General features: G+C 33.3%; 3 protein-coding genes across 6 annotated transcripts; 2 read left to right on the top strand and 1 right to left on the bottom strand.

The window, feature by feature from the left end:
• The first annotated feature begins 19782 nt into the window (after positions 1-19782).
• Positions 19783-21856, top strand: LOC146527432 (uncharacterized). The gene has a single exon (XM_085205243.1). It carries the CDS (start codon positions 20090-20092, stop codon positions 21191-21193), a length of 1104 nt encoding a protein of 367 aa, XP_085061369.1. The 5' UTR covers positions 19783-20089; the 3' UTR covers positions 21194-21856.
• A 10183-nt stretch (positions 21857-32039) lies between these two features.
• Positions 32040-97668, top strand: Traf4 (TNF receptor associated factor 4). 4 transcript variants are annotated; one of them, XM_085204882.1, is made up of 8 exons: positions 32040-32344; positions 37260-37311; positions 92121-92225; positions 92878-93039; positions 93383-93532; positions 93737-93901; positions 94801-95061; positions 95944-97668. In XM_085204882.1, the coding sequence occupies exons 1-8, from the start codon at positions 32310-32312 to the stop codon at positions 96295-96297; spliced, it is 1284 nt and encodes a 427-aa protein (XP_085061008.1). In that variant the 5' UTR covers positions 32040-32309; the 3' UTR covers positions 96298-97668. The 4 variants fall into 4 exon arrangements, with proteins under 4 accessions (XP_085061008.1, XP_085061007.1, XP_085061010.1 ...); XM_085204881.1 differs by lacking the exons at positions 32040-32344; positions 37260-37311 and adding an exon at positions 68998-69270; XM_085204884.1 differs by lacking the exons at positions 32040-32344; positions 37260-37311 and adding an exon at positions 80197-80264.
• Positions 97669-98232: 564 nt separating this feature from the next.
• Psf2 (DNA replication complex GINS protein PSF2-like protein) lies at positions 98233-100731 on the bottom strand. Its single transcript, XM_085204885.1, has 3 exons — positions 100340-100731; positions 99933-100203; positions 98233-99525 (listed from the first exon to the last, which is right to left on the bottom strand). The coding sequence occupies exons 1-3, from the start codon at positions 100582-100584 to the stop codon at positions 99451-99453; spliced, it is 591 nt and encodes a 196-aa protein (XP_085061011.1). The 5' UTR covers positions 100585-100731; the 3' UTR covers positions 98233-99450.
• Positions 100732-114196: the final 13465 nt, after the last annotated feature.

The following is a 114196-nucleotide window of genomic DNA, read 5'->3' as shown; positions in this document are numbered from 1 at the left end:
ACAATCACTGCGCTATGTCAAAATCACCTTTTCTTGTCATACTTACTTATAACCTAAAAACTCAAATAACACCAGCTATAACTATAAGGAATATTTTACTATCAAGATTTACGACTTAGAAAGTTATATATCAAAACGACATTTATTGTTCGTTAACTTTATATAGACATTTTAGTAACAAAGTTATTTACTGGCCATATAAGTAATGTATAATGATTGTCTTCAGATAATGCAAGCTGTTAAAATTATGTAAGAAAAAGATATGGGGCCATCGTAGGGCAGCGGCACTGCGGCGGTGGCGCCTGACTCGCAACTTGACTATCAGGTATTCGATTCCTACAGGGGGCCACTTATTTATATTTCTCCCTTCTGTACGTAGTAGTATCACAAGACCTAAGTCTGCATGTGTACATACTGCCTTTCCAATGTAAGATCGAGGATTCTTTGCTACGCCTTTATACATTCCCCTTAGAAATATTCATTGTTTATATTGAACAGTTTTAATAATTATGTGTTGGATTAAAAAAGTTAATTATTATACCTATTAAAGTTATTCAAGAAAACACCTTTCTTTTCATGGTATATACTTATCACATATAAGTTGAGTTTCGCTATTTAACACGTAATGTTACAAAATTGGGGAAAATGAGGAACGGAGTGTCTGAACATCGGGTTTCCTCTGCATATCCATAATATGTGGGATACCGCTCATTGAATTGGTGTGAATGAATTGACTTTTCGCTAAGTTAGCGTATAGAAACTTTATAAAATGTGAAAAAAGAATTTTAATTTACGTCTCTGAGTGCTGTTGTAAGTTTTCTATAGCACGTTGGCTTACACAATATGCTAATTAATTAACCAAGACTATATTGATTATATTATATAACTAGCTCGATTACTTAACACTATTGTTATTTGAGTTCAACTTATGAATATGCATTAATGGTTTAGTAAGGGTGTACTACGACTGTACGCCACGCTCAGCTAAGCGCGGTTCCTGTGACCACTGAGACTGACTTCCACAAAAACTGTCTTCGTTCAAATAAGTTCATTTAAGTTGAACAGCCTGTGATCTTTTTATGTTTTTTTAGTTATATAAATAATGAATCTCAGCTTATAGTGTTTTTGAATTGTTTTCTAGATTTATCGTTGCATTTCTTTAATTAATGCTAATTTATATATTTCTAAAGTGAAAATACAGAATAATAAATAATTTAATTATATTAAACGTAGAAAAAGATTATTAGCATAATACAATGTAAAAAATCTAGAGATCGAGATTAAGAAAAAGAAATAATATAAAAGAAACAAAAAACTTAGTTTATAAAATATAATTTTCCAACTCAGCATAACTAAATGTATTTTATTTCTTTAACCAAGAGAAACATAAAAAAATTAACGAAGAATACTCTATCGCAAAATTACCACACGCAAAATTTCTATATCCATCGTTGGCTTCCATTCATTCATTTCACGCATGCGCTGCCATAGCACTTTATACCCTAAATTACAAACCCCATGCAAAGTTAGTAAAAATAACTTCAACTATAACAAAACAGACGCGCTTTGAGTGACGACATTTTAGTCCACAGATAATTGAGTGACGTATTGCGAGGTTGACGTAAAAAAGCGCGGGAAGGTGGATTCTTTGTGTTTTTTTTTATTTTGTGTCAACGACCTGAATGTGATGTGATAGTGTGATATCTGAATAGTGATAAGGGATTTTTATTCATTTGGATTAATTTATGTTTCTGTAAGTGTTATTTTTTATATTTATTTTAATTTGTATATTAAAATACAATGTTTAATGACATAATGAATGTGCCTATATGAAATTATATTATATGTATCAATGTATGTATATGTCAATGTAGGTACTTTGTTAAGTAAGAGTTTGAAAGCAAGTTAAAAATTTTAACAGTATGTTTACTCATATTATTTTCTAAAAATCTCTAGCAAAAAAATAGGAAGAAGAGGTGAAATCTTCAAATTTTTGCTCAAAAATGAAACTTAAATAAGCTAAATATTTTGCAATAAATATTTCACTAACTAAATATTATTTAGAAAATACCTAAATAATAATTTAAAACTTTTTAAATAATACTTTTCAAATAATTTTAATAGTTAAAATAAAAAAAAACTCGCAAGCTTTTATATTTACAATTGATAAGCGCGGAAGATATTATCATGTTGGTATGCCGCTACGCTATCTCTTCATTGCCTGACTGTGTGATAACTTCTTGTTAATAGTTAATTCTTGTTATATAATTAACAAAATATTTCAGTTTTCACTAGTGTACTTTGTCAAACTTCTATTGACATTGAGTGCTTGTTATATTTTAATCACTGTACAAATAAAAAAGTTACAACTTATTTTATTTTATTCCACAAAATTGCTACGAAATCTTGCTCCACTTTTATACGAACCGATTGAATGTAGTACTCTACTTATATTAGATTTAAACAGAATACATTTTATAGTAGTGGAGTGAGGCTCTAGTGTTGAAGCAAAACGAGGAGTTGCGTTCCGTTACTCAAAATACAATTCAACGGAAAATGTGGAACGGAGTGTCTCAACACTAGGTTGGTCTTTGCCTCCCCTGCTGAGTGCGGGATACAGCGTGAAGCTAATTAAAAGTGATGTAGTAGATTCTTTATCACTATCATGCAAAACACTGTGTAAATACGAATATGTGTACAATCATAGTGCTTATCGGTGACTGCAGTTGTACCCACCAAAATACATCTAAGTAATTAACTCGAGATCGAAGGGTACAAAAGTGCAAATAAGGGATGCGGGGATGACATTGATTCCGCACCCTATATTGATTGTGTGTCCCTCTAAAAACACCCTATTTACAAGAAATGTATGGGGTATTAAGGGGGCCTCAGGCTTTTTTGCACATTACATTTTGTTTTCTTTGTAAAGTAATATAATATTAATTTATTTCATACTTAGTGGAAGAGCATACGATAAAACGATAGCTAATTAAAATAAGTGCGAGTTTCAATGCATTTTTGGAAGGATTATTATATACATAGTAATTATTTATTATTTATTATAACGTTATTATATGGCTATCATTATTATGAATGGCCGACCGTAAAATAAAATGCTTTTGACTTTGAAAATAAAATGAAAAAAAAATATCAGTGCATACACCCTGCTTTACGCAGGATACGGCGTGAAGCTATTAAGCTATGATACGCATAGCACAATTTTTTATGATAATCCCCCATCAGCGAGAATCGCACCTACAACTTGTATAGGACAAGTTGTAGGTACACGCAACTGTACCATCGAAACAAAGTTTATTGTTATTTGACTTTTAAATAAAAAAACAACTTGCGTACAAGGAATTTCCAATAGTCAAATTTTAAAAATTAAGCTATTGTGATTTACTAAAAAACAATAGATAAAGCTTATCGAACACTTCCATTGTCTCTGGTTTATCTCTTCCGGTCAAAATGGCTTCCTCATTGAAATTGATTGTTGATTTTTTATAGTATTTTGTCTTTTGGATAAACCTAATATTTGAAAATGGTTTCTGTAAATTTCTTGTTTCAAAGATAATATCTATACCTACATAAATTTTTTGATTTATTTTCATTTATAAATTTTTAGAGCCTTTTATTTACTTAAAAGTAAAGCTTTATTTGTATGTAATTAGTTTACACAAGGAGGGTAAAAAAAAGATACTTATAGAATAAAAAATATGTTTCTTTACAGATAACAAAACACAATGGCCACTCTACCAATATACCTATCATTGAGCAGGTGAGTTAAAATTATAATTTTATTTATAAATTTTTTGATCGACGATCGTTTTAAAATGCGCTTCGAATATTCTACAATTTTTTTAGCTGCACACTACTATAGATTTATTTATATTGTTATTGCATTTTAGTGGGAAAGGTAGAGTAAACCTAATGTCAAGATTCAATCTATTTCAAAGGTATTTGTGAATGTAAAACTAATTTATGAATGTTAATTTGAAAGTCATGTTGAACTTATTGCGCCGGTTCTTCTCGGGTCTGAGGCAGCAACTTTTGTAAGCTGGTGGTAAATTGTTTGGTGTTAAAAAAATTAAGGATTCACTTTTTATTTTTAATAAAATTATTTGAATTTGAATTTAACAAAGTTATTCCTCCTGCAACGATGTTAAGTTAGTTTTTCCTTTGTGTTCCTTTCTAATTAGGATTTTAAATGTACTTTTATTAGTTTCTAATGGTTATCTTTATGTCTGTGAACTTGGAACGCTGCTCCCACTGCTCCCTAAGGACAGGATGCGATGAAAATGAACACATGTTGTGAGAATAATAATTGGAGTCGTTAATTTTGCTTTTATGGTATTTTTACATGTGAACATTTACGATTTATTGTTTGAAAACTAGATCCAGTATGTATTTTAAAATACCCTTTTATGTATCAAATATATCTTGAAAAGCAGTCTCGAAAATTGTGTGGTTCGTAGTTAACGATGTGTCTTGACATTAGGTTTCTCTACGTAAGCGTAAAGTATGAATTTTCATAAAAAAAAATAAGTGTTAAAATAAAATGGTTCTTTTTTGTTATCAAAATTTATGTTACATATTTATATAATGTTGTCAAGAAAATTACTGTTTAGCTAACGGGTCTTTATAAAATCATCACAAGAGGCCAAGTGACCGCATAGAAACCTGCAATTTGCCATGAAAGTAAATACATTCATTGGGGAGCGTAGGGGAACATTAGCACTTAACTTCCCAAAATTTCAATGAGGACGAAAAAGAAATCCTAATACCTTTTAAAGACAACTAAAATGTAAACATTATTTTCCACCTGGAATTCGAATTTACAACCATCACGTTCAGTAATAATAATGCCAACTTTGGTACGATGTCTTAACCTTATTTTATAGTCATTAAGTGACCGGAAGCAAACAGCATACCACCTCGTACTTTTTACTGGTCAATAATAACAGTATATTTATATTGATAGTCATATATGAGTCCAAGCTTTCGTCGTTTCCTGTCTCCCGGTAAGGAAGTAGCTTGACGTGCTTTACTATAGGGTTGCTAGTAAAGAAAAGCTCTTTAACGAACACGTATATATAAGTATTGTATTAAAATAAATTGTAACAACGAAAATAAACTCTTAAGTATTGGTTTAAATATACTTACAGTTGCTTTTTTGATTCAATTGGAAAGATTTTCGAATGAAATGGTTTCTAATAAATCCATCGGTGGTTGATAGATTACACAAATTGATCGTCGATAATTAGAAAAAAACCAAAAAGTGTTTAATATTATTCATTTTTAAATTAAGCCTATGATTACCGTATATACATACCACATGATATATTAAAATATTTTAAAAAATATTTAGTCTGTATTTTTTTGACAACCCTGCTCTATCTGAGTGGTCAGCCATCGCTATCTGCCAGCAATTTATTCCACGAGGGACGCATATTGGCATTACCTTTTTTGTTTGTCAAAATCCTTCTCACATACTAATTACCTTAAAAATAATTTTATTTCCAATCATAAATATGTATGTCTGTGTTTAAGCTTTACGGTGTATCCCGAAAACATACATTAGAGTAGGCAGAGGGAACCTAGTGTTGGGACTCTTCGTTGCTTATTTTCCGCTTAATTTTTTGAGACATAGCGTACTGAGTGACAAAACTCTTCGGGCTTGGTCTGCCTGCCAGAGCGAGGAAACGAAAATAGTTCAATTCCGAGTGGGAATCGAACCAACAACCGTCGTAATTCAGTCAGACGCTGTGCCGCGGTGTTACAGTTAGATATATTATAGTGATTTTATCTACAACTAGCGGACCCGGACGCGGCTACGCCTGCTTGAAATATAAGAATATAATTTCTATAGAAATATAATTCCAATTTAGATGAAATGCTAAAAGTGACTATTATATTTATTTTCATAAGGATGAATATCAAAATGACGCGGTAACGAACGCGGTCGCGCAGCGACGACGGTTGTTATTAACATGGCAGAATAAATTGCATGTCAAATTAGAAAGTATTTTAATTTATTAGTACATATGTGTAATGTAATGTTGTATAGCCTATAGCACTTCTGAAGAATGCAGCTTTCATACAAAACAAAAACAAAGTAAATCGATCCAGTAGATCCAGAGATCTTAGCGTTCAAACAAACAAACAAACAAACAAACAAACAAACAAACTCTTCCGCTTTATTATATTAGTATAGACTACAACTTAGCTGGCTTGATCTTTTTTAAACATATTTTTTCCAACTCTATATCAACATCTGTCAGCGCTATAATTAGCTCCTTGTTAATTTCACGATTCATTTATCCTATGTACCCACTAAGTTATGTTAACTCATCATAGTGGGTGTCATTTTCTTGAACAGGTTTTAGAGTAAAAATTAAAATGTCTTTTTATATAGGGGTTTCATCGATATTTTAAAATATCGATATTTTTAGTATGAGGTAATAATCATATATAAATGCAATACATATTTAATTTTTTATTTATTAATTAGTCTTGGCACTTATAAATTAGGAGGCGATAATTGTTTTTGTGAGGTTAATTTGCACTTTGGAAAAAAGTTTCCCTTAAAAATGTTCTTTTTGTATATTAGGCAGTATTGGACTAAAACCTGACAAGTATGTGGCTTGGATACTGTAAGGGAGCACTAGAAACGGATTTTCCGAAATTCCTACGGAAATGGAAAAATATTTTTACTTATATTATATTGGACATGCAAAAGTAACTTTATAGTTACCTACGATGTGACTAAGATCATTTTTTTTCTTACCTCGTTTGATATTCAAGATTTAACGATGCGTAGCTGTTATAATTAACATGACTTTATCACCTATTTCCAGATATTCATAAATAATTGTTTTTGTATGAGATCATTGTATGTTGATTTTTATAAAGTGTTTTAAGCAAAAAGTCTATTTTTATTTTATTTCAAAGAATTATTCGTACAAAGAATCTTTATTTAATATATAAGGTACGAAATTAATGTATATATTTACAATAATAATTGTGTGAACATACTAAAATAATAAAATAAGAGAATTACTCAAAACTCGCTGTCTCCAAAAAAAGGTAGAAAGTAGGGAAGTACATATATAGCAGGTCAGACAAAGGGAGCCTAATGTGGAACTCTACGCCGCGCTCAATATAAATATAAGTTACGTAACAACAATAAAATTATAATAAGGTATATACTAAATATAAACTCGTCTGGGGGTCGCAGTTCAAGGCATGTGGTATCGTCCGTCACTGTCGGCGGCTATCAGCGGCGATATAAGACGTTCGCCAGATTGGCATTGCACGTGTCGTGTCGCGGCTTCCTGTTTAGTAATTCTTATGTTATACAAGTTAATTTGTAGGTAGATATATTTAGGCCAGTTGTGGCGCAAGGACACAAGACCAGAATTTGGTGGAAGGTGGGGAACGGGAGTGTCTTAATGGGAACGGAGTGACTTAACGTTGGGTTTCCATGTTCCCTATCTATCTATTATCTTGCTATATATGTGAGATACAACGTGACAAAAAAAAACTTTAAAGTTTGGTTCTTGTTTAAATCTTTAAACTTTAAAGTGAGATGTAATCCCATACATCTTATAAATTGAATCTTTTAGTAGCCAGGTGAAGTGAGGGTAGCGTAGGAACTTGCCAGTTAATAAAACAAGAAATTGTCAGTTGCCAGTTAACTCTCAATTTTTAAATAAGAAATAAAGTTTAAATATATTTCAGCAAAGATACCCTTCAAATGATATTGAAAACTATAAAAAATACATTTGTTCCGACCTTAATATGTAAAATCCAATTTATAACGATGAATAATTGTGAAGATAATAACATTGTTTGAACGTCAATTCTTATAAGCGTATCTAATTAGTTTCTTGGAAAGATGTGTAACTTTATATAAACAAATACCATAAGCTTGTGCCTGCGGCTTGACCCGAACGCTTCACGTGAAATAACTAAGATTTGTATATTTATATAAATTTTTCTATTGCGTCTAAGTGCCCGAATACCTATTATAGCAACAATAAACAAAAACAATTCGAACTAATAGTTCCTGAGATTAGCGCGATGAGCCAAACAAACTATTCAGCTTTATAATCTTAGTATAGAAGTATCTATATAATTAAATATGCATTTACTTTGTAAGCACCTACTGAATTTTATTGTAAGAATAATTACTAAATATAAACATATAAGCTGGTAAATTTGGCTTTCTTTAGGATTTTAAGTAAATAATTATTCTTAGTGAAAAAGCGGATCTTACCTCCACTCAGTGCCTTACTATCGCGGGGTAGGGAAAAAGTACTGGGAGTTAAGATATTTAGTTTATCTAGTTCAGAACGGAGTAAACGAAAAACAAATAAAGATTGGGAATTGAAGTCTCGGATGAAAGTAGCCAATTTTAGTGATTCGTTACAAAATGATACTTATTAATAACAATCTTTAGTAAGAAGTAGGTACTTATATTATTACAAAAACTTTACGTTGGCGTGGGAAACCCTAGACCAGCTGTGGGCGAATGTGGGCAGCCATTGATCAGAATAATAAACAGCTTACCTAGTAATTTATTAACCTAGACATTTCGTATAATTCATAAATATCTAGACACAGACGTCATTTTTAAACTAAAATGGTAAAACAAGTGTTTTGATGATACCTATTATTAAGATCCTTAGATTATTAAGTCCTAGATGATATTATTTCTAGATAATACAGTCATGTTAAAAGAGCTCGGTATCCAATGATAGATCAGTATTATACTGTCATCTTCATCATCATTGTCATCATCAGCCTGCTTTCGTCTGCTGAGGCCGATTTTCAGCTTGCCAAAGTATCTACATATATATGTATATATTTTTTTGCATGTAAGATTATGAAGAGATCCCGTCGGGGCGCAAAGGCACAGCTTGGTCTGATAACGTGGCGGTTGTGAATTTTATTTCGGGGCAATGAATTATTTAGTATTTATATTTCCTCCCTATTGTAACTAGGAAAGCACGCAAGCAAAGCAGACAGCAACAATAACACGCAATGTCTCAAAAATGTCAGAGTGAGGAACCAAGTGTCTTAACACTAGGTTCCTTCTGCTTACTCTGCTATATGCGGGAAACAGCGTGAAGCTAAACCAAATAGTGGTTCGGATATCTCAGTTGGATATGTATTATGGGCAGAATAATATATGTACGTACACTAGTGGTTATTCGCTTCATAATATTCAAGTCTTTTAGTGTTTTGAAAGTAAGTTCTTATATTCATGAAGTTACACTCAACTACTTCCTAAATGTGACACTTGTACCGTATACAAAACAAATTAAATTTTATTATTTAAGTTGATTAATTTTATTATTTAAGTTTTATTATTTAAATTGACAACCGTACTCTTTATATTAACTGACACAACTTACAATGCTAGTATCCTTGTAGTGGTACTCAACACCCTATTTTCTATGTTTTAAATGATACCTTCATTAATCATTAGATATTAGAGCAAGAATTGTGTTGGGGCAATACACAACTACACCTTATTCAATTAGATGGTACTTAGAGTGGGATTGGAATAAGATAATAATTATATTATAGATATATTTTATATTAATCTTTACCTTATTTATTTATTTTATTTTATTCAGCTTTACGCTAAAACCCGCACATAGCAGGGTATGTAGAGGGAACCTGGAAAGCTAGTGTTAAGACTAGTGTGTGGCGGTAGTCAACGCCGCGTTTTGCCTAGATACCAGAGCGGGCAAAGGAAAATATTAAATATTCTATCCCCACGAGTAGTAATATTATTTATATCTTAAACTAGCACTTGTTCTAAACAAACGAAGGAAAAGTATTAGGGAAAGGGGATAGGGAAATGAACCCATTTCAATTGAGTCACAATGTCGAATTTGGAGATTCTTTACGGCTCCAAAATTGGCAAGCACGAAGAAGTGCAATGTACTTCTTATTAAACCCCTAAGCAGGTAATTTATTAGTGTCAATTAAATAAGCGATTGAGACCCTCGTTAAAAATCGCGGCTTCTAACCTTATATGGAGATGGACAAAGAAACATTAAAGTTTTATTTAAAATCGATTAATCGATATTGGGAATTGATTTTTTACTTGTGTGTATGTTTACCTCAATTGTGCGGGATACAGCGTGAACTTAATTAAAAGTAATGTAGTAGATTCTTTATCATTATCATCCAAAACACTGTGTAAATACGAGTATGTGTACAATCATACTGCTTATCAGTGACTGCAGTTGTACCCACCAAAATACATCTAAGTAATTAACTCGAGATCGAAGGGTACAAAAGTGCAAATAAGGGATGCGGGGATGACATTGATTCCGCACCCTATATTGATTGTGTGTCCCTCTAAAAACACCCTATTTACAAGAAATGTATGGGGTATTAAGGGGGCCTCAGGCTTTTTTGCACATTACATTTTGTTTTCTTTGTAAAGTAATATAATATTAATTTATTTCATACTTAGTGGAAGAGCATACGATAAAACGATAGCTAATTAAAATAAGTGCGAGTTTCAATGCATTTTTGGAAGGATTATTATATACATAGTAATTATTTATTATTTATTATAACGTTATTATATGGCTATCATTATTATGAATGGCCGACCGTAAAATAAAATGCTTTTGACTTTGAAAATAAAATGAAAAAAAAATATCAGTGCATACACCCTGCTTTACGCAGGATACGGCGTGAAGCTATTAAGCTATGATACGCATAGCACAATTTTTTATGATAATCCCCCATCAGCGAGAATCGCACCTACAACTTGTATAGGACAAGTTGTAGGTACACGCAACTGTACCATCGAAACAAAGTTTATTGTTATTTGACTTTTAAATAAAAAAACAACTTGCGTACAAGGAATTTCCAATAGTCAAATTTTAAAAATTAAGCTATTGTGATTTACTAAAAAACAATAGATAAAGCTTATCGAACACTTCCATTGTCTCTGGTTTATCTCTTCCGGTCAAAATGGCTTCCTCATTGAAATTGATTGTTGATTTTTTATAGTATTTTGTCTTTTGGATAAACCTAATATTTGAAAATGGTTTCTGTAAATTTCTTGTTTCAAAGATAATATCTATACCTACATAAATTTTTTGATTTATTTTCATTTATAAATTTTTAGAGCCTTTTATTTACTTAAAAGTAAAGCTTTATTTGTATGTAATTAGTTTACACAAGGAGGGTAAAAAAAAGATACTTATAGAATAAAAAATATGTTTCTTTACAGATAACAAAACACAATGGCCACTCTACCAATATACCTATCATTGAGCAGGTGAGTTAAAATTATAATTTTATTTATAAATTTTTTGATCGACGATCGTTTTAAAATGCGCTTCGAATATTCTACAATTTTTTTAGCTGCACACTACTATAGATTTATTTATATTGTTATTGCATTTTAGTGGGAAAGGTAGAGTAAACCTAATGTCAAGATTCAATCTATTTCAAAGGTATTTGTGAATGTAAAACTAATTTATGAATGTTAATTTGAAAGTCATGTTGAACTTATTGCGCCGGTTCTTCTCGGGTCTGAGGCAGCAACTTTTGTAAGCTGGTGGTAAATTGTTTGGTGTTAAAAAAATTAAGGATTCACTTTTTATTTTTAATAAAATTATTTGAATTTGAATTTAACAAAGTTATTCCTCCTGCAACGATGTTAAGTTAGTTTTTCCTTTGTGTTCCTTTCTAATTAGGATTTTAAATGTACTTTTATTAGTTTCTAATGGTTATCTTTATGTCTGTGAACTTGGAACGCTGCTCCCACTGCTCCCTAAGGACAGGATGCGATGAAAATGAACACATGTTGTGAGAATAATAATTGGAGTCGTTAATTTTGCTTTTATGGTATTTTTACATGTGAACATTTACGATTTATTGTTTGAAAACTAGATCCAGTATGTATTTTAAAATACCCTTTTATGTATCAAATATATCTTGAAAAGCAGTCTCGAAAATTGTGTGGTTCGTAGTTAACGATGTGTCTTGACATTAGGTTTCTCTACGTAAGCGTAAAGTATGAATTTTCATAAAAAAAAATAAGTGTTAAAATAAAATGGTTCTTTTTTGTTATCAAAATTTATGTTACATATTTATATAATGTTGTCAAGAAAATTACTGTTTAGCTAACGGGTCTTTATAAAATCATCACAAGAGGCCAAGTGACCGCATAGAAACCTGCAATTTGCCATGAAAGTAAATACATTCATTGGGGAGCGTAGGGGAACATTAGCACTTAACTTCCCAAAATTTCAATGAGGACGAAAAAGAAATCCTAATACCTTTTAAAGACAACTAAAATGTAAACATTATTTTCCACCTGGAATTCGAATTTACAACCATCACGTTCAGTAATAATAATGCCAACTTTGGTACGATGTCTTAACCTTATTTTATAGTCATTAAGTGACCGGAAGCAAACAGCATACCACCTCGTACTTTTTACTGGTCAATAATAACAGTATATTTATATTGATAGTCATATATGAGTCCAAGCTTTCGTCGTTTCCTGTCTCCCGGTAAGGAAGTAGCTTGACGTGCTTTACTATAGGGTTGCTAGTAAAGAAAAGCTCTTTAACGAACACGTATATATAAGTATTGTATTAAAATAAATTGTAACAACGAAAATAAACTCTTAAGTATTGGTTTAAATATACTTACAGTTGCTTTTTTGATTCAATTGGAAAGATTTTCGAATGAAATGGTTTCTAATAAATCCATCGGTGGTTGATAGATTACACAAATTGATCGTCGATAATTAGAAAAAAACCAAAAAGTGTTTAATATTATTCATTTTTAAATTAAGCCTATGATTACCGTATATACATACCACATGATATATTAAAATATTTTAAAAAATATTTAGTCTGTATTTTTTTGACAACCCTGCTCTATCTGAGTGGTCAGCCATCGCTATCTGCCAGCAATTTATTCCACGAGGGACGCATATTGGCATTACCTTTTTTGTTTGTCAAAATCCTTCTCACATACTAATTACCTTAAAAATAATTTTATTTCCAATCATAAATATGTATGTCTGTGTTTAAGCTTTACGGTGTATCCCGAAAACATACATTAGAGTAGGCAGAGGGAACCTAGTGTTGGGACTCTTCGTTGCTTATTTTCCGCTTAATTTTTTGAGACATAGCGTACTGAGTGACAAAACTCTTCGGGCTTGGTCTGCCTGCCAGAGCGAGGAAACGAAAATAGTTCAATTCCGAGTGGGAATCGAACCAACAACCGTCGTAATTCAGTCAGACGCTGTGCCGCGGTGTTACAGTTAGATATATTATAGTGATTTTATCTACAACTAGCGGACCCGGACGCGGCTACGCCTGCTTGAAATATAAGAATATAATTTCTATAGAAATATAATTCCAATTTAGATGAAATGCTAAAAGTGACTATTATATTTATTTTCATAAGGATGAATATCAAAATGACGCGGTAACGAACGCGGTCGCGCAGCGACGACGGTTGTTATTAACATGGCAGAATAAATTGCATGTCAAATTAGAAAGTATTTTAATTTATTAGTACATATGTGTAATGTAATGTTGTATAGCCTATAGCACTTCTGAAGAATGCAGCTTTCATACAAAACAAAAACAAAGTAAATCGATCCAGTAGATCCAGAGATCTTAGCGTTCAAACAAACAAACAAACAAACAAACAAACTCTTCCGCTTTATTATACTAGTATAGACTACAACTTAGCTGGCTTGATCTTTTTTAAACATATTTTTTCCAACTCTATATCAACATCTGTCAGCGCTATAATTAGCTCCTTGTTAATTTCACGATTCATTTATCCTATGTACCCACTAAGTTATGTTAACTCATCATAGTGGGTGTCATTTTCTTGAACAGGTTTTAGAGTAAAAATTAAAATGTCTTTTTATATAGGGGTTTCATCGATATTTTAAAATATCGATATTTTTAGTATGAGGTAATAACCATATATAAATGCAATACATATTTAATTTTTTATTTATTAATTAGTCTTGGCACTTATAAATTAGGAGGCGATAATTGTTTTTGTGAGGTTAATTTGCACTTTGGAAAAAAGTTTCCCTTAAAAATGTTCTTTTTGTATATTAGGCAGTATTGGACTAAAACCTGACAAGTATGTGGCTTGGATACTGTAAGGGAGCACTAGAAACGGATTTTCCGAAATTCCTACGGAAATGAAAAAATATTTTTACTTATATTATATTGGACATGCAAAAGTAACTTTATAGTTACCTACGATGTGACTAAGATCATTTTTTTTCTTACCTCGTTTGATATTCAAGATTTAACGATGCGTAGCTGTTATAATTAACATGACTTTATCACCTATTTCCAGATATTCATAAATAATTGTTTTTGTATGAGATCATTGTATGTTGATTTTTATAAAGTGTTTTAAGCAAAAAGTCTATTTTTATTTTATTTCAAAGAATTATTCGTACAAAGAATCTTTATTTAATATATAAGGTACGAAATTAATGTATATATTTACAATAATAATTGTGTGAACATACTAAAATAATAAAATAAGAGAATTACTCAAAACTCGCTGTCTCCAAAAAAAGGTAGAAAGTAGGGAAGTACATATATAGCAGGTCAGACAAAGGGAGCCTAATGTGGAACTCTACGCCGCGCTCAATATAAATATAAGTTACGTAACAACAATAAAATTATAATAAGGTATATACTAAATATAAACTCGTCTGGGGGTCGCAGTTCAAGGCATGTGGTATCGTCCGTCACTGTCGGCGGCTATCAGCGGCGATATAAGACGTTCGCCAGATTGGCATTGCACGTGTCGTGTCGCGGCTTCCTGTTTAGTAATTCTTATGTTATACAAGTTAATTTGTAGGTAGATATATTTAGGCCAGTTGTGGCGCAAGGACACAAGACCAGAATTTGGTGGAAGGTGGGGAACGGGAGTGTCTTAATGGGAACGGAGTGACTTAACGTTGGGTTTCCATGTTCCCTATCTATCTATTATCTTGCTATATATGTGAGATACAACGTGACAAAAAAAAACTTTAAAGTTTGGTTCTTGTTTAAATCTTTAAACTTTAAAGTGAGATGTAATCCCATACATCTTATAAATTGAATCTTTTAGTAGCCAGGTGAAGTGAGGGTAGCGTAGGAACTTGCCAGTTAATAAAACAAGAAATTGTCAGTTGCCAGTTAACTCTCAATTTTTAAATAAGAAATAAAGTTTAAATATATTTCAGCAAAGATACCCTTCAAATGATATTGAAAACTATAAAAAATACATTTGTTCCGACCTTAATATGTAAAATCCAATTTATAACGATGAATAATTGTGAAGATAATAACATTGTTTGAACGTCAATTCTTATAAGCGTATCTAATTAGTTTCTTGGAAAGATGTGTAACTTTATATAAACAAATACCATAAGCTTGTGCCTGCGGCTTGACCCGAACGCTTCACGTGAAATAACTAAGATTTGTATATTTATATAAATTTTTCTATTGCGTCTAAGTGCCCGAATACCTATTATAGCAACAATAAACAAAAACAATTCGAACTAATAGTTCCTGAGATTAGCGCGATGAGCCAAACAAACTATTCAGCTTTATAATCTTAGTATAGAAGTATCTATATAATTAAATATGCATTTACTTTGTAAGCACCTACTGAATTTTATTGTAAGAATAATTACTAAATATAAACATATAAGCTGGTAAATTTGGCTTTCTTTAGGATTTTAAGTAAATAATTATTCTTAGTGAAAAAGCGGATCTTACCTCCACTCAGTGCCTTACTATCGCGGGGTAGGGAAAAAGTACTGGGAGTTAAGATATTTAGTTTATCTAGTTCAGAACGGAGTAAACGAAAAACAAATAAAGATTGGGAATTGAAGTCTCGGATGAAAGTAGCCAATTTTAGTGATTCGTTACAAAATGATACTTATTAATAACAATCTTTAGTAAGAAGTAGGTACTTATATTATTACAAAAACTTTACGTTGGCGTGGGAAACCCTAGACCAGCTGTGGGCGAATGTGGGCAGCCATTGATCAGAATAATAAACAGCTTACCTAGTAATTTATTAACCTAGACATTTCGTATAATTCATAAATATCTAGACACAGACGTCATTTTTAAACTAAAATGGTAAAACAAGTGTTTTGATGATACCTATTATTAAGATCCTTAGATTATTAAGTCCTAGATGATATTATTTCTAGATAATACAGTCATGTTAAAAGAGCTCGGTGTCCAATGATAGATCAGTATTATACTGTCATCTTCATCATCATTGTCATCATCAGCCTGCTTTCGTCTGCTGAGGCCAATTTTCAGCTTGCCAAAGTATCTACATATATATGTATACATTTTTTTGCATGTAAGATTATGAAGAGATCCCGTCGGGGCGCAAAGGCACAGCTTGGACTGATAACGTGGCGGTTGTAAATTTTATTTCGGGGCAATGAATTATTTAATATTTATATTTTCTCCCTATTGTAACTAGGAAAAGCGCAGCATTGAGTTCCTCTTCTCCACACGCAATGTCTCAAATATGTCACGGAGAGTGAGGAATCAAGAGTCTTAACACTACGTTCCCTCTGATTACCTATTCTGCTCAGAATAATATATGTACGTACACTAGTGGCTATTCGCTTTGTAATATTCAAGTCTTTTAGTGTTTTGAAAGAAGTTCTTATATTCGTAAAGTTACACTGACACACTTCCTAAATGTAATACTTGTACCGTATACAAAACAAATTTAATTTTATTATTTAAGTTGATTATGACAACCGTACTCTTTATATTAACTCATACAACTTACAATGCTGGTATCCTTATAGAGGTACTCAACACCCTATTTTCTATGTTTTAAATGATACCTTCATTAATCATTAGGTATTGGGGCAAGAATTGTGTTGGGGCAATACACAACCACACCTTATCCAATTAGATGGTACTTAGAGTGGGATTGGAATAAGATAATAGTTATATTATATATATATTTTATATTAATCTTTACCTTATTTATTTTATTTTATTCAGCTGTACACTAAAACCCGCACATAGCAGGGTATGCAGAGGGAACCTGGAAAGCTAGTGTTAAGATACTCTGTTCCCATTAAGACATTTTCGTTCCTCAATTTCCGCCGCAATGGGTGTTGAGTGGCGGTAGTCAACGCCGCGTTTGGCCTTGATACCAGAGCGGGCAAAGGAAATTATTAAATATTCTATCCCCACGAGTAGTAATATTATTTATATCTTAAACTAGCACTTGTTCTAAACAAACGAAGTAAAAGTAATAGGGAAAGGGGATAAGGAAATGAACCCATTTCAATTGAGTCACAATGTCGAATTTGGAGATTCTTTACGGCTCCAAAATTGGCAAGCACGAAGAAGTGCAATGTACTTCTTATTAAACCCCTAAGCAGGTAATTTATTAGTGTCAATTAAATAAGCGATTGAGACCCTCGTTAAAAATCACGGCTTCTAACCTTATATGGCGATGGACAAAGAAACATTAAAGTTTTATTTAAAATCGATTAATCGTTATTGGGAATTGATTTTTTACTTGTGTGTATGTTTACCTCAATTGACTGTTACTCATAGAACCTGATTGTATTGAATTAGAGAGATTATCTATATTTTCTTTTCTTTTCCCTTCGTTTCCTACCGAGAGGGTGGCGGGCCCATTCAGGCGTACGTTGAGCTCGTAAAAGTAAACCTTTAACCCGTTCATTTCTTTTTCACGGTGGAAACAGGAGTTAAGAGTTACTTCAGTTACTTCCTTTTCCGGCTTCACTTGCACTGACCTGAGTGCAAGTGGGGCAGGACCTGATTGTAAAGACGGTGGTTGTGGTCCCGATTTCCACTCGGGAAAAAGTTTGTATTTGAATTATTTTAATTTCCTTACTTTGGCAGTTAACGGACGAGGTCGGGAAATGGGGAACGGAGTGTCCTAACATGCTATTTAAAATTAAGTAGGTCACTATACTACACACTACATTGTCGTGAACACAAATGTAAAATTAACTCAATTATTTTAACCTTTTTTGAATAGTGTTATTTCATACTTAGGTAAGTCAAATCCCGCTACGTTTAAATTTTTATACATTGTCTAAATAATAGTATGTAATATATTAATAGTATGTACCACAATTAGTAGGTAATATACATACCAACTGCGGCATGATACCGTCTCAAATTAATAAATCTTCTAAATACATAAATAACAAAGAATGTTCCAGTTAATAAGAATTTTCCACTGGCTGCGTTTACTGGGCATGAGTTATGTTGGAAGTTCCGAGATATTCGCAAACAAATGCAAATATTGTGGCATGTGTGTATGCATGGTAGGTGTTGTTGAGAACGCGTTATACGGCTGAGTGGCTAACATAGATCCGCAATAACTGATGCATTTTGTTATAGAAATGTTTACAGTTTCATGTTTTTTTCCGCAACACCCTATATACTCTCCCTGTTAGGCAGAAAGAACTTACAGCTTAGACACTGTGTTCCCCACTTTCTGTCAATTTACATACCCTCGAGTGGGGATCTAACCCACTATCATCGTATATAGACTCTGTCCGATAGACGATACCACTTTTGGTATACAGACAGAGTAAAGACTTATTTCTAAATAGAAATTTTCATTATATTATTAACTTTGACTTAAACAAAGGCCGTCGTAGCTCAGGAGCACATGCGTGTGATTGTAAACGCGACCGTTGTGGCTGATCTAATATTTCCCCGCTCTGGTAACGAGGCAAATTGCGGCGTAAAGGCTTCTTCGATAATTCGGTGAAAAATGGGGAACGGAAGTGCCTTGATGGGAACGGAGTTTCTCAACACTAGGTTTCAAGATACCCTCTGCCCTGAGATACAGTGTGAACCTAAATAGGAATAATAAATAATGCATTAAGACAAAATCATTTCAATACCTATATACTTAACTAATATATAATAATAATATCCATATGTATGTACATATATTAAAATTAATACCAAAACTAAGATACGTGTTCAGTCCAAAATCGAAGCCTACGCCGTTCCTTGACGCGGGTTAAGTGCTGCCCTTTTACGGTAACTGGGCGATGCATAATAAATGAGTTAATGATATATTGAAGAATTACCCGTCGCGTCGCCTTGTTAATGAAAAACCTAATTTGTAAGTTATAATTATTGATTAGAACTATTGATACGCCCTGACATCGACTTTAGATTAGTATTGGTTTTGCTGCCTAGCGACTGAGAGAATGATGACTGAATGAAATGAGATGAAATATGCATAAGAAAAATAATATTGGCGCTGTAGGGCGACAAAAGGAACCTAGTGAAAGACACTTCATTACTCATTTGACGCCAAAATTTTTGATATATTGCGTGTTGAGTGGCAGGACTTAACGCCGCGTTTTGCCTCGCTACCAGAGCGAGCAAATGAAAATATAAAATATTTAATTTCCTCCAATGGGAATCAAATCATACCTTGAATAATGTGTGTGACACTAGTGAGAGAAAGATGTGTTAAGTCTACGTCCTCATACTAATTTCGCAAACAACTTTAAAACTGTGCTATTTTCTCCGTAACTAAGTTACAATAGCAACTAAAGTGATTTATTATCGAGTTACATTTTATTTATTTATTCTTATTTTTTTGAACAACTTCAAAAAAATAAGAATAAATACAAAAACTATCAAAAACCATTAACGTTAGCACGTATCTACCGTCTGTGTAAAAAAAATAAATAAATGAAAGTGATTGACTTATTTTGACTATAGCAATATTAAAGTTTCTAGTGCGGGAGTGCTTAAAACAAAACTTTACAACATTTTTTAAAAAGGAGTTTATTAAAATAATACAATGAATACCGATCTCTTTGTTTATAAAATGCAGCACGCTAGAAAATATATAGTATTTTGAATATATTCGTTAAGTTGATTGTAGCGCAGAAGCCTGCACTCTGATTTAACAGTCGAACAAACGAACGAACCCGAGTTCGATCCCACATAAAAATAAATATTTTTTTTAAGAAAATTTAAAAGCTTGCCTAAATATTATAAATATGTCGAAAGAAGAAGCAAGCGAAATCTTCACATGGGGCTGTTGTAACATGCCAATAGAGGGCGAGGCGTTCTTACAATGTAGCATATGCAAAGTGCGTTATCATCTTAACTGTCTAAACATTAATACTGGCAATGACAATGATCATCCTTGGAAATGTCCATCATGCGTGATCACTAAGCAAAGAACTGGTCAAAGTGATGATACACCGGTACGGCTCAGTACGCGCAACAAAACCACAAATTTAAAGCAAAGTGTAGCTGTCAAACGGTCCACAAAGAGACAGGCAATGTCATCTCCTCCACAATCCTCCAGTGATACCGTCTCACTTGCTTGTATTAAGGATACTATAAGTGAGGTAGTTAAGCTTGAATTGCAAAACCTATCATCCGAAATTAATAAAAATTTTGCTAATATGATTACTCAAGAGTTTCGGTCTATTAAAGAGGAAATAATAGAAATAAAAGACTCTATGCAATTCTTGAACTGTCAATACGAAGATATTCGAAAGAAGGTTGATACTACCTCAGAAACGATCAAAAAATTACAAGATGAAAACATAAACTTAACTTTAAATTTGAAGACTCTTACAAACAGGATTAATAATATTGAACAACATAATAGAGCAAACAACTTAGAAATACAATGTGTACCAGAAAGTAGAAATGAAAATCTCGATACTTTGATTCAAAATTTGACTAGCGCCGTAAATTGTAATTTAAACAGAGATCATATTTTACATTGTACACGAATAGCAAAACTAGACCCCCATAATTCAAGACCCCGTTCTATTATTCTACAACTGGACTCTCCGAAAACTAGGGATATGATTTTATCGTCTGTCATAAAGTACAATAAAACCAATCCTAATAATAAACTTAACACGTGCCATATGGGAATTGCAGGAGAAAAAAAGCCCGTATTCGTAAGTGAGCACTTGTCAGCTGCAAACAAGCACCTTCATGCTGCCGCTAGGACTGTTGCGAGAGAAAAAGGATACAAACATGTATGGGTTAAGAGCGGTCGAATTTTTATGCGTAAAACTGACTTTTCTGAATGTAAGCTGGTCAAGGATATTGATTTTCTTAAAAGTACGACACTGTAATCAGCTGTCACTCCAAACATGTTTCAATGTTAAGACTATAACATTCTCCTATCTAAACATATATTATCAAAATGTACGTGGATTGAGAACCAAAACCCATACCTTTTACACTAACATATGCTGTAATACTTATGACATTATTGTTCTCACTGAAACATGGCTCAATGATAACATACTAAATTCCGAATTGTTTGACAATAGATACGTCGTATTTAGGAGAGACAGAAAGTTATCAAGTTTCCAACATAAACAGGAAGGAGGTGGAGTACTTATAGCTGTCTCTAAAAAAATTGATTGCAGTCGCATGTACAGTTGGGAGAGCGAATGCGAAGATTTATGGATCACAATACAATTTAAAATTTCAAACAAAATGTATAGTTTGGCCTTGTGTGGTGTATATTTGCCTCCACCTGTTAGAATAAATATGTTAAAAAAATTCGTAAATAACTGTAATCGTGTATCTGAATTGCATAGTTATAGTACATGTATTTTGGGTGACTTTAATCTTGGATGTATTGAGTGGTCTCTTGATAGTGATTCCCAAAAATATTCTTGTCTAGGTGTGTCAACTTTGACTAGTACGCTTATAGATTTCGCCAATTTAAACGATCTTATACAATGTAATAGCATTAAAAACACGTCAAGCCGAGTTTTAGACCTAGTTTTCACTAACATTCGCGATTGTTCTGTAACAGCTGCTGTATCATCCCTTGTTAATATTGATAAGCTTCATCCTCCCATTATCGCAACTTTTATGGTTTTCAGGGTAAAAATGTTAAAAAGTAATTCAATTACAACTGAAAGATACAATTTCTTTAAAAGTGATTATGACCTTATTAATTATCATCTTTTGACTATAAAATGGAAAGTTATTTTATCTTATCACCTTACAGTTGATGAAATAGTTAAAATTTTTTATGAAGTATTAAATTCATGTATACAAGAGTTTGTTCCAAAATATAAGCCAAAAAATTATAAATATCCTATTTGGTTTAGCCACAATCTTAAGGGGTTATTAAGAGAGCGGAAAAAACTAGATCTTCGATTTAAGAAGTATAAAAACCCTATGGATGAGATCTCCTTAGACATAATAAATGAGCGCTGTGAATTACTAGCGAGTGAAAACTACAAATCTTATATTAAAAAGGTTGAAAATAATATTGCTCTAAACCCCAAATATTTTTGGTCTTATACAAAAAGCAAGCGTCAAAACAACAGTTCATTCCCTAATGAAATGACTGATGGAGTAAATAATGCAATTGGCGGAAAGGATATTTCAAATTTATTTGCGAAATACTTTTCCAGTATTTACACATCTCCGCAAAATATCAGTGGCAAATATTTCAAAAAGGCACCAACGAAAGCATTTAATACAATTTCTGGCATAAAGATCTACAGGGAAGAAATAATTAAAGCACTTAATAATCTGGACTATCGTAAAGGATCAGGGTCAGATGATATTCCACCACAATTTATTAAAAAATGTGCGGAAAGCTTATCTGAGCCATTATTTTTAATATTTAAAAAATCTCTGCAAGATGGAATATTCCCAACACAATGGAAAATAGCTAAAATAGTTCCTATCTACAAGAGTAATGATAAAAATAATGTTCTAAATTACCGGCCAATCTCGTTACTCACAATTTTCGCCAAAGTATTTGAAAGCCTTATCCTTCCTCAAATGATCGCACATTTTAAGCCTCTGATAAGTGATGCTCAACATGGGTTTATTAAGTCCAGGTCTACGTGCACCAACTTGGTGGAGTTTACAGAGATTATTCAAAAATCTGTGGACGCCGGTCATCAAACTGAAGTCATCTATAGTGATTTTAGTAAGGCATTTGACTTGGTACCTCACGAAATCTTGAATCAAAAGCTGCATGGGTATGGGTATACGGGAAAACTACTGCAGTGGCTTCAATCATACACAGAAAATAGAAAATTCTATGTCGTGATCTCAGGTTATCAGTCATCGTTACATGAAATTCGATCTGGTGTCCCACAAGGCTCCCACTTAGGACCGTTTTTATTCAATATATTTATCAACGATTTGCCGGCAATGTTTTCCCACTGTACCCCGTTCATGTACGCTGATGATTTAAAATTCCTAAAAGTCGTGGATGCTATCGAAGACGTGGCTCTACTGCAGAGTGATTTGGATGGACTGGTGAATTGGTGTAAAGAAAATGGCATGTTGCTAAATGTTAATAAATGTTTTCATATGACTTTCACCAGGAAACTTAATACTATTAAATGTGATTGTTATGTTAACGGAGTACCTATAATAAAAGTAGACACAATTAAAGATCTTGGAGTAGTTTTTGACTCCAAACTTACATTTGATCATCATATTTACGAAATTACGAAGAAAGCTACACGCTCTCTTGGATTTATTATGAGAAACTGCAAAATGTTTACACAAGCGAAAACTAAAATAATGCTTTATAATAGTCACGTCCGCAGCATCCTTGAATATAATAGCACTGTTTGGAGACCTCATTATTCAACTAGTTCGTTGCGCATCGAGCGAATTCAGAAAAGATTTCTATGGCATTTGGCGAAATTCCGAGGAATCTCAGAAAGCAAACCTTCTTATAAGGATAGATTGCAGTACTTTAAAATTCAATCGTTACTCGAAAGAAGGGACATACTAGATCTATTTTTTCTTCACAAATTAATGAACTATCAGTATGATTGTCCTAACCTGTTACAGTTGTTTAAGTTTAAGGTTCCCTATAAATGCCCTAGAAATCCCGTAACACTTTTCCAGCCCCCAATTCGCAGAACCGTGTTGGGCTCTAACTCGCCAGTCTCACGTTTGTGTCGCATAGAAAACGAATATTCAGCAACAATTGATATTTTTTGGGAATCACTCCATAAAATTAGGAGTAAACTGGCTTATAAAGTTAAATAATAGTATTATATCGAATCTTGTTGTAACTTTTTGTAACTTAGAATTTACTTTTATGCAGTTTTAGTTGTAAGGACAATTTTTTTTATTTTTTTTAGACTGTGATTGTTATTAGGTAATCTTTTTCTCACACATAAATATTTGCATGTGGAGTTTATCGTAACAAACATATGTATAGTTCTTATTTTTTTTTTTTAAGTATATATATACCAAACTTACAAAGCTGTACTGTACCTATGTGATAAACCAAATAAATAAATAAATAAATACCTCTGCGCCACGACTGGCCTCAATTAGTAGGTATAATATACCAAGGCTTAAATTATAAGGTTTTTGACTCTTAACACTTTAAATGTACAAAGAAAAATATTATATTAATAGTTATTATACGACTTTTGAATTTATGGTTCTTTTCTAGAATATAAATATAGACGCTAATAAATGACACACCTTAACAATAAAGCCAGTGGTTTAAACCTACCTAATATCTGGTAATATACTCTAAGATATTATTATTTACTATTATTTACATTGTACTAAAATGCCTACTTGAAGTACCTAAGCTACTAGTATCCCTAGTACCCCAAAAATAAATATTTATTTTTGTGGGCCTATGGATGTCTTTGTCGTCGGTCACCTTAAAAAAAAAGCTTATAGACGTGCAGTTTAAACTTCATAAAGATATCTCCAATAGATACCGAGATGAATTACCCTTACTGTTAGGGTTAGTTAGAGATCATATTTAAAAAAAAATCATTTGAAGCCAGGGCAGCTTTCCCATGCTTAAGGGGAAATTTTCTAGTTGAGAGTGAGGAACGAAGTGTCTGTCACTAGGTTCCCTCTGCCCATCATGCTTTACGGAGAAAAGGGTTAGCCTTCTTCACCTTTCCTTTTTTAATAAGTTTACAAAACATGACAAAAGAAACAAGATTATCGAGCTTGTATGTAGACACTAGACAGTCTTCTTTCCTCTTAGGCATAGTAATTCGTTCATAAATATGCATGTAGGCTCTATAGATTACCAATTATGGCATGTGACTATACCTTATTCTATTAAGATAAAAAAAATATCTTATCATTATATTTATATTACGTTGTACGGTCATTGATTTATTTAAATTATTTTATTAAGTTTTCGAGGCTATAGTGGCGCAGCGGCAAGGGTGTGACTCTAACGCGACGGTTATGGATTCGATCCCCACTTGAGGAAGTGAAATATTTATTTACGTTTATATTTCTATTTCTTCGCTCTGATGTCAAGGCAAACGTACGGCGTTGAGTTCTGCCACTCATCACGTAATACCTTCAGAATTCGGCAGAAAGTGGGGAACGGAGTGTCTTAACACTAGGTTCTAAGGTTTCCTCTGCCTACTCTAGAAGCTAACAAAGTGTTTGTTTATAATCAAGCAGAATCAGGGACGACAGCTAGTTGATATACAGACGTCGTCGTACAACACATACTCGTAGGTATACATGGCATGCCTGGTCGCCGGCGAAGCGCGAAATGACGCACGGGTTGATGGCCCTATAGCAATAATTAATTGTCTTAGATGTTATCGTCGTATATCGCGGCTTCATTTGTACGTGGCTTCGTCTTCTAGATAATGAACGTTCGTCTAACTTAAGTTATCTCATTAATTTGTTCGTACTCAGAGATGTCGCTTACAGTTTAAGTGACATTAAATCTGAGGTCTGAGGTGAGGTGAAACAAGTAAAGCTTATTACACTGTTCAAAAATATTTAGAGGATAAACATGTATGGAAATAATGTCTATTGAATGTCAGGCAGAATAGCTGCCAGCTAATGTAATAGTAAAATATACCATTGACTTTAAAAAGAGCAACTGTTGAGTTTCTTGCCGGCTCTTCTCAGCAGAACTGCCTTCCGAACCGGTGGTAGCTTTTTGTTGATATGTACAACAATGAATTTGAATTTGAATTTATTGTATTAGCGTAAATTGAGCGGGCGAAGCCACGATTGGGTTACTAATTAAAACCAAAGTGAAATCCAGGGAAAACCGCTTAGCTTTTATACTGACTTCTAACACACATTACTCTGTCATAAGAAACTATAAGATTATAAGGTAAATAATAGAAGAGAAACGCGCCGACATTGTGCAGGAAAGCATGGGAACAGAGAACACACCGCAAGAAATACGAATCTATTTATGTTCAAAGAAATATGCGAATGCTGACATTTTATAGCGTTTTGTTTAGATTTGATTGTATGAATGTTGATGGTTTTTAGGTACCTATGTACTTAAAATTTTTATAATACTTAGAATAATTCCTAGGTGTCAAGATACTGTGTGGAGGAAGTAACAGGGCGCTTTGTTCTTCCAAAGCGAGAAAATGAAAATAATTCAGTACAATTCCCTCGAGTGGGAATTGAATTGACGGCTATCTTGTTTATAGTCAGTTGATGCCGCACTATGCCCTATTAATATAATAAATAGTTAGTCATTAAAAGCGATATTGGGACGGATAAAAATGCAATATTATAAAGTCTTTAGACCACTCTTGTGAATTTTTCAACTCGGAGGCTGGTGCAGGTTCATTCCCAATCGTTCATTCATTTATTCATATATTTTTTTAATAAATATGTCTCAATTGTAACTATTTCACTTTTTTTATCACTTGTTTTTTTAGCTTCACGCCGTATCTCGCATTTAGCAATTAGCTTTTAGCATTAGCATTTAGTTTAGGGTAGAGAGAGGGTTAAGCACTCTGTTCTTCCAAATCTAAGACTTGGCGTGTTAAACGGCGAATCTCAGCATCACGTTTTATCTTGTTAGACCGAAGAAATTATAATAATTAATTAGCATTATTACTCATTATTTCCACAAAATAAAATAAAATACAAATTTTCTTATAAAAATGGATTATAATAAGTATAATATTTCAAGTAAAGAAGTTTTGAGATAAAATTAATTATAATAACTATAATTATTATTATAGTTGAAACAATGACAAACAAGAGCCGTGCGAACATATTTACATACAATGGATTAGCACACGACTTTGACTGAGTGCTGATAAAGCTGCTAAATGCACATTAAGATATATGTAATTACACCAAGTAATCGTTCTTACGAATCTGGTGTTGATTCTTATTTATGAAAAGGGTTTAAATTTTATTATTTATATAGATTTTTTTTATTATACCTATAGCGAATTTTTCTTTTTAAATGCCTTTTGCCTTGCCTTTGCCAATTTAAATCGTAGAGTGTTCAGACACTCCGTTCTCCATTTTTTGCTTAATCCTCGAGACGTTGGGAGTCGCACTTCGTCTTGCCACAACAGAGAAATAAATTGTTTTAGATATAATTATTTTCTCGAGTGGGGATTAAACCTACAATCAGTTTCCCAACTTCTTTTATACAATTTTCGTGACTCTTGAAGTAGCTTGAGCGGAAAAATGAAATTAATTTAAAATTAATTCACTATCATGAGTACAGAACGAACCCACAATCACACTCGTCTAATCTGCTGCACTACTATAGCCTCAGGTTTCTGCACATATATGTAATTATTTATTTTCATAATATGATGCCATTTAAAGTTAACCACAAGTTCCCTTGGCCGCGTCATAAAATTATAGTTTTCCATCGCCCGCCTGCTAACGCAATGTTACGAGTGAATTGAAAATGTCGTGACCCTAATAACAATGTGCATGTTTGCCATTTCCTTCACTTAAAGTTATTAAAGAGTTTGATTTTGAAATGAAACTGTTTAATTTCAATAATTGCGTATATTAAGAAGAATTCAGAAATAAAGGTTGACCGAGTCGTTTAGTCCACTTGTAACTATAGACTTAAGGGCAAGGCTTAAGATGAGCTTTACGCTTATATGAGAAATATTAAATATTAATTATACTTAACTAGGTTTTCTCTGCATTTGCAAAAAAATAAAAATATGTACCAATTAAGTTAAGAAAAAAAACGATTGAGCGTTCTCAACACGAATATTTTAGGGATTACAAAGTAGTAGTGTATATAATGAACCATAATTACGCATTAATTGAAGATAGAATGTACTACAGAATGTTTTTATATATCCGTTTATTAAAATATTAAGAACACCTTTCCTTTGACTGCTAGCGCTTACAAAAGTATTTTTTTTTTCGTTATATTAAACGTAAAAAAGTAGTCTATGCTATTAATGGTAAAAAAGTTTTCTCGCATAGTGGGCTAGGCAGAGCTGAGTGGCGGAACGCAACGTCTTGTTACAAGATCCAGAAAGGTACCCATGTGATATGGACCTAGAAACACTACCGCGAAATGTATGAGTTAGAAACAAACCCATATAAGTCAACACACACTCTTTGCCACTGCGCCATGATGGCGCAATTTAAACAACTATTAAAAAGACGTGTTAATAAGGGCGGGATACAGCGCTAGGATTAAGAAAAATGATATAATAATTTCTCCGGGTGGGAATCGAATCCACAATCTCCGCGCATACCGTGATGGCGTCTTAGAAATGCAGTGTTCTTATCACAAAATATGTGGCATACACATTACACGACAATACACATCTCTTAATAACCACAACAATAGAAAGGTTTACTGTTTCTTTTCTCACAGACGTCGTTAGTTGTTACATTCTATAAAAAATAGCTGTAACGGATTTATACAATAAAATTATACGTTTATCATCGAAAATGCTGTAAATCTAGCTTTTTGCTGAATTATAAGATTCTTTATAATGAACTAGTCGTGTCCCACAACTTTGTTTGTGTTGATTTTAAGAGGTAACATGGAATTTCTTCTTTTTTATTGGATACTTCGTTATTTTAATAGAATGGAAGCATTCCCTAACTTACCTACATGCCAATTTCGAATATTCGAAATTATACTAAATGATTTAGAATCAGTACCCACTAGTATTATTAACAAAAATCATTATTTAAGATCACTCGTGGTGTAGAGGCACCCTGCATTGTGCAAGAGAGCGTGAAGCTAAAAAAAGCGTCCAGTTATCATGTACAAAATTATTGTGGATTTGTCTTAAATATAGCGCGTTCCAACTAACTTATGTCGATGCTTATCAGAAATCATTCCAGGATATAAATAAAAATATACATTTTTAAATAACTTAACCACCATTATTATCTACTTAAGCTCCAAACAACATAAGTTAATTAGATGAAAAACTAGGAACTTTGATGTATATCGGGTGATTGTCCTAAGTTATCGTTGGTACGGAGTTGGGTTCCTGTTTGCATTCCACCACGCTCATAAAGCTAGAACAATGGCGTCGGTGCCGACCGTAGTACTTCCTGCAAGTGTGGTGGAAATTACTTCAGTCGAAATTCAATTTCATCGTCTAGGTATAACTTGGTGTGTTTGACGTGGCTTCAGTATTGTTTTTGTTACGCACATAGCAAGGTAGACAGAGGGAACCTCGGAACCTACCTAATGTTAAGACACTCCGTTCCCACTACGACACATTCGTTCCCTAGTTTCTGCTTAGTTCTAAAGCTATTGCGTGTGCTCAAAGAAGAAATGAAAGTGTTAAATATTTAATTTCATCGAGAGAGAATCGAACCTAGAACCATGCATGTGCCCGCCTCGCCTCAAACTCTTCTTCTTTCTTCTTTTGATTTTTTTGTTTCTCACGTTATCTATATATATAAAATCGAAAGGTTACTCACTCATCACGAAATCTCAGAAACTACAAGTGCTAGGAATCTCAAATTTTGCATGGGAGTTACTTATAGGACGTAGGTGCTCGCTAAGACGGGAATTTGTAATATTCGACTTCTAAGGGGTTGTTTTTGGGGTCGAAAGAAAGAAAGAACTTCGTTACTACAAATGCTAGGAGTCTCAAATTTTGCATAGACGTCACTAGGACGTAGTCATGGAGACAGAAATTAATAATAACATAGTTCACGCGGGTGAAACCGCGAGCGTGCCGCTAGTCTCTTATATGGCAAGGTAGGCAGTGGAAACCAAGTGTTAAAACATTCCGTTCTCTACTTTCCACTAAATTTTCGGAAGTCAACGCTACGCTTAGACTTCTTACTGCGATTGGTTATCGAACCTACAACCGTCGCATTTACAATGTAGACTCAGTGCCGCTGCACTAATCTCGAATGCAGAATGCAGTATGCAGTTCGCTTAATCAATTAGTTATAAATAAAAGACGGGTCTAACCACTAACTTGGATGTGTGGATGATGGACATCTGTCCTTAGTTCTCATGCAAACCCGTATTGAGGATTCTTGGCATTCCTTCTTTTAACAATATTGATTATTTTTTGTGCTTGTCACCTTTAAATGTGCATTTTGTTGCTAATATTGTGTTAAGTGCAAGTTAGTTTTTATTTGCGATTTTTATTTGGATTTGTTATAAGCTTCTGTTCTTTTTATTTGTTATTTGTCGGTCAATTTTTTAAGTTCTCGATGAATATTCCAAGCTGAATACGTTTTATTGGAGGCTAGTGGCTGTCAGCAACTTGGTTTTTGTGAAATATAATAGGTACGTTTTTTCCGTTTCGATAAATTTTCTCTGAATGTTCTCCTACAACCCTCAAGTAGGGTCCTTTAGAGCTGTCGAAGAGCAAAAGCTCGACAACAATAGGAGAGCTTAAAAGCCAAATGTCTACGGAAATACGACAGGTTGTGAGTTCGATTCTCACTCTAAGAAATGTAATATTTCATATTTTAATTTCCTCGCTCTGTTAACGAGGCAAACCGCAGCGTTGGGTTCTGCCACAAAGTGGGGAACAGAAAAACAGGTTCCCTCTGCGTATCGTGCTATATGCGGGATAGAGCGTAATGCTAAATAATAATTATATTTAAACACTAATTGTAGTCTCTGACGTGACTAGATACGATTAATGTAATTAACATGTAATACGCGAAGATTGGCGTCTTTCTAAAATGGACAAGGGGCGCCATTGTTATTGCAACATTCAATTATAACATGACAATATACTCGAAGCGACAAGCAGGCGACAGTACAATCGATTTTATCGCCTACGAATTAAGAGTTTTCTTAGTGATATAGGACTTCCTATAAAACAAATATAATATGAATATTTTTAATGTATATTATTCTTTATGGCTATTGTTATAGGGTATATATAAATTGAATTAATATATTTGTTAGGTTGCATCCTGTGCGCGTGCGCGGATGTGGCGTAATAAAACCATAAAGGATGGGAAGTAGCAGCCTTGTACTTATGTTTCGTAGGGGTCAAGTACTTTTAGCTATAAAAAGTTTAAAAAATAAAAATACAGTTTCACGCTTTTCCCGCATAGCCAGGTAGCAAGAACCTAGTGTCGCCATTTTCTGTTAAACTTACTTCTACAAATAGGAATCGAACCGGCTAACGTCAGACAGGCTGAAACTCACTCATGACTTTTTAAAAATTTATAATTATAAATGAATAATTATTCGTTAAGAAAACTTCTTTGTACATGTTTTTAGAGACGATATGTGTTGAGTGTAGGAATTCAACGCCACGCTTGTTCTTGTTACTAGAGCGGAGCAAATGAAGATAATTCGATCCCATGAACGGGAATCGAACCTATACCATATAACCTATTCATAATATGTTTATTTAATATTGTATTCATATAAGAATATATTTATAGAATTCAAATAAGACACAAATTTATTTTATTACACGCTAAAAATTAAAGCAAACGGTCGAAGCTTTTTTATAGATACCGTAATAAATTATCTGTCTTTATCTGTTTCCTCTATCTATTTCCTTTACAGATATTTAAAGAAATACTTTCTATAGTTCGAAAATTTCTTAAAAAAAAATAGATAAAGATTAAAAAACCCTCAGTAAATAAAACAAAAAAATTCTTGCATAGTATTATAATATTTAAAAGTGCTAGCGACAGAATATTGTTGATGGCACCTGTTGTAATGTATAATAATTAGTCTTACCCATTGTTTGACTTTGTCACCACACCTCTCGCGACCGCCGCCCGGTTACCACGCATCGACCAAACCTCTGTGCACGCACAAGAAATAGTCGAGAATCGAATCTGAATAATTTTATTCTAATTATAATTTAATAATAAATTAGGACGTATACTGTGCTACTTAATTAAAAAAAAAAAACAAAATAAAAAAAAATAATTATCGGTAATCTGTGACAGTTTTTTCTAATAACATTTAAACTGTCATTTTGACGTTTCCAGTGTTTTAAAGTGTAGTGAGGGGAATTTTTTAAGTAAACTGAGATGACCCCAGTGGGACTTCTGTTTAAAGTGAACAGGTGAGTTGTTTTGCATGCGTTTGTATACGTCTGGATACGTTCCTCTTGTTTGCTCTATTACATATATAGTGGCTGCAATTGTTTGACTTAAAACGGAAAGACATGTTTTCTTTAAATGTACAAGTACCTATTATATTGTTTAACATATTTAGTTTTGCTAGAATTCATCTTTTTAAGTATTTACAATAAGTTGATCTTTACTATTTTCTGCATAAACTATAGTATACCAAGGGAACCTAGTGTTACGACACTCCCCAGTGTGGGAATCAAATAAACAACCGTCGCGTTTACCAGCAGACGTTTTTTAACGTGTCGCTGCGACACAACGGGCTCAAATTGGCTGTTTTATATTAATGATAATTAAAATTACTTAACTAATCAATTGTCTCTTACACTTAGTGGTAAAAAATTAACTCCATATTTATAACTTTACATTATATCAACGAACATCACACCATTAATCTATTAAGTAAATAGCTTCTTAAATACTTACAAACAAAAATAAATAAATAAAACAATTCAAATGTATGTAAATCAATGACCAAATAGAAGTGTTTACAGCCGCGGAAGGACTGGTTTGCACGGAAGATCCGATTACTTGGGAACTAACGGTGATCTCGTTGCGATACCATAGCTGTCTATGGTAAACATGTTTAATGATTAGTTTTTATGTTTACATTGTGTTTCTTTTTCTCATTTATGCTCTGAAGAAGCAGACTGCGGCGTTAAGTTTAGTCGCTAAGTAGTGTTTTGAATTCATACGGAAAGCGAAGGACGGAGTGTCTTCTCACCGTTCAGGTCCTCTCCTATTTAAGTCTTCCTTTACTTTATAGGGATAGAACGTGAAGTTAAAAGAATGTTGCTTTACATCTGAATGATTACGGAAATTTTTTTCTTATAAAAGAAACGCGACAGGTTGTTGGTTCGATTTCCACTCGAGGAAAGGAAATTTTTTTTTATCTCTAACGTATAAATAAAAGCTGTTCAAATAAAAAAAAAATAGTTCTGTAATCAGTTTCACGCATTATCCCGCTTTTTTTAATTCAAAATTATAAAGTGAATATAAACGAGATAATACTTGAACTGAATCGGCTGACTCAGCGGGATTCGAACCCGCGCCTTTTATAGTCTAAGCAGTTGGTATTCTATTATCGCATAGAGATAGTTAAATGTTGCTCAAATTACCAAACAAAGTAAGTTTCATGTGTACAATAGAGGCCTTCTATTTCATAAGCTATCAAATGACTGTAACGCCGACTTATTTCTACAGAAACAGCGCTTTAAGACCACGCAGTAAATTTTTATCTAAAGTAAATTAAGTAAATACGTGTTATTAAATAAATATTGTGTTTTGTAATTTTTTATAGTCTTTTGAAGTTAGAACTATAGCTTTAATTCAGCCACTTAACACGCAATGCTTTGAGCATTTGGCGGAAAATGGGAAAAAGTAGTGTCTTAATGGGAACGGAGTGTTGTATCATTAGATTCCCATGTTCCCTCTGCCTACCTTGCTATGTGCGGAACACAGTGTGAGGCTAAAAAAGTTTCATAAATAATTTTAGTAGCTCATTGCATGCATGTATGTATGTTTGTATGTCTCTACATACATATATGCGCAGCAATTCGCTACGCTATGTGTGCCAATGAGATGCGGCATTATGCATTTATTAGGTACTGTCGACTTGCAACACTTTTTACTTCTTACGTAAACTATTTAGATTCTTTTAAGTAGATATATATGTTTGTATAACCGGGATATCGCTTGACCGTAACTTAGGTTTGTTATTGTGGGGAAGTGAATTATTTTTATAATTTTTATAGCTTCATGGCAAGTAATGTATACCGGATATGGCGAGGTAGGCAAGGGGAACCTAATGTTTAAGCATTTGTTAAGTTAAGACCCTTCATTACACATGCGAGACATTGCGTATTGAGTACTTGAGACATCGAACCCACGACCGTCGCCCTTGTAGCCAGACACCGCACCAACGCGCCACAAAGGCTCTTATTAAAGTTGCATTAATTAATATTTTTGCTTAACAATTCCTGTATAATATAAAATAGCTGCAGGCCTGATAAGTTAATAGTTTTCTTTTTTATTATTATTTTATTATTAACGAAGAAAGCGTGAAATAAAATATATCTGTTTATAATATAGCATAGAACATAATCAACGTCTTTATAATACATAGGTACTATAACTTTTAAACAGGCCTATAAGAGACCTTATTAGAGTTTAGCTTTTTCTCTTCTCAGCTTTTTAGCTTTACAATCAGCAAAATGGTGTATCTTGGCACATGAATTCCCTCTGTTTAACTTGTTTTGTTTTGATATAGGTTGAAGCTGAAGAAAAATGCCGCTTAGTCACTTATTATTCTGGAAATTTATTTTACAGATTATTTATTTTTTTTACTTTTTTTAAATATGAATTTATTACTATTGCCTGTAAAATAACCACTAAGCCACTATAGTATCTACGTTATGTATGTCAATACTATATAATGAGATTTGTTCAACGTTCACAGCTAGCTGTGGTTTGGAGGTACCCCGCTATGTGGTTTCTTTACGTACTCGGACAATCTTAGGTTACAACAGGTTCCTATGCGACTGATACCTTTAATAAGAACTAATAGAAAATAAGAGACTTAAACACTATTGTTTAGTGAAGATTGCTTTGAGATCTTTCTTTGCACCTTTTCTTAAAGTCCCCCTTACTGTTGTTGATGTTTCCAGTTTCCAGTTTCCTAGTTGATTCTTGGTCGCCTAACCACAAGATAGATAAAATACGTCTGTAGGTAATCAGATTTCTAAAGTAAATAGGTATATATATTTTTTCTTTTATGTTAGTAAATAAACGTAATAACCACACTATGTCGCAGCGATGAGTTCCATCACTCAACGCGCAGTGCTTCCAGTGTTCTGCGGAAAGTGGAGATCAGAATTGTCTTAATGGTAATGGAGTATCGTTACACTAAGTTACCAAGATAATTTTGCCTATATTGCTATGTGCGGGATACAGCGTGAAAGAACCTTATGTTAACACGATCTGCTGTTCATTTTTCGCTTATTTTTTAAGTTTTGAAGAATTTGAATTTGAATTCATTGTGTGTTGAGGGGTGAAACTCTGTACTGAACTGAGCAAAGCAAAGAAATAATTAAAATCATTCCCCAGAGTGAGAATCGAACCCCCCTCGATTACAGTCACACCTAACACCGCTGCGCCATGGCGACCCAAAAAGCTTTTTGTTATAATAATTCACACTAGAACAACATAATGGACTATAATTAAATTATATTAACTACGGATAAACACGATCTACATTAATAAATCATTTGGAGAGCACGCATGGCCGCGTCGATTATACCGATTATTAAGCAAAACGCTAGACCGGAAACACTGGTCACTCTGCACGGAGAGAGATGATCACGCGACAAAAAACACCGATATCTCATCCCGACAGCGTTCTGTACAGCATTTGTAATTGCATGTGTCGGTGGAACGTTTGCTGTGTAATTTGTTTGTAGATTTGCCTTTTTTAACTGTTCCTCTTGTAATGTGATGCTTGTAATGAAATGTGAATTATCTAATATGAATTTTCATAATGTAAAGTTGTGTTATACCTGTTAGTTGTGTCTATATATCTCTTTCGCCTCGTCCACTGTCATCAACCTCTTCATACAAGCCCACCAGGGAGTCCTCATACGTTTAACGTGGTCTTCCTCCAGTACCCTTGATACTGTTTTCGAAAGGCCAACTGAGGTCTCTCCATACCTCTCTTACCACTCACTTTTCCGTCATAAATCGTTTTTGCCATTCTTTCATCACTCATTCGTTCGACGTGCCCAAGCCAGGTGAATCAATTTAATAAATCTTTTTATAAATCTTACATGGACAAACACTGAACATTAGAATTTTATTATATTTATTAATATTTTTTTATATTTTTATTAAAGCATCAAATATTTTAATCCACATAACGATGGAATTCCTATACTGAAATTCCTATGCACATACATTGTGTACCTATTGCTAATTATACTTTACTAATTAAAAAAAATAGATAAGACTATCATATTGGTATGTAATAATTCGCATTTAAGCAGCAGTTTTACGACTGTAACGAAACTAGAACACAGAAAGAAACTCGGTTGTAGTACTATTTTTTTGTTACTTGAGTGTTTTTTTTCTAGTTTGCTAATAAAACGATAATTATACTATACGTTCCATTTGAGGCAACCCGTGGCGCACCATAGGTTCGATTCCCACGCGAGGAAACGAAATATTTTTTATTTTTTCGCTCTGATAACGAACTCGCAATGCCTTCTTTTCAGCAAGAAAAGGGAGAGTCGAACCTACAACCACTGCGTCTATTGCTTTGAAATAAGTGTAGTCGCCCAAAAACCTCGATCCATTTTTACACATCCATTTTTATTAAAATAAAAAATATCGATTCTTTCTAAGCTAACGCAGATCTAAGAATAATGTTAAACACTAGAAAAACGTAGTCCAATGATTGATATGCTGGTATAATCAGTTCGGCTCGCGTGTTCAACGAGAATGTATACATTTACACCTTTATTACATCTTTCATCTTTTTCGCACGTTTGTTAAGAAGAAATGACAACTTATATTGTTACTTAGCTGTATCACGCATTTAGCGGAGTAAGCAGAGGTAACCTAGTGTTATGATACTTAATTTTTCAATTTCCCCCGAATTTTTAGAGCCTTAGTAGTTGAAGTTCAACGCCGCGTTTTGCCCCATTAACAGAGTGAGGAAATGAGAATATACAATATTTAATTTATTCTACTGGCAATCTAACTCACAACCCGTCACGCTTACAGTCGCACTTCTGGTCACTACTTGTCTCCATATAAATATGGCTGTAGTTTAATCATAATTTTATTTTGTTGCAGCGAGGGTCTATTCACCAGTCCTGTGAATGCATCTCCCGTTGACTACGCTAAGGTAAGGATCTTAAGAATAATTATTAATCTATGCGTATTTATAATTTTGTGATCACATTTTTATCAAATTTTTAAAATGTTATTTCACATATGAATAATATATAGGTATATATTTTTTAAAATGTAAAATTATTTTAACGAATTTTATCCTGCATGTCTCTGCAGGCGGAAGGCAGGACAGAGGTTTTTATAACATTAGGTCCCCTCTGCCTACCCTGCTATATTGGGATACAAATACACTGTAAAGTTACGTTGTTGCATCATAAGTTAGCACCAAGACTGTAACGTCCTCTATATTTTAATACTCAACTTGGGTGGTCAAAGCTATAAAGCAGTTCATCCACCTGCGGCTAGATGGCGTTGTTTGTATAACATGCGCACGCGCACGCCGCGCCCGCAACAATACCATAATAACGTTTTATTGTACTTTAACGACCCTTAAAAGGAGACATAAACAAAAGATCAGATTTCTTTGCTGTTTATTTTTTAAGTAAATCTGGTAAAGGGCAAATAAAATATTTATTTCTACTTTAGCTTTTTAAAAGTTAGCTTTGTTACTATCGGGCTATCTTGTTTGTGTTATAATACTCCTTTTCCCCATATTCTGGTACAGGGGAAAATTATTCTGAATAAAGGCATTTTTCACAATCAATAATCGACGATTAATAAATTTATTTAATCTTGATAGTATATACCTCAACCTCAAATAAGTGATAAATTTAATAATATGAGTTTATAGATGTTTTTTTATTCCATGCTTCATATTTAATATGATTTTAATACAGATCCATGACCTTTAGATTTGATATCAATTTACCGCTGCCAAAAAATAAAAAAATAACAAAATCTAATTGGAATACATTTCCCAGAAGAAGAATTAACATTTCTAAATTCCGGACGTTATCTAACACGAATGTAATTGAATTTGAAATTACTGATTATAGGGGTGACAATAAAATAAACTGTGTTATTATACAAGAAAGATATCTTTACCCGGTATCCTGTATATGGCGGGGCAGGTAGGGGTATTTTAGTGTTAAGAGACTCCAACCCTCACTTTCCGCCTTTTTTTTTTAAAAGATTAAAGAAAATATTGTGTGTTGAGTGGCAGAATTCAACGTCGAGCTTTGTCTTGTGACCAGAATGAGAAAATGAAAATAATAGCCATTTTTAATTATATTTCATAATGTCTGTGTAAGTTCGTAAATAAGTTATGCGTGGAGAACAGAGTTTCCTAACACTAGGTCCCCTTTGCTTACTCTGAAGCTTAACAAAATCTGTAATCCCGTAAAAATCATAAGTTTTCCCGTTGTACATTTTTTAATACTCTATTTTAATCTCAATTGGCAACCCTAGCTTCGTGTGAATCGTTTACGCGTGCGCGGAATCCATACATTTTGTATCGCCGCGAATTGTTCAAAACCATCGTATATTTATGTGAAAAACACAAATGGCCATGGGAATTGGAAACTATGTAATGAATAGAGTCACGAACAGGTCATCACCGTTATATAGGAATCTTAGAAAATGTTTATTGTTTATATGTTCTATGAATTGCGGATATGTGCGCTTTTTTTAGATTTAAGCTGTATTCCGCAGCGAGGTAGGCAAAGGGAACCTAGTGTTAAGGCACTCTGTTTCTCATTTCCCATATTGACACTACACGTTGAGTGGCGGAAATCAACGTTTCGTTTTGTCTTGCCAGAGTGTTGCATCTATTTTATTTATACGATGATGTTGACTTACAGATATGACGTATTTATTCTCTTGACAAAATCTCTATAAGATTCTAAGAAGTGAAACATAAAAACCACTCTTATGATAACACTAATAGACCCCATAAAGAAATTCTTTCTCAAGTCGTGACAAACACAGAAACTAAATGATCGTTAATAATAAAAATTAATTACGTATTTTTAATTTTATCATTTAAGACTCGGTGTTGTGGGATCGAATCCCACGCGGGACAAAATTATTTAATATTTTCATTTTCTCGTTAGAAGACAAAGTCTGACATAGAGCTCCACGTAATATCTAAGAATTTGGTTCCCTCTATCTACCCTATTGTATGCGTTATATTCACCCTGTATATGGATACAGCTGAATATAAAAAAAATATGTTGCTATGCTCATAGTATATACAGAAAAATATAAATAAAAAGTAAGGGATTAGCAACAGTCAGCGGTCATAAAACAAATCTAACACGCTTTTTTACAAGGTCGCTTTAACCATTATTCTTCACTTTAGTAAAATTAAAAAAAATATGCTACAGTATTTAATATTTTAAAGTGTTTTTCTACACCAATAATAGAAAAATATTATGAAAAACGAAAATTTTAAATTAGTGGGGCTCAATCTGGTGCAAGGGTACGGGTTTAACGGGATTAACCATACAAACATTAACAAAGGCTGCCCCGCGGGATAAAGTGTGAAGCATGATTTAGAAATTGATGAATAATAAGGTATTCTAACCATTCTTTCTTCGCTCTGCTGTCGAGGCAAAGCTCGGTGTTGACTTCCACTCAACAAGTAATGCCTCCAGAATTCGGCAGAATGTGGAGAGCGTCTTTACCTATATCCTTCTATCCATATGCTCCTTCTACCTATTCTGATAACTGTGGGATCCAGCGTAAAGCTGAAAAAAATTTAGTCTTTGATACGTAGTGCTATTCATGAACTTGAATGATCTCATTACCACACATTTTCATCTTTTAAGAATTATTATTATTATATTATATTTTATTATCCACAGCATATTTAACGGAACGAAATCAATTAAACTATCTAAAATATGAAAAAAACCAAGAAAATTGATAAAAGTATAAAATATCTAGTAAAGAAATATGACGTTTTGGCACGACTGCGTAAGTGTCATTTACCCCGCGTCGCGACCTTGCAATGCTAACCGGTTGTGTTGTCGTTGCTCCGTCTCTGTCTAATTACATAGTGTTGTGTTGTTGTCCCTTTCACACGTGCAAAGTTATACTTTGTAGGGGACTGGGATTGTTTTTTTTTTTTATTTTTTGTTTTTTTTTTGTACGAGATTTCCTGATTTTGATTGTTTGTAAATATAAAATATAGAAATTAAATAAAATATAATAAATATTACTATTATATTTTTTTACAATAATTTTTAATTTGGTACTGATTAAAAACATATTATTTTAATTTGGCTACCAATGCTTTCAATTTTCGCTCATTCAATAATATAAGTATATGATTTCTCCGTGGTGCAGAGTCTGAATGTAAGTACGGCGGTTGTGGCTTCAATTCCCATTGGAGGTAGTGAATTATTTTAATTTGTTCGTTCTTGTAACAAGACAAAGCGCAGCGTTGAGTGCCGCTACTTACTCGTAACGCCTGGAAAATTGGCCGGTGTCTGGCGAATAGAGTGGCTTACCACTAGGTTCCCTTTGTCTACCATAATATATGCAAACAACAATGAATGTATCACGACGTCATCACAAGCAAGTAATAGTTACTAGACGCGGGTCGTGAGAACCGGTGCTACAGGAACTAAATTGCTCACATATAGATAACTTCGCCGTTTAGTAAAAGCTTAGGAAATACATGTATATGTTAGTTGCTTTTAGTTTAACTTTATGTATGCGCTCATTTTGTATGAAATGAACTACTCTTTTTTCTGATTTTTTTTGTGAAATACCTATTAATTTTCACTTTTCAGATTTTTTCCTTTATTTCTATTCTAAGTTCTCACTTCATGCCAAATTTCATAACTATAGGTAGACTGGAAGTAGCTCATAGGTTTTGATTATGCGATTTTCATACAGTAAAAACAATGCATAAACGCACGTCTTTTGATTGAGTTGATTTAGAAGCTTAATTTTTTCTGTAGTATAAGGGGTGGTAGGCTTGAACATTTGATATTAATTTCAGTTTGATACCTTTACGCGATCCCGAGATCAATTGTCTTGACAGACGGACAGACAGACGACAAAGTGATCCTATAAGTTATGTTTTTTTTTAGTTACGAAACCTTAAAAAAACTGACGATAACATATTTAAAATTTAAGCTAATACATAAAATTTGTTTGACAAAGAACAGCTGCACTTACACTATTCAACAAAGAGGTGATATAAGATTATTCATGTTTAACTAGGCAAGTAGAAACTCGATCTTAAACTAGAAACTACCCCATTTACCCCTTTAATATTAAAATTTATTATAAATTCAATCGGGATTTGAACTTGATATCTCACATCAAGCGTGAAAACGGTACAATGAGCGTATACGGTTACTTAAATCTTTTATGTGAATCAATTGACTACCAATGACAACAGAGTTTTTTTCTCATATTTTCTATAGAATTTTTGAGTAACACCATCGTTGCGTGTTCAGTGGAGCTCAACGCCGTTCTTTGTCTCAACAGAATGGGGAAATGATAATAATAAAAAAGAAGCACCTTTGCGCTTTTCTTCGGATAGCAATATAGGCAGAGAGAGAGAACCTAATGTTAAGACAACCCAGCGTTGCGCTTCGTGTAATAGAACAAGGAAATGAAAAAATATAAATAATTAATCCCCTCGAGTAGGCATCGAACCCACAATCATCGCGTTTACAGTCTATCGCTATTCCACTGAGCTACGACGGCCTTTTTTACTTTATAATATTAGTATAGAAACAAAACAAAGGCTGTCGTACATCAAGACATGCGTACAATAAATAAATATTTAAGTCCACCTCAATAGAATGATTCAGATCACATCTAACAAGAGATGCTATCTCATGTATTACGTATTTCGACGTTAATAAATTCTTTAACATTTCCCTTAGGACTTTAGGGTGGTTGTACACGAATATTGATTGCTGTTCCCACATATAGTAGAGGGGACAGAGAGAATTTAGTGTTTAAACACTTTGTTTACCGCTTCTTGTCCAATTTTGAAGACATCGTGTAGGCCAATAGAACATTTTCGTTTCCCACTTTCCCCTGTATTCTGAAGGCTTGGTCTTGTTACCAGAAAATGAAAATAAGTGATTCCCCCATGGGAAGCCGATAGCAGTCTAGTTTATAGTCATTCGCTGTACCACTGCGCCACGATGGCCTCAGATTTTGTTTTAAATAATGTATTTTTTGGAGGAAACTTAAGAAGTATGTGAATTAATTTATTTTTTTGTAATTTTTGGAAATTAAAACATTAAGTACTCTAGGTATATTATATATAAAGATTTATTTTATTAAAAAAATATTTTTTAAAGAATAGTACTAAATAATTAGTAAATTTTAGTTTTTAATATTCTAGTAAATGATAATAAAAATATATATAACATGTCAGCAATGACCCTAAAAAATGAAAGATTAATCTATCCAAACGCCGGGTTCACTGGCCCGCTCTGAAAGGACCCAAAAAAGGATATTCATAAAGGTTTATAGGATAGCTTTTATTCGTTCCATTTTAATGTAAAACAGCTGTAAACAATTGTGGGGACGCGAAGGAACCCCGATGACCGTTTGACATGTCCCTATTGAAATTAAAAACTTTAAAAAAAGATAAAAGATCTTTATAGAAGCTCTTTGTTGATAGTGAAATGGGATCAGAGATATGGAGTCATTATTATATTAATATGTATGTAGATTATGATTTAACTATCTAACTGAGGGTTTGTTGTGAGAACTACTCGTATCTAAGCGTGTTTTAGAAGTGAATTCAACCATGTATGTGGTAAGACTATGTGCGGCGTTGTGTTCCGTCATTTAACGCGTTACTAATTTCGGCGCAGAATACTTGGTTCTTGTGCTAATCTTATTTTGGCAGACCTAACGGGAAATATATAATTACATTATATACAGCCAAAAAGTAGCATAACTTGGATTCCATAGTCCTTTTGTTTAAAGATCCTACACGTTATACATATATTTGATGATCTCCAATAAGAAATCATTTAATTCTATAAATTAAAACGTCATTACTTGCGTTATCGCTCTTTCTCACGCTGGAATTTAGTTTAATGTAAGATAATCCCCTTATCTATACATATGATATGTCAAAATGTGGGGACTTGAGTGATAGTGTTCTTTACAAGTATATTTTAGTAGTGTTTTGTTGAGGAATTCCCAATGTAGCTTCACGCTGTATCCCGCACACATCAGGTAGTTTAGATGTTTACCTAATTTAGCTTTAATTATAATCTACAAATTATATCTATTAGCTAGTATATAACAACACATTAATCACTCTACACGTAATATCTAGAAAATAGGAAGGGCAGACGGAGTGTCTTAACACTTATTCCTTATGCCTCCTCCGCTTTTAGGGAGTTATTTTTAAATTATATAAAGGGATATTTCAAAAGTATTTTTACATACAAAAATATATTATCTATATCTAAACAAAGCCCTTTCATTGCATACCAACGTCAGCTTAGTTGAACGCGTTCCAGATATATGCTTACTGAATCATACCAACAGCCATAGGTCACGCGTTTGATTCTTTTGTACGAAGAAAGTTGCTCGGATGTTTCTATAACATGTTTGATGAACGATTTAAATGGAACGTATTATTTTATTATTTTTTAGCTTCAAGTTGTATCCGCTATGTATGTAATATTGAGAGTATTTTTCGCCGAATTCTTGAGGCATTGCGTGCTGAGTGGCGTAACTCAACACCGCGCTGAACCTCGACTCCATAGCGGAGAAATGAAAGCATTAAATATTACATTTCCTCGAGTGGCAATCGAACTCACAACCTGTAGCGTTTATAGTACCACGAATAGCACTTTGCTGAGTTCTCAAAACGTATAAATAATATTATTTTTCATACATTTAAAAATATTTTTAGACTAACCCTAAAGTGACAAGTAACATTTTGAGGCGTCAAGAAGCCATAGCGTTTAGAGCGTCCAATAAATAGTCCACGTGATAGATTATGATTACTTCAGATAACTAGAGTATGGTGACCATGTGTTTTTGTTAACTTGTTCTATTATTATATAACACGTAATAAAAATGGAACCGAATGTCTTAACACTAGGTTACCCTATGCCTATTTTTAAAATAATAAAAACAATCGAATTATATTATAATAATGAATTAATATTTTATAAGGCAATATTACAAAGGTTCAGATATTAGCAGAATATTTTTTTTTATATTTGATCTATAATTTTAAGTACTTAGAAAACAATAGCTTTAGCTATGGTCTTTATTTAAAAACATTGTGAAGATTATATCTTTTTTTTAATTTTTTAATATGATATTTTTATGTTCATTTCGAGGACAATCGTGACGCAGGAGCACAAGCTTGCCACTCTTAACACTTTGGTTGTGGGTTCGATTCCCATTCGGGAAAGGAAATATTTAACATTCTTAAGTTTCTCATTCTAATGAGGAGGACAAGAGTGGCGTTACGTGAATGTGACGTGAAGCTAAAAAACATTTAATACAAACATGTGTATATAACAACGGCAAAGACAAATCGACAGAAATTAAAGACACGTCTAAAATGACTTACTGAGACACACTTAAAAGTTGAATGTATGGTGCACCTACTCTACCTATGAAACATTATGTGACAATGTGATAGATTCCCCCATATACAATTCGAAACGTTTTGTTTGAACATGTCTGATTTATAACACATCATTAATCCACGTTATAAATATGGAGGTTATAAGTGCTCCAACTCTATTTATTCATCTCTACAGCCGTTTTTGATGGTACCTCATAATATGGTCTTTATGGGAGTCATTTTTAAATTATTGTAACTTAATGTACTTTTGACCGTTGGGAAATACAAAGGAAGTTATGGTTACTATTAAAATGAGTTGGTCATAGCTCATAAGTCATTTTGTCGAGCTCTACGTTGGACATTCATATAATAGAGGACCTTGTGGCGTAGTGGGGTAGCGTTTAACTGCAAACGTCAAGGTTATGGGTTCCAACCGCACTGGGGGGAATTATTAATAGTTAAATATTGTTATGTTCCCGCTCTATTAAGTTAAAAGAACCTAAAATTCGGCGAAAAATGGGGAACGGAGTGTCTAAGCACTAAGTTTCCTCTGCCTACCCTGCCGTGTGTAGAATACAGCGTGGGGATGAAAAAATATATATACTTCGTAAGTTACTATATACAACGCACTGGCTCTGCGTTGAACTCTTTACCTTGGAGATACTCAAAAGCTCGTATCAACTATAGCATTTTAATACGTTTTTAAACGTTCTTCTATTTTATAATTGCGACACTGTCTTTATTTAGCCATTAGTCACACAATAACTACTGGAACGACTTAGCTGAGTTGATGAGATTTTAGTTAGTTTTTATATACTAAAAGTATAGATAATAGTTTATAAACTAGTATATTAAAAGCTAGTATAACTTTTAAATTTCAAATAATAATAAGTAATTTAAAGCAAGAAAATAATTTTTCTGTTATTTTATTCCATTTCTACTTATTATTTCTTTGTTCATCATGATTAAAGAAGTAATAATTTATTTTTTTCTCCATGTGCCCCGAAAGTGAGATACAGAATGTCTTAACACTATTTATCTGTAAAATATATAAAATCTAATAAGCGTTAATTTTAAATACCAATTTCAAATATATTTAAACCACAAGCAGTATTTACGTAACACAGATTGACCTCATGTTTCTTACACCATTGTCTGTCACTAATGAATAATTCAGATGAATTTTGAGTTGAAGCCGTTTGTTAGTCCACTGACTGACGACTTTAAATGGTTTTAGATCGAAACTTTACAATTTGTTTAGGTGGTTTTTTTTCTGTTGTTGCTTAATATTCTATATGTGGTTCTTATTGTTGAAGAAATTTGTAGCTTTTAAAGTTCGTTATTCTTAAAACGCGGTGTTGAGTTCCGCTACACAAACAACGATTTTTTTTAATTGCTTGTCGATTTATCTATTATATTGATAAGCTTTAACAAAAACTGATTGTAATTTCAAAATGTTCATGTTCTTTTGGGAACATTCTTATATCATTTAGATCCTGAGAGTAATTTAGATGAGAAGCTTTATAATTTCATAGTAAAAGCGGGCGCAGTCACGAGCAGGTCGCTAGTCTCATATAAAATTACAGTATTTTTCAAGGTCGATTGGAATTGCCTATAAATTCGTTATGATTACATTTTTGTGGGACTATTACAACTTTTATAATATGTTGGTGCCAGGTAAGAATATCAAGTTTTAATAGTTGGCGCAGTAGTTTTATCCTCGAATGTATCCCAAATCTTGGGACATGTAGAGGACGATCTAAATCTAGTTTTAAGGTAGTCTTTTTACGTTGGTTCTTTTTTTATCAAGAAAATATTTACCTTTTACCTTTTTTAGCTTTACGCTGTTTTCGTAAACTTAATGTTAAGACATTCTGTTCCCAATATGACAGTCTCCGTTGAGTTCTGGAGGTATTGTGTGTTGAATGGTGGATCTGAACGCCGCAGGATTTATAGCATAGTTAAAATATAGTAGAATATGTTATTAAGCTGGTGAGGTCTAGGGATTCTAAATAACTGTGAACGTGATGGACGAGATTCGATCCCCACACGGAAGAATTATTGTATTTTAAACCTTGCTTATTCAACAGGTATGCGGAAGGAACCTGAAAACCTTCCCCCCTGGCACTTTTCCCTCGCTCCCAGAGTGAGATTTAATATTTTCTAAGGATCATTCAATATTCAATATTATTATAATATCGTGACAATAACTCCTATCTTAATTTTAATATTATCTTTAAATACATAATTGTTAACAAATCATAAAATTACTTCCATTCGCTACTGGCAGGTGTTTTCACCAGATTCCTATAGGTACATACGTACGAGTGTACGACCACTTTAGTTAGCTAAAGGCTGTAAAGGTGAGATCGAAGGCAATGATTGCAGCTGGCAGCACATCTGGCGCAAGGTGCTTAGCACGCTTATTTCTGGACACTGGTACATTTTGTATGGAAAAATCATTAAAATATTCATACAATCAATCATTTTATTGATGGCTTATGGTGTAGTCTTTAATATCTGCAGATGCTGCGTGTTTCAAATTGTAGTGATTATTATTTTGTTCTTAGTATCTCGCTATATCCCGCATTTAGCTGAAAGGGGAAGTTAAGTTAGTCTCAATTTTTTTTGTCTACCAGACTATGGTAATTAATGTAGCTTATTCCCCGATGCGGGGATCGAACCACAACCATCTACTACGGATAAAGCACATACTTATAGGAATATGTATGTATCTCATTATAGTAGTAATTATCTTCTTTTTACGGAATAAGCGGAGAGTGGATTATTTATTCACTTAAAATTCCGTCGTGTCACAGTATTTGATTGTAAATGCGACAGTTGTGGGTTCGATTCCTACTAAGGGAAATTGAATTATTTTCCATTCCTCGCTCTGACTAAGACGCGCGTCTATCTCCACCTCAAAGGCCGGCAACGCACCTGTAGCTCCTCTGGTGCTTCACGGGGTCGTGGGCGACGGTGATCATCATCGGGTGACCCGAACGCTCGTTTGCCTTGTCCTTTTTCCATAAAAAAAAAAAAAAGACAAAGCTATATGGACTTCCGCATTCCGTTCTTAAAATGCAATGTCTCGAAAATTGAGCGACAAGTGGGGAACAGAGTCACTTTACTCTAGGTTCCCTTTGCCTACCTTCCTACTAAAATTATTCATATGTACAAAAAAATATATTTCAAAGATATTTAACAAGTTGCACCAACAAGTGTCGGCTTTATTAGAAAGCTACGCATTTCGAATCAATTTATAACGAAAGTTCGCACCGTATTGAAAACATCTAACAAAATCTCGGCAGTTTGCGAGTGAAACTAATCGAAATGCAAAAGACTGTAGCGGTTCTAAAGAAAATAAATTATTTACATTGTGTGAATTTGAAACACTTAAATTTTATTATTATTTTATTAATTTGTATAAATACATATAATTTAAATTATGAATGAAATGAAATCTTGAATTGTCTATAGCCCGCACATAGCTTAGAAACTTGGGAACCTAGTGTTAAGACACACAACATCCACTTCCCTAATTCCCATCGAATTCTGGAAACATTGTCTATTGAACGGTGGAACTCAACGCCGCGTTTCACCCCGACATCAGAACTAAGAAATCATTCAGTCAGTCATTCAAACAAGTAGAATTCGAATCCACAACCGTCACGTTTAAAATCACATGCCTGTGTCCCAGCACCAAGGCGGCCTCAGTAAATACTTCTAATACATAAATTAAGATGTGAATTTCAGTATTATCTTCTTATCTTTTGATATAAACAATAATTCGTTAGTGTAATACTAACATGCAATTTCATTCATAAGTCTCGAGATAGACTAGGACCCGGCAAGGTCGGACCGCGGACATGTTACAACTTGTCGAAAGTGGCTCTGACGAGTAGGTACGTTAAATACTTGTTTTAATATATCGAGTTACGTTTTGCTGCCTCCACCTGTCTCTTGGCAGTTGTTGAATGTGGAGAATGTGGAGAAATTATTAAGTTTACAAAAAAACATGGTTTTAACATTTTATATGTTGCTAAGGATAAAAATGGAAATTACAGTGGTAACTGGTCTCATGAAAGTTTCGAGAATTTCGTACATTGCCTATGTGTAATTTTTTAGGCAGAGGGAACTTGGGAATCCAGTGTTAGGATACTCCGTTCCCATTAAAAGAAGTGATTAACGCAGTACACTAAGTTTCAAAAATAGTAAGTAATAAAATATTTATTAGTGTAAATTAGACCTTAAAAAAGAAAAGGACGTTCAGACGTCGATAAAAATTAAAATTATCAAAAAAAAAAAACGAAAACGAGTCTATAAAAAGCAGTGTAGACAGGGAGAACCTGGGAACTTAGTTTTAAGATACTTCTTTTCCCCAAACTTTAACTAACTAGATGTATGTAATACATATATTGATTATTATATTTAGTGATACGTTCTAGGCTTCTAAATAGCGTGCAGTCGTCGTGAGGCGAACGTACGACCTTGCGAGCGCACCGGCTACGGTCTTTACAATTGACATTTAGATATTTTTATATTTTATCACTGAAAATGGTTTAGTGTTTAATTAGTAATTTTGATTTTATTATATTAATTTGTTTCGACATATTTGCAGTCTCTTTCTCGTTAGTCTCTTAAGCCCCTTTTTTACAGCTTCACGCTTTTATTTCGCGTAACTAGGCAGAGGGTCCTCCTCAATTCCCGCATTTTGTGGACTGCTGTATATCCAATTATATTATTGGATATATTTGGCGAATATAAAATTGATTTAACATTCTAAAGGTGTATTTAGTTATTTAGTTAAAACGATAAAATAAATTGGGCCATCGTGGCGCAGATTCAAAGCGTGTGAGTATGAACAACGCTATGGGTTCGATCTGGATTCTGGGTTCGAATCTCGTTGGATTTTAAGAACCGCGTGCTAATCACAAAATTTAAAAAATAAATCAGCTTCAGATTGTATCATGTATATAGCAGGGTAGGCAGCAGAAGAATTTTTCGAGGCATTGCGTATTGAGCGACTTTTGCCTTGGTGCACAGCGAAGAAAGGAAAATATTAACACTAATAATTGAAATACTTAACCGATGCAATGTGAACTCAAAAAAAATGATATCTTACACAAACGAGCAACAACTAACTAACAAAAACCAACATTTATTCATTCTGTCACCGTACAATCATTAGAAAAGGAAAAATATTTATCGCCAGTAACGGTAGTGCCTAAACAATTGAGTGGTGCAGTGAAGTGCTGGGAACGTAACAAAAAAAGTACAGAACCGATAACACGCGAGTCTTTAAAGTAAACAAAAGTTTGCCGAAACCGAGCGATAGGCTTTTTACGTTTAATTCTTAAATGACAAGACTATGGCTAATTGATTGAGTAAGGTACGTGGTGATAGCTACGGTATTTTTTTCTTCTATTTATATCAGAAAGAACGTTGTGTTACAGTAGAAAATAATGTTTTTTTTTCTGCTTCACGCTGTTTCCCGCATAGACCAGGTTAAGAAAAGAGAACTGAGTGTTAAGACACATTGTTTTAAACATTCCGGCCAATTTTCGAGCAACTTTACATTCTGATATGAGTGCTAGTAATATAGTTTAACTTTTAAATTTAATACTTAAAGTAAAACTACACTAATATGCCTTTATATAGTTTTGCTATTTTGATAGTTGACCAAAAACCAATGCTGATATTTGAGTCATTAGGAAAGACTTATACGTGTAAGCAAACACTAAATTTTGGTAATACATCAATTAAAGCAATATCAGTCGGTATAAATTATAAAAGTTTGTCCTTTTGATCCATATAAATTCTAGTTAGTTAATATTTTTAATTATGTTTCGTTTGTAGCTATTTTAAATTATTTAGAATTAAAATAGTGATAGAGCCTTTTCACTATTCATCAATAAAATAATAATTGAAAAGATACACATAATCAATAACAATAAAAATATAGTTATACCAAAATCCGGAAAACAATACAAAACAAACGCAACGCTTATCGTAAATAATACATTGGACAAGTGGTTAGTACTTGAAAGATAGCGCAGGTGCTGCGCCCGCGCATGCGGCTGCAGTGACCGTTGAAATCTTTTGTTCGAAGGTGGACAACTTCTGTACCCACCTACTGTAAAATTCTTTGTGATTTAAGAACATTTGTCTAGATTTTTTTTCTTTTTTTTTATATGTATTGTGGGTCTCTTTAAGAGAGATTTTAGTCATCGAGGTAGTGCCTTTTGTCTCTCTGTTGTGATATTGATATTGAAATGAGTGTTAGAATGACACATTTTAATAAGTTTTTATGGATTAACGATTTTATTGATATCATGATTGTTCATTAAATAAAATATCTTCTTAACAGCATCATTAGTAGAACCCAAACTCTATACTAAGAAGTAAGATAAATTTTATTAAAATTATTTTCAGTAAACGACTGAATGACTTAAGTATTACATCAAAAACCATAAATTGGTAAACTAAAAAGTCCTTTTTTTTAGTTTTTATTCCCTAAATCGTTACATTCCTTAAAGTAACCCTGTCAATAGGCCACCCCTAAATAATAGTTTCAGTAAAACGCACCCTTCGATCCGAGCTTCAATTTACAATGCTTGTTTGCTGACAAACAGCTACAAAGGTGTGACGAAATACGTCACGGTCGAGGTAGCGATAGAAGGAAAGGTGATAAAAGCATATTGTATACCCAATTGTTGTAATAATACTTTATGAATGTGAACCCCTGTGGCATGGTGAAGTGTATAGACACGGTATTTGTAGGTTTAAATTTTAGTCGAAGTTTTGACTTTATTTCTATGGATAAATTTAAACCCCGTTCCCGTAGAATATTATATACACAATATAGATTATTATATTTAGTTATAATTCTTAACAGCATTTAAATTTTATATTACTTTTACAATAGTATGTAAGGTATGGTTGAGGTCCGATGTGGTGCAGGGGCACAACCGTGCCACTGTAAACGCAACAGGTTATAGGCTCGATTCCCATTTTTAATTAGTCGCTTTGGTACCGAAGCAAAGCGGCGCGGCGCGGCGTTAAGTTCCGCCACTCAACACAATTCTTCTCGAGCTGTGGGGGAACGGTAGTTTCCCAGGTAACACTACCCTGCTATGTGCGAGATAAAGCGTAAAGCTAAAAAAACAGAAAAAGGGGACATCATGTATTTTTTTTAATATACCTATTGTTTTTTATGTTTATTAAGCAAAATATGTAAAAATATTCTCCTATCTTAGGTATCCACTTTAACGCAGTGTACAAAAACCCCATTTTCAAATAGGAAAAGAATCACAAAAATAATCTTTTATTACATTTTTCTACATTTACATCTAAGCCCTGGCTATAAATAACTGACCAGAAGGTGGGCACCTTCTAATAAAAATATATAAACCCAAAACGATTCTCTTTGTACCATTGTTTGCAGAAGCCAATTTTACTGTGACAACTAACGACACGCTTCATTGAAAATGTTAATGGTAAAAGGTGATTACAAGTTTGATTTTTTTGTAATGGAATTTTGTATTGTATGTACCTACAGTTTTTTTTGTTTATGGGATAATTAGAAGGTAGAGCTAAGTAAGCGAACGAAGTTGCCGTTGCTTCGACGCGACTGATTGTTTTTTTTTATACGTATCTGTTATATTTATATTCTGCTTCACGCTATATCTTGCAAATAACAGGGTAGGCATAGGGAACCTGGGAACCTATCGTGAAGATTAACATACTTTCGATCCCCACTTTTTGCTAAATTCTCGAGGCATTGTGTGTTGAGTGGCGGAACTCTCGTCCATTATGCAAAGTACGCAAAAGGAATTTATTGATCGTTGTCTTTCGCTAATTGGTAGTACCTACTCTTTTTTTTTGGAAAAAAGATGATCTAGATTACCTACGCTACAGAAATATCTGTACTATAATTCCCATAATAATTAATTCCCATAATTGATTAGTATTAACTCAATATTCGTGCCCCATAAGCTTTTCAAAGAAAGTGTCACCATGATGACTCATACAAACTTTACCAAAGTGGTATAATAAATTCACACGAAGATATAAGAAGACTATAGGCGGCACCTAATTTATCGTATCTCTTGTTGCTTCTATTTGTTTACACGACGCCGACACCGCCCAACGGTTTCATTACGAAGAACCAGACCTCCAGCAGGACCCCCATGTGACGTACGTTTTGTCGGAATCTTTAGATTTTTTCAAAGGAATCTTGCGACTTGCACCCGCTTTAATAGAAAGTAATCTAGTTAAAGAAGAACCTTTATTATTATTTGTTTAAGATTTATATTTGCATAAAAATTGTAAATTACTTCATATTAAATCATAGTAAACAAATTTGAACTTTAGTTTTATCTTTAGAGGGTTTAATTCAGTTCATCAGTTTCTTAGTGATAAACAAGGTGTCAAACTACGATTTACAGGTTAATTGTTACACCACCCGCGTAGCGTCTCAAGGAATCTTATAGCTCTTAAGTATATGCAACTAAAGTGTAAATTAAACCGATTTTGATAACAATTTTGCCGAAAAGATAAACTATCTTATTGAATAACATCCAGTCAAAGTATAAAGGAATTGGCGACGTTGAAAAAGCTATTTTGTTTGGCGAGATCGTAAATATTTAAATGGGTGTGGACAGATAGAATCTTTTTATGCTTCATTATGTTAACACTTAACAGTTAAGTTAAAAAATATATAATATAAAAATTAGGCAAACTTGTAGTCGTTCCTTCAAAGTACAGTAAAGAGCTATACGAGTGACGTTTTGGAGTATAATTTGAAGAATATATTTTAATTAATTAAATAAAATGGGGAACGGAGTGTCTTACCACTAGGTTCTTTTGATACCCTGCTTTATGCGGGATATAGCGTGAAGCTGAAAATAGATTAAATAGTTTCATGCTATACCTATGGGAAATAACAGAGAAATGTGTACGACACTCAACGTGCGAAAGGTACTATAACAAAAACAAATATAGGCGTTCAATAAATGATCGAACCCGCTGCCACGGCCGAACTGCCGCGCACACTGTGCCGCTACGCCATGACGACCCCAATTGTCTTTAATATTATTTTAAAAGTCTACTGCACTATAGAGGTGTCACATATCGTTTATCATTTCTCACGTTTACAAAGTATATTGACCGAGTTATAAAAATTTATTCATTTTTCTACATAATTTATTGTGTACACAATCAACGTTGATATTGAAGCCGCTCCTTTGAGGGAATTTGATGACAAACAAACAAACTTTAGAGTATATGATTGTTTAATTATATAAATCACTTAGATACTTGTTTACAAGCTAAGTGATATATTCGGATTTGTCTGTAGTATGTGTAAATTTTGATGTATATAAATGAAAGTATACGAATATTATAAAAATATAAAAGACTCAACTGTGTAATTGGGTATGCAAATCCTTAATGTTTTATTGTCGTCATTCTCTCTCTATTATACTTTCACCTAAACGAATTTTTATCAAACCCAAGAGACCGTTTTCTTCATTTTTGTTTGACGATCATGACAAACAGAACTACTGCCACAAAGTGACTAGTCATTCATATTTCCATTTGTTTTTTCTTTTTGTATATTCTTTTCTTAATAAAATTGAAATAATAAAAATATAATATTTAATAAAGTTTAGTTATAAAGTAGTCGCTTCCAAAGGAAATACAAGAAATCCGCTAGCACTCCCTTACGCTCCCTAATCTATCTTTATGCCAGGTTTCAACTTTCTAAAACCAGTACCTAGTTTCCTCTGAGTTTTGTCAACGGGACGCAAATCAACGTAATTCAGGATTGAAAGAGTTCCATATATAGATATATACTAATAGATGACAAAAGATAACTACATACAAAAGATAGATGTAGTATTAGAATCTCGTTTTGTTTGCACTCTCATCGGACTTCGACGTCTGTATGTAAGTATGTATGACTCATAAAGAGACCGCTATGACAAGTTGAAATTCTTTTTACCAGCGACCTGTGTGACTTTTAGATAGTCTGTATGGGAATCGTTTTATTAATAAATTTAGAAATTAAATAGATACAGACAAAGAATAATAAATAGATAAAATGTATAAAATGTAGCGTTGCCGCACTAGGTCTGACTGTAAACGGGAAGGTTGTAGGTTCTATTCACACTCAGCAAAATGTATTATTTTCCTCAGTCTACTAATGAAGCACGACGTTGAGCTTCCATTTAATACGCTTTATCTAGAAAATTGGGCAAAGAGCAGAGTGTTTAAGCACTAGGTTTATTGTGCCTACGCTTATTTAAGACTCTCCATTCCCACGCAAAACGCAATTTTATAGACATTCAGTGTTAAGAGGCGAAACTTAAATTGTAGTTCCGTTATTCAAGTTATTGAGTCACAAAAAATGTTTTATAGTATAGGTGGGGAGGGTATTCTCAATTTGTCAATATATGTATATATAAAAACGTAACGTCTTTATGAGCAATCGTAGGCCTTGTTTTGATACTGATATTGAACCGTTGAGACGACCTTGTTATTCAAATTTTTTTATATAAATAACGTTAAAATTTATGTTGGTATATCTGTTAATAAAATCCTTTATCAATTACATTGTCGTGAATATAATATGTATGTCTAATATTAATTTTGCTAGCTTTTAAGTGCATTTTTTTACCCTCACGATGTATCCTGCACCTAGGATGGTAGGCAGAGGGAATTTGGTAACATAGTGTTAAGACACGTCCGTTCCTCACTTTCCATCGAATTCTGGAGGCATTGCGTGTCAACGCCGCTCTTTGCCACCAGAGTGAAGAAATGAAAATATCAAACATTTCATTTCTCCAGTGGGAATCAACCTACAGCCGTCGCGTTTGCAGAACTTGTGCCTCTGCGCCACGACTGACTCCTCCTCCCCCTTCCTTTTCGAAGGACTTCATATACATATTTGTCGCAATTGTCTTTTAAATAGGGAAAACCTGGTGATGAATCACTCTTTTTTCCAGGATGTACTGATTTAAATTGAATGAGTTATTCTTCCTGTGTTTTTGCTTTTTTTGCTTTTCCATCCATGTACCGAGAAAGACATCATATCATGAGAAAATAAATTATTATTATTAATTTTTCGGATGCATAAGTATCCCACTGAACCTGCGGTATTCAGAAAAACATTAAATACATATAAACTTAAAAGCAGAGCTAATAACAAAAACCTTTTTAAATATTTTTGCAATGCCAAATTTAATAACTATAGCCGCGACCTATTATTCAATTAATTATCTAAATTGTTTTATTATCGTTATTATAAAACAATTCAATTACTGGTTTTATTAAATTTAAAAAAGTTATTCACACACTAAGGTTATTTATGTACATGAAATTGAAATAGACTTTTATTTTGTCTGTTTCTTTATGTCATCAAGATGAATAAATTATTATAATTTTTAAACATTCTGCTTGGGAGATACTACAAGAAGTAAAAACATAGGTAAAGACGTATTTCGATGCTTTAAGCAATAAGTTGGGCATAGAAAACTTAATGAAAATACTTGGGAACCTGGGAACTTAATGTTAAAAAACTTCAATCCCAATGTTACTCTTCTTATATTTCGCTAAACTCTTGGAATCGACATAAGACCGCTCATGCCGTTGGCGTAACTCAACGTCACGCTTTTACGAGAGATCGGAAATAAAGGATCCCACCATATCACGACCTTTGATTCCTCCAAGTTGATTTTGAAGGCACATGCATCATTTTATGATAGACAAGTCCCAACTGGGCCGTTATGATTTTAAAGTTACTATTAATTTTTGAGTCACATAATGGGTGTGACGGTTAGCTGTCTCCGACCTGTTCTGGTAACGGACAATTTTATTCCTACCGGTTGTTGATGACGGAACCTTCGGTTGATAGATACTAGAAATAAAAATGGAGATTTTCTTTGTTTATAAGAAATATTTTTTAGCTTCACACATAAGCGGGATAGGGAACTTAAGTGGTAAGACACCGTGTTCCCCACTTTCTGATTAGATGTCTCGAGACATAGCATGTTGAGTGATGGCGTGGGTGGAACTCAACACCGCGCTTTGTCTTATTACAGACCGAGAAAATTAAAATAAATTGCAAATTATTTGACGATATAATTGCTAAAAAGAATCAAAGAAAGGAGGCCGTCCTGGCGCGGCGGCACAAGGACGGTTGTGGGCTCAATCCCCACTTGAGGGAATGAAATATTTATCTACATTTATATTTTCATTTCTTCGCTCTGGTGTCGAGGCAAAGCGCGGTGTTGAGTTCTGATACTCAATACGCAATTCCTGCAGAATTTGGCAGGAAGTGGGAAACGGAGTGTCTTAACACTAGGTTCCCTTTACCCTGCTATGTGCGTGAAGTTGATTTCATTTGATTTTTATTTGCTGTATATTTAACTAGGTAAGGAAAAAAATATTATGAAAATATAATTGTAGCCTTCAGTTGAACTTGAATCGTCAAATCAAGACAGGTTCCAAAAGGGGCCTCATTGGGATTAGGTACTTGTTTTTGTAGTTTTCTCACAATTTACAAATTCAACTCCCTAATTAGCTAAGTGGTCGTCTTTTGTTGTAGTTTGTGAGAATTATAGTCTTACATATTTCATGTGCACTTCTTTAGTATTAAAATATATAATTTGTTAATGATTGAGATTATGTTTTTCTAATATATTGTTTATGTTTAAATTGAAAATAAAATACATTGTTTTTTTTATAAGCTAGGCTTAGTGACTATTTATTTTTTTAGCTCCACGCTGTATCCCGCACATAACAGCGTAGGTAGGAGTAGCATGGAAACTTAGTGTTAAGATACTCCGTTACCATTAAGACACTTTCGTTCCCCACTTTCCGTCGATTTCTGATGGCACTGCCAGTTGAGTGGCGGAACTCTACGTCGCGCTTTGCCAGAGTGTGTGTGTGTGGAAGGAAAGGTTCTTTTTTCCCAAAAAGTAAAAAATATATTCTTTATATCTATATTGATACAATTTATTAAGTAAAACTGTAATAAAAAGAAGAGTAATGTGTTTGACAATGGAGCGGTCACGGTAACGGTTGGAATGTGAGGGCGTTATGGTATTCTGTAGTTCCGTTGCTGTCATTGAATATGGTATTCTGTGATAAAGTTTATAAATATTGAGGGTATTAAGAATAGAGAGAATATAATATGATGTTGTTTTAAAAGGTACGGTAAGGTAGTAAAGGTAAGATAAGGTAGGTATTGCTATGTAAAGGAAAATTAGTTTGCTGTTTTTATTATTAACTAAATGTTAAAAATAGACAAATTATATTAAAATAAAATTATTTTATAAGGCGTTACGAATTACATTGTCATAGATAGAGGTTGTCGTGGCAAAGTGACGTAGCTTCTGACTAAACGGTCGTCGGTTCGATTCTCATTCAGGTGAAAGAATAAAATACAAAATCCGTACCACAGTCACTACATCGTAATTTAAAAAATCATTTACTTTTTTCCCGGAAATTGGACAGTTACAACGTACAAGTTAGCCAGTATCTAAATCACCGACATCAACAAGCTAAAACGAATGCGACAAAACGCAGTAACTGACATATTTTAATTGACGGAGGTCGGACAACAAATAATAGTTCAGACTCCAGACCCCAGTGTTGCGGGACCACCCCGGCCTGGCCCGGCCCTGCCTTATAAATACCCCTAATTGGACCACAGATTAGGTAGCGATAAAATACCTTAACTAATTTCCTTGTTGACGCGAGTGACGTGTGTAATATTGAAGTCTTTTAAATCTTGTGGTCGTTTGAATACAAAATGAAAAAAAAAATGTTGAATTTGGTTTTATCTGGAGAATATGAAATTGAGGAATTGGATTCAATTCCCTCTATGAGTAAAGAAAGATTTTTTTTTATTTTTTCGCTCTTGTAACCAGCTGAACTTAATCAAACGAAGTCGCTGGCGATGTCTAGTATTATATAATGTAACTTAAAAATAATGTAACAGCTATAAACACATGAAAAATATATCCAAAAATCATATTCAAACTTAATAAAGGAATTCAATGATCGAATAACAATTTATTTAATGTCAATTTAGCAATGTTACAAGTCAACCATTCCCTCACATTTCGTATTGTTAGCAATATGGCACATCTGTCGTTTTTTTTGTAACTAAACACAGCTGACCCTTTCATTGTATTGTAGTTCTTACATTAAATGTTATATAATATATAGTATATTCATTTTTATATTGAATATTCTACGTATTTCATTTAATGTATACATATATTTGGAATTTTAAGTACGGCATATGTAGAGACAACAGAAATTGTAAAAAATCTATTACAATTTTTCCTAAGTTAAAAACTAGAGGCCATTATTCATTAGCCCGAGTGGGAGTCGAATCCATAACCGTGGCGTATACAATAAGATGCTGTCCCACTGGGCCACGATACCATCTCTATACGTAATCGCAATAAAGTAAAATAATTTTTATATTAAAAATATTTTTAGAAAAATTACTTATTATTTCGAATACAAACGAGGTTATTGGAAAAGTATTAAAAATTCTGTTCCCGTTGAAACATTTACACGCGGGGGATGGAAGAGATTGGAATGTCTTAATTGCGTGTACGGGCGTTGATAAATTGATAATAGCGCTCTGTTACCGGATGTTGGATACTTTAGCTTATTGAATATATTGTTATTGATAACACAAGATTGTCTTTTGTTTGACCTAAGTTAATAACTTAAGTATATATTTTACATTCATGGTTTAGTTTCTATTTAGCGTCATGATTTATCTCTTGCGATCTCTGCATGCACACCTCTTTCTTCGCCTCGTCCACTGTCACTAAACTCCTCATACATTCCCTTTCGAGGAGAGTCCCCCAAAGACCCTGCTATGCGCAGTATTCAACGCGAAGAAAAAAAATGACAGTATTTTCTAATTTTTCCTGCAATGTTCTAACAGAAGCGAATAACATAGTTATATCAAACTTTGTTATAAACATTTCTCAACTAGAATTCGAACCTATTACCACAATAAATGAACTAAAATTTATATAAAAATACCTAGTTCTAAACTCCTAAAGAATAGGTGTGGTGGCCCTAACCGTAGTAGGTGTGGTTTATTCTAACGACGCGTCTGTCAAATGAATTAGTAAAATTAAGCCCCCTAATGCTTCTAGCCATATTGTCAGCATTGTAATTGGTGTTACATGGAGGCAGCGAGGGTACGGTGTTCAGGAAAATTATACATCATCTGTCATTTTGTATTATGAGGTTTTTGTAGTAATGACATGGTTGGATTGTGTGGATTTTTTTTTTGTTAGTACTAAATTGATGTAGTTTAAATATATTGTTTTCACTGGAAATTAAGTAAAGTTTTATCAAAATCTATCTAGTAGTTTGACGTGAAAAGTAAACAACTGATATATAAACAAAGATAACACTAATTATATTTTTGGCTCCAATAAAGACCAGGAGACTTTTTAAAATATATATATATATATATATATATATATATATATATATATATATATATATAAGGTAATTGACCACATCTACAGTTTTTGTTTTATTAAATTTATAGATCGATCAGTAATAGACTCCTCTATACAGTTTCAGTGAAGTATTCAATAATTTCTAATATATAGGGTACGGTCTGAAGTTTTAAGAACTTGACTATAAAAATTATTTTCTATTTTGACTATTACAGAATAGTACGTTGGAAACGATATACTAAATAAAATATATTCGAATACAAACTTACCCCAGAAACAAGAATAAATCTACTTTCAACCGTATCCACCAAATTAATGTGAATACCCGCACTTATTTACGTTTATCTTTTGTTTTAGTGGCAGTAGACAAAAGCAACGCACATAAACTTACAACTAACTCCAAACAGACGCATTATCACCCGTTACAACGATTTGTTACTCACTTTTAAATCCAATCATCGATTTTTATTTTTAAAATCAACCATTTCTAATTTGAAAATGAAACAAAGAAAGGGCAGAGCACTCTTAAATCATGGATATGTGACGTTGATGGCGCGTGAAAAAAAATATATAAATTCCATGACACATTTATTACAACTGTCACTTACGTTTGACAGCCAGTTTGGGAACTGTAATTTGTGATAAGCCTAATGTGTGTTTAGATGCGGACGGATGGGCTACTGGGTACCGGGTTTTAAACTTTCACATACAAAATGACCTCTAAATGGGGCATTGTGGACGAGGGTGATTATAGTTTATGTGGATTTCATTATTGAACAATTATTTAGGATGTTTTTGTATAAGAGAGATGGTTGTTGATATATTTTTTTTTACGTTTTTCAGTAAGGAAGACAGAGAGAACAGAAGACTCTGATTTTGAGCCACGAATTTTGAGTCATAATTCTCGCTAGTATCATTCATTAGAATTCTATTGAAGATCTCTTATCATGTTATTACGAATTAGAAATTTCCTATACCTCTCATATAAAAAATTAAAAGAACCAATCACGTATTCACGCGACGTAACCGCGTCCACAATTATTATAAGACAATAAAACTTATTAACCAAAGAGGTCAACCCGAAGTCTAACATTCCCCAGTAAATGCGTGCGCGTGGACACGACTTTTTCATAATTTATACGTGTATTATATAATAATGGTATACCATTGTTACGTTTGAATGAAATTTACTTATTAAATTTCATTGATTACTAAAATGTCTTATTTTTCACTTACTTTTTCAAACGTGCCGCAGGGCCACAAACGTGTAACTGTAAACGCGACATGTTGTGGGATCGATTCCCGTTCGAAATGAAATATTTGCCCTCAGAATACGACGAAAAGTGGTGAGTGGGGAGTTTTAACACTAGGTTAGGGATGTAGCGTGTAGCTGACAAAAACAAACATTTAGCATTATCGTAAAGTTTGGCACTCCGTGCTCTTCTCCACTTGGAATAAAGAACGAAGCATAAAAGCATTTAATTGCGGCACACTGAAAAGAACTGGTTTTGAACCTATAACAATCACGTTCACCCAGTCAAATATCAACGATACTTATATTTCATTGAGACTATATTCACGCGGTCTCCCCTAACATCTTGGCCAAATGGTCATTAAAAAAGAACAATAGCACTTAAAAAAGCTAAGGGTTTCACATAACTCGATATATTTATTCACATGTGCTAAAATCCCTTTAAGATGCCACATGGGGCGGGTCAGTCGGGTACTTTTAATTTTTTTTCTTAGTGTATGTGTGTGTCACATGGCGAGGCGGTCTTGCCGGAGTCTTTGTTTGAATACTGGCATGGAGTTACCATGTGGCAGGGTGTGGCCTAGTTGTAGAAATTGGGACGGCCGCGTCTAAAATGTAGGTTGAAATTTGTTTAAGCTAAAACTTTGTCATTATTTTTATTTACATTTAAGACTAGCTAATATAGCTCTTTCGATAAAGGGACCATCCGACAAATTTTTTTCAGTTCGAACTAGTAGTTCCTGAGTTAAGCGCACTTAACTAAACAATTAAAGGGGTAATTAGGGCTTTATAATATTAATATAAATTATATGTAGATGTTTTTATATTACTATTTTGGTTAAACCGGGTGATGTTGGTTTTGTAAAGGCAAAAAGTATTCAGTGATATATCTTCTTGTACAAACAACTAAATTTGTTCCTTAACAAGGCTTTCTGAGATATGTCAGGGTCCATTATTTCTATTTTATTTAATTGCTAATTTTTCCTACTGACTGATTTTTGGATATGTTGGATATTAGATCATTGCTGAGGTGGATGTGCGGCGTAACGCGGTCTGACCGCATACGCAACACATTCATTCGAGGTAGTCTTGGGGTCCGTGACGTAGCGGATAAGCTCCAAGAGCGTCGCTTGAGATGGTATGGCCACGTTACGCGCCGGTCTAAGAACTATGTCGGACGCAAGTGCCTTGCTATACCAGTTCCTGGGGCGCGACCTCCCGGACGCCCAAGGAAGCGCTGGTTGGATGTCGTGATGCAGGACATGAGAGCCAATGGTCTAACCACCGAGGACGCAAAAGATCGTGCAAAGTGGAGTAGGTTAAGTAGGAAGGCAGACCCTGGTAATAGCCGGGATTAATGCCAGGAAGAAGAAGAAGAAGAAGTTGGATATTAGATCATAAATTCATCAACTAAGTTCATAATTTTATTTCTACCATAACAAAAATTAATTACAAAAATCTATTTAAACCAATCGTGTTTCATTTAACCCCTAGTGTATTTTTTTCCACAATGAAACGACCTCACAGGGTGAAGTGCTGCCTTCGCACGCCAACTTTCAATAACACAATAGGAAGCAATTTTATATTTATGCGATAATTAAATTTCATATTTACGGAAATAATTAAAAGAACGAACGCGCAGTTAACGAATATCATTTCGATTGATTGTCTTTAGATATATGTTTTGTATTTAGGGTAAAATTGGTCACCGGTAAAATTGTATAATTTGAACAATTGCCTCCCTTTCCCTTTCCTGAGATCAATTCGACAAAATAAACTCGTCAGCTTTATAATATTAATTAGAAAAATATAGATTTATACAAATATTACAAAAATATATATATGTAATAAATAAAATTTATATATCATAAATAAAATATTTAATATTTTCATTTCTTCGCTCTGGTGTCGGTGCAAAGCGCGGCGTTGAATTCCGCCACTCAACACACAATGCTTCTAGAATTCGTCGTGAGTGTTCTAACACTAGGTTACCTAAATGGGGGATACAGCGGAAAGCTAAAAAAAAATAGATTTGTACAAACATTACAAAAGCCGATACAAAATTACCGATAAATAAACTAATTTATATGTTAGTTAGGGGTACAATTTTTCTGAAAAATAGTGTGGGAATACCGGCAGCTACGAGTATCCGCTACTCATTAAATAACTCATTTATAAATTACTGTTTGTTCGTATCTAATATGTTTACCTTCTAATGTTCATTGAAAATTAACTTATTAGGGTTAGGGATAGCTAATGAGGGCTTGTAACGAGAAAATTATTAATCTTATTTACAGAGGTTGTTGTTGCACCGTGATAGGGTCTGACTGAAAAAATATTGTTTAATTTTTTATTTTCAAGATTTACTTGCATCTTTCAAAGTAGGCAGTGATATTACCTTCATTATAAGATTGTTAATTAACTTTAAAAGAAACATAAACAAAAACTAAAAAAAAGCTTAGCTGAACTAAAAGGTTTTTTAATTCCCTTATATTGTAACAATCTACATAAATTTTATTACACTTTATGATTCTTTATGACACTTTCAAGATAGTTAAAAATCCGGCCAAGTGTGAGTAGGACTCGTATACGGAGGATCCCGTACTATTATCTAAAAAACTTTTAAATATTTACATTATTTATGTATAGTATTTTTTTGTATTTTTTTTTAGAACTAGTTGTTAAAGCGGCAACAAAATTACATTTTTTGATATTCTCTTCTCTTTCCGCCCAATTTTTAAAATGTTAGTGTTTTACATTCTTGAGTATAGCGGATATCAACACCGTGCGTTGTCCACCAAAATAAGAAAAATGAAAATATTTTTAATTCTTTATAATTAATTTATTAAGTGGAAACCGAACCCAAAACCGTCACCTTTACAGTCAGATGCGGTCCTATGCGCTACGACGGCTTTTAAGAAGTTTACTTACCAATATCACCCGCCACGCCATTTTCCTTCCACTCGTTCCATGTTCTACCATGTCACAATATAATTTATGATGTACTAAAATAATGCGAACAGATTGACGGGCGACTAATTTCATACACGTATTTAGAGAGTTTTAAATAATAGCACCCTCCCGATATTACGGCGTTGGATATAGGGTGGCTATTGTTAGTGTTAATTTGTGGATAATACGTAAAGCTTGGTAAGTTTTGGTTAGTCTTAAGACATTTTGAGTGTGTGATGTAATTCGATTATTAATTTGCTTAGATAAATAAAAGTTGTTTTCCATACAACGTGACATTGGCGAAATGAATTGTGCTCAACTGGCACGCTCGAAACGCCATATATCGAGAAATCAATCAATCTAAATAAAAGTTTTTGGATTTAACCATAATATATATAAAGAAAAAACAAAAAAATAGACGGTCTTATGCTTATATTTGCATATAATTATTTTTTATAAAGATATTGGACTTAGCTAAGCTAATTAAGACACTTCCGTTTCCCACTTTCCGTCGAATTCTGGAAGCATTGTGTGTTAAGGGACAGCAGAACTCAACGCCTCGAGTGAGAATCGAAATCGAATCCACAACCTGTCACGCCTACAGTCACGCGCTCGTGCCCCTGCGCCAGGACTGGCCTTAAATAATAAAGAAATCATAATAAAATTATACTTAAAATTTTACAAATGAACATGTGGTTGACGTAAAGCGAGACATGCTGAAGATCCATCACGCTGACATTTACAAGGTCTTAAAATTTTACTCTACACACTAAGATTATTGTTTTTAAAAGTTTTTACATCTTAAGTAAAAAGTTACGTTAAGTGATGTAATATACATTTTTGGTTTAAAATAACTCAATCTATATTTACTTATTTGATTCTTAATGTTCATTAGAAAAGTATTTGAAAAAGTATTTAATTGCAAATATTATTTGCACGCATAAATGTACAAAAGATATACAAAAGTAGTATAGGTAGGAAGGAAGAAGGAACTTAGAGTTAAGACACTCTGTTTTCGAGATAATTCATGTTGAATGGTTGTGTTGAAGGCCGCGACTTCTCTCCCCGTGATAATCGAGTAAAAATAATATTTCAATGAAAATTATTTATACATTTCCCCCGACTTGGTATCGACTGCATAACTTACGATGTCAGAATCTGTCTCATTCCGCAACGACGATCTTTACGAAGGAGTAAATTAAATTGATAATATATGAATAATATCAAGAAAGTATGGATTCAAATTTTTACATACATTTTCAGTATGTCGATTGTAGGTATGTATGTCGCATTATTTAACTTGGAATTTAGATTAATTTGGCAAAACAGTAGCAGCTGGTGGACAGGTGACAAAAAACATATGTATCTATACCTATATTAATACTGAGGTCAATTTGTTATTAGATACGCTTCTCACCCGCATACTTTAATTAATTTGTTAGAATTATTAAGCCTTTTGTATATTATGTATATCCTACATCATGAGGGGTAATTTAAGATAACTAATTAATCTAGTGATACGAGGGCTTCGATTTATCTACTATTTTAAAGTATTTGGTGAGATAATTTCTCTTACATATTTGTTTTTTTAAAAATGAAAATTGAATTAATTAACTAATTGCCGCCTACGATTGACCTTTTTTTATAAACATGGTGTTAGGAAAATATAATGCCATAGCGTTTTTCTGCTATAAGTATTATAAAACCTTATTATAAAACTATGTTAGATCAATAAAAATGTATGTTTTTTAGAAGCTTGAAGTTATCAGCGAACACAAATAGTGTAGAAACTTAATGCATTAGGACAGTCATTAATAAAGAAAGACATTAAACAATAAGGGGCCCAAGTGCGAACCCTGAGGAAGTCCATATGTTATTTTAAATCTACTAAATTCATGTCTGTTTGCAACTACATAGATATGTCTATTGTTTAAATGTGACTCTAAACAGCGCGAAGAATGGAATCGAACTTGTGACTTTCGTTCATCATAGTTCAAAACTGCACTACGATAGCCATTATGTCATTTAATTAGTTTGTACCCTCAAAAATTGACTGTCAATCATCCTTTAACCCCTATACAATATTAATGGGGGTTGCTCTAAACTTTAGCTTTGTACAATGGCTCTCGTACAGAAACAAGGGGTTTCACTGATAAGTGTTCCGTTGTAGTTCTCATTGAACATAATGACCCCCTTTATATTAATGACAGGATGTAAGGATAGTTCGATTTTTTATATCTTCTGCTGTTGATACGAGTGGCTTATAAGTTTGTTTATGTTTATTATTATTTTGTTATAGCAGGGTAGTGAGAGGGTATGTTATGGCACTCCTTTCCCCACTTTTTCCAATTTTCGAAATTTAACCATTTCCCCGAGTAGCGATCGAATCCACAACCATTGCGCATGCAGTCAGACTGCCACTGCGCTACGACGACCTCTTATACAATTATTGAGGCTTGAGTGAGGTATAGATTTAAATTTAAGTGCTTTGTTAAACTTTTTAAAGCATTAATGACTGTTGATTTATTGTCAGTAATATTTCTATTACTTCTGTCTTTGATTTTTATTTTATTAATGACAAATACCTATAAACCTATGTAAAGTTTATAATTCATGAAAAATATATTCTTTTCTGAAATGTCTTCTAGCTTCTTTATCGTACGTAACTTACAGACACAAATAATAAATACTGTTTTCTAACTTACAAAACCTTGAAATAACACTTAAAGAAATATAAAAAAAAGCGTTAAATATCGCACAAAATGTCTCAATATCTTCACATGGCTGCACAAGCCCATACGCAGTGGGCGATCGGTTCAGGGCTCGGGCAGCTGCACTCGCACGTGCGGGAAGTAGGTACACTGTTGCTAGCGACGCGTCTTGTTGCAACTTTGCATAATGCAGGGTACCAGGGTAGAGGAGCGGTTTTGAAAAGATTTTTATAGTTTTGTACACGCTAGACATATTATATTTGATACCATCTTGGTGTTGCCACAATGGTTAAAAAAATCGATTTCCACTCGTGGGTTGAATTTCTATTCGAAGGTTCGTTCATATTATTATTTTTACTTTAGCCTGGGTGCACAAAATTCATCATTATAATAGAGGCGGCCATATCACAGCATAACAGCCGATTTGATTTCAACTCGGGGAAAATATTTTTTTCATTTCCTTGCTCCGGTAGCAGCACAAAGCGCGACGTATAATTCCGTCACTCAACAGTCAATGTCTCGAAAACTGGGCGGAAAGCGGGGAAAATAGAATCTTAACTCTAGGTTCCCTATGCTTACCCTGCTTTATGATACAATATGAAACTAAACATATATAATAGATATATATAACAATACATATCATATACAAACAAGTTCATACGGAATATTCTTATAGGTTCAGAAACAATACGTTATATAAGTTACAAGACATGCACAGACATGTTGATACTTTGAAATGAGCATCGCCCAGACTCAAACCTGTTTCGAAATGTGCTTTTTATTAATGGCTTTTATAATTTTTATGATGAATAATATTTATTCAAATAGATAAACTGTAAATAGTATTTGTATGATAACTTTAAACAAAGTGATGAAAGGAAATGTAATGTTTGTAATTAAGTTAGGAAAAACTAGCTAAATTATATGATTTAAATATATATTTTTCATGATAATACTTTAAAACTGATAGAAACACGCAATGTCTAGAAAATTGGATAGAAAGTGGGGGGACGGAGTGTCTTAACACAAGATTCTTTCTGCCTTCTCTGCTATATGCAGGAAGTTCTTCACATTTTAACTAGAAGCTAAAAAAATAAAACACTTCCATTATACAGAAATTTACTTCGATATTTAAACATTTTATTCCCAGCTGATAATGACGTACACTACTACTGAGCTACTATTCTGTGTGATATGGCTCCCCCATTTCGCTTACATCCATTTAATTAAAGGGTGCCACCCTATTTCGGATTGCCACGTGCAGTTATTTTTTGCATTCGTATACTTACCGTAACTAATTCTTGGTTGGATTCAATAAATAATGAGTTTTGAACGGAAAAGTAATAATAATAATTGTAGAAATTTACAGGATATAGAAATTTTTTTGCAAAGAACAATACTAAAACTGGCGTTGGATCGAGATTTCCATAAACGACAAGATTTTTTTTATGTAATTTTTATTTTTAACAAAGGAAAATGTAATGTAATAAAAAAAAAGTTTTAAAAGAAATATAAAGCATACTAAAAGGTTTTTGTAATTATTAATCACAATTTCTACAGCAAGATACAAAATGATAAAAACAAATCTGTCTCAATTTAACAAAATAAGTTATAAACAAAAGATTGCATCCAATCCTATACCAGTTTCATCACTGACCAATAAAGTTGCATCCACACGACGAGCCCTAAACATATAAGGACAAACGACCGTATTGATATTATCGTGGAGCTTCCAAAAGCTGCGAGTAACAACTACAGTGTGGAACCGACTTTACAGTTTACTTAGCCAACTTAGCATCGCCATTCGTCCGCCGAGCGTCGCACGGTGCGCACGTATTGCGCGAGTTAAACAAGTGTTAGTGAGTGTTGCACGATGGTGCGAAGCTTATCTCAGTGGACGAAGACGCTCAGCTTTCCGGCTCGGCTGTCTCCTAACAGGACGTCCAAGGAGAGTGTCATCAATGTCCAGCCGACGTCGCCTGGGGTCTCCCCGACCCCCAGCGCCTCGTCGCTCCCGCAAGGCTCCGATAAAACAATTTCGCCTATCACAGAGATCAGTCAAATAGTAAGTCCCTAATGTTTAGGGTGGCTACCCCAATTTTTACCCTATTTTCTTGTGAACTTGTGTGCTGACTTTATTAACATGTTCGAGCTTGTCGCGTTTTCAGAAAGTTCTATGGGTTTTTGGGTTATTACAGTTAACTTGTGAAATATGAATAACCATCTTAATTCACCATTGTTATCACACCAAGTGTAATATTTACAATCACTAAAGTAGACCCTTAACCGTAACAGTTACTTCTAACTGGGATTTCCATAAAAGACAAACAAATACGTGCTCAAAATGATCAACTGAACGCCATATTATTAAACTATTAACTAAAGTTGGCTTGAAAGGAAATGACTGATACGTGTCTCATCATTCCCACGTAGAAAGCAATCGTGACATAAAATTACGTTATGCTTATTGAAGGTTTTGTACCAGACGTTCTTTATATGTTTCTTTGTAAATCATCAATGGATGTATAGTAAGGTGTCGTCGGCGAGGCAGTCGGGGCACCGTTATATCCCCCTTGCAGTCACCTTGGCAAGGCCGCGCAGAGATGCGAGTTTTTGCAAACGAATATACCGAGTACATGACTTTCACCTATGAAATACCTTTCTAAACGCAATTTAAAGATATTTAGGTCTCATTTACTGAAGTCTAAGTCTTTATTAGGTATAAAATATAAATAGACTTTTAGAAGGGCCGATTTAACAGTTCAATTCAATATAATGTTAGTGTTTTGTGATTTTGAAAGTGAACCGGATAAGTGTGTTTGTTATATTAAAATGTATGTCATATTGTTACATACAAGTACTTTATTAAAATATACTTCTACTAGCGGATCCGGACGCGGCTACGCCTGCTTGAAATATAAGAATATAATTTCTATAGAAATATAATTTCAATCTAGATGAATTGCTAAAAGTGACTATTATATTTATTTTCATAAGGATGAACATCAAAATGACGCGGTAACGAACGCGGTCGCGTAGCGACGACGGTTGTTATTAACATGGCAGAATAAATTGCATGTCAAATTAGAAAGTATTTTAATTTATTAGTATATATGTTTAATGTAATGTTATATAGCCTATAGCACTTCTGAAGAATGCAGCTTTCATACAAAACAAAAACAATGTAAATCGGACCAGTAGATCCAGAGATCTTAGCGTTCAAACAAACAAACAAACAAACTCTTCCGCTTTATTATATTAGTATAGATATAATAAAAGTAGCAAAACAACTGATCTATGAAATTAATTCATACAATAAAATCTTTTTGGTCCCCTTTAAGGCCCCTACTTTGTAGATTTTGAAAATTCAAACCAAATAAAAGTTTTAAACCTCTAAATGACTCCAAATTAGTTAAACACATTAGACTTTGTTATACGATATTTATTTTATTGATTATCGCTTTAATCTTCTTTTTGTATATTAACACATCTGCCCTATCATAGCGAGTAGGTTTATTATACGCGTCAATTTACTTTAGCTTTTTAGTCAACATTTAACAAAAAATAACATTTAAAATAAGTGAGTTAATATGAAAATAATAGTTTTTTTTTTTAAATTAGTGAAATACAAATCCACGCTTGATCTTTAAAGAAGAAGAAGATGAAAAGATTATACACTAAAAGCACTTAAAAAAAGTACTATGACATATTACGATATAAATCTTTTAAACTTATGACAAACAATAAAAACCCGCGTCAAAGTTGCTTAATTCATTCAAATTCAATCTTTTAATGGGGTTTTTCTTTGAACCAATTCCATGTTATTTACAACCATAAACTTTCGCAATAACTAATAAAATGTTATATGAATATTTTTATTTTACAATATGTCAAAAAGTCCCTTCGACTGTAAATTAAGAAACGTGCAATAAAATAAGACCATAATAAGTAATAAAGAAAGCCATCAATCCGAAATCTTTTTGGCTTTATAGCGCGTTGTCTTCGAATGATTGTAAAGAAACAACAAAAAAAAAATTAAATATTCAAACGTCATTTTTTGGCGGTAAATAATTTTTAAGTGCAAATTTTAAACGTGGAATGCGGATTGCGTTTCAATGGCCGATGTTAAGTTTAGGTTATGAAACTCAAGTTGTTGTTGCAATATGGTTGCAATTCACGCCATATTATATAATAAATATAAATATTATATGTCTGTTTATATTATTTGAGAAGCTAGTTGCAGTGGAAACGTATTTGTAAAATGATAATATGTATATTTGTTTAAGAAAGAAATAAATTAAGAATATATAACTTTCAATAGAATTGATTTCTTTAGTTTCACTCTGTATAGGGAAGGTAGACAGAGAGAATATAGTGCTACAATGTTCCGTTCTCCACTCTTATACGTTGAGAACGTACGTCTTAGTGGTGCGGGTTCAAATCCCGCTACGTTCATATGTTTAATACATTTTCTAAATAAGTCTTTCAACTTAGTCGTATGTGTGTACGGTTCGCTTCCCACCAGTAGCCTGCACATGCCGCACTGGAATTTGACAAGCAGATGTTTCGTTCCGCCACAGTCGGTACAATAAAATACCTAAATAATATTATGTTGGTTACTTGATAGTTACTTTCGTTATATTATAAAAGTTATATTATAATTTATTTATTATCTGTGGAATAACTTGCAGAGTTATGTTTAAATTGGTGTTATTAAAATACAGATAAGTAAATATAAATTGCTGCAAATTAAATGTAAAGTTATTTACAAGCAGTTTTAAGTTTTTTTTCGTATATTACGTATAGGCTATAAATTAGAACGCCTAAAATACGTTTAATTTTTATTTTATTTTATATTAAAAATAAATTGACATTTTATCTAAATTATCCTGATTGCTACTGCTAACATAATATAGTTCATTTTTAATTGTTATGACATTTAATTATAACAAAACGGTACACAGTTGCAAGAAGGCTAAACAACTGTAGCACTAATAGAGGTGCGTGTAAAAACTATTTTAAATGACAGGATCATTGAGGACACTTGTAATATAAGAAAATTATTAAATTCTCACTTAAGGCCGTCATGCAGTAATGGGATAGCGACGGTTCTGGGTTCGATTCTTACACGGAGAATTACTTTAATTTGTACGCTCTGGCAACGAGACAAAGCGCGGTGTTGAGCTCCATCACCCAACATAGTCACAGAAAATACAATTTGGAACTTCATATTTGGTAAAATTGTAAAATTAAATATGATATCACAAAATATGTTCCTTTTTTTAAGAGGAAAGTTAAATATGTATAAGAATTTAAGTTATTGAATATTTTTACTTCCAACAGATAAAGCTTAAGGTGCCTGTAATGTAAGTGGCATTGAATAGTAAAAGAGGGTGTATTTTTTGTGCCGTCAGCTGTTCAGGGCTCGCCTATAGAAACCTGTAAGCAGTAGGTACCTCGAATACCGCAAAATTTCTTTGTATCTCATTCAAAATATAATTTTCTTATACAATATATTTTATAAAAATATAGAGACTTTCGAAAATCTTAAGTTGAACGGTGGTTTTGTTTGTTTCGATGTATTATACGCATTGGAAGTAAAACTTTTGATTTTTCATATTAACATTGTAGCTTAAATACTTATAATTACATAGGTAGATAAATTACTTTAGTATTCACTTTTATTATTATTCGTCTTTCTGTGTTATTTTAAGCTCAAGCAAGATAATGGATCTGGAATTTTTATCTAACAAAACGTCTCAAGTACAACACAAAACGCAACAGGTTGTCGGTTCGATTCCCACTCCAGGAATTAAGATATTTAATCATTTAATTTCCTAGCTCTGGTAAAGAGGCAAATCGCGACGTTGAGTCCCGCACACCATTTATCAAATAAAGTTAGGGAATGGAAGTGCCTTAATAGGAACGGAGTGTCTTAACACTAGGTTCCCAGGTTCCCTCTGTCCACACCGCTATGTATGAGATACATCGTGAAGCTAAAAAAATATAAGTTAATTTACTTTAATAGACACAAAGGTATGCACGACTATTAGGCATAGTTTTCAATAAAATTGCGCAATATCACATTATGTTTATGTTTGAAGGCTGTGTTTAATGCTTGGTGGCTAATGTAGTAATTTGCAAACGTTATAAAAACATCGCATACTGTGTGACCATTTAATTCCAATGTTTTTTTATATAAGTAATAAATTAGATTAATTAAGGTAGGAGGGTGAGTGTTTAGTCACTCCGTTCTCCACTTACCGCGACATATCGAAATGGAGACTTTCATGGTGTGTCATTTTAAGTAGGAAAAAATATGTATTTTAATAGTTTTGTTTGTTAAAATAAGTTTTGTTGAACGTAAACTATTTGAAATAACACAATTACTAACAACTTCTATTTGATCTCGTTAGATAATATTATCTGCAGATACAGGATAAGGTATTCAACTAATCTTGTCAACAAGATAACCCAAAATATTTGGGCCGAATTTTACATTTTTTCCTTTAAATTATCAGCTACACTTTAAATTCGGGTCAGGGTTTGCGTAAATCAAGCAAAATGCGTGACACTCGCCTTTTTAACTTTAAGCTATATTCTTCATTTAGCAGGATAGGCAGAGGGAACCTGAATACATAATGCTAAGACTCCGTTTCGTTTAAAACATCCGTTCCACCGAATTTTCGAGGCATTGTGTGTTGCGTGGCGTAACTCAACGCCGTGCTTTGCCTCGTTAACTGAGCATGGGAATGGAAATAAGAAATATTTCGTTCCCCTGAGTGGGAATCATCCTGGGCCACGACCACCACAACTTAATACGTGCTTATGATATCGCTCATTCGGTATACCTAATCCCAGTCCATAAATACAATTAAAATTCTAATTACAGTTAAAACTATCTTCATGACATTTTTTTTTTTAAATTTAATATCTTTTCTTACAAAAAAAGTACAATTACGTCATTGTTGCAGCAAATAAGAGATATATGATATCTAACGGATATGACCCTCAGAATATGCGAGGAAGATGTCCAATATAACACACATGGGTGCGGATGCGAAAAAAAAGATTCACAAGTGATAAGCCCCGGATGTATGTAGAAGGGATATACTGATATATACATACTTATATTATTATTGCAAAAGGTTTATGTATTTGTTTAGTTTTTGGATCTATTTTTTTACCTTCACTTTGTATCCCGCACGTAAAGAGGATTGGCAGAGGGAACATTCCCATTAAGGGTACAGGAGTACTGTTTTTCTTTCTTTATTGCACTTAAAATATATGGGAAATACAATATTAAAAGTGTGTAATTATTAAGGTGGTAGTATTTATTTAAGAAAAAAAAAATTATTACGAGAATTCAAATTGCAAATAATTCCAACTCCAATTAAAATAAAATATTAATTGAAAGTTCACATTTTAAGATATAAATAAAGCCTATATTACACCTACTACATTTTTCTGATGAAATTGTTATACATGTATGCACATACATACCTACATAATTGACTTACATTCTTCATTAATTCTTTATTACTTAAACGTATAGCGAAACAAAAGAAATTTCATCAATAGTGAACCAAAAAACATACACAATAATCAACATTCCACTACAAATACGACGTTCCGCAGAAAGGTGCTTCAAATTTCACATATTTCTTCAAAAACTCGAAAAATTGCTGTGCCCAAAAACGTCCACGCATTATCATACCACTTATTATTGTAATACGGCAGATGTTCGAAATATCTTGAAAGGTATCTTTAATTTTTGGTGAATGCGAGTCACCTGCCAGAGCAGATGTTGGGCTATCGGTACTTTGAAGATTTGAGGCACGCGCAGCAGCTGACTGTTGAAAAAAGTATACCTGAACGAGACCATGGACCATGATTTCAATATCGATCAGCTGATCTCGGCAGATGCTGCTTTTTTGTTACCGAATTCTTGCTATGTTCCCTGTAAAGGATGTTTTGAAAAAATCTTTATTTACTATGATATATCATAAAAATGATAAACTCTAGACTTATCCTAATCTTTACAAAGGAAATAAGGAGAAAATAGAATTAAACGTGAAGCTTAATTAATATTTCTAAAAATATATATTCTTAGATAGGTCAAACCTTACAAAGACCAGCCAATACATATTGATATTTTTAAAATTAATATTCAAAGTAGTTCAAAGGGCACTCGAGATTTATTTACACTGTGTTCGTATAAACAGAACTCCCCTCGCGTCTGTTGTATGTCGAGGCAGTGTTTGTTGGTGCGCGTCTGCAGTACAGGCCCTCGGTCCCCAGAGCGGCTTTGATATTTTATGGAGTACTATTTTGGTGATCTATTGATCTAGTCGTTCAATTTTAACAATCGTGTCAATATTTCACATAGTAGAAGGATGGCGAGGCAATTTAGAGTAGAGGTTATGGGTTTGATTCCAATTGGTTTTCTTTCCTTCATTTTGTGAGATGTCTTAAAAAAATATAAAATTTGAGTCGTCTTTCAATTAGATCACTTACTTATATGTTTGAAATTTATTAGTTTTATATTTGACTATTTTAGTACTAGATTTAAGTCCGAGATTACTTTAGTCAGTAATAACCAAATAAAAACAAAATTTTCAAGGCTTTTAACAAGAAAACCTGATAAAAAAATCAATTACACCGATCAACAGAGTGAGTGATCGTGTGAAATAAAATGAATGCAAGGGCTTATCCTTTATTCATGCCATATCTAATCCGTAATTACGATACAATAAATAACTGACAACGTATCATTTTCCGTTCATCTTGAACGATTCCTTTGTATAAATGATAGAATTTAATAATAAACTACCTTTAATTATTTTGTCCATCCCATGGAAGATATATTTTGTCTTCTTTGTTGCTTTTAATGCCTATTGGTATTTGAATAGTTTAAGTTGATCGCCCTTCAAGTTGAGTTAATGCTTTAATTTTTCCTAAGTTATTATAAGTTAATGTACTGCTCGTGGCGTTGCTTGTGATACAATGATAATTATTATATGCATGTATAAATGTAAAACTTCCTATTGAATCACTCTCTCTATTAGAGAAATTCGTGTTAAAGTCTGTTGCGTGATTTTAAAAATTGAAACGGTAGGAAGCGATTTTGTTTTATATTATGTGAATGAATATTATAATTATATTCTTTTTCGAGTTACAGTAGATATGTCTTTTATAGGAATAATATTTTATTACAATTTTACTATTTACATATATTTATATAATATATCAATCCGTTATACATACTGGCCGGTCTAAGATAACGGTGTATTTTCATTAACACTTCCGTCCTGTTTCGCATTACGTTGTGTGTTGACGTTTATTATAAATTAGTTTTTTCGCGATATATTCTCAATTTATCAGTTAATAATTATAGATTTTGTTTTTTTTTGTAGACACCCTTAACAATGACTCTTAAAATAAAGCAAAATATTAGATAATTCTGAGAAAATTCTTTTTCTTTTTGTTGCTGTTGCTTGAAGAGGTGAAAACTTCACCTACAACTGCCATTATTTTTTTTTGTGTAACTAACAATTAATAGAAATTCGAGTACTTTGCTTCAAAATTTATTTAGATTTCAAAGTTGTAAATTTGCTTAGTAGCTGCAAACCGCCGGCGTCGGCGTTTAGTTTTGCAACTCTTTTGCCAACTCTTCATTTCGTCTACGATACCTTTATCGCATCATATGTATGATAGGAATATATACTACCTGTTTAGCATATAATTTAAGTTTAAACGCCGAAATATAAGTTTGTTGCTTTCGGATTAGTCACTCACTAGTTCCCATTGATTTATTATCTGCACCCATGAATCCTTAATTAGTAATTTTGAAGCTCAATTGACCGGATGCGAGTATAAAACCAATCGCGGACCGAACGACTTGACCGCGTCTACATCCGGTGACCTTCACAACGAGTTTTGGTCTATTCTTACTTATAATGCTTAAAAATATATAAAAAAACATTAATTGTTTTAGGATGTATCCCGCACGGTGCAGGGGAGCACCTGAGAACCTAGTGTTAAGATAGCCATCCCATTTTCTGAAAGCATTGTGTGTTGAGTAGCATAACTCAACGCCGCACTTTGCCTCATTATTAGAGCGAGGAAATGAAAATAATACTAAAATTGTCATTCAATCCACAATATTCTTAGCAAAAGCAGAAACAACGTTCAATTTTAAATGTACGTATGTATGTATGTAAATCACTTTATATATCATTTAGTTTACGTTTTTTTTTTTGAGACTGTGAGAAAATCTCTCGAGCGTATCGCATTATGCCATTCCAGTTAATTCACTGGCACACATATTTATTAAGTAATGCTACTTAGTTTTAAATTTTAATTCTGTTATTACAGCTTAAAGTCATTGTCAAGGCGAGTCATTTTGTTCGTACGCCGTGAAGTTGACTCGTACCGTGTACTTTTTAGTACTTATCAAGTAGTTATTAAGCTATAGTTGGGTGACATTTGTGAGATTTTTTTTTGGTTGGTCTCTAATTTTCTATTCTTTTATAGATTTCTTATGTTTTTAATGATTAATGATTATGAACTGAATCAGTTTAGGCTGTTATTTTCTGAAGTGGATTACTTATTATTGTATGTTTCACTAGTTATTTCTATATAGAGGAGCGTGATGTGTAGCTTTATTATTAAACTAGAGAAATTGTTTAGTTCATCGCGTTTATCTTAGGAACTATCGATTTCTATTGAGAAGACGTTTTCTTATTAAAAATATATACGCTATATTACAAGAACACTGAACTCTCCATCAAAGTTACTGTTAATTATTATTTGACCGAGCGAAGCCGTAGCTAAAAACTAGAATTTTATAACTTTATATATATAAAATAAAGGTGAATATTTACAATGGTGTCAAAGCCAATTCTTCGTGTTAGTCATTAACGATACACAGGTTGTGAGAGTCGAAAATATGCCGGTTTAGTCATCGTGTTGTAATGCGTACGCGATTCGCCTTAATATTTATCGGCAGTCTTAGGTAGTAGGTAGTAGGTACTAGGTAGTAGGTAGGACCGATGTTGCACATCTGAATGCTAAATCAGCTAAAACAAAAGTTTACCGGGTTGTTAATTTTATGGGTTAATTTTAATTTTTGGGCTTTCGAAGTTCTGTTCTTTGTATATTTCTTTAAATAGAAACAAATTTATAGTATTTTATATTCTGTTATCCCAACTATGTGTTTAAATATTTAAATATTCACACTGTACCCCGTACATATAGCAGGGTACACAAAGGGAATCTGAGGATCTAGTGTTAAGACATTCCGTTCCCGTTTAGACATTTTGGTTTTCCACTTTCCGCCGAATCCTGGAGGTATAGCGTGTTGAGTGGCGGAATTCCAGGCCGCCCGTTACTAGAGGCGAAGTAAACATATTTTATGTAATTTAAACATTAAGCGGTTGTAAGCATAATTACAATTTCTTTGTTAGCTTTAAATGTTTTAATCCGTTGCCGTTGTCACATTCGTTTCGCCATTGTGGTCAGAATTCATAAAATGCCCTCGGCTTCCAAGATTTTATTCTTTATTGTTAGTGGACAGTTGTCAAGTGTGTCACTGTAAACGCAGGGGTTGTGAGTTTGATTCCTGTTCAACCTAGTACCCAGTCTAGTAAAATAAACCCCGGTGTTAAGTTACGCCACCTAACAATTTCTCTAAAATGGACTAATAGTGGATAATTTATCCATATCGCTAAAATTAAGATACGTAAAATTTTTAAAAAAGAAACCTTCAGCCCCCAGGCGTTGTAAATCGAAATTTGCGACCCAAATAATTGGTTTGAGTTTAATATCGTCCTCTCTCACGTTCCCACGCAGGTTGTAGGAATAAAAACAAAAAGCGCATCCGCGCCTCGGGCTACGAAACTGTTGAGACCGTACTTTTGTCAGTCAGGGACTGTTACTCGTCTATTATTACAGAGTGTTATTATGTGTTGTTCTACTGATTTTAAAGAAGTTGATAGGTTTACGTTAAGTGGTATTGTTTATTTGATTAAATTGATGAGAATTATAGCACTCAATGGAGTTTCGATTATGTTTTTGGACTATTTTTAATTGTTTTAGATATATTTTTGATTCTTGTGTAAATAGATAGATAGTGATAAGTCACTAAGTTACCGGTTAGAACATACCGTGCCAGATGGCGATGTTTACTTAATTTAATACATTTATAATACGACTGCCTATATAACAAACGGGATTCGAACCAGCGATTAACTCTTTCAAAAAGCATTTGGATATACACATTAACTTATTAAATTTAAGAATATTTTTCAATAAAATTGACCTCAAATTGTAAAAAATAACTGTTTTATCCATATAACCCTTAGTCGAGACTGTATTAGTTACACTGCAGTCTGTAATTCTCTTCTGTACGGTATAGGAAGTGAATTTTACAAGCCTACTTTTGAGACCGGTTTGGTACAAGATTCGCCTCACTTACGCCAATATGTATATGTTTCTTTATATCTTAGTTGGGTACATTTTGAACTAAAATACGTACAATTTAAAATATATATTTCATTTATTTTATTATTTAATATAAATACAGTAATGTACGGTTCTTTTAATTGATCTTTAAAGGGGGCAATGATATTAATTTTATATTATGTTCAGACTTTAGATATTATGTATTTTTTTAGTTAACAAATAATATTTCTAAAATATATACATATATTTATAGGTTGACTAGATTGACAAGATTATTTTTTAAAAAATAATAAAACTTATTCCTATAGTATTCTTTGTAATGTTATATACCCCAAAATATTTAATGAATAATTAATTAATTATTTAAAATATTCACCTCTAATTAGCACCTTGAATAGAATATAGAAATGTGAACCTGTTAATACCTACCTTATAAAGCATTCCGCGTAGGTAGACCAGGTGTGGCATAACTCGATGTTACGTTAGCCAATACAATTTTTTTTTATTTTAGTGTTTAGTGATCTTTCGTTAGTGATTGTGCTGTTTGTGTCCATTAAAATGAGCTATGTTGATTTTTTGTACGATTTACTTGAGGTATGTATTGATTTTTTTTAGTTTTTAATTTTTTTTGTTATCCTTAATTTTGATGATTTTATATGATATTATAATAAGATTAGATTTCTTAAGATTCATTTAGTTCTTAAAATTACTTTTGTTATTTTCTTAATCTCACACTATAACCCGTAGCTAAGAAGGGCAATCTAATGTTAAAACCATCCGTTCTCTACTTTTGGCTCGATTTCGACAGCACTTAAGTTAGTACAGCGAGGAAATTAAAATAATTTTATATATGTATTATTACTATAACATTGATATGGAAATGACAATAATTAATTCCCCGAGTCGGAATGGAACCCACAACCAACGAGCAATAGATTAACATGTCACCATTAAGTTAACTGTTTAGTTTAATATTTAACCGACGCAATTAGCTTTGAAGTTAAGTAAGGGTTCTTAGAAAGGGGTGTCGCAAGTTAAGAGGCGTGGGAACTTTGACTGTTTCAAATCAATTGTACGTTTAAAATATATGTAGGTACCTAACTATGACAAAATAACAATTGATTGTGATAATCTATCGGTGACTGTTACCGTTGTCTTTGAATTCGATTCCCGTTTGGGGTATATGGATAAACGCACTTTTTTGTTAGAAATGAAAACACGTAGTGTCCGAATATTAAATTTACTAAATGTAACCTGCGCTGGATCCCGCATGTAGCAGGATAGGCCGAACAAACCTAGTGTTAAGCATTCCATTCCCCTGTTACCACCGAATTTTTCAGACATTGGGAACTCAACGGCGTTTGTATTGGTACCAGAGCGAGGATAATTAAAAAAAGTGTTAAATAATGAAAAAAAACACCGTCGTGCTTACAGTCACACGTTATAGCACAGAGCCACGACGGCCACACCATATTTAAATTTGATAAAATACAATAGATTACTATCAATAATCCTTTACACCAGCTACGGTAGCCGCAACCTGTTACCACCCAGAATACCCCGTTACATCTGGACATGTCCAAACATGTCTGATTCTATGATATGAACTAATGCCGTTGTTAAACCATATTTAACCATGAGAATGGGAATGGCCGCTCCACTAAGATCGTATCCGTTAGAATTTGACTAAAAGGTTAGATAGAAAGCTACCGTTTAAATTTTTTGGCTTCTTGTTAATGTCTTAAAACTGTTGTATTTTGTACTGTAGGTTTGTTTATGATATAGAAAGGTCTAAGTCAGAAAAAAAATAAGTTTAAAAAAACAAGGAAGAAAAGAAAGTAAAAAATCGATATAAGAGTCGATAATTTTAATTATAAAAGCAAAAATTGATTAATTGAACATTAATTCTTAAATCCGGACGGAAACCGAGTGTCTTAACACTATGTAATGATAAAGCACATATTTTTTAATCCACATTCAAAGAATTTTGTGAATATTTTCACATATTAGTTAGTGATGAAATCCACAATGTTATAAGACCAAGGACACAATGTTACGAGAAAATTAGCAAATTTCGTCAAAAGTTTTGGTAAATAATGAAATATGTAAATCGTTATAAATTAATCATAACCGTTTACTTTTATATTTTAACGTATAATATAATCTGATGAAACGTTCGAATCGCAACAATTAATTGAGATAATTTGTCAAATTCTAAAATGTACAAATAAATTTTTGTTGTAATTTTCTGATTATTATAGAAGTATAGAGTTCTTTATTTCTATACTAATCTATATTTAATATTATATAAAGCCAATAGCGGTGTTTAGTTCCGCCACTCAACACGCTATGCCTCGAGAATTCGGCAGAATGTGGTTAACGGAAGTGTCTTTATGGGAACAGAGAGGGTTAAAACTTAACACTAGTCTAATAAACTACTGGTTTGAATTGAAAATATATATTTTTGCATAGAATTCGGTCAAATACCTATTAAATAATATCTTTAAACATATAATAAATAGATATGTAAGTTTGTGCTATTCAAACATAAGATGTGGGTCGTTTACGCTCTCTCTTGAATCGTACCATTGCGAAAATAATCGCGAAACCCATTTTGGTACATCAACTTCTTTTTATTAGGAAAATGTCGTAAGCGGCGACTTGAAAAATGTCAGGTATTTACGAAGTAATTGCGAGTTAAGTTGTTTTTTAAATATACGAGAGTAATTAGTGTCGCGTTGAATGATTCTATTAGGGTTTCTTTATGTTTGGATATTTGAGTAATATAATGAGATGCCGTTGTGGTGTAGCGGCAAAGCCTGGCTGTAAAAGCAACGGTTAACGAGACGAAGCGCGGCGTTAAGTTCCACCACTCTTGTTCGCAAAATTGGGCGGAAATGAAGAAAGGAGAGCCTTAACACTTGATTCCCTCTATCTTCAGTGAGCAAAGGAAATGCAAATTTGTTGTTGTTACAATTTATTGAATTGGGGCAGGTAATCAGAGGAAACTTTACTTAAAACACTCCGTTCCTCATGCACCGCCCATTTACGATACAAGTGGTGAGTGGCAGAACTATACTTAGCTTTGCTTGGCTTAGTAGACCGAGGAAATTAACATAATTCATTCCCCCTAATAAGAATCAAACCTAAAACCCTGCGCTACCTTTGTAATAATAAGGTGTAACAAACATCTTAAGTAACGTCACTTAATCTTAATTGTATGTAAAGTGGTTTATGTTTCTATTCGCATAGTACCCTCTGTACTATCGCCAGTAAGATCTGACTTACACAACTTATTTGTTGATGAGCGTTCATGTGAAATAATTATGTTACTTTCGCTTATCTTTTTTGATCGTGAACTTGACAGTTTTATTACAGTATTATTACAGAAAGGGAATTTGTAAGGAAATAACGTTATTGTGGTGTGATTTTTTACATGGCAGGGTAGGCAAATGGAACCTAGTGTTAAGACACTCCGTTCCCCACTTTTCCAGATATTGCATGTGAAGTGGAGGAACTTAACACGGTACTTTTGTTTTTAGTGTAATTCTAATTAGTGATAAGTGTATTTTAATATACTCATTCCCCAGACTGGGGCTCGATCCCAGAACTGTCACGCTTACAGTCTCTCGGCTCCATACGTACATATAAAAGCATACATATAAAAATTCCAAGATATTTTCCTTATAAACTACTACTAGTAGGTACATACCACCGACGCCATTCTAAGTTGAGCAAATTAATCTTCATAATTACGCTAGCAAGTTTAAAAATAAGATGAAATTGCGGTAGGGGAGAGCGGGGCTAAAAGTTACCGAGGTAAGTTGTTCCGATGGAAATAATTTCGCGGAGAAAAGTGATAGGAATATTTAGAAAACATATAGTGAAATGCAATGTGATAGCGCACCCATGGCCAGCATATTGAACAATCCAGTGGCACCCGAAATCAATGGAATAGCACACGGGTGTCGTTGGTGCACGATTGTAAATATTTTTGCATTTCATATTTTTGGTCTATCTCACAAATTTTAACGATTAGCCTCGAGTATGTTAGTGTTATTTTTACATTATATTACCTACTATTTCGGGACACTATTTGTAAATTATTTATGTTTTCTATATCTTATTTATATTTAATTATTTTTCAACACGTGTTTTTGGGGCTAGATGTTCCCTTTTTTTGGGGCATGTTGTGACCTGTTGTTGTGACGAAAAACTTTCGCCAATTCATTTGTACCAATAATGGGATGTAAATATTGTAATTTTACATACTAAAAAATAATGTAATTTAGTAACATGCGGACTTATGCTCGGAAATCAACTCGAGGTTATGTGTCATATGAGTTGATGCAAAAAGTAGCGGATGTAGTTTTCAAAGATTGCAGGAATAAGATAAAAACTGTTACCAAAGAATTACATAAAATTTTTGTTTATTATTTTGGTTTAACAAAATCAAAATAAGTTTTATTTTATGTAAAATTATCTTTTACTTTTTAGTTCCGTTGTTTTTCGGTTCGGTTTTTTTCGTTCAAAATTAATTCTTTTTACGATTTTAAGTGATAAATGAACCTTAGAAGGATATTTCTTAAACGAGTGTTGGTTGTGGTGGTAGTGGTTGGTAACGAGTGGCATCTGTTGTGATATGTAAAACTTGACTCAATTAGGTATTATTTTTGTGGAAACTAACATTTTGGTATATTAACAAGAAAATACATAAAAAATATTCGGGCGAATTGGGAACCTCTCCCTTTTTTGAAGTCGGTTGAAAATGAAAACTTCTTTTATGAGGTATAGGGAGGTTGAAAAGAAATGCAACGATGGGGAATCTTACTTCTGACAATAATTTTAACAAATTTTTCCCTTGTAACTATTCTAGTATAATTAATATTTACCAAAATAAAAACAAATTTTCTCAATTTTGACCGGATTTTATAATCAGAACCTAAATCCTTGAAGTGTATCCTTTCAAATAAGAAAAGAATTATTAGAATCGGTTGGCATGATATTGAGTCATTCGTCATTTTGTCGCACACGTACCAATACAAATTTAATACTTATGTGATTTTCTCATAGATACCATTGTCAAAAATAGACTAAATAAAAATTAGTTCCCACATGGGAAGCACTACCTTTCAAATAAAAAAAAATCATCAAAATCGGTTCACCTAATCAAAAGTTATGAAGTAACATACATAAAAAAAAGAAACAGTCGAATTGATAATCTCCTTTTCTTACAGAAATCGGTTAAAAAAGATTTGCTTTTGCGTCTGGTGATTATTAATGATACTGTTGGTTATTCCTTAAATAAACAGGCTTTGTCCGATTACTTATTGTTTTTTATTTTGCAAATAATAGCTTTAAAAATATGGTAACAATTTACCCCGGTCTGTTAACAACTTGCCCCAACTCGGGGTAAGTTGTTACTTTCCGACTTCAGTCATAAAAAAATTCATAACAAAAAAGTCTTACAAAGAATACCCCAAATTACTGTTTTAATTGCAAGTCTAGATATGTAAGTTGATTTTGATTATATTGTATAAATACTGAAATCAAGTATTCGTAGCAATATTTGAGGTTAAAAAAAAATCGGAACTTTTGGCCCCGCTCTCCCCTATTTCCGTTAGAGGCTGCACGGTTTCCGGTCAGTTACTGGACTGTTGTATACTCGTATAGGTAAATATTATGTGCATATGTCTGTACATAATTATAATTATTATTGTACTAGACGCCTAGTGTAATGTTATTACTCGTTTCTAACTTAAGAATTTGTCAAATATAGTAGTTACTATGGTATGTTTGTTTACTTTAAAAAAAGGTCTACGTTGCAGTGAGTATGAATACTTCTTAAAATTAGAAATGATGATGTTAAATTCTATAAGATTACTTAAGAAAAATATGTACTTTTTTAGATAAAAAAACATGTACATTGTTCTATACCAGTGACGAAATATTAATATAAATAATACAATGGAACTATTAAAATAAATATATTTTTCCCAATAACCAAAATTAAAGGAAGAAAAACAAAATTCAGTATGAATCAGGGGACTTGAATACCATAATAAACATAAATATGATGTCAATTTCATGGAACAAGTGCATTTATTAGTCATATTACGCACAACGGCAAGAATACCGCGACGTTTTGTTTATATTTATTAACATTTTATATATTAAATTTTAACGAGTCAGTCTGTTACTTTGAAAGAAAAAACATCTTTCTAAGAGGTATAGAACATCTTTCTTCTCATAGCAGGGTAGGCGGAAGTAGGGCACTTCCGGTCCAAATTTCAAAAAAATGTCTGTTAAGTGGCGAAACTCAACGCTGCGCTTTGTCAAGACGACACCGAAGCGAGAAAAGGAAAACATATCAAACATACTAAATAATATCTACTCAAGGTAGTAAATAATAGTGTTACTACACTTATTTTTCGTTTTTTGTCCATCTAAAGAAATATCTTTGTTTTGTTCAAGTAATTATGAGCATCTCATCAAAGTAGCGGAGACACGTTCTGTTTAGTTTTAAAACCGCATTACTTTCAAAACACTTTTGCATAACGAACGCTATGCGAATGTTACAAAATACGTTGAGATTGGTGTAGATTTGACTTGATTACATATATGTAATATTTTAATAGATACTTCATATATAGGGAACTTATTGTTAAGACAAGGGGAACAGAGTGTCTTAATGGGCAACGGTATCTTAACACTAGGTTTCTTAGGTTCTCTCCGCCTACCTTGTTATCATGTTATCAAATTAAAATCTAAAAAATATAACGTGAGTCTCAAATATTCGCAGTGCTAGAATAAAAAGTAGGCAAATACAAATTGCAAAAATACTCAAAACTACTTACCAAAGCGAAGGAACTTGCAAATCGCGACAATAACGATATCCGGCGTCGATCAATCTGCGTTTTATTACCATTACGTTTAAGCGAATTCGAACCTTAACTCCTTCTTTTAGACTTTATAGGACAAATTTTATATATCCTATTGCATTTTTCATTGAATATTATATTGTAAATGTATGGTAACAGAGTGGAATTTGATTTAACTGTGGTTTAAACTGGGATTATCCAATTGAACTCGAACGGTTAGTGACGGGCGACTTACGAGAGGTCACACCCGGTGAGTGAATTGTGAGATGCAGTATTAATAGATTGAAACGATTCGTTTTACAGCTTTTATTGGATAGAAAGTTTATTTTTTTTTCTAGAAATTTGTTGAAGCTTACTGACATGCTAAATGACGTTTGGTATGTACGATCCTTGAGGAGTGTAATTTCCGAAGTCACAGGCTCATATGTAATAAAAAAAGAAGTTCATTTTTTAACCCAGAATTAAACAACGAAATCAACGTCGACCTTGTTTTAATAAAGCGGGAAAATGAAAATCCCCATCCTTTACACAAGGTTGTTCTTTTAGAGATTGCTTTAAGCAATAAATTCGCCGTACCATACTTATTTTTATTTTTTTTCTTTCAATATGTTATATGTTTTTTTTTGAGTGCAACAAAGACTGTTCTACTCTATTTTTTCACATTATTTTCGTTATAAACAAAACGAAGTGGATCTCAGAATTGAAACAGTAACCTGAAACCCGCTCATCGCGTTGACGGCCACCTAATTGATATCACGTTCAAAATATAGCTAGTGTTTTATTTACCTATTATCTACCGTATTTTTAGTTCAGTATCTCAAAAAAAAAAAACCTTTAATTGGGATTACTTTGCTGTCGGTCTGTTCGTCTGTTGATACTATTTTTCTTATAAAAATGTTTTAAAAAAATGATGTGAAAATATAGGCGTAGCATTACGCTGAATCCTGCATGTAACAAGTTAGGAAAAGGGAGCCTAGTGTTAAAACACTCCACTTCCCACGGCTCGCTAAATTCTGGCAGCTTTATAAAAAAAATGTAAAGATATTTAAAAAAAAAAACAATAATAGATAGAATTTTGTAATTCAGTCCAGTAGTCTAAAAGCGACTCAATCTACGAACTAGGAACAGTGCGGTCGTATGATCGACGGCCGATAAACAAAAAACAACTATGCATTAACATCGAACGATGATATATTGTTTGTCAGTCCATTGATGTGTATTTTTGAATGGAGATTATACTTTTAATATAGCTTCTGGCCGAAGTTCGTTGAAATAACCCGATTTTTTAATAAAATGAGTTTATAGAAGGCTAGACTAGTGTTAAAACACTCCTTTCCCCACTTTTCTCCCAATTTTCGGGACGTTGCGTGTTAGTTCCAAGGAGACAATAGAGTATCTAAATACCATATAACTGTATAGTCTCTCCTGCCATGCAGGAAAAGCATGAAACTGAAAAATATAATTATTATTTCCTAATATTAACATTTATTATAAGTATCGCTTATATTTATAATTTAATAATATAATATAGACCGTACGCCATGCGGTCACAATAAGTGTATGATAATATATACAATATAAATAATTACTTTAACAAGTGATTACATATTCCACAGTAGGTTGGTAAGGTTCCGCCAGCGCCGCGCCGGGCATCGAACTCACTTCCGCTGGAATAATGATCTTGATGTTTTCAACTTTGAGTATTAATATTATGTATTACCTACTCTTTTGTAAGTAGGTTTCATTGTGAATTATAAGTTATTTTTTTCTTTATTGAGGAACAAGTATGAGGAAGTTTTTAGTGGTTTTTATTATTGTTGTTAAAGCATAATAAGTATCTGGAAGGCATCGTGGCGGAGCGGCGCAAGATCTGACTAAAAATGCGACTGTTTTGGGTTGGATTCCCACTCGAGGAAATAAAATATTTAATATTTACATTTCTGCGCTCTGGTGTTGAGGCAAAGCGCGGCGTTGAGTTACGCCACTCAACACGCACAGCCTCCAGAATTAGGCGAAAAATGGGGAACAGAGTGTCTTACCACTAGGTTCCCTTTGTTTAGCCTGCTGTGTGTGCAATACAGCGAGAAATTAAAAGTTAGATGGGTATATTGGTGTACACACAGCTTTAGCTAAGGTATTTCTGAACCTATCATCACCTGCATTTTGTAGCAGTCAAGTTCAGGTTTACCTTCTGTATACACAGCGTGTTTACTTCAAGAGTTAATTAGAGGCCCTTAACCCGCGTTAGGGCAACACGCTGCCGTTTGTTATAAAACAAAAATAAATATTTTACACCTTAGTGGTACTACATGGTACCTACTCTGTCCAAGTATATTTTTTTGAAGGATATACTTAAATGTGGAAATGAGATTATAATATGAATTTCGATCTGATACAAATATATTAATTTATATCCATGGTGATCATGTTAAGAGTGGGAGAAAGAAGCTTTTAATTTATATTGAAGAAGAAGAACGGAGACACTAGATATTTTCCATTACGATGTCTTAAATATACATGCGAATTAAGTGGAAGCCTCAACGATGCTATGAAAGATGTAAAAGTTGAAAATATCTCACGGAAGACGTTTATTTTGTGATCTTACAATCAACAAATCCATATTGGGTATCATTCTAATAAGAAACGCCTTCACTTTAAAATTGTTAAAAGCTCGTTTTTGTGTACTTTAGACTTGAAACTTTACAACTTAACTTACTTACTTACTACTAACTTACTTTGAAATAACATTATGTATGTATATTTTATCTTATCACAAGGTTCCCAGGTTCCCTCTGCCTATCTTGTTATGTGCGGGATACGGCGTGAAGCTAAAAAAAATATGACTAAATAGACCGGAAAGGGCAATTACGAATGTTATTTAAAATAATTCAAATTCTAACTATTTGCTCAATTGTATCCTACACGTGCAAAATTGGGGCTTATTTTTAAACCATAATTAGCACAAAGTTGTTTGTTTTAAGTAATTCTTTAGAAATTATGCAATACTATTTTAAGATTTTGAACTTGTACAAGAACGATTTAAGTTATACTTTTAGTTAGCTGTCTTTTTTATATTTGATAATCTTTGATTTTTTTATAGCTTTATGCTGTATTACACATACCTATAGCAGGGCAGATAGAGGCAATCTAGTGTTAGGAACTCCGTTTCTCACTTTCCGCCCAATTTTCGAGTAGACGATATTTAGTAACAGAGCTAGAAAATAAAAAAAAAACAATTCCCCGAATGAGAATCGATCAGCTTCATTTTCTTATATGTGTCAAGATAAATTTAACAATTTATCATACAAAGACAGGTTCTCAGTAATTATTACAAATACACCATATGCTAGCCACCATTATAACATAAAAATAAATTAATTAGGTATATTTTCGACAAGGACCAATAGAGGCCGTCTACGGACGTGGGCGATTGCAATTTAAAGTAGGCGGCGCCTTTGTCGGTACGTTTTATACTTTATATGTGAAGAAATAGTATTTTAAAGCAAGTAACATGATGCTTAAATAGATAAGTGGCGAATTTTGTAATATAAGTAAATGTACGACAAAGTAAGCGTTTTGAATTAAAATTAATATTTTTAAAATAAAGAATTTCTATTCTTTGAGCCCAGTCGGGGGGCACAAGCGTGTGACTTTCGACGCGACAGATTGTGGGTTCGATTCTCACTCGAGGAAATTAAAATAGAAAGGAAATTATTTTTTTTATTTCTTTGCTCCGGTGTTGAGGCAAAGTGCGGCGTTGAGTTTCGCTACGCAGGAATAAACTGTCTTCACTAGGAGCTCACTGCTCAGGCTCCCTCTGCGCTCCCTGCTATGTACGAAATACCTCCTTTAGCTAGAAAAGGAACCAAAATATATTTTCTTTCATAATTTTAACTGCAAGTATGAAACTCATATCATCTTCATATCAATGTAGATGTGAACTCAAACACTTCTCGCTTACTTAAACTGCATTCCTAAACCGTTTTCACTATCTATTTACATTATAATTATGAGCTACAAGACTTTCTGTGGCCTTGCTTATATGTTATGTGTGATAATTATTTAAATTGATATAATTTTTTGAGATTTTGTCAAACATGAAGACAAACATATAATATATGTATAATTATAAAGTGGTCTATGAAAATTGTAGGTAGGTACTTCTAGTGGAAAAAATATTTTTTCTCAACCAATCACATATCATAACATAAATAAACAAACAAACATAAAATCCAAATAAAACATAGAGACGTAACGCAATATTTTAATTAATACGACACTCAGAAAAATTTAGAAACATTAATTTCCATCTGTCTTTTCGCTAATCTCCATCTCTGTAACGTCGTATCTGGTCCAGATGCTGCATCACTTAGCACATTTCGCTTCCAAGCGGACCATCCACAACGCGGTCTATAATTGAGCGATGCGGGAGAGTTGAACACATCGCGGTCCATCTTTTTAGAAAACGACACAAATAACCATCTATATTTGTAAATTTATACACTGTTCGCTTTAGGAGCAGCTATCCTTGCCACCTTTGCGAGGAAACTTCGCTTCTTGGACTATAATAATAAGGACCCATATTCGATGTTACGATACCTGGTAGCAATTCAATCTGATTTTATAGGATTAATAGCGAGATCAACGGTTATGCTATGCCGATGACCACATGCATCAATGTTTGTAAATAGACACGCCTCGCACCACTACTGTCCATATATTCGTTTTAATGAATGGCTTCCAGTCCAATGCTGGCCGAAATCTTATTTGTGTTGCCAAATTATATAATAAACCGAGCTTGGATCACGAAACAGAACTGTAACGGCCACCTGCCAAGACTTATCTTTGACATCTCGTAGTAAAAGATGTTTGGGATGCTGCGAATGGTTAGCTAGCGTTGTTTACAAACAATTTAGTGCATTATGCCCTCCATATGGTCGTAGACAACAGAGTTCTTTACGTAAGACCGTTTCAAAGAAAAATGGACTGCAGCGTGTGAGAGCTCGAAAGACTAACAAAGTTTATTTGCCCGTTTCATTACCCAGCTGGTTTGGGAAGTGAAAAATCACGCTTATCTCGACACAACAGGGGAACGGTGGTCACATCTGTTCGTTGCACCCATAAAGATAACGATATGTTAAGTGGAACGCAAGCATTTAGAGTCAGGCCCTGGCGAGGAGCGCTCCTGTTTAAAATTCTTCGCAAAAAACATCATATAAAATTCGGCCATTTTGCATATTTCCAATGTGCTCCACATTCGAACGCACGGTACTGTTGATACTTACAATTTTGGTTTATTTTAGTACGGCGTGTCCTATTTAATCGGTTCTACCGACGCCCGCGCCGCCGTCAGTCGTAAAGGCAACCTTTGGTTTTCACGTCGCGTACAAAAGTTTTTGATTCAAAATGTTTAAGTATATAGTAAATAAGTTGAAGAAGGTGACGACGAAGCAGTTGTTTAATAGGAATAATGTCAATTCTCAAATCAATAATGTAAATTGTCTCCCGAAATTGTGCTTTTAAGTGTTTTGTGTTAAATATTTGCTAATGTATGTCTGTTTGTTTACAGATATACCCGGATCCAGAATCGGAGAAAACGATTATGGGTTCAGTGGTGTACTGCATCCATCACAAGGAAGGATGCCAGTGGTCTGATGAACTCCGTAAATTGAAGGTAAGTTTGGAAGTTAATATTTCACATTAAATAAATTTATGCGCTTGCGCACATTTTTATTAATTCTTATTAAGTACATTCGATATTCTAAATATTTGAAATTATTTTAATGTCTGTTTTCTGCAATAACGAAATAGGCGGAAAGTAGCGAAAGGGGGTGAATTATCATTTAATTATCTTTAAAAAATCGGAAGTCGCACAAAGAGAATAAACTCTTATTATTGCCTGCTTACGTTTATAATATCGATACGTAGTTTGTAGGTATATACGAGATCCACATGTTTGTACGACCTAGACGCGTTTGATTATAATTGACACAGTTTAGAAAGTAATAAGATTTCATTGCTGTAATTAAATTTTATCATCAGTAAAATTAGGATAGTTGATACTCTCGTCATTTGTCAATACACTTGTGGGACGTTTATAATGTGTTATAATATAACGGTAAATTAAAGTTATCGGCTCAATTTCTGTTAATATTTTTGTTTATTTGAGACGGATTCTTTGTTGAGCATTGCCTCAAAAATTCGGCGGAAAGTGAGTAAAGGAGTGCTTAAACACTACGTTCCCTCTGCCTACACTGCGAATACAACGTGATGCTGAAAAAAAATCTATTATCACCTAATCCAAGTTAAATTTTCAAAATTTCCAGGCACATCTAAACACATGCAAGCACGACGCGGTGTTGTGCGCTGCGCAATGTGGCGCTATGATACCCCGCGTGCTGATGCAGGACCACCTGCGGTACACCTGCCCGCGCCGCCGCGCCAACTGCGAGCATTGCAACAAGGAGTTCTCTGGAAGCGCCTTGGAGGTCAGTTTTAAATTAATGATTATATTTATTTTATTTTTGATAATCGATTGAGAAATTAAATTATAGTAATTGATAAAAAAAAAATTAATGCAATTGTGTGTTAAAAAAAATTTTATGTAGTTACTATAATGCTTTCTTCTTAATTCTTGTGTTGTATAAGTAAATAGTACAAGATTTTTTGTTGTTTAAAGTTAAGAGATTATATGGGGCAATTTCTTTTTTTCAAAATGTTCAATCATTTGAACCCCAGAGTTAACTATTACCTATTTTACTAATGAAAATCAGATTTATTACCTTGATGTCTCTTGAGCGCATTAATATAAAATACGATTTCTAATTCTAGGAGCACCAAGGCAACTGTGGTCATGAGCCTGTCTACTGCGAGAACAAGTGCGGTGCCAAGGTGCAGAGACGTCACACACAGCAGCACGCACAGCAGCACTGCTGCAAACGCCTAGTGCCCTGCAGACACTGTGGACAGCGGTATACACAGGTATGATCACTACGTCAAAAGAAATTGCTTTAATTGAAACTATTTGTTTATACATCTTTAGAAATCTTTTTGAGGTAGGGGTAAAGAGATATATGTATTTATATTTATATTAATAAAATAAAACTATTTTAGCCATTTAAATTATATATAAACAATGCAACTTCCATAATATCACAAATTATTTAATAATCATAATTTCCCCAGGACACAGTATCAGCCCATGGCGCCCTGTGCTCCCGGGCCCCCGTACCTTGCCCCCAACGGTGTTCAGCACAACCCACACGAGATGAGTTGGATGTGCACCTGAGGGAACACTGTGCGGCTGGTACAGTCCCGTGTGGATATAGAGATGCTGGTTGCAGGTTCAAGGTTGGTTGAAGCATCGTGGCTCTTTATTCTTATTCTAAATTTTAAGCTTATATCATATTTAAAAGCTTTAAAATAAGTTTTCAAAGTGTTGATAAATAGTACTATAATAAAGTTTCATTCATATAGTACACATTTTTATTCATTCATTAAAAACAAATTAATCAATAAACACATTTGTTCATTATTTAGTTCATTAACAAAATTTCATATATTTTAAAAACTTACATTATATATATAAATTTCTTTTTTAATTAATGTATTCTAATATAAAAATATAATTTAAATTTAAAATTTTGCCAACATTTCTACTACATAGTATCTCACTCAGTAAATATTGAATGCAGCAAGTGTGAAAGATAACGCCTCATGCCATTGACACCAATATTGCATATTGTTTGTATGATTATGCAATGAACTCCCAACAGATAATTAATGACGAGATTGTTATTACAAAATTTAATTATTAACATTATGTTTAATTGATATCAATGTATATTTATTTTCAATTTTATTTGTTAAAAAGCGGCTTCATTCTTTATACCATATTGTAGGATAAGCAGAGAGAACCTAGCGTTAAGACACTCTGTTCCTCACACATACACTGTCCAATTTTTGAGACATGATGTGTTAGGTAGTAGTATTTAACATTGCTGTTTGATTAATAAAGCAAGGAAATTAAAAATATATAAAATCTTTCCTGCAAGTGGAGATTGTGCCCATAACCATTGTTGTTACAGTTAGATATTAATCTATTAGGCACAACCGATTGATTAACAGAACAAAGAAACTTTATATAATTATAACCAGAAACACTGAGAAAGAAAATCTAGTGATAGTAGTGATAGTAGTGAGGTACTCCAGAAGGCAAAAACAATACTAATATGTAATTTCTGTTACAGGGTACAAGACAAGCGTTAGAAAGGCACAACGAAGAGAGCTCACAGCAACACTTAGCCTTAGTTTCCTCCCTCGCGACCCGCCAAGCCCGCCAGTTAGAATCTCTAAGAGTGGCCGTAGCTCGCCTCTCAGTCAACTACACGGGGGCTCTGGTATGGCGTATCAGTGACTGGGCGGCGAAAATGTCTGAAGCGAAGTGCAAAGAGGGATTTGAACTCACTTCCCCCGCTTTTTATACTAGCCAATATGGATATAAATTGCAGGTATGTATTTTTTGATAAGGCTAAATGTCAATGTCAGTTATATTTTAATAGATAGTGAATAATTCTCAGTTTTTTGTATTCTATGTTTTCATTTTTTTTATATTTTAATTCGAAATGGTCATTGACGGAACTCTTTCAATACCTTTGTCTTGCTTACCTAATTTGTCTTGCTTTGAGAATGAGAATCTGAAAATAATTCATTCAACCGAGTGGGTACCGAAACTATAACCATTGCATTTTTTTAGATACTGTACCCCTGTGTCATGACAGCCTCTATGGTATACTTATTTATAGTTTTTCGTTTCAAAATAGCGATTAAGAAAATAAATTGCAATAAGCTTAATGAAAAATATAATCTAATCTGTTAACTAATCACTACTACTAATGAGATATAAAAATAATCTTCAACACATAAAAACACCATTTTAAATGCATTTTTCCACAAACAAAAGGGACGTAATCGTTTACGTCCCTTTTGTTTGTAAACACGAACGTTATATTTATCGTGAGTAGTGACTAACAACGGTCTCACAATATCTGAATTAGTATCGCTTAGTCACTTGCACCCTACTCTTTCTAAATATACATTTTATTTTCTATAGTTGCTATCGTTCTTTTGTTGTTCTAAATAACGATCTGCGTGTGACTCAAGGTTCTGTTTGTTGACTTTGTTTAGCTTTAAGTAGATTATTGTGTGATTTATATTAGTTTGAAGTTATGCAATTATTAAATATATCACAGATTATATATAAAATATGTAAAGGTATTATATTTTTTTATGGAATAATGATCGTGGTGAATAGCCCAAAAATTATTACATATTTATCTATTAAATATTATTATTTTGACATATAAAATATAATTGTTTCTTTTTCTTTACAGGCATCTCTCTTTTTAAACGGCAACGGTGCTGGCGAGGCCACCCACATGTCTGTGTACATCAAGATCTTGCCCGGCGAGTACGACGCTCTTCTACGTTGGCCATTCTCCCATAATGTATCCTTCACGCTATTCGACCAAAGCTCGAGTCCGGACCGCGCCTGCAACATCGTAGAAAGCTTCGTCCCGGACCCCACATGGAAAAACTTCCAGAGACCCTCGAAGGAACCAGACGCGTTAGGCTTCGGTTTCCCAAGGTTCGTTTCCCACGAAATGCTCAAAAAGAGGAATTTCGTTAAAGACGACGTCATGTTCCTAAGAGTCAAAGTGGATCCGAGCAAAATTGTAGCTGTTTAGTTCTACATTAGTCACTGTTATTTAGTATTAATATAAAAGTCATAGGTTAAGTTGTAAATATTGTGGGTATTCTTAAAGGATAATAAGACTGGAGCTATCGATAAGCCTAACAACACTATTTGGTGTGTCAGTTGTCTTGTTTTTATTCTTTATATATAAACAAATATGCACAAATGAATATAAGTAATGCCGTTGAAAATTATAAAGATACAACTATTTTTCTAATATTTCATACAAATACTATCATTTTTAATGTTTTTTATCTTTTTTTGACAGAAAATCAGTTTTTTTTTGTCCATGATATCTTGTCTAGTTTACTTCACATTCGACAGGCTTCACGTTTAAATATATTGTTAAAAAAATGAAAATATTTAGTTATAAGAGCGCAAGCGCTGCATTGTTATCCTTTCACTGAAGATCTCTTGTGTTTCAATGCCGCATTAAAACAGATGATGACGAACTGACATAGTAACTAACAAAAATATATATCACTTTTTCCACTTTAGTTATGTGCCATATATTTTTTAAAAATACACACATTTTTATAGGACACTGCAAAAATTGTGTGTTGCCATTATTATAAATAATTAATGCGTTTTTGTTGGCCTTCAGATGTAAAATAAAGGCACTTTGAAAAATGCATTAACCTCAATAATAATAAAACGGTTCGGTCACGTCGCGTCGTATCGGCAGATCTTTGTATATATTTTCTAAACTAAACTAATTTATATAATTTGTAAATACTTTATTTTGTTGTAAATAGAAAAAAATCTTCGTATTTCTGTGTGTTTACAAGCTGGAGTTAGACCAAAGTGTTTTGATGACTTTGCAAGCAATAATCATAGTGTACATTATTTTAGCAAAGTTAAAAAACGAATGATCACGGCTAAGCTGTTATTATTAATTATATATAAATAATAAGTATATATTATGTCATATTTAGTTTTGCTTGTAAATTTATATGAAAATATTTAAAATTTCACTAATTTTTTTATTGATTGTCAGGCTTTTGGATCTCTAGGAAAACGCTTCGTTTTGAATAATCTCAATTGTTACATTCCAGAAAAAAAAACATTATTTTAAGCCCGGTTCGGTTCATACAGTGTGGTAATCTGAGTTATATTTCATTATATATGTTTAATATATTGTTTTCTAATATATTTCTAAGTTTGTAGGATAAATAATTAAAGTACTTTAACCTTTACAAACTGAACAAATGCTTGTTTGAATTTTGTAATTTTCTAATAATGTCCTAGTTTTTGTAACTTAAGTTAGTAGTTTATGTCACTTGTATGTTTAGTACCTTAATGTAACAACAAGACTAACAAACAGAATTAATGTTAGTTAAGCGTCTACGATTACGCCTAGGTTTATAAAAATGGTGTACCACATGCTGAGGTGTATAACAATTATAACAAATATTTTATAAAAAAATAGATATGCCATTAAATCTTATTTTCTTACTTAAAACTAAAAGGTTTTGAACGAACTTTTATTGTTATGATGGCCTTTTCTTTTCACACTATTTTTTTATTTTTCATTTTATAAACATATTGTAATAACAAAATGTTATCTTTCTTGCTTTATCATTGCTATATTTGAAATTTATACATATACGTTTCTGTTGCAACTAAATAAAAATTGTTGTAAATATTATATATTTACAATAAGTATTTCTTATTTTTTTGTTGCAACAGTATATTGACATTTTTTTATAATTATAAACCCACTTAAAAATGTTACAAGCCAATCCTTTGTATTTTGTTTTTATGTAATTTCTAAATGTATGCAAGTAATTTTATTTATATTTTGTATTTGTAATATTTAATTCATTACTAATATAAAATTTTAAGAAATAATTTTATCCCTGAATCTGTATTATTGTTATACACCTAAGTTTATGGTTTAATTTTTTATATTAAGATGAAAAATATATTTTTTCCCCTTAAATAAGCCTTTTATTGCAATTCTTGTTTTTAATATATTACACAAAATTGAATGAGAAGTAAAGATTCTCTGCTTACATACATACACATGTTAAGTAATTAAAATTAATTCTATGTGTGTGTATAATGCGCTAAGTCTCTTCATTTTACTAGTTTCGAGATATTGCGAATTGCGGAATACAACGCCACACTTTCTTATTACGAAATGAAAATAATTAATTTCTCTGAAAAGGAATCGAGTATGTATCAACCAATATTTAATAAAAAATAATCCAATAAAGCTTATATTTACATATTACTTATATACAAAACAGATATCAGATGTTTTTATCAATTATGAGAAAACTCTAATTAATTATTCACAAACAATAACAAACACTGAGCATTAAAAGGACAGGGACTGTATAAAGACTAGAATATTTTTTTCAATCTGTTGTAGTTTGTTAAGAATTATCATAGCATCATAACTTAAAGACTGTTCACAATTTCCCATCGACTTTTCAATATGTTGAGGTGCGGAATTCAACACCGCATTGTTCTTTACTAGAGCCAGGAAATTAAAATATTAAATAATTAATTCCCCGAGTGAGAATCGAGTCCGCAATCACTTCATAAGTATAAGTAAATAATGTCAATTTAATTCAGGCAGGTGGAGAGGATATGCTAAATGGAACCTTCATCTAGGTCACATTCACATTGCCTACAAAATCAGTTGTATAAGCGGTTAATTTAACATGTTTGAGTCTCGCTTTATTCATATTTATAAACAAATAGAATATAAATATATTTCTTATAATTATCTATTAATAGCATGTTACACATACATAGAATTACATTACTTTTAATATTTTACAAATACCTATATATCCTCTCTAGCTAAACCATCATTATCAACCACTCTTAGGTAGTGGAAATACAATAATAATCCAGAGATACATAAGAAAATAAATATATTGTAACAAGCATGTAAGAATAATAGATTGGTAAACGGCAGAGTTGAGTTCCATTGTGATGTTGAAATTTTTGTTTAGATTTTTGGGTTAGAGTAATTTTGTTCCACCCTCCTATGCATATATTTGGTTACAGTTTATCAAATAGCATTTATAACCTATATATATAGCCTAATTATACCTTATTTGAAAAGAAATTTCCAATTAAAATCACCTATATAAAAAATTCTTAAAATAATAAAAAAAAATAATCAATATCATGTATTTTGTGAACCTCCAGATTGACTATATGTAGAAGTGTTTAAGCTTGCTGGTATAGTTTTCCTGCTCATCTGAAATTAAAACAGAACTTTGGTCATAATAAACAATGATAATTTTTTTGTAGCTTCATACAGTATCCCGCATTTAGTAGGGTGGCAGAGGGAAACTAGTGCTCAATTTAGCCCAAGTCCAATTTTAAGATATTATTGCATGTTGAGTGATGGAACTCAACACTGCATTTGTCTCGTTACCAGACAGTGGTAATGAAAATAATACATTTAAATGATTTATTATTATATTAAAGAGGGATGAATTGTATTTTCTATAATTGTCATTTTGACAGTCTGGTAACTTGGTATGTTGGGGTTATATGCAAACTTTCTAAAAGTAAACAGTAACTTAAATGCCTTGATATATGCTGGATTTGCATGATATTAAAAGTGTAATAAAATATTTAAAAAGTGTACAGAAATATTACCAATTTAATTCTATACAATTCATCCATAGCTGCTGGTAACAATGGTTTGACAGAATTTATTTCCATCATAGTTAAATGGTCCAATCTACCGTATGAACCTCCAGATTTCATTAAAGCATCCATTGAAGTCCTAAGTTTTGACATACGGATATCCCAAATGTCTTTTATAATTGTTTTTATTTCCGCTGCATGTGGAATATCTTCGGCTGCAGCCCCTAAGATTAGTTTTGCTTCAATCATGTAATGTTCGTTTGGCATTTTTGTAAAGAATCTGCAGATTTAAATGGAATTTAACTTGTATTTGTATCTTAATTTTCTACAGTAAGTGCTAGGATAAATCATAAAACTTGATTTTTATTTGTTCTAATAACAGAAATAATTTATAGGAATCATAACACTAACTTTACCTGGATTTCTTTTCCTCTTCCTTAATATTTTCCAATACTTCCATATCCATCCAATCTGGCGGCACTATTCGACATTTTTGCTTTTGTTTTAACATAACAGCTAACCAGAGCGGCACATTCATTGGTAATCCAGCTCGGAATGGACCAAATTCACCACAAATTAAATATATTTTGTTGTATGAGAAATTTGGAATTATACTAGCTATTCTGTTTTCACCTATGAATTCTATTTCGTATGGATCCATATTAAAGTTAATTATTTATCTAAAAAGTTAATTTAAGTATGTTTCACTGTTATTAATTAGTACCTTGTAAAACTTAGTTTTGTTTTCATATTCTTCAACTTGTTAAGTTACAAACTTAAACTTACAACAAAATCAACAAATATGAAATAATAAATGTCAAAAAAAGCGCGCCAAAGTTAATGAAACGTTCCGAATGACAATATAATATTAGAGCATATTCATTTATATTTAACATATATTTTAAATTATAATAATAATATTTTTAATACAAAAAATATATATTTTAGTAGTAAAAATAGGATTTACAAGCGTAAAAAGACACAAAGAATGAACAAAAAATAACCAAGCTGAAAAATGATAGCATTGCCATCTTGTGACAGTTATAAGAATTAAATTACTATACAAAGAAACTAGTTTTAAAATGTTACTCCAGATGGCGTCATAAAATTTTTCATTAAAATTTCAAATTTTACTTAGTTACGCAAAAAATAATAAAAAATATGTTATTGTTTATCTATAAAGTAAGTAGTAAATATTTCAGTTAGTTATAGTTATTACGCTATGTAATAAAATATTGAACAAAAGTTTACAGCCATATTTAACATTGCTTACGTACCTATAGGAAAATGAGAACTTACATTGTTCAAACACCTTTATTACCAAAGATTTTATTACCTTTATTATGTTTTTATTTAGTTTTGTGTCTTATAAAAAGTGTAACAAATAACTTTAATTATCCTTTTTAAAATTGTTTATGTATTTTATTTTATCGAACCCACATCGGTCACGCGTACAGTCTAACGTACAAGGCCAAGACGGCCTCAATTTTTATTATAATCATTATATATTTTTGTGTAACAAAATAAGTATGCAATATTTGAACAAAAAAGACGCTATCTCTATATGACAGTGTAATAATAATTCGTTTGAACGGATCGATGCAAATCGTTTTGGCAAAGTGCAAAGTCCTAATTACTAGCAGTAAATTAGGGGCCGGTTGACAATTTAGACGGGTGTTATTTATGTCCATCTAGGGTCTGTAAGTTTATCTGAGAACATTTTTGAGATTTGATCCTTGTGAATTTTTCAATTTAGTTAAGAATCTCATTTATACTGATTTTGTTCGTTTCTGACGGGGGTTGTGTCAACTGTAAGACACTTTGTCACAGTATAATAAATAGATATACAATTTTTTATCTGTGTATTTCTTTTTAGAAACGAACATAATAAACAAAATGGTTTAGACCATGCTTATTGTTCCTATTAATTTGATGTATACTTTTATTATATAAGAGAATAAATTTTACATTTTTAAATATAAATTATTATAAAAAAATACATTTAAAAATATAAAAAAACATAATATTATATTATCATATACATACTTTTTTCAGAAAATAATATTGATTGTTGCATCTTGTTTTACTAGTTCACTCCATCATAAATTATAAATTTACAATAATGGTAGCTATAAATATAATTATTAATTAGAAAAAAAAAAACATATTAGATTAAAAGCTAAAGCTTAGTTGTAAATAAATTACAACTATTCGCTAAAAAAGACGACCAAATATAAAAGATAAAATTGTATTTATAAAAATGAAAAAAGAATTTCATTCAATTAATAAGCAACAGATAATAAATAAAATACTATCACCGTACACTAAACGCACCTGCCATCCTCGTTAAATCTCAGATCAGCTTGTATACGACTATGAGGCTACGTTGAATATGTATTACGCTTACTATGTATTACCTAATGATTAAATAAAAATGGAAAATAATTAGTGAAATTTCAATCTTCCTAAACCTGCACTTATTTCATGCATTTAATTTTAAATTAATATTAATAAAACTTAAATGATTCACGAATTGACGTTTTTCCACGTCTGTAAGATAGTACCACGAATGCGTCGTACACTCGTATATTCGTCGTTAACTAGAATAAAAACTGGAACTGTTAAAAGTAAATAATGTTACATTATTAAGTGAGTTATGTTAATTGCGGTTTCACTTGCGAACTTGCTATCTTATAAGAGCTTGGGTGGTGAACGTTTGGTGTATTTATTTAAAATTTGATTTATTGAGCATTTCATTTATATTTTTATTATGATAAATCTAATTTAGGTAAAATACGTTCAGACGAAAATATTTTTACTAAGGGTATGACTGTAACTGACCAAAGCTATCGACATAGCCCAAAGGATTAGCAGGCTGAAGTGGCAATGGGCTGGTCAGATTTGCCGCAGAACCGATGACCGTTGATGTAAGCGCGTTCTAGAGTGGAGACCACGCCACGGCAAGCGTAATGTAGGACGTCCTCCAGCTAGATGGGGTGACGATATTCGCAAAGTGGCGGGCAACAGCTGGATGCGAAGAGCCGAAGATCGAGCTCAGTGGCGTGCCATTGGAGAGGCCTATGTCCAGCAGTGGACGAGGACAGGCTGATGATGATGATGATGTGACTGTAATGTTACGGACTAGATCCTCACTTGAGGGAATGAATTATTATTTCTTAATATTTATGTTCATCGTGAGGATGATTTAATTTAATTTTTAAATATGGTGTTGAGCTCCGCCACTCAACACCAAATGTCGTGAGTTCGAGAGAAAAGCGGACAACGGATTCTCTTTATCATCTTCTCGTTTTTCCGTATTAATGTTTTACAATTTCTTTAGTGTGCATTACCACTGCATATGAACAAAACTTAAACGGCCTAAAGATGAAAGCAACCCAATCTCTGCAATTTACCCGCAGAGGAGCCCAACAGTAATTAGCCTTATGAGTTACTGATAAAAACTTAATAAATTCACTACTTATCTTAATTTTTAACTAACTATTCTCATTATGGAGCTTATTCAGATTAAGCCTTTGCTAGCTTTTGTCGCTAAATGAGTTTTGGAGAAAATTTATTTCAATGTATTTACTACATACATAAGTACATATAGTATAACTAAAAAAAAACTACCTACATACATACAAAATTTCAACATGAGAAAAATGAGGAATGGAGTGTATTAATACTAGGTTCCCTTTATCTGCCTATTGTGTGTGGGATACATTATTATTGTTTCTTTTTTAAATGTTTACATTTTCCCTGAATTAATAACACAATCTTTCTTGCTATTTACTCAAATTTCTAATACGAATCTTTACGACTCAACTTACGTAATAACTTATCCGCTCACAGCAAAGTGAAGTCAAGTGACGCACGTAGTATAATAATTTTAACCGATCACCCTTTTAATTACCAAAACTTCCACGGGTGGACGGCATGATATAGTGTAATGGTGTCAATTATGAATCGTTCAGAGTTCGATGAGATATGAGCAAGAACTCCAGTCGTTTGACGTGCTCCGTTGGTTTTAATGGATAATTTTATTAGGAATGCGCCCGTGTCCTATGACTATTGGGGCGTAGTCTCTGGAGGATGGGAGCTGGTGTGTGGAGCCGTGTGGAATGTATGAATTATTGTTTTGATGGAGTTTTGTTAGATTCTATAAGTTGTTGTAATCTAGTGTCGGTGTTCGCTAATTTTTTTCTAATATTATAAAATAGCAAACTCCTCAATATCATATAATTTTAATTGTATTTCGAACTCGCTTTAGTGTTTTTTTTCTAGAAAATTAAGGTATAGGTAATATCTATAGGCGCAGTGGCACGGGTAAGACTAATTACGACGGCTGCGGGTTCGAAACCCGCTCGGAGAATGTATTATTTTCATTTCCTCGCCCTGGCAAGAAGATAAAGCGCGTGAAGATATTACGTGTTGAGTGGTAACTCAACACGTAATATCTTGAGAATCGAGCAGAACAGAGCGGACGAAATATCTTAACACTTCCCCCATGGCTTCCCTCTGCGTACCCTATTACATGTGGAATACTGCCTGACGCTAGAACAATGTGCTTTTTCTATTCAAACCGTCACATAAATGTATGAGATACTTCAGAATAACCCAATACGTCTTAATAAGGCAATATTTACTTATAAGTTTAATCAAGCAAACATATAGATCAGTGAATTAAACAATAGACGATTACAGGGTGAATCAATTTAATGACACCCGTGACACCCAAATCATTGGGGCTGGTACGTGACCAACGGTGCCCCAGCTATCCTAACTATAAATCGAGGAAATCGTCACGGCGACCAGATGCGGACCCCTTTGTATAGTCCGAGGGCTGATTGGCGAAGTTTATATATGAAATTTGCAAAAGAATAGGTACTTTAAGATTTAAAAAAATATATGATATAACAAATTGATGCGGCAACTGCTTGAAAATAAACTAAAATATAAGAAATAAAAAAAAACTGAAAAGAATAAACAAGGCTACTCAAGTACTTGATTGGTTGAAATATGGGTTCTGACTGTTAACGTTGGTTAGGGGCTCGATTCCCAGTCGGGGAATCTAACTATTTTCTTGGCTCTGGTTACAAGGCAAACATACAGAGTCTTATCACAGCGTTTTATTTTTTTTCTTGGCACTAGTTGTCGGTAAAAACAGAGTAAAAAATATTCCCTGGACTATAATCTTGTTCGTCCAGCAAGAGACCACCTTACATTGGTCGAGGGCGTTGTCATTATTGAAGTGTTATTGGTATTATAAATAAGGATCAGTAGTATCGAGCGGATATTAAAATGATTTTCTTTGTTTCGTTACGTCTCCATAGGGCTGATGTAGTGCGTCTACGAGGCTACGACGCTACGTGCCCTTCCTTCAGAATTATAGTACGGTACGAGTTTTTATTATAATTTCTTTATTTTTTCTATCTATGATTTTATATTTTCTTTTATGTTTATAGTTTTTGCGGTTGTAAAAATATGGTGAAAAAAGTACTTAAAGATTTACATATATCAGTAGGAAGTACAGAAGATAGACGTTTGTTAAATTTCCACGTGGCTCAATGCTATTTATTTTGCTTTATTGATATAAAATTATACTGTATTGATATAAAAGAGAACTTAGTGTTAAGACACTCTGTTCTCCACTTTCCGCCCAATTTTCGAGATATTGTGTGATAAGTGTTGGAAGGCAGCACCGCGGTTTGTGTTATTACAGTTAAACGCCGTCAGCTGCTGCACAACGCCGGCGGCGTTTATTGTCTTAGATTTTTCTACTCTGGCTAAATAAGAGGCGGGATTAAGTTTCGCCACCCAATCTAAAAGTAAGTATAGACTTATAGTGTCCTAACCGTAGGTTCCGTCTGCAGTTCCAGTAAAAAAAAAGTTCTAAATCATATACACAAACATACAAACACAAACAAACACACACTCGCCCCGTCTTAATCACAAAACACCAAATTAAACACGAGCCGGTCCCTGATTTGCCTGTTAATATAAATCACAGTGGTTTATCCCACACGCCTTCATATGAAGCTTTTAAGCTACTTTTTCGTAACGACGCCTTATAGGACGTGAGGCGCTAATTAAGGGGAAGAAATGGTTGCCTAAATTTGAATTCTTATATGTTTATGGTGTAAATGAAGAATAATTTAATTTTCTTGTTTCACAGCGTCTGTAAAAACGAGGGCATTGGGTTTGATTTCCATACGGAGAAGTGTATTATTTCCATTCCCATATTCTGGTAGCAACACACAATGACGCCAAATTTGGGCAATGTGTTGTGGACGGAGGGTTTTGACACTAGGGTCCTTTTGACTAGCTGTCCACATCGTATAATTATATGTAGGAAAACAGACACTTTTCGTCCAGTTTTGGATATATTTATTTGTCTCGTTACCAGAACGAAAGTAACGCAATCCCCCGAGTGGAAGTAGAATTCACAACTGGTTCATATATATATTAGTCAGACGGCTTGGCTTATTAGTTTTTATTATTCTAGATTCAAAATATCAACACAAAATTCCCACTAATAATAATAAGGGTCACTTCACTTCAGTCTAAACTTTATAGAATACCTATTCGTATTCTCAGGCTTAAAGCCAAGATAACTGGAAATACTGTAGTATTTTGATGAACTTCACGATAAGATAACATGAGACTGCAACTGGTGGAGTTAATGGGAATGGAAATGGAAGTTAATTAGTATTGTATTATAATTCTATGTAAATATTCTATACCTATTATAATACAAGCTAAATAAATAACTTTAAATTTAATACTTATTTAGAAAAAGTAAGAGGCGCGGCTTCACAACCCGCTACGTTCATATTTTTATACGTTTTCTAAAAAAGGATTTATTTGTAAGTACCTACAGATATTTGTCTCGAACATAAATCGGAATCATAAAAGCTAAAAAAACAGATTCAAAAACAAACATAATCACCATCAAAATTACTTCAGTAAGTAATAAACCCATAAATTAAGGAAAACTACAAAGTACATTAGCAAAAAAAAACAAGAACGCCGAAGAAAAACTAAACAGACGCGTTTCGACATGAGAGGCGAGGGGAGACGAGACTCCACGAAAGGGGGAATCGGGCAAAACTATAAATTGTCCTTTAATTACCCCGGGGCAGCGTCACATCATGGATCCAGACAGTTTTATGACGATTTACGGCACATTTCGACGCGGGGACCGTCCCGCTCTGGGATTGGAAGCGTCCTATCTAACTTGGACTTCCGCCCCCGTCTTGGAAACTCAAAATATAGAATAAAAACAGGCACACTCCTGTCAGACGGCAGCTCTTTCTGAAATGGTCGGTGTACGTCACCTTTTACACTGCTAGGGGGTTTTAAGGCTTCTAGTTCTTTATGGTAATGAAATCTGAGCAGGGTGACGTGCCGAGGTGATGGTTGCGAGTTTTTGTTGCGCCCCCCCCTTATTTATGGCACGTTTGAGGGCGGGCGGTTTCTGGAAAGTTCGCCGGGTAATGTGTTCCGCGTTTCTTGTTTATGATGACTGCGATGCTATGTTTTCTACGTTCCGATCGTTGTAAATACCTAGTATTTATTTATATAGATATTGTGTTTTTAAAATTGGCTAAGTGTTAGAGTATGAGTTGTAGTACATTTCTGTTGTTTCTTGAATTTATTGTGCTTTATTTGTTATGTTTATTCATAGTGCTTAGTTTTGGTTTATTTTGTATTCAAATGCTATTGTATCTATTTATATTTCGGTATTCCAAAAGGCTCACCTAAATTAAAAGTTGTTATCTTTGCCGAATTTCGACAAAAAACACTCATACAAAAAATATATATATCATTATTATATAATTCCGTCACTTAACATGCAATACCTCCAGAAGTCGGCGGAAAATGGAAAGCAGATTGTTTTAACATCAGGCTTCCTCTGCCTAACCTGGTACATTCGAGATATAGCGTGAAGCTGAAAATAAAAAAAATATCAAATATATATTTATTTAAGACTATATATAATAGAAATTATTGATACTCTTCTTAAATGCCTTCACAATAGCACAAACGCTTAATCACGGCAACAGCAAAACCCGAAATCCGTAACCGATACACAATAATAAACATTTAACAGTCAATTTTATATGTCGATACAACTCGATCCCAACGAGAGTTTACTAGCTATAAGCGTACAAACAGACGTTTCGACGATACATAAAATCAAATCAACAGTTATCCCGGCCTACATCACAATCACGCTTAATCGCGTATGTGACAAGTTAGCCCGTTCAATTCTACGGCCAAAATTACTTGAGCCCCAAAACCTGGTCATTTCACCGCTAAAAGTACAAGGGGTGGGGGGTGGAAGCAGCCAACTTAAAATGGGGGGTTGGGTTGGAGTACTGCGCTCTCTCGCCAGATATCGTCTGACTGACGGACAAGTATGCATTCAAATAGGTTACTTTAGTCAATATTTCCCCTCAGAATAAACATCGTCCCCGTTCCAGGAGCTCCAGCCAATTTAGTACGGCATTTGTTGCGGAATGTACCTACGTAAGCTTTTTGGGGCTTTAATTTGCACTAAACAATGTTTTTGATGTAATCGCTTTATGTAAATAGATATTTGTTTATATTTGTATGTAAATATCTGTGAAGTTGGTTCAAGGTTGATAAGTAAATGCTTTAAGTAAGTTTTAGCTATTTTTCATGAGTTATTTTTAATTTTGTTTTGTGATACATGCTGTACAAGTGGGAAACGGAGTGTCTTAACACTAGGTTTCCTCTGTCTACAACATGATTTTCAAGTAAGAAAACACAATAAAACCTATTTTATGACCTCCTATACAGCTGTCATCTTCGAAGCAAACACCAGATGCGCACCGCGAGATAGAATTGAAATATAACACCATAAAAACAAATAAACAGCAATATTTATTGATAGATGGACCCCGTAATGACTGGCGCAGTAAAAACAGTGGCTCGTCAGTTTCAAGTAACGCACCTAGGGTTGTGGTGGGGAAGGTTGATGGTGGGTTTTAGTTATTTTCGAAGTTACAGGCTAATACTCTTATAATATAAATTAATTCATTAAAATAGTACATTCTATTGCCTAATGTTTTTTTCTAATTTATAGAATGTATTTTTTTAGCATTTTTTATCTTGCATAGAGTTAGTAGGGTAAGCTGAGAAAACACAGTGTCAAAATACTCCATTAACATTATATTTTGAGTTTCCGCTCGATTTAAATATCTAATCCATTCCGCGGAGTAAGGTGATATATTATGGGAATAATAATTTAATTATACGTTTTAGGTTGTACTATAAAAATATCCATAAAAGAAAACATATAACATTAATATTTTGTTTTTTAAACGAAAACAATTTAAATTTCCAATCGAAATCAAACCCACAACTATAGTTTACAGTCAGACGCTCTCAAAATGTATATTCGTAAAGAGAAATTTCAGTAACGCACTTTTACAAGAGAACCGTTTCACGAATCGGATGTGCCGTTACCAAACTAATGTTCTAATGCATATTATCTGGTGGTTTATAGCTTTATGGCGTATTATATTGAGTTAATGGCGGCTTATGAGTGGGGGAGGGCAATATTTGATTATTAAAATAAAGATTGAGGCCGTCCTTGTATAGTGACACTGATTGTAAACTGGGTTGTGGGTTCAAATCCCACTGAGAAGAAAAAATCGTTTTTTTGCTCTGGTAACGAGAATAGAGGTGAGAATATAACGTGACATTGAGTTCTGCCTATCTTGTAATATGAGCGGGAGTGTGTCAACATTAGATTTTCTCCGCCTGCACTGCTATATGCGAGCTTCTGCTTTAAGTTATAAATAAATATTAAATATTTTTTTTATAAAAAAAAAAAAACAACAAACACACTTCGTTTCGTTAAACAAATAAAACATTGCATCCGCCTAATTAAATAAGACAAATAAATACGTAAATCGGGCCCGCAATAACAGTTGAAGCTGACATTAGCCCTACACATTAGGCTCCTAATTTCCAATTAGAAAGCAGGTAACGTAAAAAGACGCCATTACCGTTAGACAACGATTCCCGCCAAAAGGTCCGCCATCTTGCCACGTTCGGAAACGCGTGCGAATTATTGTCTATTGCATATGAGATTTTGTTTATGGTATTAATTTCGGTCATTGTGCTCTCGTTGCTATTTTCCGTTTTATTAGCTTATTTATTAAGCAATTTCCTTTTGTACAGTTGAAATTCGCTTTGTATTTCCACATTTGGATTTTAAGATTTGGCTTTTAAACTGTTTTGTGAGTTTTCGTAATAATAAGATAGTTTATGTTTTTTTGCTAAAATTAGATCATAGTATAGTCATAGATCATAGTATAGTAGGACAGCATCTGACTGTGGGCCCAATCTCCACTCGGGGGAATGATTATTTTAAATTTGTCAACTTTTTTTTATTGTAAATAAATAATTTCAATTTGCCACGCTGCCTGGTAGCCGATGCGCGGCGTTGAGACTTAAAATTATAATTTTAACCGTTACAACAAGTATAACTGTACTTCCCTATAAATACCCATAATGTTCAACGGCTATAGCATGGCGTTGTTCCAGTTAGACAAAATTACAATAAAACCGTATCGTCACATTTAGTGTAATTAGAAAAGTTGGATACATTTTGTAAAAGGAGAATTAGTATTTTGTGGCGTGACTCGGCTGTCGGTGTGGCCTCAGCCACAGACCTGCCATTAAAGTGTATATAACTGGCGCTGTAATCGACGTGGGACGATGTTTTACTTTAAATTAAACAAAAATTTTTTTTTATTGTGATGAATTATTATGGTTCTTTAGTATGTTTTGAATTTAACGCTGTATCTTGCATGGTATTGCATGGGATCTAGTGTTAACACACTCCGATTCTCACTTTTTGTCCAATTTTCAAGACATTATTAGGTATGCCTGAATGATAATAAATGATAATGAAATATTATATTTTTGAAGTTCAATTTTAAAAACTCGATGTATCTAATATTGTTTATGAACGTAGATTTCAAATTTACTTACTGAATAATCCACGGTTTCAGCGGAGATCGAATCTACAACTACGCTACGATGGCCTCAATATAAAATTAAAATTATTTATTATTATTATTAGAAAAAAAAACAAAATAATAATTAATATAATTATCATTAGAAATATTATGAAAGAAAGTAAAACCCTTGACGAAACACGTAATTGCCTTCGACGCATGAAGAACGGAAAAGCGGTGGGACCTGACGACATTCCGATCGAAGCGTGGAAATCGTTGGGCTCTCTTGGTGTGCTCATGCTTACTGACCTTTTTAACCATATCTTGAACACTGGTAAGATGCCGCATCAGTGGAGGCTTAGCTTCATTACCCCTATTTACAAGGGAAGGGGCAGTGTTCAAGATTGTGGTAGTTATAGGGGCATTAAGCTTATGAGTCATACCATGAAGCTCTTCGAGCGCATGATCGACCTCAGGCTCCGCCGAGAGTGTACTATCTCTGAGTCTCAATATGGATTTCAGCCAGGATCGGGCACCATGGACGCCATTTTCGCCCTCAGAACTTTGATGGAGGCATACAGGGAAAAAAGGAGAGCTCTGCATGTGGCCTTTTTAGATCTGCAGAAGGCCTTTGACTGTGTGCCTCGTCAGTGTATCTGGTGGGCATTGCGATCCAAAGGGATCCCTGAGGCCTATATTGAGATTATCAGAGACATGTACCACGATTCCGCTTCTATGGTTAGGACTGCTGTTGGTGACACTAGACCCTTCCTGATTACAGTGGGGGTTCACCAGGGCTCGGCTCTTAGTCCGTTCTTATTCAATGTAGTGCTCGATATTGTCTCGGCTCACATCCAGGACCAGCCTCCATGGCTGATGATGTATGCCGACGACATAGCACTCATTGCCGAGAACCGACTGACGCTGGAGCGTAAAGTGAACCTCTGGAAGGGTACGCTTGAGAACGGCGGTCTTAAACTAAATGTGTCGAAGACAGAGTACATGGCCTGCGGGAGCCGGGACTCGAGCACGATCCTTATAGGTCCTGAGCCAGCCGTTAAGTCGGAGAAGTTCAGGTACCTTGGATCCGTTATGCACGAGTCTGGAGGCATCGATCACGATGTCCAAGGGCGGATAAGCGCTGCCTGGGCCAAATGGCGGGAGGTCTCTGGTGTGGTCTGCGACCGCAGAATACCGCCCAAACTCAAGGGGCTGATATACAAGAGCATCATCCGGCCGGTTCTTTTATACGGCAGCGAATGTTGGCCGGCACTATCTCGGCACACTCAGGAGCTTCACGTCACGGAAATGAAGATGCTGAGGTGGATGTGCGGCGTAACGCGGTCTGACCGCATACGCAACACATTCATTCGAGGTAGTCTTGGGGTCCGTGACGTAGCGGATAAGCTCCAAGAGCGTCGTCTGAGATGGTTTGGCCACGTTACGCGCCGGCCTAAGAACTATGTCGGATGCAAGTGCCTTGCTATATCAGTTCCTGGAGTGAGACCTCCTGGACGCCCAAGGAAGCGCTGGCTGGATGTCGTGATGCAGGACATGAGAGCCAATGGTCTAACCACCGAGGACGCAAAAGACCGTGCAAAGTGGAGTAGGTTGAGTAGGAGGGCAGACCCTGGCAATAGCCGGGATTAATGCCAGGAGGAAGAAGATGAAAGAAAGTAAAAATTAAATTTAACACAATTGTATTACAAATCCAAATACAAACTTTAAAGTATGAAAAGTTACAATCATAGTTTCACAACAGTTATGACGTCACGCTGGTCGCTGGTCGAATCCGCAGTTATTCTTTACGGCGCTCAGCTCTGTTAATTGCATAAACCTTTCTATCCCTCGGTCCCGCTAAACGACAATTTATTTTACACAACTATGCTACAGGGTGCTTAATTTAAGGTGCTGTAAGCTACCGATTTTTACTCCAGTTTTGCTTAGCAGTAAAGATTTTAATTTATTGTATGTGGGTTTGGTACGTATCTTTAAAGATTTACATTTATATTTGAGATAAATTTATTTTTGAGATAAAAGAGATGGGGTATCCATATCCAACTTTCTGCCTTAATTGAGTGTTGAGACGGCCACTGAGTTCCACGCTTCATATTGATACGACAGCGAGGCAATGAAAATAATTCTTTCCCCCGAGAGAGAATCGAAACCACAGCCATCATTTGCAATCAGAAAAAAATATATAGTTACCAAAATATTATATTAACCATAAACAGAACACCCTATAGTCACATAAAATTGAATTTATATGACAAACTATAGTTTAAAATTCAAATACGTGTGAAATCTTGTTCCCAAATCGTACTGACCATAGGGTTACGTGACGTAGGGCTCACCCTTGTAATGGCCTTAATAAAGGTAGGGTGCCGTTTATAATTTCATATCGATATATTTAATTAAAATTTTTAGTGTCCATATGTGGTGAACATGTAGATTTCGTATGTTACCTGTTTTATTTAGATTAATTTAGCTTAGGTATTTCAAAACTACCTTTTACCTATGGTTTTGTTTGCGTAGTGAAATGAGTTACTTACGACAAACCGATTAACAAAACACGCCTTTAGCAAAACAATCTTAATATAGATATCCTAAATAAAAACCGTATGTTTAGTATTTCTGTAGTGTAGTGGTTCCGTACCTCAAAAAGGAAAAAAAAGTTCCCTATAGGTATCAAGCTGTAATTAATATCTACGTCTACAGTCCTTTAGGAACAAAAATATGTTTGTTTTTCGTTTTGTGTTTTGTGTTACGTTTTAGTTAATTAATATCAATTATGGTGTAATAAAGTATTAAATAAATAAATATAAAATTGAACATCTAATTCTATGAAATCAGAAGATACGAGCTTTTATGTATCGTAAAACGGTGTATCTTGGCACTATGTCTCGTAAAGTTAAAAAAAACGTATATATATTTTAATATTCAATGACATTCATGCCTCCAGAATTCGATAGAAAGTGAGGAGCGGAGTGTCTTAATAGGATACAGTGCCTGAACACTAGTTTGTTCCCTCTGCCCATGATGCTATGTGCGGGATAGATAGTGTGAAGCTAAAAAAATATCTATTGTTCAATATTCAAATATCCATATATAAAATTATTTATCAATTTTATAATTCATTCTCCTATGCATACCTACATATATAGATATATAACTAACATAAAAATGAATATAAAAACAATATGTTACTCACGTTTAGTCGATAAACTACAGTAGTGGCGACAAAATCGATATATTTCTTGAGTTACGATCGGACGA

The sequence above is a fragment of the Heliconius melpomene genome, chromosome 20 (genome assembly GCF_056956725.1).
Source record: "Heliconius melpomene rosina isolate 202511_hmr_F chromosome 20, ASM5695672v1, whole genome shotgun sequence".
Lineage (NCBI taxonomy): Eukaryota > Metazoa > Arthropoda > Insecta > Lepidoptera > Nymphalidae > Heliconius > Heliconius melpomene.
The sequence above is the reverse complement of the archived record's forward strand: the minus strand, read 5'-3'. Positions and strand labels throughout refer to the sequence as shown.

Coding starts and splice junctions, on each gene's coding strand:
- LOC146527432 (XM_085205243.1), top strand. CDS start 20,090: ATGTCGAAAGAAGAAGCAAGCGAAATCTTCACATGGGGCTGTTGTAAC.
- Traf4 (XM_085204881.1), top strand. CDS start 69,079: ATGGTGCGAAGCTTATCTCAGTGGACGAAGACGCTCAGCTTTCCGGCT. Junction 93,040..93,382: donor TCTCTGGAAGCGCCTTGGAG/GTCAGTTTTAAA, acceptor TTCTAATTCTAG/GAGCACCAAGGCAACTGTGG. Junction 93,902..94,800: donor ATGCTGGTTGCAGGTTCAAG/GTTGGTTGAAGC, acceptor TTTCTGTTACAG/GGTACAAGACAAGCGTTAGA.
- Psf2 (XM_085204885.1), bottom strand. CDS start 100,584: ATGGATCCATACGAAATAGAATTCATAGGTGAAAACAGAATAGCTAGT. Junction 100,204..100,339: donor GAAGAGGAAAAGAAATCCAG/GTAAAGTTAGTG, acceptor TTAAATCTGCAG/ATTCTTTACAAAAATGCCAA. Junction 99,526..99,932: donor AATTGTATAGAATTAAATTG/GTAATATTTCTG, acceptor TTTTAATTTCAG/ATGAGCAGGAAAACTATACC.